This window comes from Geotrypetes seraphini, chromosome 6 (genome assembly GCF_902459505.1).
Source record: "Geotrypetes seraphini chromosome 6, aGeoSer1.1, whole genome shotgun sequence".
Classification (NCBI taxonomy): Eukaryota; Metazoa; Chordata; class Amphibia; order Gymnophiona; family Dermophiidae; genus Geotrypetes; species Geotrypetes seraphini.
Genome location: NC_047089.1, coordinates 182,657,608 through 182,800,615, shown reverse-complemented (window position 1 = coordinate 182,800,615; position 143,008 = coordinate 182,657,608). Strand labels below are relative to the sequence as shown.

Genomic DNA, 143,008 nt, shown 5'->3' with positions numbered 1-143,008 from the left:
TTGAAGCCGGGTTGGGGGGGCATGAATGTAAAAACGGCTTCAGCCAAATCGAAGGCCGAGGCCTCGATGGTGGCTAAAGGCCCCGCCGGGGCAAGGCCGAAAAACAGGCAAAAAAACAAAAAGTTTTTTTTTTTTTTTTTTTTAAGAAAGAAAATAAAGAAAAAAGGAAAGGAAATAATATTCCTCAAAAAGTTTACGCGAGCGGGAAGTTCACAAAAAATCCTCTCACAACAGCCGTTGAGAGAGACGCGTCTTCTTAGCTCCGCGGAAACTAAGAAACTAAGAAACTGGGGACCGCGCGCCTCTGTCGGGCGGGAAGGCACTCGCGCGTGCGCGGTGCGGCCTACCAGAACTTTCTAAGTTCTTAGAGTGCAATCACTCTAAAATTGTCCGTACCGGGGCTCCGTCGGTGCCGTCACCCATCAGTCAAGAATAGCTGCCTGCTTGTCCTGGGATAACCAAATACATGCTATATTCATCTAGTAATTCCAAGGCCCTAGGTAAGGAGTACTGTGGGTCGCCAAGGGTCAGAAGCAAGTTGTCCACAAAAGCTAACATCTGCAGTTGTGATGGACCCTCCGGCAGACCCTGTAATTCATCATCCAACATAATAGTTCACAAAAAAAGGGTCCAAATAAGAGAAACAAAAGTGGAGACAAAGGACTCCCCTGTCTAGTTCTTCTAGCTATGGGAAAGGAAGGGGTATGCGTTCCATTAACCAATATGCACGCTGTGGGCTCCGTATAAAGTAATCGAACCGCATCATGAAACCAGCCTGTGATACCCATATAGGTGAGGACATTAAATAAGTAGGCCCAATTAAGCTGGTCGAAGGCCTTGGCCGTATCTAAGCTGACCAAGATACCCTCCACCTTAGCGTCCTGAGATCTTTGCATAGCATTTAACAATCTACGGACATTGAGAACTGAGTGGTGCTGTTTAACAAAACCCACTTGTGCTGGGACTATCAATTTGGGATATTTTGATGTCTACATTAATAAGTGAAATCGGTCTATAAGATTCAACATCAGTGTCTGGCTTGCCTGGTTTCAGTATTAACATACTGTATGCCTAGATAGCACCTGATGGAAAAGTGTCTGCTGCTAATGCTGCTGTATAATATGCCTCCAATGGGCCACACAACAATGGAAAAAGCATTTTGTAAAACTCAGGGGAGAACCCATCTGGACCCGGAGAAGTACAATTCTTTAGTTGGGTAACCGCAACCTGAAGTTCTTTCCCCTGAATAGGTTGGTTCAATTGCCGCCGCTCCGGGGAAGATAAACAGGGCACTGCAGCATCAGCTAAATAATCACCATCAGGTCTCCCTGGGGTCTCTACCAAAGAATAAAAATCAGTATAGTAATTATAAAAGTCACTCACAATCTCAGCAGTTTGTGTCACCACTGCACTGTCCTTAAGAACCAGACAAGATATAAAATGATTTGGTCTCCTTGGTTTAGTTAGAGTAGCCAATAAACAGCAAGTTTTATTCCCATATTTGAAATAATGGAACCGAGTATAATAAATATATTTTTGTGTACACTCGTGTAACAGTGTATTCAGGGCAACCTGGGCCGCCGCAAGGTCTTCCCTGGATTGAGGCGTAGGCCAAGCAAGATGTTTTCGCTTCAAAACAGCACATTCCTTCTCCAAACGCAAGATACTCTGGGTCATGCGCTTTTTCTGCGCTGCTACATGAGATGATGTATCCCCTAAGTGAAAGCCTGATGTTTAACGGTGAAACGGGCCCTGTCGACAGGCATATGGCATAGTGAGCTGTGTAACTGCAGTGGGTGCACACAATTCAAACGTTCGGCAGGAAGAGAAAAACAAGATATTCTCCATGCTGCAAATAAGATAAGTGGTTTGTTGATTTTACATATTTATGATAAAAAGTCTTTTTGGACTCTTATCAATGAGCGAAATTTACATATTCTCTGAAGAGATTTAATTTAAAATTGAAAATAGAAAAATATTGAAAAGTAAAAAAGAGTGGAAATATTTTAATAAAGATTGCTAAAACAACACATAATTAAAATTGAAGGTTTTGGATCAATGAACGAAACCTCCATCCACATTAAAGCCTTTAAGAGATTGCATGATCTTCTGGCATGGATTTCTGAGATCCTATCCTTTAACACAGCACTTAATTTTTTTTGATAAACCCTTTTTTATATGTGGTGGATTTTGGTGGTTTATTTAATTTTCGATTTATTGTATGATTTTTTGAGTTTTTACCACCACCCACATATTCAAAGAAGTGATTATTTTAATCTATCTGGAAATCTAGACTTTAGACTCTGGCCTCCCTTTCTTGGGATTACTGGACAGAACAAAAAGGTGATCCAAAAGGCAAACTCGCTGGTAACTTTGAGGTACCAAAAAACAATCACTTGATATTCATCAAATACAATGCTTTTACCCTTTTACTTAGGCCCTGTAGGATGAAAAACAGGCAAGCAGACTTCCTGATTGATGTGGAAGGCCAAGACTACCTTCGGTAAGAAAGATGGGACCGTGTGTAAGGAGAGCCCTGTTTCCATGAACCTAAGAAATGGCTCCCTGCAGGAAAGAGTTTGTAACTTGGAAACCTGTCTTGCTGATGTAACAGAGCAGCAGTGAGACCTTGCAACACAATGTTAAGATTTCAGGAAGGAAAAGGGGGATAACACAGGAGGGTGCAACCACAGAGCCCCTTTAATGAACTGGGCGATATCTGGGTGAGAGGTCAGGGAGCTTTGTCCCCTCAAGCTTGGAAACAGGAAAACCTGCTAACTGCACTTTTAGAGAACCTACTGAGAGCCCCTTCTGAAGTCCCTCCTACAAAAAGTTCAAGACTACTGAAATCGGAGCTCACCAGGTTTCTATATTCTTCGCCGAACACCAGTGCTGAAAGGACTTCCAGGCCATAGCATAGGCTGCCACCGTGGACGGCTTCTTTGAACAATTGGTAACCACGTCTGAATAACCTTGTCAGAGCCACCTGCTCAAAAGCTATGCTGTAAACCCAAAATATTTCTGATTCCCGATAGGGACTGGTCCCCAAGAAAATTCACTTGGATTGAAGTCTGAGGCCTTTGTTCCTTTGGAGACAAAGTAGGTCCACATACCTTAGTCTGCGAGGCTAATTAGATGCCACTAGGACTACCAAGCTTGGATGCATCATGGTCCAGTGAATGACTCGACTGAGCATGGGCCTTAGTTGGACTAGTGTGTCCAACCCCTCGCTTCCAAGCTTAGATCTTTGGCTGTAAAAATGCGGAGTCTTGGTGTTTACCGTTGAGGCCATCAGAACCACCTGTGGAGGCCTCTACTGCCGAACTACATTGTCAAACGTCTGTGGAGAAAGACCATTCCCCTGGGTCAAAAATCTGCAGACTGAGAAAGTCAGCCTGCACATTTTCCACTCCTGCCATGCGCGTGGCCGAGAAAGCCTGCAAGTGAGCCTCTGCGAACCGGAAGAGAAGTTGAGTTTCTAGATGCAACGGAGTGCTTGTGGTGCCGCCTTGCCTGTTGAAATATACTATCACAGTCACATTGTATTAAAAGACTCTTCCAGTACCTTAAGTGGTAGACGAATGGCTTTGAGTTCCAGTCGATTTATGGACCATTGCTGCTGAGCCAGAGTCTAAAACCCCTGGACTGGTTGTCCATTGCAGTGACCCCCCCCCCCAACCGTAAAGGCTGGAAAGGGCAACTGGCCTCAGCCACTACCTCAGGTTGCTCTTTGCTGTAAGTAGCCAGGGGAGTGGCTGTTGTAGTGAATCAGACTGAGGGAACCAGCAAGAAAGAAGAGAGTCTTGGAGAGGTTTTATGTGCATTCTGGCCCAAGGAACCACCTCGATGGTCGCCAACATCGACCCCAGGACCTGCAGATAATGCCACGCCTTGGGGGCCAGTCTCTGTAGTATCTCTGAAATCTGCCTCTGGAGTTTCAGTCAGTGTGGCTTTGGAAGAAATACTTAGCCCAAGGCCATGTTGAACAAGACTCCCAGATACTCCAGGTGCCGAGTCAGTTCCAGCTGACTTCTTGAAATTGACTATCCAGCCCAAGCTCTGAAGGAATTCTACCACTCTTGAAACCGCCAGCTTGCCTTCCTCCTTGGACTGAGCTCTAAGCCAATCGTCCATATATGGAGGCATTTAAATCCCAGCTTTGTGAAGCTGTGCTGCTACCACCATCACCTTGGTAAAGGTGCAAGGTGCCATGGCCAGGCCAAAGGGGAGTGCAGAGAATTGAAAATGATGCTCCAGCACATGAAACTAAACATACATCCAGTGGGCCAGGAAAATGGGAATGTGGAGATAGGCCTCAATAAATCGAGGGAGGCAAGGAATTCCCTCAAAGCCATTGCAGCTATGAATGACCAACTGACTGATTTCCATTCGAAAATGTGGTATCTTCAGAGCCACATTCACCGACTTGAGGTCTAGAATTGGTCTCAGTCATCTGAGCCTTTCTTTGGCACGAAGTATATGGATCTGCCCGAGCCCAAGTTTGCATCTGGGACTGGCTCTATGGCATGAAGAGTCAGTAGCCTCATCACCGTAGCCTGAACTTCAAGGACTCTCTCTGGCCTGCCGGTGACATTACAAAGCAGTCTGGCAGGAGACACAAACTCGATTTTGTACCTCTCTTGGATTACGTCTAGAACCCAACAGTCTGTGCCAATCTGAGATCAGACTGACCAAAAGGCCGACAGCCTGTCCCTTATCTAGGGGAGCTATGCCTCTGGCCTGGCATCATTGTACTTTCTTAGTGGCTGGTGGGGGGTTAGAGCTCAAGGCTTGCTGTCTCCTGCCCCCGCTGAATCTCTGAAAGCGATCCTTGAAAGAGAGTTTGTGTCGTTTGGTCTCCTGAATACTTACAAAATTTTTGGGAGCCTTGAATATTGCCCCAACCCAAACTCCAGGCCATCTGGGATCTGCTGTCTGGTAAAGACTTGGGGCAACATTCCATCATACTAGCCATCAGGTCATCTAGGCCCTAGCCAAAGAGCACCTGCCCCTGAAATGGAAGCCTGCTTAGCATAGCTTTAGAGGTAGCATCTCCTGCCCACTGTCCAATTCAGAGCATCCATCAGGCGGAGATAGCTTAGGCTGAGATGTTGCTCATAACTCTGATAAGATAATACAGAGCATCAGCAATATAATTCACCCCCAAAGAGCCTGGACAGACTCATCAAGCCCTGTGACCACTTCCCCATGATTCTCATCCACGTCAGAACCAACGACACCGCCAGGAGCACCCCGGAGAGCATACCGGAAGACTTCAGAGCCCTGGGTGAGAAGCTGAGGAGGATGGATGCGCAGGTGGTCTTCTCTTCGATCCTCCCAGTAAGGGGCAAGGGCAGTGCCAGGGAGGATCGCATCCAGAGGGCAAACGACTGGCTGCAGGGATGGTGCAAGGAGATGAACTTTGGGTTCTTGCACCATGGAGAGGCATTGCAAGGACTACAGGGACCAGACGGGTTACACCTGACCAGAAGAGGGAAGAACGTCCTTGGACACCGTCTAGCCCGCCTACTACACAGAGCTTTAAACTAGGTAAGTTGGGGGAGGGTACGGGCACAAACAACCTACCTGGCGAGCTAAGCTGCCAATACCTTTTTGAGACTAAGGTAAGTAAACAACGATCTGGGTCAGGGGATAGTATACACACTTTCGAGTCTGGGGTTGGCTCACATTATAATTCTGGGTCACAAACTCCTTGCCGACACTAAACTGTTGCTAGTCAAATGGCAAGCGCTGCCGCTTTCCCTGTCGGGTAGAATTCATTTATTTCGTATGGTTGTCTTCCCGAGATGGCTTTATGTTCTCCAGATTCTCCCCCTTTCTTTGTTGCAGAGGGACGTTCGGTCCCTCACTTCTATGTTATCGCAGTTCTGTTGGGGAGGGCGGAGACCTAAATTGAGATGGTCTCTGTTAGTGGGGCCTATCTCTGGGGGAGGTTTGGGGGTGCCTGACATCAGGGTCTATAATCAGGCTTGTTTATTGCGTCATGTTAGTGATTGGGTGTTGGGCACCTCTTTCTATACTGATCTTTCCATGGAGCGGGATCATTTTTATCCTCTTCATCTTTTGTACCTCCTTCATGCCCCTCTATCTAAATTGCTTAGATCCTGTAAGCATAGTCTTCTGTTTCGGTCCTTGTGGACAGCGTGGCACCAGACTCTTCGATTATGGAATCAGGACTCCCATATTAGTGCCCTTTTGCCCTTGGTGGGAAACTTAGCTTTCCCTCCGGGTGTTGGCCCCTCCGTTTTTGGTCGCTGGCGGGCTCGGGGTGTGGAGCACTTAAGGCATGTTCTGCAGGATGATGGGTCTCTATTTTCTTGTGATGCTTTGGAGAGGAGGGGGGTTCCTGGGCTTGGCCTTCCTTTCGCATATTGTCAACTCAGACATTATGCGGCTTTTCTCCCGGGGAGTTCCCTGAGGGGGGATTTTGGGACCCGGTTCTGTACTTTTTTGACAGCAGATCAAGATACTAGGGTCTCCATTTCTTATTTTCATTGCCAGATTATGGCTCTTCGCCCCCCCCCCCTAGGGTTTTTCCCGGGATTTTGGAAGCTTGGCAGCGTGACATGGGCAGGGACTTGGGGGACAATTTTTTGTTGAGATCCTGAAACGTACTGCGGGTCTGGTATATAATGCTGAATTGTGCGAATGTCACTATCGCACTGTCCTGCGGGCCTATGCTTCCCAAAGTCAGGCTTACCATATGGGTTGTATTGGCATTCAGTTATGTGTTCGATGTTCGGTGGAGGTTAATTCTTATTTCCATGGTATTTGGAGTTGTGAGGGGATTCAGGCATTTTGGAAGGCGCTGGAATCCTTCTTACAGGGCCTGGTACAAGCTCCTGTGCCTGTCTCAGTGCTTTCTATGTTGTTTGCCCAGTTTTCCTTACTGTCCATGTATACTTCTTCTGAAACACTATTTCTTAGTAAATGTTTTATCTTGGGGAAGAAATGTATCTTATGTTGCCTGCTATCTCCTGAACCCCCCTCCTTTTGGCATTGGAGGAATCGACTCCATGAACTTATGGGCTGGGAGGCCCGTTTGGCCAGTTCTTCTCGCCGCAGGAGCAGAGACTTTGTTAACACTTGGACTCCATGCTTGAACATTTTGTCCCCTGAGAGTCGTAGATGTATCCTGAACAGACTCCACCTCTAATTCCGTGCCTCTGTTTGCCATTGATTTTCCATGTTTGAGAGTTGTACGTTTTCTCTGGGTGGGTGGGGGTGGAAGGGGTGGGGGTTTCTCTCTGTGTGTGTGTGGGGGGGGGGGTGTTGCTTTTGATCGTGGAGGACATCAGAGTCCAGTCCTCCGCGGTTGTTGGTTGAAATTGTGTACCCTGTTTTCTACTACTGTTGTACCTGCTGTTGTCAATGCTTAATAAAATAGATTTGAATATAATTCTGGGTCACATTGTAATTCTGGATCTAAGGGGAGTACACATTGTAATCAGGTCTAAGGGGAGTACACATTGTAATTCAGGGTCCAGCGAGAGAACACACATTGCAAATTGTACTAAAGGAATAATGCTAAAGGTGTCCAAGTAGCTCAAGCGGGAACATACCCACTGAGATGTAACAAACATACAACATGGAGGGCTATGTACGTAAACGCCCACAGTCTGGAAACAAAATCCTGGAATTAGAAATAGAAATGAGGAATGCCGACCTGGATGTGGTGGCAATATCTGAGACCTGGCTCACGGACTCCCACGGTTGGGACATGGTCATACCGGGTTACAACTTGCTTCGCCGGGACAGGGAGGGCAAAATGGGAGGAGGTGTAGCATTATATACTAAAGATGACATTAAGGTCACCAGAATCACAGATGTCCACTACACTGGGGAATCCCTTTGGGTAAATTTGGCCAGAGGGAAGGACAAATGCCTGTATCTTGGCGTAATATACAGAGCCCCAAGACAACAGAATGACCTAGATATGGAATTAATCGGAGATATAGAGAGTATCACCTTGCATGGGGACACAGTATTGTTAGGTGACTTCAACATGCCTGATGTGGATTGGGACACGCTTTCCTCTGCTTCCGGCAGCAGGAGGCTATTAAACTCTATGAAGGGAGCAAGACTCAGGCAACTGGTGTTGGAACCAACAAGGGATCAGGCAATACTGGACCTGATACTTACCAATGTAGAAAGTGTCACAGAAGTCTCGGTGGGTGACACATTGGCCTCCAGTGACCACAACATGGTATGGTTCAATCTCAGGAAAGGTTTCACTAAATCTACCACATTGACCAAGGTCCTCAAATTCAAGGACACAAACTTCAAAGAAATGGGAGACTTTGTTCACCAGGCGCTACAAAGCCAAGCAGAAACCGATAACGTGGAAGAAATGTAGTCGACTTTGAAAGCCACCATACAAGAAGCAACAAACCGCTATGTTAAATCAGTAAGTAAACGGCGAAGGAACAATAAGCCACAGTGGTTCTCTGCGGAGATTTCGGACCTCATCAAGGAGAAGAAAAAAGCTTTCATCTCTTACAAACAATCAGGGAAACAGGACTCTAGGGAAGTCTATCTGGCCAAGTCAAAAGCCGTCAAAACAGCAGTTAGGGAGGCCAAATTCAGCATGGAGGAGTCTCTAGCGAAGAACATCCAGAAAGGAGATAAATCCTTTTTCAGGTATATCAGTGACAGAAATAAGAACTCAGGCGGGATGGTACGTCTTAGGAAACCAGACGGAGACTATGTAGAAGCGGACTCGGAAAAAGCCCAACTGTTAAATAAATACTTCTGCTGTCTTCACCCGCGAGGCGCCAGGACTCGGCCCTCAGCTACAGACAAGGGTTGACGCAGACGACCCATTTAGTAATTTTGAGTTTACACCCAGCGGTGTCTACTGCGAGCTGTCAAAGCTTAAGGTTAACAAGGCAATGAGGCCTCACAACCTACACCCCAGGGTGCTCAGGGAGTTGTGTGATGTCTTGGCGGAACCGCTATCCGCGCTCTTCAATCTCTCCCTTAGTACGGTTAACGTCCCGTTGGACTGGAGGACGGCTAACGTCATTCCACTCCACAAGAAAGGCTCCAAGATGGAGACAGCAAACTACAGACCGGTGAATCTCACATCAATAGTGTGCAAACTAATGGAAACGATCCTGAACGAGGAGAATCTACGGGATCCCCGTCAACATGGATTTACTAAGGGGAGATCCTGCCAATCCAACCTGATCAGCTTCTTTGACTGGGTGACGAGGAAGCTGGATGTTGGGGAGTCCCTGAACATCGTATACGTGGACTTCAGTAAAGCATTCGATAGCGTACCACACCGCAGGTTGTTGAGCAAGATGAGTTCTATAGGATTGGGCGACACATTGACGAAATGGGTTGGGAACTGGCTTGGAGGTAGGCTTCAGAGGGTAGTGGTGAACGGCACCCCCTCCGAAATGACGGAGGTAATCAATGGAGTGCCCAGGGCTCGGTCCTGGGCCCGATCCTATTCAACATCTTTATAAGAGACTTGGCAGAAGGGCTGCGAGGTAAAATAACATTATTCGCCGATGACGCCAAACTAAGCAATGTAGTGGGCAAAAGCACAACAGACATAAATTCAATGTCCGACAACATGATGCACGACCTATTCCTACTGGAGCGCTGGTCTAGGTCCTGGCAACTCAGCTTCAATGCCAAAAAATGCAAAGTCATGCACCTGGGCAGCCAAAATCCATACAAGACTTACACCCTTAATGGCAAGATCCTAACAAGAACTGAAGCAGAACGAGACTTAGGGGTGATCGTCAGTGAGAACATGAAGACTGCCAATCAAGTGGAGCAAACTTCATCCAAGGCAAGGCAAATCATAGGTTGCATACGCAGGAGTTTCGTCAGCCGTAAGCCTGAAGTCATTATGCCATTGTATAGATCCATGGTGAGGCCCCACCTGGAATACTGTGGGCAATTCTGGAGGCCGCATTACCGTAAGGATATGCTGACACTGGAGTCGGTCCAGAGAATGGCCACCCGGATGGTCTCGGGACTCAAGGATCTCCCGTACGAGAAACGGCTGGATAAGTTGCAGCTGTACTCATTCAAGGAACGCAGAGAGAGGGGTGACATGATCGAGACATTCAAGTATCTCACGGGCCGCATCGAGGTGGAAGAAGATATCTTCTTTTTCAAGGGTCCCGCAGCAACAAGGGGGCATCCGTTGAAAATCAGGGACAGGAAACTGCTCGGGGACACCAGGAAATTCTTTTTCACTGAAAGGGTGGTTGATCGCTGGAATAGTCAGTCTTCCACTTCAGGTTATTGAGGCCAGCAGCGTGCCTGATTTTAAGGCCAAATGGGATAGACACGTGGGATCTATTCACAGAGAAAGGTAGGAGAGGGTCATTGGGGTGGGCAGACTAGATGGGCCGTGGCCCTTATCTGCCGTCTATTTCTATGTTTCTATGTTTCCCCATATATCAGATAAGAGGCCTGAGACAGGTGAGTGTGACAGGCATGTGCCATAAAGCAAGATGCGGCTGTCAACTTAATCTCTAGGGCCAAAGCTTCAAATTGACCCTTGAGGAGCAAGTCCACTTTGTGGTCCTGAGGATCCTTTAACATCACCCCTCCTTCACTAGGAAGGGAGGTTTGTTTAGTGACCCATGCCACCAACGAATCCACTGATGGCTGAACAAACAGCTCTGGAAATCTGTCACCATCAGATACAGCTTAGTGATGGCCGGATGTAAGAGATAAAATGCGGTCAGAGCCACAGAACTGCTCATAACTGAGCATTGCGAAGATGATGATGGGACTTCCAGCTTCAACTCTTGAAGCGATGTGGAAATAATGCTCAAAAGCATAAAGACCCTGAACAACCAGCGCAATGTGAGGTCTTTCCCCTGTTACAATGTCGCCACCACCTCTTGACCGCTGTCCTCCTGCACAGAAACAGACTCTGCCAGGGAGACTTGATCCTGGGATAAAAGTAGCATGGAATTGGACTTGCTATCCTCCCAGTTCATGACAGACTGAACCTCCTGATCTAAGTCTGTCCTCATCTGGTCGGGGAGCCTATCAAGGGGGAGGGCGGGGTACTCCTGCACTGCTGCCACAGGTGCGGTAATAGCTGCTGAAGACCCCTGACAGTTCAAATAAACATAAGACTCACATAATCCACTGTGAAGCCTTGTAATGGGGGGGTCTCACTAACCCCGGCAGGGACCCATATGTAATCCTCCCTGGGCTCCACGGCCACTAAATGACTGCGCTTGGCCAGTATAGATTTGGAGGGTCCTAGAGGACCCAAAGAAGGCTGAGTCTGAGGCTCCCAATCCTCCCCCATGTACTCCGTCACATGCGTGACATGGACGCTCCTCGACCAGTAATCTAGCACAAATCTGGCATTATGTAGGGATAAAAGGTCCTGAAGAGTCCATCCCAGTCGATTTTGAGCAAAATCATGGGGTTTTGAGGTAGATGAAGGCAAAAGAAAAAAGATCATTTTAAAATCCAAGATGGCTGCCACCAGAAAACTTGTACTATAAACAGCCTGTTGAGACCTCCTTGAAGGGAACAAATCACAGGGAAAGGGGTTTTAGAGGAGGGGAACCTGGGCTCTGGGATCAGAAACTCTCAAATTCAACTTTTAGAGACACTCCACCTCCCTCCGATTTTCCCCATAGCCTTCAAATAGCCTTACTCTCTGTGCCATGTAGTATCTGCCTGTTTCAACATAGGATTTTAGCTGGAATCAAAGGGAGAAGAATCTGCCTCACAGATTCACTGGACAAACTTGGTCTTCTGGCTGCCAGTTGCACTGAGGTCAGACTGAACCTCAACCCCTGGGAAACTGCACTGCGAAAGGGGGGTTTGGACCACGCAGACAGGCCACTGTTAGTCCTGGTTAAGCCGGGGAAGGAGCCCAAGTACCTGCACTCAAGCTTCTGACTAAATCAGGGATGCAAGCAGCTACACAGGAGATGGCCCCAGAGCTCTAAAAAATTCCATCAGGTTGGCTAGGTAGGTGTTCCCAGGGGCTGATCCTGCTAGCAGCAGGCTTCTACTGTGTGAGTCTGCATTTTCTCCTAGGTAGAGATCCCACCAAGAGGGAACCTCTGGACACCACAACCTCCAAAGAACACAAAGTAAAAATACCCAAAAATAATAAAACCAGAAAGATCAAAAACACTTCTGAGCAACTTGCTTGCAGAAAATAAAACTTAGGGGCAGGAGCAGCGGAAAACATGATTGACAATTTTCTGCAAGCAACTTGCTAGTTCAGATACAAGACCCTAGCATTCAGGACGACTAAACACATTGCACTAAAAGTAGGGTTTAGTAAATAAAGAAAACATTCTTATGACAAATTTAAAATTTTCATGATGTTAGCTTTCACTAAAACACTAATATGTTTGTTACAGTGAGAGATGCTAAGATTATATTTAGCAAAATTGTGTTAAGGAGACATATCTACAACTTAATACAATTGTCTTTGAACTCCATCACACCTATAGAGACCAGTGTATTTTTAAATGGTCCATTTATAAATTATTTAGAAAAAAAATGAGGAAGAGCCTTAAGTTTAGGAATCATTCACAGTTACCACTTTTATAGCAGAATCTAATGACTTCTGGTCATAAATCCCTAGGATGGAAATTATTCCAGGGACCCTTCTCCCTTGTTTGCAATTTTGAGACCTGAGGCTGTACAACGTTAACTGCACTTCTACCAAGATGTATAAGTTTGTTTTAGTGCGAATAACACTGCACCGTAACCAACTGGGCAGTAATCTATTATGTACCTATGATACTGTGTTTATATCCAAACTTCCTAGTATATCCGTGTGCATGTGTGATAAATTTGTTTTACATGCATGGAATGTGTGTGTGTGTGTGTGTGTGTGAGAGAGAGAAATTTGTTTTAAATGTGTGGAATATGTATGTGTGTGTGAGAGAAATTTGTTTTAAATGCGTGGAATATGTATGTGTGTGAGAGAGAAATTTGTTTTACATGTGTGGAATGTGTGTGAGAAAGAAATTTGTTTTACATGCATGGAATATGTATGTGTGTGAGAGAGAAATTTGTTTTACATGCATGGAATATGTATGTGTGTGAGAGAGAAATTTGCTTTACATGCATGGAATATGTGTGAGAGAGAAATTTGTTTTACATGTGTGGAATGTGTGCGAGAGAGAAATTTGTTTTACATGCATGGAATGTGTACGTGTGTGTATGAAATTTGTTTTACATGCATGGAATGTATGTGTGAGAAATTTGTTTTACATGCACTGACTTTATATGGTGTGACATGACCTTCTAGTGGCAGCTCAGCCCGAGCATAGCAAAACGAGATGCAGTCTGCTAACCATGTGGAAATTCATGTGGAATCCAAAGTTCTACCTGGTACTATGCTTGGGCTCCAACTGCTGAAGTCTCCATCAAAGTTCACTCCAGCCCATCCACACCCTCCCAGCCATTGAAGCCCTCCCCAGCACATCCTCAACCAGACACATTCAGAAATTTGTTTTACATGCATGGAAAGGCTAATTTTCAGAAGAAAAGTAAAGTGACAGACAAGGATGAGTTGGTCACCCAGTCTGCCTGGGTTCATTTCCAAGTTGTCAGCTATACAAGAGACTACTTAAATTTTTCAAAACTTTGTGAGACATATTAACAGCCACTGCTTTCTTTTGACCTAATGAAATGAATGTAAATATAAAACACTCATGTTAGTTCAATAAAAAGATCAAAGTTGTAGGTAATACAGAATATATATATATATAAAAACAGGTATCTCAGGAGCCTAACATTGCTATCACATTTATAATAACTGAGAAAAGCAAAATTTTGAGACCATTTTCATTAGAAATGTAATTTGTCCAGAGATTGGAAGCAAATCAAGTCACTTAACCATTTTTTAAAAAATTTTAATCTTGGCTCAATGATGTGTCCTGGTCCTTGGCCTTTCAGTCCAAATCAGAACCAGACTATGCCACCATGAACCTTTGTTTGCAGCTACCCAGGATTTCACCTTCCCCTTTTGTTTGTATCTGTGTGTTTTTATATTTCACAGCCCTGTCTCCCGCTAGACAACTATAGCAATGTTACTTTGCTAGCAGATAAGGATTATAGGTCCCTCAGAGCTTGGAGTATACTGGAGCTTGGAGTATACTGCCATTCAATGGCAGGAGGAGTCTGTTCTGGCTAATCAGTGGGAAAAATTAATAAAAAGCACAGTTACTTACCTATAACAGGTATTATCCAAGGACAGCAGGCAGATATTTTCATAGATGGGCGACATCATCCATGGAATCCGGTACAGACAGTCCTAAAGTGTACTGTCACTTTAACTTCTTTAGAAGTCTCAAGACCACCTGAACTGCGCATGTGCCTTCCTGCCTGATGTCAGCAGTTCAGTAAACAAGCTAAGTCAACCAGGGGAAGAAGGAGGGATGGGAGAATATCTGCCTGCTGTCCCTGGATAATACCTGTTGCAGGAAGTAACTGCTTTATCCTAGGATAAGCAGGCAGCATATTCTCACAGATATGACTCCCTAGATGGTATGAAAGGGATGGAGGGAAAGTTGGCATCTAAGTAGAAAATACATTTTGTAGAACTGCTTGGCCGAACCGACTATCTCATCTGGAATGAGTCTCCAGACAGTAATGGGATGTGAAAGTATGTATTGAGGCTGCCTTACAAATGTCTTCAATAGAAGTGAACATAGAAAAGACACTGAAGCTGCCATCGCACTGACTTTATATGGTGTGACATGACCTTCTAGTGGCAGCTCAGCCCGAGCATAGCAAAACGAGATGCAGTCTGCTAACCATGTGGAAATTCTCCTTTTGGTTACTGGAGTTCCTAATCTATTAGGATCAAAAGATAGGAATAGTTGAGTTGAATATCTCTGAGGTTTGGTCCGATCCAGGTAGTAAGCCAAAACACGTTTACAGTAAAAGGAGGGGAGTGCAGTTTCACCAGGATGGGAATGTGGTTTATGGAAAAAAAAAGGGAGCACTATGGACTAGTTGAGATGAAATTCTGAGACTACTTTAGGGAGGAATTTGGGGAGTGTCTGCGAAATAACTCATGATGAAAAGTTGTATAAGGTAAATCAGACACTAGGTCTGGAAGTTCATGCACTCTGTGTGTAGAAGTGATATAAATCAAAATGACTACTTTCCAAGTGAGATAATCGCAAGTAGCTGAAATGGGGGTTTCATCAATGTGGTGAGAACAACATTTGAGAGCTCAAGTAACCAGAGGAGGTTTGAATGGAGGTTCTGAATACATGAGTCTTATCCTGAACCTGGAAACCAATGGATGTGTAGATAGAGGGCAATGAGATGAGCAAGGATGACAATAGCAGGAAAATAAAAACATGTTCACTTGGACCGATTGCTTCTTTGAGTGGAGGGCTTCCTCGAAGAATTTATGATAGCTGACACTAGGGCAGCGAAATGGAAATCTTCTATACAGTTAAGAAGAAGAACCAGGCTGTGAGATGTAGAGACTGCATATTTGGATGGAGAAGGAAACTGCTCCATGTCAACAGAGATGGAAAGATTTACAGCGGAATGGGTTATCTGATGCCCAAATGAATCAGAGGTCTGTCTCAGCCACAGAGGAGCTATGAGGATCGTGGTAGCCGTTCTTGCTTCAGTTTGAAGTGTCTTAGTTATTACAGGGATTGGAGGGAACACATACAGGAATTTGTCTGTTCAGTCCAGGAGATAGGTGTCTGATGTCAGCCGATGAGGAGAATACTGTCCAGAACAGAAGCGAGGAAGTTTGTGACTGCTGGGAAATGCAAACAGATCAATTTGTGGAGTCCCCCAAACCGAGAAGATTTGAAGTAATACTTTGGAACCGAGTGTCCACTCATGAGGCTTAAGGAATCTGCTGAGACTGTCAGCAAGAGCATTCTGTTTTCCCGACATACTGCTTTGAGGAATATGATGTGTGAGATTGATGAAAACTAGATTCATGTTGCTTTCTGGCATAGGGGAAGAGACCCAGTGCCTCCTTGTTTGTTGATATAATATATGGCAACCTGGTTGTCTGTACTGATTAGAAGTACCTGGTTGAAGAGATGATCCTGAAAGGTGTGAAGAGCAGTGCAAACTGCTCGCAGCTTTAGAAGACTGATGTGATAAGATCTCTCCTGAGTGGACCAAGATCCCTGAGTGTGGAGGCCATCCAGATGGGCTACCCATGCATATATGAATGTATCTGTTGTTAAAATCTTCTGATGCGGAGAAAAACTGAGTAACAGGCCTCTAGATAGTTTGTAGGCTATAACCATCACTGGAGAGATTAACAAAGCAGAGGTGACATCTTGACACGCTGCGAAAGCGGATCTATTGCCTAAGAACACTGAGAGGCCAGAGGCCATTGAGCAGGCCTGAGATTTAGGCATGCAAACGGTGTTACATAAACTGTTGATGCCATAGATCTCAATAAGCACATGAACTGAAGAGCAGAGACCTGCTTGGAGAGAGAAAAAGTGTGTCTTAGTCTCTGTTGAGGCAGATATGCATGAAACTGAGTGTTGTGGAATATTGTTCCTATAAAGTCTAGAGTTTGGATTAGTTGGAGATGTGATTTTTGGAAACTGACTGTAAACCCCAGAAACTCCAGGAGACGAAGTGTTGAGAGGCTAGAGGATGAAGTTAAGAAGTGATAGGCTCCCGAGTAATCAAAGGCAATACTTTTTTTTTTTTTTACAGAAAGGGTGGTAGATGTATGGAACAGTCTCTCAGAAGAGGTGGTGGAGACAGAGATTGTGTCTGAATTTAAAATAGCATGTGGGATCTGTCGGAGATAGAAAGCGATAATGGTTACTGCGGATGGGCAGATTAGAAGGGCCATTTGGTCTTTATCTGCCGTCATGTTTCTATGTTTCTAAGTGGTGGCTGACTGGACTTTCTGAGGTGACAGCACCTTTATCAACCAGTCGACCAGATAGGGAAACACATGAAAGACATAAAAGTAGAGTGTTACAGCCACGATGGCTAAACACTTTGTGAACACTTTAAAGAGATAACCAGTCCAAAAGGGAGCACCTTGTATTGTAGGTGATTACAGCCGATGTGAAAATGCAGATACTGCCTGCGAGCTGGAAGAATGGGGATGTGTGTATATGCTTCTTCGAGATCCAGAAAGCAAAGTCAGTTGGTCTTCTCTTAGAGAAGGTACAGAGTCTTAGGGAGAGCATACAAAATTTCTCCTTGACTACATATTTGTTGAGAGCTTAGAGATTGAGAATGGGTTGTAGACCTCCTGTCTTCTTCGGTATAAGGAAATACTTGGAGAAGAACTCCTGGCCCTTCTGCTGAGGAGGTACTAGCTCTATGGCATTGAGTTGGAGAAGGGAAGAGAGGTTTTTGAAGGAGGGCAGTCTGCTAAGAGTTGAAAGAAGACTCTTATGGAGGGATTTCGGAGATGAAGAGCATATCCCTCTTTTATGACTCACAAGTCCCAAGTGCCAGTAGTGATTAGAGTCCAGTGTTGATGGTAAAGGGCAAGACAACCTCCTATAGGGTGAGGTAGAGATTGAAAAGGCAGAACTGTGGCTGGGCTCTTTAGAAGCACTTCAAAAAGTGACTGGGTGCACTTTTGCTGGGAAGACTTGAATTTGTTGGGTTCTAGTGCGCTTCTGAGCTGGAGTTTTGGAAGACGCAGATGGCAAAGTGTAGCACCTTTTTAAAAGAAGAAGCAGACTGTCTATAGTAGAAATGTCTAGAAGTCTGGGATTTTACTGACTTGGAAGTTGAGAGTGTAGTCATACTTTGCTTATGGTGAGTTATTTTCTGTGTGGTTTCTTCCACCTTATCAATGACTAGTTCATCGCCCAAGCAAAGTATATTTGCTAGGCGGTCTTGGACATAAGGATCCAGGTCTGAAACTCGATGCCACACCAGACACATTGCTATATATAAAGCTGAAGTTCTTAAAGTTACATCAAAAGCATCATATACTGATCTAGCAACAAATTTTCTAGTTTGCAGATGATCATGAGTAGTTTTCTGAAAATCTAGAAGTTGTTCTGCAGGAATGAACTGCTCAAATTGGGAGAGATGCTTCACAAGTTGCTTAAGTCATAAAGAAATTGTAACTTAGAATGCGACTAATGAGCATTAAGTTTTGGAAAAGCCAATGACCAAACCTGTACAAAGTGTTTCCCTCTCTGCCTGGTGGAATGCTGGCATATGCTCTAGAGCTGGATGACTTCTTTAAGACAAAATCTACCAAAAGGGACTGATGCTGTAATTTGGGTTTGTCAAACCTAGGACAGAATTATATTCTGTAAAGGGAGTCTAACTTCCTTGGAGCCACTGGAATTAGCAAAGGAGTTTCCCAATTTTTAAACATGACTTCTCGCTTGAGATTTTGGAATGGGAGTTTCAACAAGTCTCTATAGGAACTTCTTCAAAATCCAGGGCATCAAGAAGTTCAACTCTTGGCTTGGAATCAGAATCCGTTCAGACAGGAAGAGCATGTCCCAATTGTTTATTAAATTTTGGAAAGGATAAGCTTTCAGGTGGGTAACGCTGCTTAGGTGGTAGAAGAGATGGATCTGAAGAAAAGCCATATAATTCTGGAGCAGACAAGTCTGGGTCTGAACAGTTTGGCATTGAGAGGTCTGAAACTCCTCAATTCTAGGTGACTTTGTAAATGTTGCAATAGTACATTACATTAGTGACTTCTATTCTGCTTATACCTTGCAGTTTTGGGCGGATCACAGAGAAAGATAACTGGACATTTCCAGGAAAAGTTACAAAAAGGTTCCTAATTACATGGATGAGACTTTGCTCGGAAAATTTCAAGATAGGGGATGGTTAAGGGGTGAATTAGTTTTCCTTGATAAATTTTCTGAATAGCAGGGTTTTAATTCCCCTTCGGAATGTTTTGTGGTCTGTTGTAGTTGTCAGTATGTTTGAGAGGTGGTGGTCTAGTTTCGCTGCTTGCATTGCTAGGTTATCGTACATCTTCTTGTGCTGTGTGCCTTTGATTGGGGGGTGAATAAATGGGTCCGAGTTCTCCTGGGTCTGGTTGACTTGTTCCAGTTTAGGCGATCAATTAGGTAAGTGGGGCAGTGCCGTTCATTACTTTGAATAATATACAGTAAAATTTGAATAGTGTTCATGCTTGTGTAGGGAGCCAGTGTGAATCTAGGTATGCGGTGGTGATGTGGTCATATTTGCTTAGTCAGTAGACCAGTCTTAGGGCTGAGTTTTGTACTGCCTGCAGTTGTTTTGTCATGCTTGCAGGACATGGTAGGTAGAGGGTGTTGTAGTAATCCAGAAGTCCCAGGACTAGGGATTGAACTATGAACGGTATTGCTCCCTGTCGAAGAATTTTCTTATTTGTCTCAGGTTGCGCATGATTGCAAAGGCTTTCTGGATGGTCTTGTTGATTTGAAGTTGCATGGTGCAACATCTATCTATCATCACCCTGAGGAGTTTTAGGGCAGGTCATATAGGGTACTTGGTACCATTTATTTCTAATTCCGTTACGGTTGGGGTTTTGTCCTTTTCTAGCAGTAGAAATTTTGTTTTGTCTGTGTTTAGCTTTAGTTTGTGATCTTTCATCCATTTTTCAACTGTTTCTAGTGTTTTTGCAGTTTTTCTATTGTGGCGTGGTCTGGTTGGTCAAAGGGTAGGAGAATGGTGATGTCATCTGCGTAGCTGTATGATGTTACAATAGAAGAAGGAATTTGACGTATGATGAACCTTAGTTATGGTACCGATGGGAACATTGAGAAGAACTCCTATTGCTTTCTCAGCATCTGTCAGTTGAGGATGAAGAGGTGCTGCGGTGCCGAGAATGTCGAGATCTCGATTTGTGTATTGGAGATGAGCGATATCTATTACCTTGGGGGCTCAAAGAGCCATACTCAGGTTGGGTTGGTACTGAAGGAGGTGGGAAAGCCAATGGTGTTGACTGCATCTGAAGCATTGAGGCTAGCTCCTTGTGAAGCAGCTCCCAAAGTTGGTCCTGGATGGAGGGCACTAGTACCATGTTTATCATCAGTACAGATGGTGCTGCAGGGTGTTGAGGCACTGGGGACCTTGATGAAGAGGCACGCTTCAGAGGTGACACGGCCTGCACTAAAAGGGAGCACTGCTTATATCGACATTTGGCATGCATTGACTTACTCAGTGCTGGAAATGCCGGTGATATATGGTGTAAAAGTGAAGCATGCTTCTTAGCCTGTTGAACAGATGGTGCCGATGGCAGTTGAGACTGACGTCGAAGGAGGCACCAATGTTGATATCGATGGTACTGAAGGGCAAGGCTTCTCCTCGCTTGAGGCAGCTGACATCGTCAAAGCTGGCAAGGTCCCAAACAGCTTTTCCTGCTATAGGTGTCAAGCCTTCAAAAAGCATTTTTGAAGGGTTAAGCAGTGAGTATAAGAGTTAACCCGATGCTCAAGACCAAGGCACTAAATACACCTCCTGTAGGGATCAGTGACTGAGATAGTCCTGTTATACTGAGAGCACCTCTTGAAGCTGCTGGAAGGCTTTGACATGGAATGAAAAACCACCAAGGCTAAAATTGAAGGTATCTATTTTCACTGAGGGTGGTGGTAACCCGAAAAACACTTGATGCTTCCAGCTGGAAGACAAGCAGATGGGGAGCCAAAGACCCCCAAATACGGAAAACAAAAAATCTTAATTTTTTTAATAGATGTGAAAACTATATAAGGTTAAAAAAAGAAAAGAAAAAAAAAAAAAGAACAGGAAGGCACAAATGAAGAGGAAAAAAAAAAAATCATTTTTGGAATGACTTCAACGATACATCTTAGTTCTGCGGAAAACTAAGAACTGATGGTCCCGAAAACTGACATTGAGTGGGAAGGCATGTGCAGTATGGGCGGTCTCGAGACTTCTAAGAAGTTAAAAGTGACAGTACTCTTTAGTACTGTCCGTACCGGGCTCCGTGGATGACGTCATCCATCTGTGAGAATATGCTGCTGCTTGTCCTGGAATAAAATATTTCACTTGGTTCCTCTGCAATGAAACCTGCTGCCTTTTGCTTGGAGATCCTACATTATGTGACATATTTCCTAGGTTACAGATAGGCACTTAAATCCACTTATGCTAAAAAAATAAACTAGTATGCCTCATCTATGCAAGGGCTGAGCATTGTCTCCACAGCATTCCCTAGGTCAAGCTGAGATAGGAAAATATGATGCAACCCAGATCATCCACATAACTATTTACAGTACTATTACTGAATGAGCCCATTTATTTTTACACTGAAAGGGGTGAATTCTGAGATTAATGTTACTGAAATATTCAGACTTGAAGAAAGTTAACCGCCCTTAAGGGTCAGGAAGCAATTTTGTTATCCATTAAATTTATTTGAATGAAATAAGCAGTGAAGACTGACAAAAGCAGTGAAGATTGGATGAAGTGTACATACTGCAAAATGAGAAAGCTGAATTTCCTACCATGTCAGCATTTCATTAACTGCTTACACCATACCCAAGGACTTCAGCACACAAAGTTTTGTAAAAAAAAATGGTTTATCAGATCCATTTTTGTATAAAACACAATGGAGAAAACCTAGCCAATCAACACACAAATTGCTGCACGTGACTCAAAGGTACACCTGTCAAAACCTTTTTGAATCTAAAGAACATACAAATATTTGTTTTTATTTTCTTATGTCTACGATCAATTGTCTAAGCTCTTCCATTTAAACTGTCTTTAAAAAATTCCACATTTCCCATTTTCTTCTGCCCCAGTTACAGTACAATGACAGGGAGGAAGCAGGCTGTTCATCACACAATTCTTACGCAGTTTTCTGTTGCCCCTTCTTTCCAATCAGAGACTTATGGATGTGAGGGATCACACCTGGAAGAGAAACAGCAAATATGAATGTTATGAATGTTATACCAGATCAATTCTGACAACCACTATCATGACATTCAATTTGTTATTTGTTACAAAAAAACTATTAAAGTTATAGAAGCAAGATTGCTTCAAAAGGGTGAATTAGTTCTTACCTGCTAATTCTTTATCCGAGTCCCTCCAATCAAATTGATATGATTGAGTTTATGCTGTCCTACCAGCACGTGGAGACTGAATAACTAAGCTGTAATGTCATCACTTAAGAATGCTATGTAACCCTTTGGCTAGTCAGTGTTTATAACAACAAAGCAGAGGAGCAAAGGCAATTAAAAGGATAACACCTTCCTAATAAACAGCTCAAAGGGCCATTAAGAACAAAGCCTTCCATACTAAGCAATAAAACTAGACAAAAATCACATTTTTTACATGGGTAGGTTCTGGACTGGTCTGGAGGGACTCAAGGAAAGAAAACTAGCAGATAAGAACTAATTTACCCTTCCTTATTATCCCACCATACCTTTTGAATGTACCAAAGCAGTACTTAACTGAGGGTAAGATACCAACTCATGCTGTTAATATTTTGGCCCTATGGGCCACATCCCTTCAAGCTTGAACATCCAACTTGTAGTATCAGACAAAAAATACCAAACTAGATGACAAAGAATATAAGCAGAACCGATGGAAAAATTATGTCTTACCCAATATTATTCTTTCCTAAGTCATAGCAGATGAATCCAGAGACTTGTGAGATATGACCATCTACCAACAGGTGGAAACAGAGTGCACTGAACTCAGCTCTGTTACACAGGATATCATGCTCCTTGGTCAGACCATATTTCTCATAACAAAGCATAAGGACGATTAGTGAAACAATGATGAAAGTAGAACTCCTTCCTCACAGCTGTTATATATGAATTTGACAACAATCGGAACTCAAAGATACCAGAAAGTCAAGCACCTAAGTAAGAAAAGGAAATAAGAAAGGGAGGGACTCTGGATTCATCTGCTGTGACTAAAGGAAAGAAAATGATCAGATATGACAATTTTTTTTGGTCATCAGCAGCAGCAGATGAATCCAGACTTGTGGGATGTAGCAAAGCAATCCTCAATAGGGCGGGATAGCAAAAGTTATGCAAATAAACCAATGCCAAAAAGGAGGCTAGCGAGCAACCAGTGAAACTAAGTGACCATAAGTTCTGAAGGAAGATATCCTTTGCCTATAGATATAGAGACTAAAGGTTAGAATAGGAAAAAAGCTGCTTACTTTCACTGGCCAGAAGAGGATAAGGCCCACAGCCACAAAACAGTCTTGGATAACCAACCTAAGAAGAATAGAGACCAGACCAGCCACCCAGAAGAGTGGAAGCTATAGAGGGGGACCGGAGAACCATAACTAAGCAATGAAGTGAAGCCCGTACTCAAGCGAGAAGGCATGGGCCACTAATCACTAAGAAACCGAACTCCAAATTCAATATTGCAGTCTGAGCTGGAACTGAACCCTACACCAGGTCTCAAGATATGCTCCTCCATCAGAGGCAGAGCTGAACTAGAGGACTCCTGATATGAGAGAAGTCACAAGGCCTCAGCAGGAAGAAGCTACACCCAACAAGAGTCATGCTCAACACACAGGGCTGAAGGTATGCTTCACAGATAGAGACGAAGTTGTGGACTGCACACAGATATGAATGTGGGCACCATAGGCATAGAAAGGCTGAGCACAGCATGAAGCTGTGCTCCACATACTGAGAGGAAACTGTGCTTTCCTTGCAGAATTGACCCCGTGTTATATACATAGAGGGAAAGCTGTGCTCTACTGTCAGAGATGAGTCTTGCTCTACAATCAGAGGAAGATATGGCGGTGGTGATCTATGTGGGGACAAACAGCGTGAGCAACAGGAACTAGAACAGGGAAGTATGAAAGACCAGTTCCAGATGTTAGGAAGGAAGCTGAAGACCAGAACGCAGAGGATAGCGTTCTCGGAGATCCTGCCAGTACTCAGGTCCGACGAGAAGAGGCAGATGGAGCTGCAAGCAGTCAACGCATGGATGCAGCGCTGATGTGAGGAAGAAGGATTCCACTTCATGCGCAACTGGACGACGTTCTGGGGAAAGAGCAAGCTATTCAGGAAGGATGGACTCCACCTCAGCGGAAACGGAACGAGGCTACTTGCAAGCAACATCAAGAGAGAAATTGAGAAGTTTTTAAACTAGGAAGAAGAGGAAAGCCGACAGTCAACTAAGAGTCAATAGTTCGGGAAAGCAGTTACTTACCGTAAAGCACAGTTACTTACCGTAACAGTTGTTATCCAGGGACAGCAGGCAGATATTCCCACATATGGGTGACGTCACCGACGGAGCCCCGCAGCGGACAGCCTCGAAAGCAAACTTGCTTGAAGATCTCGAACTTTCGAGTACTGCACCGCGCCTGCGCGCGTGCCTTCCCGCCCGAACTAGGGGGCGCATCTCCTGAGAGGATCCTCAGTTCAGATACCTAGCCAAGAAGCCAACCAGGGGAGGTGGGAGGGTTGTGGGAATATCTGCCTGCTGTCCCTGGATAACAACTGTTTCGGTAAGTAACTGTGCTTTATCCCAGGACAAGCAGGCAGCATATTCCCACATATGGGTGACCTCCAAGCTAAGTAAAAAGGGATGGAGGGAAGTTGGCAATTTACGAAAAAAGATTTTGCAAAACAGATTGGCCAAAATGGCCATCCCTCCTGGATAAAGTATCCAGACAATAATGAGAGGTGAAAGTATGAACCGAGGACCAAGTGGCAGCCTTGCAGATTTCCTCAATAGGAGTTGATCGGAGGAAAGCTACAGATGCCGCCATAGCTCTAACTTTATGGCCTGTCACTCGACCTTGCAGAGGAAGACCAGCCTGAGCATAGCAAAAAGAAATGCAAGCAGCCATCCAGTTGGAGATGGTACGCTTCGATATAGGACGACCCAACCTGTTTGGATCAAATGAGATGAAAAGTTGAGGAGACGTTCTGTGAAGCTGAGTGCGTTGCAGGTAGAAAGCCAAAGCACGTTTATAGTCCAAGGTATAAAGAGCCGCCTCTCCTGGATGAGAATGAGGCTTTGGAAAAAATACAGGCAGAACAATAGACTGATTGATGTGAAATTCTGAAACAACTTTAGGTAAGAATTTAGGATGAGTACGGAGAACAACCTTGTCATGGTGAAAAACTGTGAAAGGTGGATCAGCCACTAGCGCTTGTAACTCACTGACACGACGAGCAGAAGTGAGGGCGATCAGGAACACAGCTTTCCAAGTGAGATACTTGAGATGAGCTTTGTCAAGTGGTTCAAAAGGAGATTTCATAAGTTGAGCTAAAACAACATTGAGATCCCAAACCACAGGAGGTGGTTTAAGAGGAGGATGGAGATTGAGAAGTCCTTTCATAAAACGAGAAATCATAGGATGTGCAGAAAGGGATTTTCCATCCAAGGGCTGATGAAAAGCAGCTATAGCACTAAGGTGGACTCGGATAGATGTAGTCTGAAGTCCAGATTGTGATAAATGAAGTAAATAGTCCAGAACTGATGTCAAGGAAGCAGATCTGGGTGGTAGATTACGTGTAGAACACCAAGAAGAGAATCTTGTCCACTTTTGACCATAACATTGTCTAGTTGATGGTTTTCTGGAAGCAAGTAAAATATCTTGCACAGACGGAGAGAATTGAGAAAAGTCTGTTATAGAGATAGGTACCAAGCTGTCAAATGTAGAGACTGTAGATTGGGATGAAGCAAAGATCCTTGATTCTGCGTGAGTAGAGAAGGAAAGATTGGTAGAAGTAGAGGCTCCCTGGTGCTGAGTTGAAGTAGAAGGGAGAACCAAGGTTGCCTGGGCCACCGAGGAGCTATCAGAATCATGGTGGCATGGTCTGATTTCAACTTGACTAGAGTCTTGAGAATCAGAGGAAACGGAGGAAAAGCATAAAGGAACTGATTCCTCCAGTCCAGTAGAAACGCATCCGCTTCGAGACGTTGAGGAGTATAGATGCGGGAGCAAAATTGAGGCAGTTTGAAGTTGAGAGGTGACGCAAACAGATCTATCTGCGGAGTCCCCCAACGAGCAAAAATTTGGCGAAAAGTAGGAGAATTGAGTGTCCATTCGTGAGGTTGTAGAAGACGACTCAATTTGTCCGCCAAACAGTTTTGTTGACCCTGAATGTAAACTGCTCTGAGGAAGATGTTGTGAAGAATCGCCCACTGCCACAATTTCAGAGCCTCCTGACAGAGGGATTGAGATCCCGTCCCTCCCTGTTTGTTTACATAATACATGGCTACTTGGTTGTCGGTACGTACTAGAATCACTATGTCGTGAAGTAGATGCTGAAAAGCTTTGAGAGCATAGAATATCGCTCTGAGTTCCAACAGATTTATAGGACACCTCCGGTCTGCTTGGGTCCAGAGACCTTGGGTGCAAAGACCGTCCACATGGGCTCCCCATGCGTACATTGACGAGTCGGTTGTGAGGACCTTCTGATGAGGAAGAGGGTAAAACAGTAAACCTCTTGAAAGATTCAAAGAGAGCATCCACCAACGGAGAGACTTCTTTAATGAAGGAGTGATGGAAATTAGTCGAGTTGGAGGATCCACTGATTGTTGCCATTGAGATGCCAGTGTCCATTGAGGAATGCGAAGGTGAAGTCTGGCAAAAGGAACCACATGAACTGTAGAAGCCATGTGACCAAGTAGAACCATCATTTTCCTTGCTGAAACAGTGGAAAGTTGGAAGAATTGTTGAGAAATTTGAAGGAGTGCATCCTGACGTGGTTGTGGAAGGTATGCTCTCAGATTGATAGTGTCCAGAGTTGCTCCTATGAACTGGAGAGACTGAGAAGGGAGTCAGTTGAGATTTGGGAAAATTGATGTGAAATCCCAGACTTTGTAGAAAAAGAATAGTCTGTTGGGTCGCTAAAATAACCCCTGAAAGAGAGGGAGCCTTGATGAGCCAGTCGTCTAGGTATGGAAATACTTGGAGACCCTGGTTGCGAAGAGCTGCAGCTACAACCACAAGGCATTTTGTGAAAACTCTGGGGGAAGAAGCCAGTCCGAAGGGGAGAACTCTGTACTGAAGATGAAGATTTCCTACTTGGAATCTGAGGTACTTGCGAAATGCTGGATGAATAGGGATATGAGTATAGGCCTCTTTGAGATCGAGGGAGCACATCCAATCCCCTTGATCTATCAATGAATATAGAGTTGGCAGAGTGAGCATTCGAAATTTCTCTTTGACTAGATATTTGTTGAGAGCTCTGAGATCCAAAATCGGTCGCAAATCCCCCGTCTTTTTGGGAACTAGAAAATAACGGGAGTAAAATCCCGAGTTCCTTTGGGAGAGAGGAACTTCCTCCACTGCTCGCAGGAGAAGAAGAGCTCGAGCTTCTTGAAGAAGAAGAGGAAGATGCGACTGATTTGAAAGACACTCTCTTGGATGGCGATCTGGAGGCACCTGAAGGAGTCGAAGAGAGTATCCCTCTCGTATGATGGTAAGTACCCAGAGATCTGATGTTATGAGCTCCCATTGATGATAAAAAGTGGACAGGCGACCCCCTATGGGGAGGGGAGAATTTGGAAACAGAGAAATTTGAATGCTCAGGTCGAGATTGTCAAAAAGACTGAGCAGGCTTGGTGGCAGCAGGGGTCTGTGACTTTTGTTGTCGTTGTTGTGGAGGAGGCCGACGAGCAGGAGGTCTAGAAAAAGCAGGAGTTGTTTTCTGTGGATAGCGACGTGGAGTTTGTTTGAAACCTCTAGTTGGTACAGGTTTAGGTTTTGGGCGAATGAGGGAAGCAAAAGAGCGCTCATGCTCTGAAAGACGCTTTGTAGCCGCCTCAATAGAGTCATCAAATAACTCATTTCCTTGACAAGGAAGATTCGCCAATCTATCCTGAAGGTTAGGATCCATGTCCACTATACGTAACCATGCTAACCTACGCATGGCTACAGCAAATGCAGATACTCTAGACGAGAGTTCAAAGGCATCATAGGAAGCTTGTAACATGAAAAGTCTCAATTGAGAAAGAGTCTTAAGGATATTTTTAAATTCTGACAGACGATTGGTAGAGATGTCAGGGTAAAATGAAGATAAAATCTTCAAAAAATGGTTGAAATAGGACGTAAAAATGTAGTTATAATTCAGAACTCTATTTGCCATCATAGAATTCTGGTATAAACGTCGACCAAATTTATCCATGGTACGGCCTTCCCTACCAGGAGGAACTGAAGCGTAAATTTTGGAGGGATGTGCTTTCTTCAAAGATGACTCTACCACTAGAGATTGATGAGAAAGTTGAGACTTTTCATATCCTTTAGATGGAACCGTTCTGTAACGAGATTCCAATTTAGATGGGATAGCAGTGATAGAATAAGGAGTTTCCATATTGCGAGTGAAGGTCTGCTGCAGAACAGGAGTCATAGGCAATCTGAGTGACTCTTTAGGAGGATGGGGAAGCTCCATATCCGCTAAGTATTCAGGAGTATATTTAGAGTCTGAATGAAGGTCTAGCTTGAGAGCTTGGCCCATGTCAAAAATAAATTTGGCAAAAGAAACTGATTTTGGGTCAGATGATTCTTCAGGAGAGCCACTGCGAGATTTAGGCTGAACTGAGTAGGATGGAGAAGCCTCTCTAGAGTATGTGGAAAGGTCCGATTCCATACGCATAGTGACAGAAGAAGCTGCACTGTGAGGTGGAGTAAGAGAATGTTTCCTTTTCAGACTCCTGGATGGAGAAGTACCAGGTGTATGTGGCACAGAATGAGTCGAGGTGTGTGGAGAACTGTCTCGACGGACTGGCTTCGACGGTGTTCTGGATCGAGAAGGGCTTCGAGTGGAGGCTCGATGTCGAGATCCATGCTTCGTCTTTGAAGAACGAGACAAAGAAGCCTCGGTATCCAATGTCGAAGACTCCCTCCGAAGCTTGGAGGCAACATGTCTTGAATGCTTCGACCGATGCTTCGGAGGAGGTGAGCCCGGAGATGACTCCGATGAAGAAATGTTCTTCGGTGTTCGGGATCGGCTTCGGGAGACTGGAAGCTCCGGTTGAGTAACAGGCTGGTCAGCCCGAGGCAAGGTCGAGGACGGGACCAGTTGAGCCACTAAAGAGGTAATCTGAGTGGTGAGGATAGATTTTAACATGTCCTCCAGCATCGGCACCGAGACAGAAGGTTCTGACCTCGTATGTGCAGCAGTACGCTCCGAAGAGGGCGACCTCGAAGGTGAGTATTCCCTTATCTTGGAGGTACGCTTTGAAATTGGACGCGCCGAGGACTCTGGTGGCTTCTTGGATACGGCACCTGAAAGGGAACTCGGAGACTTACCCCCCGTAGAAGACTTCGTGGAAGACGTCGTCTTCGAGGCAACCGAAGTAGAAGAGGTCGAGGCCTTCGAGACCGAAACTCCAGCCGGAGTCTGGGTCGAGGCCTTCGAGACCACAGGTGTCGAGGTCGTCGGAGTCGAGGCCTTCGAGACCGGGGCAGCCGCCACGGTCGAGGCCGGATCCGAAGATTGCTCCATACCGAAAAGTTGAAAAAATTGAGCACAACGCCGCCGAAAAGCTCGTGGAGTGAGGGTAAAGCAGCGATGACAATCTTCTGGGGAATGAGAAGAACCCAGGCATTGTAAACAACGGCAGTGGGGATCGGTGACCGAAATCACCCGATTACACTGTCGACAACGTTTAAACCCAGTAAGAGGCCGGGACATGGAAAAAATAAAGTCCGTGTCGAACGAAGGAGCCTAGGCCTAGGCCCAAAGCTCGACGGCCGAACAGAAAAAGTAAAGTGTTTTTTGTTTTTTTTTCAAGCGAAAAAGAAAAAAATAAAGATAAAAATAAAGATTAAAATGAGCACAGCGACCGACTTTAAATTAAAGAAACAGCCGCGGTGATGAGAAGGCAATGCTGCAGAGAAAGAAAACGTGTCTTCTTGTCTCCGCAGAAATAAACGAACTGAGGAACTGAGGATCCTCTCAGGAGATGCGCCCCCTAGTTCGGGCGGGAAGGCACGCGCGCAGGCGCGGTGCAGTACTCGAAAGTTCGAGATCTTCAAGCAAGTTTGCTTTCGAGGCTGTCCGCTGCGGGGCTCCGTCGGTGACGTCACCCATATGTGGGAATATGCTGCCTGCTTGTCCTGGGATAACAGGTGTTATCCAGGGACAGCAGGCAGCTATTCTCAACCTGTGGGTGTTGTCATCCACGGAGCCCCAATGCGGACAGCCTCGTAAGCAGACTTGCTTGAAGAACTTGAAAAAGTTTGTGACTGCCGCACCGTGCATGCGCGAGTGCCTTCGCGCCCAGTGCACGGCGCACGTCTCCTCAGTTTAGATAGTTAGCAGAGAAGCCAACCAGGGGAGGTGGGTGGGTTTTGAGAATAGCTGCCTGCTGTCCCTGGATAACACCTGTTACAGTAAGTAACCGTGCTTTATCCCAGGACAAGCAGGCAGCCTATTTTCAACATGTGGGTGACCTCCAAGCTAACCATAATGGGATGGTGGGAGTGTTGGCAATTCAGGAGAATAAATTTTATAATACTGCCTGGCCGAAATGGCCATCCCATCTGGAAAAAGTATCCAGACAATAATGAGAGGTGAAAGTATGAACCGAGGACCAAGTGGCAGCTTTGCAGATTTCCTCAATAGGAGTAGATCTAAGGAAAGCTACTGATGCCACCATGGCTCTGACTTTATGGGCAGTGACTCGACTCTGTAGATGCAACCCAGACTGAGAATGCAAGCCGCTAACCAGTTGGAGATGGTGCACTTGAAAACTGGATGTTCCAACTGGTTTGGATTGAAGGAGCCAAAAAGTTGAGGAGCAGATCTATGTGGTTGAGTGCGTTGCAAGTAGAAAGCCAAAGCACGCTTACAGTCCAGAGTATGCAGAGCCATTTCTCCAGGATGAGAAAGAGGCTTTGGGAAAAACACTGGACGTACCATCGATCAGTTGAGAGAAAATTCTGAAACCACTTTAGGTAAGAAGTTAGGATGAGTACGGAGGACCACCTTGTCATGATGGAATACTGTGAAAAGGTGGGCCCGCTAGAAAAGCTTGTAGCTCGCTGACCCTGCGAGCAGATGTAAGAGCAATGAGAAAAACCACTTCCGAAGTGAGATATTGAAGATGAGCTGAATAAATTGGTTCAAAAGGAGGCTTCATCAATTGAGCAAGAACTGAGATCCCAAACCACTGGACGAGGTTTCAGAGGTGATTTGACATTGAAAAGTCCTTCCATAAATCTGGAAACCACAGGATGAAATGAAAGGGGTTTTCCTTCAATAGGCTGATGAAAGGCAGGAATTACACTGAGATGGACTCAAATGAAAGAGTTGAGGCCTGAGGCAGAGAAGTGGAAGAGAGAATCCAAAAGTGAACACAAGGAGGTAGACTGAAGCTCCTTGTGATGAGAGGTAGATCAAACAGAAAGCAAGTGCAATTCTGACAGTAGGATATTGAAGTGCAGAGAGTGCAAGAAGTGAAGAAGAGGCCCTTGAATGTGAAAACAGAGAGGAAAAAACAGGTAGAAGAAAAGGCTCCCTGCTACTGAGTTGAAAGAGAAGGGAGAACCAAAGGTTCCTGGGCCACCGAGGAGCTATTAGAATGAGGGTGGCACTTTCCTGGTTGAATGTGACAAATGTCATAAGAAGGAATGGAGGAAACGCATAGAAGAACTGAAGCGTCCATTCTCGCAAGAAAGTATCTGCCTACATTTGGTGAGGAGAGCATATCTCTGAGCAGAACTGAGGCAGTGGTAGTGGGGAGACGCAAAGAGATCCATCAGAAGAGTCTCCCACTGAGAAAAAATATGAAGAAGAGACGAGTGAAGGAGCCGCCAGACAATGTCGCACTGCTTGACTGTAGACAGTTATCAAGATGTTGTGAAGGTCTGCCAAATTCCAAATCTGAAGAATTGCTTGGCAAAGAGGGAGAGCATTGAAGAGCACTCTGAGTGTCAACTGATTGATGTTACACGGACGATCCATGTGGACCAAAGACCTTGAGGACGGAGACTGACAAGATGAGCCCCCCAAACAGAGTTTGAAAAGTCTGTCGTGAAGACTAGCCAATGAGGGGGCAATTGAAACAGCAAGCTTCTGGAGATGTGGGAGAAAGTATCCACTAGCAAAGAGACTGATTCAACGAAGAAGTCACTGTAATGTATTGAGAGAATGGATCGAAAGCCTGAACCCACTGAGATGCCAGGGTTCACCGAATAATTCTGAGATGAAATCTGTCAAAAAGAGGCAAATGAATGGTAGAAGCCATGTGACCTGGAAGAACCATCATGTGACTGGCTAAAATTAAAGTGAGGAAAGACACATTGCAACAGAGTTGAAGAAGAGCCCCTGACGTTGATGAGGAGGGAAGGCTCTTAGTGGCACAGTACCAATGACAACTCCGATGAATTGCAAAGTCCGAGAGGGGCGTAACTGGGACTTTGTAAAGTGGGCTGCGAACCACAGCATTGTAGGTACCAAGAAGTTCATTGGATCGCTACAAAAAACCTCCTCAGAGATGAAACTGTGATGAGGCAGTCATCCATAGAAACTGACGGCAGAAAAGAGCCACGGCCCATCTAGTCTGCCCACACTAATGACCCACCCCCTAACTTCCTCCGTGAAGAGATCCCATGTGCCAGTCCCATTTTTTCTTAAAATCTGGCACGCTGCTTGTCTCAATTACCTGTAGTGGAAGACTATTCCAGCGATCAACCACCCTTTCTGTGAAAAAATATTTTCTGGTGTCACCATGAAATTTCCCACCCCTGAGCTTCAACGGATGCCCTCTTGTTGCCGTGGGACCTTTAAGAAAAAAGATAACTTCTTCCACCTTGTTATGGCCTGTGACATATTTGAACGTCTCGATCATGTCTCCCCTCTCTCTGCGTTCCTCAAGTGAGTATAGCTGCAACTTATCCAGCCGTTCCTCGTACGGGAGATCCTTGAGTCCTTAGACCATCCAGGTGGCCATTCGCTGAACCGACTCAACTCTCAGCACATCTTTGTGGTAATGTAGCCTCCAGAATTATACACAGTATTCCAGATGGGGGTCTCACAATGGATCTGTACAATGGCATTATGACCTCTGGCTTACGGCTGACGAAACTTCTACAGATACAACCTATGATTTGTCTAGCCTTGGATGAAGCTTTCTCCACTTGATTGGCAGTCTTCATGTCTTCACTAATGATCACCCCCAAGTCTCGTTCTGCTACAGTCATTGCTAGGGTCTCACCATTTAGGGTGTAAGTCCTGCATGGATTTTTGCTGCCAAGGTGCATGACCTTGCATTTTTTGGCATTGAAACTTAGTTGCCAAGTCCTGGACCAATGCTCCAGTAGGAGTAGGTCATGTGTCCACTGTGCTTTTGTCTGTTGCGCTCTCACCTACTATGTTGCATAGTTTGGTGTCATCGGCGAATAACGTAATTTTACCTCGAAGCCCCTTAGCCAAGTCTCTTACGAAGATGTTGAATAGGATCGGGCCCAAGACCGAGCCCTGCGGCACTCCGCTGATCACCTCCATCGTTTTGGAGGGGGTGCCGTTTACCACCACCCTTTGAAGTCTACCTCTAAGCCAGTCCTTAACCTATGCAGTTAATGTTTCACCTAATCCCATCGAACTCATCTTGCTCAATAACCTGCGGTGTGGGACGCTATCAAATGCTTTGCTGAAGTCCAAGTACATGATGTCCAGGAACTCCCCTATATCCAGCTTCCTTGTTACCTAGTCAAAGAAGCTGATCAGACTGGATTGGCAGGACCTTCCCTTTGTAAATCCATGTTGATGGGGATCCCGTAGATTCTCCTCGTTCAGGATCGTATCCAATTGGCGTTTGATTAGAGTTTCCATAAGTTTGCTCACTATCGATGTGAGACTCGTCTGTAGTTTGTAGCCTCCGTCCTGCATCTTTTTTTGTGGAGTGGAATGACCTTAGCCGTTTTCCAGTCCAACGGGACTCTTCCTGTACTTAGGGAAAGATTGAAAAGCGCGGATAACGGTTCCGCCAAGACGTCACTTAACTCCCTGAGCACCCTGGGGTGTAGTTTGTCTGGACCCATAGCTTTGTTCACCTTGAGTTTTGATAGCTCATAGTAGACACTGCTGGGCGTAAACTCGAAATTTCGAAACGGATCTTCCGAGCTTTCCCTGGTCTGCAGCTGAGGGCCGGATCCCGATGCCTAGCAAGTGAAGACTGAAAACTATGGCTCCGCAGAGCTGCAGCCACTACAACTAGGCACCTGGTGAATGCTTGAGAGATGAAGACAGGCGGAAGGGAGCACTCTGATCCCACCCAAATCTGAGGAACTGTGAGAGGCTGGGGAAATGTAAGCCTCGTGAGATCCAGAAAGCAGAACGAAGCATGCTGAGTCAGAAGGAGATATAAGAAAGCCTGAGGCAGCATTCGAAAGTAGTGGTTTGAAAGAAGAATTGGATCCAAAATACATTGCAGATTTCCCCGATTCCTTTGAAATACAGAAGGACGGGGAAAATTGCTATGCTCTAACATTCCAAAGGAACATGCTTGATGGACAGAGGCAATGCGACGGATTGAAAGGATACTCTCCTGAAGAAAGGACCGGTGGCCCTGATTGAAATGGATAGAATAATCTTCAATAAGCAGAGAGATGACCCAGAGATCTGATAGAAAGAACTCCCAATGGTCAGAAAAAAATGAAAACGACTCCCCAAGGGAGAGGAAAGGACAGAGCGGGACCAATGAAGGTATTGTTCTGGTGGTGAAAAAGACTGAGAGGTGAGTAGGAGGCACCTTCTGAGGAAAAACAAAAGTACAAAGAAAAGTGGGCAAAATGTGGCGTGAAACCAGAAACTTGTGATGTAGATGATGGTCACGCTTGTCCAAGGGCTTGCTCCCGCTGCCAGAAGGGACTGTGGCAAAAACATCAGCTGGACTGGATCCGATCAAAGAAGAGGCCACAGAAAAAGATTTCCAGAAGGCCTTACAGTGGACCATCCTGGATTGAAATTCCAAATGCACCTTTGCAGCAGAACGGAAAGCACAGTTACTTACCGTAACAGGTGTTATCCAGGGACAGCAGGCAGATATTCTCGACATGTGGGGTGACGTCATCCACGGAGCCCCGTCGCGGACAGCTTTTCAAGCAAACTTGATTGAAGATTTCAAAGTTTGCTAGTGCAGAGTCCCCTCCTCGTGGTCTTCAGTTCAGATAGCTAGCAAAGAAGCCAACCCGGGGAGGTAGGTGGGTTGCAAGAATATCTGCCTGCTGTCCCTGGATAACACCTGTTACGGTAAGTAACTATGTTTTATCCCAGGACAAGCAGGCAGCATATTCTCAACATGTGGGTGACCTCCAAGCTAACCAGGATGGGACGGTGGGAGAGTTGGCAATTTAGGAGAACAGATTACGCAAAACCGACTGGCCAAACGGGCCGTCGTTCCTAGAAAAGGTATCCAAACATTAGTGAGAGGTGAATGTATGAACCGAGGACCATGTGGTGGCCTTGCAGATCTCCTCAATAGGTGTGGACCTGAGGAAAGCGACAGACGCCGCCATCACTCTGACTTTATGCCACATGACCTGACCCGGCAGTGGGAGACCAGCCTGAGCGTAGCAGAAGGAAATACAAGCAACCAACCAGTTGGACAAGGTACGCATGGAAATAAGGCGGCCCAACCGATTAGGATCAAAAGGCTTCTGAGGGTCCCTCTGCTATTGCTGGCGCCGAGGAGGCGGCCTGGAAAATGCCGGCGTCGACTTCTGGGGGTAGCGCCGGGGGGGGGGGGGGGGGGGGGGGCAACTTATATGACTTTGGAGGAGTGGGCATCGCCTTCGGCCGTACCAACGAGGTGAAGGAGCGCTCATGCTCAGAGAGGCGTATGGTGGCTGCCTCGATAGAGTCATCAAAGAGTTCATTGTCCAAGCACGGGAGATTCGCTAGCTGGTCCTGCAGATTCGGGTCCATGTTCACGATGTGGAGCCAAGCCAATCGGCGCATGGCTATTGCAAAAGCGGAGACCCTAGAGGAGAGTTCAAAGCATCATATGACGCCTGAAACATATAAAGTCGAATCTGCAACAAAGTATCCAGGAGCTGGTGAAATTCCGCCTGGCGACGGACCGTCAAGTCCTCCAGAAAAGAGGGCAAAGATTTAATGCACTGTTTGAGGTAGGAGGTGAACGTGAAGTTGTAGTTCAGCACCCTATTGGCCATCATCGAGTTTTGGTACAGGCGCCTGCCAAACTTGTCCATAGTCTGGCCCTCCCGGCCCAGGGGTACAGCCGCATAGACTCGTGAAGGATTAGACTTCTTCAGGGAAGACTCCACCACCAGGGATTGGTGGGAGAGTTGAGCCTTTCCAAAGCCCTTACAGGGGACTGTCTGGTAACTAGACTTCATTTTGGACGGAATATCTGGGATAGCATAAGGAGTCTCCAGATTCCGGAAGAAGGTCTACTGCAAGACCGGATTCAAAGGAAGACGAAGGGATTCCTTATGAGGATAAGGAAGTTCCATCTCCTCCAAATATTCCCGGGTGTACCTGGAATCAGACTGGAGGTCCAATTGCAGCGCCTTGCCAATGTCCAACACAAACCTGGTGAAGGAGGATGGCTTACCTGCAGAAAGCTCCCCCCCCCCCCCCCGGGGGAAAGCCGAGCGAGACTTCGGGACAGCAGAAAATGAGGGGGATGCCTCCCTCGAATACTGCGCCGGGGTATCAGTGTCCACAAGCATGGACAGCGAGAAGGCACCACTGAAGGAACGAGGAGGAGTTGACGACTGCTTGCGTCGAGGAACCCGGGAAGGTGAAGATCCCGGGGTCTGAGGAACGGAGAACGGGGCAGCCCGCTCCAATGAGCCCCAGTGAGAAGAAATCGGTTTACCCTGGAGGGAGGCAGGAGTCCTCGACCTCGGCGCTCCGCAGACCGGGGCGGGAGAAGAGAGGGGTCAGACAGGACGAGGTCCAACAGCTTAATGGACCCTGTAGTGCGGGGAACCAGGGACTGACCTCACCTCGGGGGAGAATCCCTGGGCTGCTTCGCAGCTCTCCGCCTCGAGGACGAGGCACGTCTCGACCGGTGCTTCACCCGAGGCTGGGTGGCGAAAGAAGTCCGCTTCGATGGAACTGGCAAGGAATCACTCGAGGACAAGCGTCGAGACCGACGCAACTTGCCTCGACAGTCCCCAGCGCGACGCTCAGGCTGGTCCGCAATGAGCGAGGTCAAGGCCGGGGCAAGTTGGGTCAAAGCTGAGGAGATCTGCGAGGTTAAAATAGCCTTAAGTATATCCTCGAACATCGGCACGGAGACCACCATAGGGTTCGGAGGAACCGGAGCTCCACTGCACTCCAACGAGGGTGACCTCGATGCAGAGTATTCCCTTAAAGTGGAGGCAGGCTTGGAAGTAGGTCTCTTCGAGCCCGGCAGGACTATGCTCGCTGCCTGGGTGGCCAGAGACTCCGAAGAAGGTTTCTTCAGTAGCTGAGCTGAACCTGAAAGAGGAAGAGGAGACTTACCCGAAGCCGAGGTCTTCAAAGCCAGGGCCCCCGAGGACTTCGATGCCGAGGGAGATTTGCCCGGGACCGAGGTCTTCAAGGCCGACGTCGAGACCGATGCCGGGGTCGAGACCAGGGTCGGGGCGTCCCCAGCTTCCATGGCAAAGAGGCCAAAGATCTTCGCCCGACGCCAATGAATAGCCCGAGACTGAAGGGTCGCGCAACGAGGACAGGAGTCCAAGGGGTGATCGACACCGAGGCAAAGGATACACCAACGGTACGGGTCCGTGAGAGATAACCCGACCGCACTGCGTGCACTTTTTAAACCCGGTGAAAGGCTGGGACTTAAGGCAAAGAGAAGGGCCGCGGCGCAGACGAGGCCGAGCGGCCACAAAAAGACCGGGATGCCCCGGTCACGAAGAACCGAAAACAAAAAAAGTTTTTCTTTTTTTTTTAATATGGAATTAAAAAAAGAAAATAATAAAACGCAGAGCACAGCGACTTCCGACTTGAAAACAAGAAAAGAAGCCGCGGTGCAAGAAAGGCACAGGATCGCAGAGAAGAGAGAGGGTTTTCTGGCTCCGCGGAAAACTAAGAACTGAAGACCACAAGGAGGGGACGCGCCCTCTAGTGGAGCGGAAAGGCACATGCATGCGTGGTGCAGCACTAGCAAACTTTGAGATCATCAATCAAGTTTGCTTGAAAAGCTGTCCGCAACGGGGCTCCGTGGATGACGTCACCCCACATGTCAAGAATATGCTGCCTGCTTGTCCTGGGATAATATGGTGACTCAAAATGCCCGTGGAATGTGTGAGGAAGAAGACCAGACATGGACAATATGAAAGACTTCTCGAGAGAAGGAGGCATACAAGAGTCGTCCGAATACACTTTGGAGTATTTAGAATCAGACTGCAACAAGAGATTTGAAGAAGGAGGAGCTTGTGACTTTGAGCCGTTGTGCCTCACTGAGAGCGAAGAGGAAGCCTCTGTGGAGTACTGATACCTGAGATCTGAATCAGGAAAAGAATGTACAGAATGCCTCGCAGGCACAACAGATACCCTTGACAAAAAAGGTAGAGGCCTCGAAGAGCCTCCATGCTTGTAGAATCGAGACCTGTCTCGAGAGGAGGACCTGGGGCTTGATGTGTACCTTGACAGAAAGTGTGGAGAGCAGTGCCTCGAATCATGGTCTCCTGATCGAGGGAGGTCAAACCTGGAAGATGAATGTCAAGGAGACCTCGCCCTATGCCTCAAAAAGGGCAACGCCTTATGTGAGGAAGAAGGGCTAACAATTGGATTCAGCTCCTTGTGACAAGGTGTCTCAAATCACTCTGCAGGACTCAGGTCCATGCATAGAGTGTCTAGATGAAAATCGAGGCACTCTGAAAGACTCGACTCCTTGTCTAGAGTGTAAAGCTCCAGGTCGAGGCACTCTGAAGGACTCGACTCCTTTCTTAGAGTATAGAGTATAGGGATTGAGATCGAGGCACCCTCAAGGACTTGACTCCTTGTATAGAGTGTATAGTGTGTGTAGAGTGAGCTCGAGGCACTCTGAAGGACTCGACTCCTTGTGGAACTTCAGCTCAAGGCAGTCTGGAGGACTCTACTTGTGATGCTGCTGAGTGCCCAGGCTGGACGGCAGGAAGTAGAATCGAGGCAGGAGTAAAGTGGGTGAGCATGTTATTGAACTCTTGATGCAGAATGGACTGAAGCATATGCTGCAAAATTGGCATCGAGACCAGAGAAACTGGTACAAATGGTGCAGAGGTAAACTCCGAAGACGAGGAAGGCTCAAGTTGAAGACAGGCTGCTTCAAAGCCACCAGCTCTAATGGTGGCATGGTCGAAGGAGGCTGCTGAGCTATGAGAACTGAGAGAGACAAAAAAGAAAACGGCTCCCACTAGTGAGAATACCTGCCTGCTTGTCCTGGGATAACTACTGCTGTACATTGGAAAGAAAATGCCAGGTCTCTGGGTCACATCCAGAGGCAGCACCAGGTATAACTTGGGACAGTAGGAGTTGGTCATTATCCCTCAATTATGTTGCATTATGGTTTACATATGACTTTTAGCTATTCCTAAAGATTCTTATCAACAAGTCCTTTGTCCTCATTTACAGTTATTGAATGAGTATACATACCACCACCAGCAATAGTAGCTTTAATGAGAGAGTCCAACTCCTCATCACCACGGATAGCCAGCTGCAAGTGTCGAGGAGTGATACGCTTTACTTTCAGATCCTTAGAAGCATTGCCTGCCAGCTCCAGTACCTGATCACAAGATGGAAAAGGAGGAAAATGTGTATTTTTGACAAATTACATGTCAAGACATTTCTCATGCTGGGAAACAAGGGTAATTACTCCTGTTATCAAGAAGCAACACGATAATTCACACAGAAGGTGCTCACAGTATAACCACCCTTCAGATAAGATTGTTAAATCTTTCAGTCTACACATTTTAGAAAGCAACACTTTCAGGATGAATTTAACAAACTACCTCCTAAATATGTGTGTGTGTGGCAGTTGCAGAGAGCAGCTTGTGGGGTATTTGGGCAGTTGTGGAGATTTGAAGAAAAGAAAAGAAAATAGTAAGCGTTTTGAAAGGATCTTGGGATTTGATATACCACCTTGCTATAGTATAACCAGATGGTTTACATATATTAGGAGGAATTCCTGTACAAGACAGTTACTTACCATAACAGGCGTTATCCAAGGACGGCAGTCAGATATTCTCACATGTGCGTGATGTCATCCACAGAGCCCAGTATGAACAGTGCTAAAAGTTTCAAGACTACCCGCACTAGTGCTGCCCGATTCAGTAAAAAAAAAAATTTGATTCAATTCAGCCTATTGAATCGATTTTTCAATTTGATTTTCCTGCCCAACTGGGTGTTTTTTTCAAACATCCTGGTGGGTTTATTTTATAGCGTCTTCACCCCTTTTATAGCCTCTTCACCCCCTTTGCCTTCTCCTAACCACACTGGCGCTGTGGTGTAAACAAAATAAACAAAAAAGACTTTTCCTCTCTCTGTTAAATCCTAGCTCACATTTACGGTCTAACACCACTCTGACAGGATACACGTTTCAAATCTGACAGATTGTAATCACAAAACAGAAAATAACATTTTTCTACCTTTTGTTGTCTGGTCATTATTCAAATCTAGTTGGTCCCAGGCTCTGGTTGTCCTCTGATAATTTGCTTGCCAGGGTCTCCTTCTTTCTTCGTGCTAACCATCTATCTTCTATCTCTGTCCTCCCCTTCCGTTTCCCTTCCCTCCCCCGGAAGTCTGGCATCTTTCCTTTTTTTCGTCTCCATCCACAGATCCACCTTTTCTCAACTACCCTTTCATCTAGCATCTCTCTCTCCTTCCCCACCACCCCAGGGTCCACCATATCTCCCCTTCTTTTCCCAACTAATCTAATCTAATCTAATCCTTAGGTTTGTATACCGCATCATCTCCATGTTCATAGAGCTCGACGCGGTTTAGTTTTTCTATCCCCCCCATCCCTTATGTCCAACTTCTCTCCCTTTCTGTTCCTTCCCTTCCTAAATCCCATTGTCCACCATCTCTCTCCATCTCCTCTGTTTTTAGACCCATTATTTCTTTCCCCCCAAGTCCAGCATATGCACGTCTCTTTGACCCCCTCTTTTCCCTTACTCCCTCCATGTATTTCAACACCAGGGCCCCCTCCCCTGAAGGTATGTCCCCCCTGAAGCCCTGCATCCCACCCCTAAAGGCCTGCCTGTCCCCCCTGAAGGCCTGTACCTCCCCCTGAAGGCCTGCACCCCACCCTTGAAAGCCTGCCTGTCCCCCCTGAAGGCCTTGCCACCATCCCTGAAGGCCTGTGCCACCACCCCTGAAGGCCTGTCCCTCTTTTGAAGGACTGCACCCCACCCCTGAAGGCCTGTCTGTCCCCCGTGAAGGCCTGTGCCACCATCCCTGAAGGCCTGCCTGTCCCCCCCCCCCCTTCGATTTGGAAGAAAGTTGCATTAAGGGTTTTTGCTTGGCTGGCATGATTAAACTTGATGCCTTAATGGTCTGTGACTCTGTCTGGGAAACTGGTGGCTTTTTAGCTGGCTTACCCGAAGGAGCTATAGCCTGCGATACCGGTGTCAATGTAGATGCATCGGATGAGAGGGCTTAGATGTCGATGCATGCAATACCTCCGCTCCCTCCATGGTGACACCGAACAACTTCTGCTGTTGTAGAATGCGGCTTTTAATGAAGCGTTTCTTAAGGGTAGAACAATGTGTGCAGGTCTCGATGCGATGTTCGGGGCCAAGTCACTGTATACACCAGTTATGTGGGTCGGGGATGGAAATTGTGTATTGGCTAACAGGCGGGGACATGGACAGGAAAACCGCCTCAGCCAAATCAAAACTCGAAGACTTAGGCGAGAAGGAAGGTCCCGCTGTTGAAAAACCCAAAGGCGAAAACCAAAAAGAAAAAATGTTTTTATTTTCTTTTCGAGAAATAAAAAGAAAGAAATGAATGAATGAAAAAAGAAGAAGAAAAAAAAAATCAAAAACGTGAGCGGGAAGGCAAAGGTAAAACGAAGAATGTTGAAAAGCGCAACTTCTTAGTTCTGCGAGAAAAACGAAGAACTGAGGAGCTGCACGCTTACATCGGGTGGGAAGGCACTCGCGCATGCATGGTGCGGTCAGTCACTTTCTAAACTTTCAAAGTTCTTGAAGTGCCATTGCACTTTTGCAGCTGTCTGTACTAGGGCTGCATGGATGACACCATCCACATGTGAGCATATGCTGCCTGCTTGTCCTGAGATAACACCAGTTACAGTAAGTAACTGTGCTTTATCCGAAGACAAGCAGGCAGATGGGACTCCCTAGCTTATTGCAATGGGATGGAGGGAGAGTTGGCCAATTAAGAGAATAAATTTTGTAATTCTGCTTGGCCAAAGTTACCATCTTGTCTGAAATAGGATTCCAGACACTAGTGAGATGTGAATGTATGAACTGAGGACTAAGTAGCTGCTTTGCAGATTTCATCAATGGGAGTGGAATGCAAAAATGCAACTGAATCTGCCATAGCTTGTACTTATTTGCTGTCACAAAACCTCTGAGCTGCAGCCCAGCCTGAGTATAGCAAAAAGAAATATATGCCGCAAGCCAAGTGGTAATAGTTCTCTTGGTTACAGGGCGTCCCAATCAGGATCAAAGGAGATGAACAGTTGAGCAGATTTTCTGTGTGGCTTAGTCCATTGTAAGTAATAAGCCAAGGCTCGTTTGCAGTCTAAGGCAGTGGTCTCAAACTCGCGGCCTGGGGGCCACATGTGGCCCACCAGGTACTATTTTGAGGTCCTCGGTATGTTTATCATAATCACAAAAATAAATAAAGTAGTTTCTTGATCATATGTCTCTTTAGCTATAAATGACAATATTATTATTAAGACTTAGCCATCATGCAAAATTGTCATTTCTTTAATAAGACATTAACTATTTTTTCTGAGGGCCCTTCAAGTACCTACAAATCCAAAATGTGGCCCTGCAAAGGGTTTGAGTTTGAGATCACTAGTCTAAGGTATGAACGCTGTTTCTCCCCGGTGAGAATGAGGCTTTGGAAAGAATACTGGAAGCACAATTGATTGATTTAGATGAAATTCTGTGACTACTTAAGGCAAGAATTTTAGATGGGTGCGGAGAACTACCTTATCATAATGGAAAACTGTATAAGCTTGGTCCGACACCAAGGCCTGAAGCTCACTCACTCGACATGCAGAAGTGATAGAGATCAAAAATACCACCTTTCAAGTGAGATACTTAAAATGAGCAGAGGACACTGGTTCAAATGGAGGCTTTATCAACCTAGTGAGAACAACAGCAGCTTGAGAGATGTTTGATATTGAAAAGTCCTTTCATAAACCTAGAGACAAGAGGGTGTTCAGCCAGAGATTTATTGTAGACTGCTATATGGAAAACACTGAGAGCACTCGGATGGACTCTGAATGAAGTGGTTTTAAGATATGAGTAAGATAAGTGAAGTAGATAGTCCAAAACAGAAGATATGGGAGAGGATGCCACATCAAGATGATGCGGATCACACCATGCGGAAAATCATATCCACTTCTACTGGCCAAAAGGTGAACAACTGTTGAGTTCAAGCTAAGCTGTCAGGTGTAAATGACTGTAGGTTGGGATGTAAAAGAGACCCTTGACTGCATGAGAAGAGATGGAAAATAATCTGCAGAGGTATTGGATCCCCGACCGTGAGCTGAAGGAGAAGGAAGAGCCACAGTTGCCTGGGCCATCAAGAAGCTTTGAGGATCATGGTGGCCAACTGCTGCATGAGCTTGACCAATGTCTTGAGAATGAGAGAAATTGGTGGAAACGCATAGAAGAACTTGTCCGACCAATCCAGGAGAAAAGCATCTGCCTCCAGAGGAGAGTTTGGGGACGCAAACAGAGCTATCTAAGGAGTTACCCACTGAGAAAAAATCTGATGTATGACTCTGGAGTGGTGTCTACTTGTATAACCGAAGAAATCTGCTGAGTTTGTTGGCAAGAGTGTTTTGTGCTCCTTGAACATAAGACAGCCTTTAGGAATATGTTTTGAGCGACTGCCCAGTTCCAAATCCTCTCGGCCTTCTGAAAGAGAGGCAGAAAGCCCGTCCCTCCTTGCTTGTAGATGTAGTACATCAAAACTTGATTGTATATTTGCAGACGACCTCCAATTGATTGAGGAAGAGGCTGATAGGGGAACTGCGGCTATGCCCTTGAGAAGCAGGTCAAAAAGACGTTTAGGCTTTCGAGTCTGAGGTTCCGAGATCGTTGTTGCTTCTGCTTTCTCTGAAGTGACAGTCTTGAAATAGACGGTTTAGTAGATTATTGCCGCTGATAGGAATAAGAAGATTTAGCAGGCTGCCTTGAAGCTGAAGGTTTAGTTTTTGTCTTGACCAAGGAATTCCAACTCGTTTCATGCAATGGTAACTTTTGCATGGCTGTTTCGATGGAATCCCCAAAGAGCTCATTGCCCAGGCATGGAATATTGGCTAATCTGTCCTGACGATTAATGTCCAAGTCAGAAACTCTTAGCCAAGCGAAGCATCTCATAGCAGCAGACATAGCCAATGCTCTAAATGACATTTCAAAAGCATCATAGGCTGATCTTGCAATATACTGTCTAGTTTGTGAGAGAGTTTTTACAAGCTGTCGATACTCTGCAAGATGATCCTTAGAAATGTACTGGTCAAAATTAGGCAATTGTTTCACCAGTCTTAAGAAAACAAGGAAATGTAGAAATTGTAATTAAGAATCCTGCTTGCCAAAATGGAATTCTGATGCAGGTGGCGTCTCAATTTGTCCATAGTACAGCCCTCACATCCCGGAGGTGCTGATGCATAAACTTTGGAATTAGAAGAATTTTTAAGGGTTGATTCCACTACTAAAGACTGATGTTGAAGTTGTGACTAATCAAACCCTGGGCAAAAAATGATTCTGTATAGAGAATCAAGCTTTCTTAGAGCAACATAATGGTAAAAGGCGTTTCCCAATTCTTGAAAAGTAGCGCTTTAAGGATGCCATGCAATGGTAATTTTAGGAGCTCTTTAGGAGGTTCATCATAATCCAAAGTCTCAAGTACTCCTCCCTGTAGTTAGTGTCAGCTTCTAATTTAACAGGCAAGGTTTTGCCTAGCTGTCTTAATGTATCTGGTAAAAGAAAGTCTTTCTGAAAGTGATCTCTGACAAGGAGGAGTTTTCTGTGGCGACCGGTTTGAAGGGATGCCAGAAGACTCAGGCGCAGATAAAGTAGGTGAACAGTCTGAATCAGAAAGGAGCGTTGGTGAAGTCGAACATCGCAAGAACGATGTATATATTTTCAGACCGCTCTGATGAAAATGAGGAAGAGGATGGATAAGTATTGCTCTTACAATTTAAAGTTTGAGATTGACATGATGAAGATCAACAATATCTTGATCGTCGATGCATCGAGGGAGGAGATTGACACCTCGAGGAGGAGCAACGATGTGATGAGCAAGTACATTGATGTGGAGATCGATGCCTGGAGGTTGAATGTCGTCGAGATGGAGAGCGACAATTTCTCACAGAAGAGTCCGGAGGAGTGCGATGCTCTAATGAACAGCTGACAGCGGTACCCTTAGGCCTTGTAATGCTATGCTCAAGATGGGCTGGTACTGAGGGAGTTGATGGAAGCACTGGCAGGCAGTGCAGTTTAAATATATCACTGAGCTCCCTCTGGAAAAACTTGAGTCTTTTCCTAAACAAAGAAACCAGTACTGATGGCTCAACAGCCAGTACCATCGGTGCAGCAGGTTGTCTTGGAGTGGGTGACCTCAAAGAAGATGCACACCATGGAAGAAAGACAACCTGCAAAGCTGGGGAGTGGTGGCGTTGTTGTTTGATCTGCATTAAGGGACTCAATGCTATAGAGACCTGTGATGCTGGTTTGGAAATAGATGGCTTCTTAGCTGGCTTCCCTGATGCCGGAATCTCCTGCGATGTTGAGTTTTCAATGCCAACGGCTAAGAAGATCTAGCTGTATTCATCGTAGCGCCAAACAACTGCACCTGCATGACAGGCCTTAAGAGAGCGCGACTTTAACCCTTTCAGGACCAAGGGACATATTTGTCCCATAACTTTAAAATCCTATAAATTTTGATTGGGATAGTCTACAGTTCTAAATTTGATATGTACGGATTCCATATGATACTGCCTTTATGTAAACAAACTGGTTCCGACATTCATTCATTAGCGTCGTTGCCAGATTGACGAGAAGATTCACTTGCCACACTGTCCATAAGCCAGAAGTGTGATTTTTTTTAAAAAAAATAATGATATTTCAAAAAAAAAAATCAATTTTTGGCATCTGCAAGCCCTTTTTACCATAAAAATGTCGTCAAAACCACAAAAATTGGCCTACGATCCTTATGGTCCTGAAAGGGTTAAAGATAAAGTCTCACTGTGGTGTCCCGGGCCTAAACACTGAAGACACTAGGTATGAGGGTCAGCTATAGAAACAGAGTGCTGACACCTACGGCATTTCTTAAAACCAATAAAAGATTTTGACATGGACAGGAAAATTAATTTGGCAAAATTAAACTCAATTTTTGACAAAAAAATGCCCAGATAGAAACGAAAGGTTTCTCTGCCTACTTGTCTCAAACAAGAACAAATGAAAAGAGAAGAAAAATACACGAAGCGGGAAGACAGTGTTGACTGAAGGGAGTTCAATCAAAAAGATACATCTTCGCTCTGCGGAAAACAAAGAACTGAAGTACAGCGAGCATCTTTAGGTGGAAAGGCAGTCATGCATGCACGGTGCAGATAGTCACAAGCAGTTTTAAAGTGACAATTCACTGTAGATGACATCACCCATCTGTGAGAATATGCTGCCTGCTTGTCCTAGGATAAAGTATGAATACAAAACTGAAAATAAGTGTGTCCACTGTAAGTGCACATATCACTCAAATATAAAAATTAGAAATAAAGAGATTATGTACTTGCCCTGGTAAGCTCTTTTACAATAGATAGGTGAGACATTTTAAACAGTAGGGTTATTTCCCTTTAGTCACACGGCTGCAGAAAGAATTCACTCCGGATTTTTCACTCAACCTCTATAGTACTTCACTGATCAGTTTAGTGCCCTCTACAGTTAGTACCCAAGCACAGAATATAAGTGAAGTAGAGGCACCTGTAGCAACAGGCTGAAACCAACTGTTCTGCTCAAGAATTTTACCAACAATAAAGTGAAATGCCAACACCGGCTTCAAAGCTGAGAAATCACTCCCCCATAAATGGAACATATATACAAACTCTCTCCAGACCACCAGGGCTGTTAGGCATCCAAGAAACAGCTTGGAGATGCAGGAGTCTAGAATGTCTCACCTATCTACTGGAAAAGAGATTACCAGGGTAAGTACATAATCTCTTTTTCCAGTGTAATAGGTGAGACGTTCTAGAAAGTAGGGACGTACAAAAGCAGTCCCCCCCGAAAACTAGGGTGGGCTTGCTGCACTGACCCATAAGACAGAGGACCCAAAGGCGGAGTTCTGTCTTACCACCATGTCCACTCTGTAGAATTTAGCAAACGTGTGAAGAGAAAATCATTTACCAGGCTGCAAATCTCCACAAGAGAGACAGCTCTAGCTGCAGCCCACAAAGAGACATAATGCATCTTGACTGAAACATTGTGAGCTGACGAAATGGACTTACAGAGTCATCTGGAAATCATGGCCTTGGAAGCAGGAGCGCCCTGCTGAACGGAATGAGTCAGCACAAACAAATGGTCAAAGAGCCGAAACTCATTGGTGACCTCCAAGGAACACAGAAGAACTCTGCGCACATCCAGTTTCTTCAACATGCAGTCCTGTGATCGAGAACCTGTGGCTGAAGTCAGGAGCACACACATCCAGACTGACCAAGAAAATTGAAATCATGTCCAGCAAGCAGGAAGGAACTAGTCGAAGGAAAACCCCATCTCCAAAATACGTAGGAAAGGGTCCCTGCAAGACTAGGCCCTCGGTACCTACACCCAACGTGCCCAATGGCAACCAGAAAAACGTGACCAATGGCAACCAGAAAAAAACGGTCTTGCGTATCAAGTCCAAGAGGAAAACATCTTGAAGAGGATCACAAGATGCCTTAACAAGGCTACACAATATCCAGGTAAAGGACCCAGAAAGGGAACTAGTGCTTATCCGGTAGTCAGACACAAAGAGCTCCCTGCAAGAGTCTAGCGACATCAGGATGAGACACCAAGGGAGACCGACGCTTCCAGAATCTGAAAACAGGAGAGTCCGGCCACATGGACTCGAAGAGAAACCACAGAAAGCCTGTATCCAAACTAGCCTGAAGGCAAGAATTAGCGAGATCGTAGCAGAATAAGGGTCCACCTGGACCTGTGCACACCAAGTGTGGAAAGCTTTCTAAGCATGTAGCATAAGCAGACACTGCAGACGACTTTGTAGATTTCCAAAGAGTATCAAGAACCAGGGCAGAATATTCTCTTGCTCTCAGGCTGCACGATCAAGAGCCAAGCTGAAAGAGCAAAGTGATACGGATCCTCCATGGATACTGGACCCTGTGAGGCCAATCTGGAGCCAACAGAATGACACGGCCCGGAAGAACTGCGATCCTCTGAAGGACTCTGCTGATCATCGTCCAAGAAGGAAAAACATACAGGAGAATCTCCGGAGACCACGGATGCACCAGAGTGTCAGGCCCCTCGCTTCCAGACTTGGATCTTTGACTAAAGAAGAAATCCACTTACTTGCTTCTTGCCAGGGCCCTGAAGTCAAAGTGGAGTCTTCCCCATTATTGCCAGGAACGCTTCTGGACAAATCTCACTCATTTGAATTCAGAAGCTGTTTGCTGAGAAAGTCTACTGGAACGTCATCTATTCCTGCCACCTGCGCTGCTAACAGCGCTAGGGCATGACGCTCCATCCAATGAAAAAGAAATATTGCTAAGTCAGAGAAATATTCTGGGTTCCTCCCTAGTGAGTGACGAAAGCTACTATTGCCGTACCATTGTAGAAGACCCGAATCTCTTGGTCCACCAGCGTCTTCTGTAATCTAAACAAGATAGTCAAATGGCTCTGAGCTCCAACCAGTTGATTAACTACTGTTGCTGAGATGGTGTCCAACACCCCTGAACAAGACAATTGCATTGAGCTCCCCAGCCCTGGCATCTATCATCACTAGTGTAGTGAAACGCCACAGCGGAGCAATTGCGGGAAAAGCCACCAGGCAATGCTTGCTTGGCTTCCAGAGGCCAAGGTAGACAGATTAGCAAAGAATCCCTGTGCAGAACCCTGCAAGAAAACAAAGCATGTTATAGACGATGCATGTGCGCCCTCGCCCAAGGAATCACATCCAATGCGGCAACCAGTGATCCCAGAACCTGAAGATAATCCCATACCGAAGGAGCCGACTGCTTAGGAAGGGAAGAAAGCTGAGCACACAGTTTCTGCCAGCAGGCAGAGAGACACGGCCCACTGCTGGGTCAAAAGGAACTCCCAGGTATCCGAGCAAGTGAGTGGGCATCAGATGGTGCATTTTAGTCTCTCTTTTCTTTCCCCTGTTTTGAATCTGAGCATCCAACCCAGGTCTTCCAGCACTTGGAGCCCCCGCTCCTACGTGCGGCATCCCTCAGCCAATGAGGGAGCTCTGATCAGCCAGCCCTCTAAATAAGGGTGCACCTGAAGGCCCATCTGCTGCAGGTAAGCCTCCACCACCACTTTAGTGAAGCCAGTCCAAATAGCAGGGCTGAGTACTGATAATGCCAATCCAACCTGAACCCGCAAAACTTAGAGGTGAATCGGAAAAATGGAGATGTGGAAGCATGTCTCTAAGATCCGGAGAGGCAAGAAACTGTCCTGGACTCACTGCTACAATGACCAAACACATGGTCTCCATTCAAAATTGTGGAACTGCAAATGTGCTGAAGATCCAAAAGGGGCCTTGACTCTTCAGAGCATTTCTTTGGCACGAGAAAGTATATAGAGTATCTGCCTGAGCCCGAGAGGTCGGGCGATACTGGGTCCATAGTTTGAAATTCCAGCAAGCACTGAATGGTGGTCGGAATCCTGAGCACTTTGTCCGGGCAGTCTAAGCAAAGCCCACTAACCAATCTGTCAGAGGTCGAGCAAAGTGGCTGAAGCCGGCTGAGAAACCAAAAAGACCTCCTGTAAAGATTTAGAAAGGTCTGGCAAAGCTGTCAATTCAATTATGCGCAGGCTCATGAGAGCATTTCCAGGCTCCTAAAACCCCAGAGGGATCCACAGATCCAGTACACAGTCCCTGATCCAGTATTCTCCCTAGCGTCTTTTAGTCGGGCGCTCAGCCCGGCTAATTTAGGTGAGCGCCCGGCTAAAAGATGCAAGCCAATTGCTGCCTGGAACTTCCTCTCCGACGTTAGAATTGACATCAGAGGTGAAGGCTTGTGGGTCTGGCGCTTGTTCGTGCTTGGCCTGGCTTGGGGAAGCAGGGAGAAATCCTTGAGCTGCACCTCATCTCTGAGCAGTGCCATTGTCCCGATTCCTGCCAAACCACACCACCAGCAAAGACGGAGAGCCAATGTTGGAGCTCAATGACATGGCTGACAATTGCACCACATCGCCACAGCACAAGGCAGGCAGCGTCCCAAATGGCCAGCAGTTGCTTAACAGATCGGACCGCTTTCGCACTAATCCATCCAATCACTGCAGGGCCCTCAAACGAGCAGGCTGTTTCCGAGGCAGTGACTGCGCCCTCGGCACGATGGGAGACTCCAAATGCCACATCCTCCATTAACTCACATCCCTCATGTCCTCCACGATGCGCCACTCTCACACTGGCAAGCTACACAGAAAGAGCATCCCCCCACAGCTCTCTACTGCCACAGCACCACCAAACATCAGTAGGCAAAACGAAAAAGATCACCCCACCACAAAAGGTAGGTAGGATGTTTGCTGCTTTTGAAACCATTGGGCCATAGAATCAACAGACTGGCACTGAGTAATAAGATAAAAATGAAATTTCTATTTGGTCAGTAACACAAAGCGAGTCAGAAATAAAAGGAAAAGTTAAAAAAACAATTACTAATTAAAGATGTAGGGGAAGAACTGGAAACAAATTTAAAATAAAAGAAATGAAGGAAGGAGGCGCCACCATCTATGTCAAGTTTCTTTATTTCTTTATTTTTGATATACCGTCTATCAAATCAAATGTCTAGACAGTGTACAATGTAAAAAGATTGTAAGGGACAATTATCCTGGCGCCATCTTGGAAACCCCCCACCCCCACCCCAAACTCTCAAATTTATTTTTTTGTTGGTTTTGCAAATTTATCATTTTAATTATAATGTGCTATGAGAAACATTTGCTCCATTTAGTATGCTAGAGCTAAACAAAGTTTGAGAGACACTGAGATAGTGGATGCTGTGGATGAGCAGACTGGATGGGCCATTTGGCCTTTATCTACCTTCATGTTTCTGTGTTTCTTTGTTTCTAATTCAATGTTCTCCCTAGCATCTTTTAGCTGGGCAAAAAGATAGGAAAAATTTTTTATTTTCAATATAGTGATCAAACTGTCTCTGTTTTGAGAATTTATAATCTGCTGTCTATATTCTGCACTCTATTTGGCTATTTTTCTATAGCTGGTACTGAGGTGACATTGCATATTTTAATCATCTGCCTTGACCTCTTTGAAAAACAAATATAAATGATAATTAACATTTTCTCTTCATACAATGTGCTTTGTGTTTTTTATTTTATTGTTATTATGAATTAAGATATTGTGTGTACATGAAAAATGAATGGAAGAAATCGCATTACAATTAGTACTATTATAAATGGGGGTGGGGTAAGGGGTGGAGCTTGGGCTGGGGTACTTGGTTGGTATTTATTAGACTTAGGGGGTACTTGACTTGAAAAAGTTGAGAAACACTGGTCTAGGTGACTATGGAGTTCACGCAGTAAGGGCCCCTTTTACAAAGCTACAGTAGCGATTCTCCCATGGTAGATAAATAAAAGTCCAGTGTATTTGCTGTGGCAGAATTGCTATCGCAGGATGCAAAGCATTAACTGATTCAACATGAGTTTGAAGTTGGTTAAATACTACTCTCTCAAGTATGGTAGTTTTGAAAGAAATGGAAGGTTTGATACTGGCCAGTAGTTGTTCGGAATAAGAGGATCTGCATTACTTTTTTTCAAGGGTGGCTTAAATGCTACTGGAACACTGCCTAAGGACTCCTTTTACAAAGCCGCGTTAGCGGTTTAACAAGCGTAATAGTGTGCGCTAATTTGCCGGCTGCGCTAGCCGCTACTGCCTCCTCTTGAGCAGGTGTTAGTTTTTCGGCTAGCGCAGGAGTTAGCATGCACTAAAAATGTGCGTGCGATAAAGCCGCTAACACGGCTTCGTAAAAGGAGCCCTAAGTGTCAAACCTGAAAAAAGGAAGTCATACTGAGCATTGGAAAATAATTAATAATAATTAATTAATAAAAATAGTGCACATTTAATTTTCTCCACCACCAAATTTTTCTGTCCTGCCCCACCCCACCCGGCTACTTTTTTGTGCTACCCGGCTGGAAAAAATTTCTGGGGAGAACACTGCTGATCTCCAGTCCCAGGAAACACTGCACCTATAAATAAGGGGTCAGCTAGCAAATCATCTGCACCCGGATTAGGGTAAGGCAGCGCAAGCATTCTGGCAGGGTAAGTCTAGTCCAAAGGACTAATGCCATTGAGAGACGCCACCTAGGCGGATTGGGACAGCGCATGAGGAAAACACAGTGGTCTGAAATAGAGAGCGCCAACATTTCAAAAAAGGTATCTGGTTCCTGGGGAATAGGACACATTAAGAGGGTAAAACTGAGCTTTTCTGAGGCTGCGCAGGGTCCGCATCCCAGCCATGCCGAGCTCCAAAACCCATGAAAGCCACCCCGCCAGGCTAGCTGAGCGTTTGATCACCTGATTCAGCAGGGAAGAAGCCAAACTGAACGCTGTGTCCCCTCCACCCCCCCCCCCCCCCGGCTGCACCACCCAACACATAGCGCAAAAACGCTCTAAAATGCTAAATTTGCACAATCCTGGCAAGAATCCACAAGAAGATAGCCCAAGGACTCCATATCTCAGCAAGTTTCCAGGCAAAATTTGCAGTTTTGAAGAAGCAGGGAGCTTTCGAAAATAAAAACACTAAAAATCCAAGATGGCCACCATCACAAAATTTATACCAAAATTGCAATATTTTCCACATTTCTCAAACATTAAAAACAGAGATTTTAGGATTTTCAGGAGGGGGAACATTGAGGAATACTCAGAAATACTCAAAACCCCAGTTTTCAAACCTTTCCCGATGTCTCTCACAGGCCTGTGTACTCACTGTGACCCGAGAGGATCAGTTAGAAGTGCTGCAAGCCTGCACTCAGCTCTCTCACAGTAGCTGGATGAAAATAATCACTGCCACAATACTGGGATTACTCCTACAAAGCTGATCTTTGGGATGCCAGTCAGACTCCAACGTCTGACTACACATCCACCCTTGTTGGCCATCGGATGCGCATTGGAATAGGCAGAGGTGCGACAACACAGCCGGCACCCTGTGAGAAATCGCTGAGCCTCCTAAGGGAGCCTAACAGCCTGCGCTCGAACCCTGACTAACAGAATGTGAGACCACCTCAGGGATGGCTCTGAGCTCCAGAGAAAACTATGCAGGCTGGCCAACAGGTATCCAAAAAGGGATCGGCCTGTCAGCTACAGGCCAAAGCTTGTAAATTTTCAAGCAGGCAGAGCTTTAAAATTATTCCAAGCACTAATTTACCCGAAAAGGGGATGAAGTTACATCAAATTAAAACAATAAAATGGGGAGAGCAGAACACATACAACTGCATCCATGAAGGAAAAAACTGTAGAGGGTTCTAAAGTGATCAGTGAAGTATCAGAGGCAGAGTGAAAAATCCAGAGTGGATTCCTTCTGCAGTCATGTGACTAAAGGGAAATAACACTACTGTCTAGAATGTCTCAGCTATTGCACTGGAAAAGCTGTTTTTGGCAGAATGTCTTCTCCTCAGATGCACACTGAAGGACTTACCTCAGCAGTGAGATACTCAAGAATTGCTGCACTATACACTGCAGCAGTAGCCCCTACTCGGCCATGACTTGTGGTACGAGTCTTCAAGTGTCTGTGGATACGGCCCACTGGAAACTGAAACAGAGAAAAGCGTATCTAAGCTTTATGCTCAAAATATTTTCAGTAACTTTTATATTCAGATTAGTTTCCAGGTTGAATATCATCAAGCACAAGGACACACAAGAGGTAATACAAAAAACCTGAACCTTCTTGTCTTGCATTTTAAATACAAAGATAACAGCTCGTTTAGGAGTAACATCTCTTCATTTATATGTCATGAGACAAATCAAAATAGTTCTCCCAAAAAAGGTTTTATAGTTCTTTACACACTACTCAAGAGAACAAAGTGAGGATGGAGAAAGGGCTAGGGGATAAGATGAATTACCTATTCTGTATTCTGCAAGACGTATTCTGTATTCTTGTATTCTGCAAGACGTAAGGTCATTCCATGTCAAGTTGTCTAGGGCTCCCCACCTCACCATCACGATTTTGATGAAACTGCTGCTACATATTCCAAGCATTGGGTTCGCTCCAGATGACCCAACACCTGGAGGTAATGCTAGGCTGTGGGATTTGGCATTGCTAAGAGTTCTGAAATTTGCTTTCTGAGTGTGTGTGCATGGCTCGGGAAGAAAGACTCCTAAATATTCCAAGCATTGGGTTCGCTCTAGATGACTTGTAAGTTGACTATCTAGCCCAGATCCTGAAGGAGATTTACAACTTGTCATACTGCCTACTTGCCCTCTGGCTTTGATAGAACTCTGATCAGCCAATCATCCAGGTATGGGTGTCCTTGTATCCCCATCCTGTGGAGGTGAACTGCGGACCACCACCATCACCTTGGTGACAGTGTGTGATGCTGTTGCCATCCTGAAAGGTAGAGCCACAAACTGGAAAAGTCTTTGAAGGACATGGAATCTCAAATATTTCCTGTTGTTTGGGAAAACGGGAATATGAAGGTATGTCTCTGTCAGTTCTAGGGAGGCTAAGAATTCCTTTGTGGCCTCTGCCATAATAACTGACTGAACCATATCCATGTGGAAGTGCGGTATTTTCAGCACCGCATTTACAGATTTTAGGTCCAGAAACGGTCTCCAATCTTCGGTGCCTTTCTTGGCTCTATGAAGCATATGGAGTATCTGCCAAAGCCTGATACTTCTCCAGGAACTAGTTCCATGGCTTGAGTGTCCAATAGCCTTTGCACTGTTGCTCGGACCCTGCCCTCTTTTTCTGGCAACCAGCTGCTCGACCCACGTAAAGATCCCACATGGATGTCCCATTTATTCTTAAAGTCGAGCACGCTAGTGGCCTCGATCACCTGCACCGGTACTTTGTTACAGAAAGGGTGGTGGATCACTGGAACAAACTACCGGTGCAGGTGATCGAAGCCACTAGCGTGCTCGACTTTAAGAATAAATGGGACATCCATGTGGGATCTCTACGTGGGTCGAGCAGCACTCTGACTTAATGGGGTGGGACAGTAGAGTGGGCAGACTTGGTGGGCTGTAGCCCTTTTCTGCCGTCATCTTTCTATGTTCTATGTTTCTAATGAACAGACCTGAGAGAAGGCAATAGAACTGCGGATGATATCTTTATATTAATTGAAATTGATCCGGATATTAGCAGTCTAGTTTCCAAAATAAATCTTTGCATTTCCAAACTTCAAGCTTGGGCTTTATCTGTCTGAATGAAGCTCAATACAACTAAAACTAAGCTTTTGTGGTTAGGTCCAAGATTGAACTGTCTTCCTCTTACTGTAACTCTGGTATCTGGGTCCTCCTTACCAATTGAGTTCTCTGCTAAGATATTGGGAGTCCTTTTTGATTCCTCTCTTTTCTTTAAGGACCAAATAAATTCCTTGGTCATGAAAAGCTTCTTTAGTTTGCGAATGCTGAGGAAGGTTAGACATCTTTTTCATCACCATCATTTTTCTCTCTTAGTTCAATCAATTATATTATCTTGTCTTGATTAATGTAACACTATCTACCTCGGCATTACAAAAATTTTGGCTTCATATATTACAATTAATTCAGAATACTGCTGTGAAGCTGATCTTTGGAAAACGTAAATTTGACTGTGACCCTTTTGCTTCAGAGTCTTCATTGGCTCCCGGTTTATTTTAGAATTCAATTTAAACGCGCTTGCATTTCTTTTAAAATTCTACATGGTATCTTTAATCCTCTTATTCCTTTATTTTGGAATGTTTACCGATTCTCCTTTGCAAGAGGTATCCAACAATTTAAACTCTCCCTTCCTTCTAAAAAAGGGATTAAAGGGGTCAAGATCTTCAGTCAATCTTTGGTCTTTAAACTCTCTCAACTCTGGAATGATCTCCCCCTTTTTTTCAGGAGTTCCAGTTCATTTCAATTTTTCTGTAAATCTTTAAAAACTACTCTATTTGCCAAACATTTTGAAAATTAATTTTTTTTTAATTTAGCTATTATCTTCTATTTATCATTTGTAAATCATTCCCCATTTATTTAATTGCTATAAACAGAGTCGAGCCTTCTCAGAATGATGACTCGGTATACAAAGTTAAGCTTTAGTTTAGTTTTGTGACCCTCTCAAATAAGATCTAGGATCCAGCAGTCCTAGGAAATTTGTTCCCACTCCTTCCAGAATGCCAACAGCCTTCTGCCAATGTGCAGTGGTGCAGCTGCTGATCTGGCATCATTGTGACTTCTTGAAGATGTGCTGAAGTGAGACCCCGAAGGTTGCTGGAATCTGGAGTTGTCAAATCTCTGTCTGTATTCCTAATAAAATTAAAATTAAAAAAAAAAAATCATCTCTGACTGGAGGAACCGGTGTAGTACTGGAGAGAACATCGTGAGGAACAAAAAGCACAGTTACTTACCGTAACAGGTGTTATCCAGGGACAGCAGGCAGATATTCTCGACATATGGGGTGATGTCATCCACGAAGCCCTGTCGCGGACAGCTTTTCAAGCAAACTTGATTGAAGATCTCAAGTTTGCTAGTGCTGCACCACACATGCGTGTGCCTTCCTGCTCAGCTAGAGGGCGCATCTCCTCAACATGGTCCTCAGTTCAGATAGCTAGCAAAGAAGCCAACCCGGGGAGGTGGGAGGGTTGCGAGAATATCTGCCTGCTGTCCCTGGATAACACCTGTTACGGTAAGTAACAGGTGTTATCCCAGGACAAGCAGGCAGCATATTCTCGACATGTGGGTGACCTCCAAGCTAAACAGGATGGAACGGTGGGAGAATTGGCAATTTAGGAGAACAGATTACGCAAAATCGACTGGCCGAACAGGCCGTCACGGCTGGGAAAAGTATCCAGACAATAGTGAGAGGTGAAGGTATGAACCAAGGACCAAGTGGCAGCCTTGCAGATCTCAATAGGCGTGGACCTGAGGAAATTGACAAATGCCGCCATCGCTCTGACTTTATGCCCCGTGAACTGACCCTGCAGCGGGAGACCAGCCTGAGCGTAGCAGAAGGAAATACAAGCAGCCAACCAGTTGGACAAGGTGTGCTTGGAAACAGGATGCCCCAACCGATTGGGATCGAAAGATATGAAGAGTTGAGGAGCCGTCCGATGAGACTGGGTGCATTGGAGGTAAAAAGCCAATGCCCTCTTACAGTCAAGAGTGTGAAGCGCCACCTCTCCAGGATGAGAGTGAGGCTTAGGAAAAAACACCGGAAGAACAATGGACTGGTTGAGGTGGAAATCCAAAACCACCTTAGGCGAGAACTTAGGATGAGTACGAAGGACCACCTTGTCATGATGAAAAACAGTAAAAGGCGGGTCCGCAACTAGAGCTTGCAGCTCACTGACTCTGCGAGCAGACGTGAGGGCAACCAGGAACACCACCTTCCAAGTGAGGTACTTCATATGAGCCTTATCAATGGGTTCAAATGGAGGTTTCATCAATTGAGCCAGAACCACATTAAGATCCCAAACCACGGGGGGAGGCTTGAGTGAAGGATGAACATTAAAAAGGCCCTTCATGAATCGAGAAACCTCCGGATGGACAGAGAGCGATTTCCCATCAATCGGCTGATGAAGCAGAATGAAATCAGCGTAGCAGAAGGAAATACAAGCAGCCAACCAGTTGGACGAGGTACGCTTGGAAACAGGGCGGCCCAACCTATTGAGATCAAAAGACAGGAAGAGCTGAGGAGTCGTCCGATGAAACTGGGTGCGTTGGAGGTAAAAAGCCAATGCCCTCTTAAAGTCAAGGGTATGAAGCGCCACCTCACCAGAGGGGAGAGTGGGGCTTCGGGAAAAACACCAGAAGAACAATGGACTGGTTGAGGTGAAAGTCTGAAACTACCTTGGGCAAGAATTTGGGATAAGTACGAAGGACAACCTTGTCATGATGAAATACAGTAAAAGGCCCGCAACCAACGCCTGCAGCTCGCTGACTCTGTGAGCAGACGTGAGAGCAATCAGGAACACCACCTTCCAAGTGAGGTACCTTAGATGAGCCTTATCAATGGGTTCAAACGGAGGTTTCATCAATTGAGCCAGAACCACATTAAGATCCCAAACCACCGGAGGGGGCTTGAGTGGAGGATGAACATTGAAGAGGCCCTTCATAAATCGGGATGGACGGAGAGCGGTTTCCCATCAAACGGCTGATGAAAGGCAGCAATCGCACTGAGGTGGACTCAAATAGATGTCGATTTGAGGCCAGACCGAGACAAGTGGAACAGAATCTAGCACAGAAGGCAAGGAGGCCGATAGTGGCTCCATGCGGTGCTCCGCACACCACGCAGCAAATCTGGTCCATTTCTGGGAATAGCATTGTCGAGTGGAGCTCTTTCAAGAGGCCTCGAGAACATCCCTCACTGACTGAGAGAAGCTGAAGGAGGGAGGCACGTGGAGAGGAACCAAGCTGTTAAGTGTAGAGACTGCAGATTGGGATGCAACAGCGAACCCCGACTCTGAGACAGCAGAGAAGGAAACATAGGCAGCAAGAGAGGCAGCACTGAGTTGAAGGAGAAGGGAGAATCACGGCTGCTGGGACCAGCGAGGAGCAATCAAGATCATGGTGGCGAGCCGACTTGAGCTGCACGAGAGTCCTCAAGATCAAAGGAAAAGCAGGGAACGCGTAAAAGAACCGGCCCGTCCAATCCAGCAGGAAAGCATCCGCTTCGAGACAATCCGGGGAGTAAATCCTGGAACAGAAGCAAGGCAGCTTTTGGTTGAGGGGGGAGGCGAACAGATCTATTTGTGGCGTCCCCCATCGAGCAAACACCTGTCGCAGAACCGAGGCATGGAGCGACCATTCGTGAGGCTGGAGAAGACGACTCAACCTATCCGCAAGGCAGTTGTGTTCTCCCTGGATGTAGACCGCTCGAAGGAAGATGTTGTGGCTGATCACCCACTCCCAGAGCCGAAGAGCCTCCTGACACAGAGACAGGGAACCCTTACCCCCCCTGCTTGTTCACATAACACATTGCCACCTGGTTGTCCATGTGCACCAGGATGACCTGATCCTGAAGCAGATGATGAAAGGCAACCAGGGCATTGAAAATGGCCCGAAGCTCCAGCAGGTTGATGTAGTACCGACGGTCGGCGCTCGACCAAAGACCCTGGGTCCGGAGGCCGTCGAGGTGAGCCCCCCAAGCATATGCGGAGGAGTCCGTTGTTAAGACCATCCGCGGCGGGGGTGTGAGAAAGAGCAAACCTCTTGAAAGATTGGAAAAGCACGTCCACCAGCGGAGTGAAAGCCTTTAGGAGGGAGTCACTGTAATGCGCCGAGAGGCAAGATCCCGATCCTGTCTCCACTGGAATGCCATGGTCCACTGCTGCATGTGGAGGTGAGGCCTGGCGAATGGAGTCACATGAACCGTGGAGGCCATGTGGCCCAATAAGATCATCATCTGTTTGGCGGAGGCCGTGGACTGAAGGGTGACCCTCCAGCACAGGTGGATAAGGGCAGTTTGCCAAGACTGAGGCAGGAACGAGCGGAGGCGAACCGTGTCCAGCACCACCCCAATGAACTGCAGAAACTGAGAAGGGCTCAACTGGGACTTTGGAAAGTTGACCTCGAAGCCCAGATTCTGAAGGAAGGTTGGGTCGCTGAAATAACCCCCTCCCGCGACGTCACTTTGACAAGCCAGTCGTCGAGGTATGGAAACACCTGCAGACCCTGCGACCGCAGGGCCCTCGCCACCACCATGAGGCATTTGGTGAATATCCGGGGGGACAAAGCGAGCCCGAACGGGAGGACCCGATACTGCAGGTGAAGGTCTCCCACCGGAAACCGAAAGAACTTGCAAGAGGCCGGGTGGATCGGAATGTGAGTGTAGGCCTCTTTCAGGTCCAAGGAGCAAAGCCAGTCCCCCTCGTCCAGCAGGGGGGTACAACATGGGAAGAGAGAGCATACGGAGCTTCTCCTTGACCAGGAACTTGTTCAGCTCTCAGAGGTCCAGGATAGAGCGCAGGTCCCTGGTCTTTTTGGAGACCAGAAAGTACCAGGAGTAAAACACCGAGTCCCGCTGATACACCAGGACCTCCTCCACCGCCCGGAGACGAAGAAGGGCATGGGCTTCCTGGAGAAGAAGGGGGAGTTGTGCTTTATTCGAAGGACACCCTCCTGGGGGCCAGGCCGTAGGCGGCGCCCGGAAATGCAGAGAATACCCCTCCCGGATGACAGAGGACCCAATTGTCCGCCGTGATCAGAGCCCAACGGGGAGAAAAGGCACTGAGGCAGCCCCCTATAGGCAGAGGAGAAGGCTCGAGGACGGAGGGGGCCGGCTCGCCCCAACCCAGATAGTCAAAAGGACGGTGCAGGCTTAGCCGTCACCTGAGGGGCCCTCTGCTGTTGCTGGCGCCAAGGAGGTGACCTGGAAAACGCCAGCGTCGACTTCTGGGGATAGCGTCGAGGGGGGCAACTTATATGACTGAGGAGGGGTGGGCTTTGCCTTGGGCCGCACCAACAAGGCGAAGGAGCGCTCATGCTCAGAGAGGCGTTTGGTGGCTGCCTCGATAGAGTCATCAAAGAGTTTGTTGCCCAAGCACGGGAGATTCACCAGCCGGTCCTGCAGATTCGGGTCCATGTCCACGATGCGGAGCCAAACCAATCGGCACATGGCTATTGCAAAAGCAAAGACCCTGGAGGAGAGTTCAAAGCTTCATATGACGTCTGAAACATATAAAGTCGAATCTGCGACTAGGTATCCAGGAGCCGGCAAAATTCCGCCTGGCGACGGACCGCAAATCCTCCAGAAAAGAGGGCATAGATTTAATGCACTGTTTGAGGTAGGAGGTGAACGTGAAGTTGTAGTTCAGCACCCTATTGGCCATCATCGAGTTTTGGTACAGGCGCCTGCCAAACTTGTCCATAGTCCGGCCCTCCCGGCCCGGGGGTACAGCCGCATAGATTCGTGAAGGATTGGACTTCTTGAGGGAAGACTCCACCATCAGGGATTGGTGGGAGAGTTGAGCATTCTCAAAGCCCTTACAGTCCGGTACCTGGACTCCATTTTGGACGGAATAGCTGGGATAGCATAAAGAGTCTCCAGATTCCAGAAAAAGGTCTGCTGCAAGACCGGATTCAAGGGGAGGCGAAGGGATTCCTTAGGAGGATAAGGAAGCTCCATCTCCTGCAAATATTCCCGTGTGTACCTGGAATCAGACTGGAGGTCCAATTGCAGCGCCTTGCCCGTGTCCAACACAAACCTGGTGAAGGAGGACAACTTACCCGCAGAAGCCCCCCCCCCCCGGGAGGAAGCCGAGCGAGAATTCAGGGCAGCAGAAAATGAGGGGGATGCCTCCCTCAAATACTGCGCTGGGAGAGAAAGGGCAAAGGATATACAGTTTATTGAAGGGACATAGAAAGAGGGAAGATGCCATATGGAACAGAGAGAGGGCGGACACTGGATGGAAAGGGCAGAGAGGGTGGACAGTGGAAGCAAGGAGAGAGAGAGGGCAGAGGCTGGGTGGAAGGGGCAAAGAGAGAGGACAGATGTTGCATGGAAGGGAGCGAGGACAAATGCTGAATAGAAAGAAGAGAGTGAAGTGAAGATGACTAAAGCAGAAACGACAAAAGGTAGAAAAAAAATATTTTTGTTGCTTTACGTAGAATCAAGTAGTATTGTAACTGTATTGATTAAAATTTATCAATAGGAAATGGAAATAAGGCAATTTGGGGGGGGGGGAATAAACCCCTTTCCTCAGGTCAGGACAGGATACCATAACAGCTGTATACTGTATTGTCTTGAAGAAAGATTTGGCCTCTGAAAGCTAATTGAAAAATGGATTAGTCCAATAAAATGGTATTTTCATATTTCTCATTATTTTATTTCTATTTGTTAATTTGTAAAGTGGTGACATGTAGAAGTTTTTTTCAAATTTACATCTACTGTCTTTATATTTTGCACAGTATTAGGGTACATGTGTCACTGTTTCTGTGGTGTTGCATTGTATGCAGAGTCTGGTTTCTTGGTTCAGTTTAACTTTTGTCTACATATTTCTATTTTTAGTTTGTGATTATTCCATATTGGGCGAGGGTGTTCTGTGTGTACGAAAAGGACATGGCTTTCTGTTAGCATCGACTACAGGATCAATTGACTGTGTAGGATCTGGTTTGTTTAGTTTTACAATGCGTGTGTTGGTGTTCTAGTTCTCACTGCAGTGTTTAAGATGCTGCCTTTTCCTAGATGCACCCTTATTGTGCGATTCATGGATTATTACTAAAAATATCTTTCTTTATATAGAGGAGGGGGTTGTTAAAAAAATGATTAGCACTGGCTGTCATATATACTAGGTACACCACTGGATTTAATGACCCTATAGCACAGTTACTTACCGTAACAGGTGTTATCCAGGGACAGCAGGCAGATATTCCCACACATGGGTGACGTCACCGACGGAGCCCCGCAGCGGACAGCCTCGAAAGCATCTTGCTTGAAGATCTCGAGCTTTCGATTGCTGCATCGCGCATGCGCGCGTGCCTTCCCGCCCAAACTAGGGGGCGCATCTCCTGAGAGGATCCTCAGTTCAGATACCAAGCTAAGAAGCCAACCAGGGGAGGTGGGAGGGTTGTGGGAATATCTGCCTGCTGTCCCTGGATAACACCTGTTACGGTAAGTAACTGTGCTTTATCCCAGGACAAGCAGGCAGCATATTCCCACACATGGGTGACCTCCAAGCTAAATCAAAAGGGAGGAGGGAAGTTGGCAATTTAAGAAAAAAGATTCTGTAAAACAGATTGGCCAAAATGGCCATCCCTCCTGGATAAAGTATCCAGACAATAATGAGAAGTAAAAGTGTGAACCGAGGACCAAGTGGCAGCTTTACAAATTTCCTCAATAGGAGTTGATCTGAGGAAAGCAACAGAAGCCGCCATAGCCCTGACTTTATGGCCCGTTACTCGACTCTGTAGAGGAAGACCAGCCTGAGCATAACAGAAAGAAATACACGCAGCCAACCAGTTGGAGATAGTACGCTTCGAAACGGGATGACCCAATCTATTTGGATCAAAAGAAATAAAAAGTTGAGGAGAACTTCTGTGAGGTTGAGTACGTTGAAGATAGAAAGCCAACGTACGTTTACAATCCAAAGTATGCAAAGCCGCCTCACCAGGGTGAGAATGTGGCTTAGGAAAAAATACGGGTAGAACAATAGATTGATTGATATGAAAATCAGACACTACCTTAGGTAAGAATTTGGGATGTGTACGGAGTACCACCTTGTCATGGTGAAAAACAGTAAAAGGTGGATCCGAAACCAAAGCTTGTAACTCACTAACTCGACGAGCTGAAGTGAGAGCAATCAAGAAAACAGTTTTCCAAGTAAGATATCGAAAATGAGCCAAGTCAATAGGTTCAAAAGGAGGTTTCATCAGTTGAGCCAAGACCACATTAAGATCCCATACCACAGGAGGAGGTTTGATCGGTGGATGGAGATTAAAAAGACCTTTCATAAAACGAGAAACTAGAGGGTGTGCCGAAAGTGATTTCCCCTCTAAAGGCTGATGAAAAGCAGCAATTGCACTAAGATGAACTCTAATAGATGTGGATTGGAGACCCGACTGGGATAGATGAAGTAAATAATCCAAAACAGAAGCCAAAGAAGAAGAAGTTGGCTGAAGATTATGAGTGGAACACCAAGAAGAAAATCTGGTCCACTTTTGACTATAACATTGACGAGTGGACGGTTTTCTGGAAGCCAGAAAAACATCCTGAACAGACTGAGAAAATTCAGCAGAATCCATCAGGTAGAAAGGAACCATGCTGTCAAATGAAGAGACTGCAGGTTTGGATGAAGTAAGGATCCCTGACTCTGAGTGAGCAGAGAAGGAAAAACTGGCAGAAGAAGAGGTTCCTTGATGCTGAGTTGCAGAAGAAGAGAGAACCAATGTTGTCGGGGCCACCGAGGAGCTATGAGAATCATTGTGGCATGATCCGACTTCAACTTGACAAGAGTTTTGAGAATCAGAGGAAAAGGAGGAAAGGCGTAAAGGAACTGATTCCTCCAGTCTAGTAGAAAAGCATCCGCCTCGAGACGAAGAGGGGAGAAGATGCGGGAACAAAACAGAGGGAGTTTGAAGTTGTTGGGTGACGCAAAAAGATCCACCCGAGGAGTCCCCCATCGGTTGAATACTTGACGAAGTGTGGGGGAGTTGATCGTCCATTCGTGAGGTTGAAGCAGACGACTCAATTTGTCTGCAAGGCAATTCTGAATACCCTGAATATAAACGGCTCGAAGAAAGATGTTGTGTGAAATCGCCCAATGCCACAACTTCAGAGCTTCCTGACACAGAGGATGGGAACCCGTTCCCCCCTGTTTGTTGACATAATACATTGCTACTTGATTGTCCGTCCGAACAAGGACTACTTGGTCGTGAAGGATGTGAAGGAAAGCTTTGAGAGCCAGAAATATCGCTCTGAGTTCCAACAGATTGATATGACATCGACGATCTGTGGCCGTCCATAATCCTTGCGTACGGAGACCATCTACGTGGGCTCCCCATGCGTACTCGGACGAATCTGTTGTGAGAACTTTCTGATGAGGAAGATGGTGAAACAGCAAACCTCTGGAAAGATTTGAAGAGAGCATCCACCAGCGGAGAGACTTCTTTAAAGAAGGCGTCACCGTTATATGGCGAGAAGGTGGATCTAGAGCTTGTTGCCATTGGGATGCCAGAGTCCACTGAGGGATGCGAAGATGTAGTCTTGCTAAAGGAGTCACATGTACTGTAGATGCCATGTGACCGAGAAGGACCATCATTTGACGCGCTCTGATAGTTGATAGGGAAGTTACATGATGACAAAGGTTTAAGAGAGTATTCTGTCGGTTGAGAGGAAGAAAAGCTCTCATGCGGACGGAATCCAACACCGCCCCAATAAATTGAATCGATCGAGTTGGAACTAACTGAGATTTTGGGAAGTTGATATGAAACCCCAGACTTTGAAGAAAAGAAATAGTCTGAAGGGTCGCTTGCGTAACCCCTGAAAGAGAAGGGGCTTTTATAAGCCAATCGTCGAGGTAAGGAAAAACTTGCAATCCCTGGGCTCGAAGAGCCGCGGCTACCACAACCAGACACTTGGTGAAGACCCGAGGGGAGGTTGCTAAGCCAAATGGAAGAACCTTGTATTGAAGGTGAAGGTTCCCCACCTTGAACCTGAGATATTTGCGAAAATTTGGATGAATAGGAATGTGAGTATAAGCCTCTTTGAGATCCAGTGAGCACATCCAATCCCCTTGATCCATGAGGGAGTACAGGATCGGGAGAGAAAGCATGCAAAATTTTTCTTTGACTAGAAATTTGTTGAGAGCTCGTAGATCCAGAATGGGTCGCAAATCCCCCGTCTTCTTTGGAACCAGGAAATATCTGGAATAAAACCCCTGGTTGTGTTCGGGAGGAGGAATTTCCTCCACTGCTCGAAGGTGAAGAAGAGCTCGAGCCTCCCGAAGAAGAAGAGGAAGTTGTGAGGAACTGGAAAGACACTCTCTTGGAGGGTGATCTGGAGGCACCTGAAGCAGGCGCAGAGAGTATCCCTCTCGGATGATCGTAAGGACCCAAAGGTCCGATGTAATGGTTTCCCAGACAGATGAAAAAAGGGAAAGGCGACCTCCGATGGGTAGGGAGGAATTTGGATGCAAAGAGGTTGGAATGCTCATCACTGGACCGTCAAAAAGACGGAGCTGTTTTGGTTGGAGCAGGTGTCTGAGGCTTTTGAGGACGTTGTTGTTGTGGCCGCCTAGGTGGAGGCCTAGAAAAAGCCGGTGTGGACTTCATGGGGTAACGACGAGCTGGAGGTCTGTAAGCTCTAGTCACAGAAGGTTTTGGTTTCGGACGAAGCAGAGAGGCGAAGGAACGCTCATGCTCAGAAAGCCTTTTAGTAGCTGCTTCAATAGAGTCATCAAAGAGCTCAGAACCTTGACACGGCAGGTTTGCTAAACGATCTTGTAAATTGGGATCCATATCTACAATCCTGAGCCATGCAAGACGTCTCATAGCCACTGCAAATGCCGAGACTCTGGAGGATAGCTCAAAAGCATCGTAAGATGCCTGCAACATGAATAGACGTAACTGAGACATAGATTGAATAATGTTTTTATATTCAGAAAGGCGTTCTTTGGGCCAGTCTGGGCAAAATGATGACAACTGCTTCAAAAAATGATTAAAATATGAAGTAAAGACATAGTTATAATTCAAAATTCTATTTGTCATCATAGAATTTTGATAAAGTCTGCGCCCAAACTTGTCCATAGTTCGCCCTTCGCGTCCTGGTGGAACTGTTGCAGACACCTTAGATGGGTGAGCCTTCTTCAGGGAAGATTCCACCACTAGGGATTGATGAGAAAGTTGAGATTTCTCAAACCCTTTACATGGAACAGTACGATACCTAGACTCCAGCTTCGATGGAATAGCTGTCACAGAATAAGGAGTCTCCATGTTACGTAGAAACGTCTGCTTCAGCACCGGTGTCATGGGTAGACGTAAAGTCTCCTTAGGAGGATGAGAAAGTTCCATATCCGCCAGGTATTCAGGCGTGTATTTTGAATCGGAATGTAAATCAATATTAAGAGCCTGCCCCATGTCGAAGACAAATTTAGCAAAAGAAGCAGACTTCGAGGTCGAGGCTTCCTCAGGAGAAAGAGAACGAGAACGATGTGTCACTGAAAAAGATGGAGAAGCCTCGCGTGAATACTGAGATAGGGGCTCAGATTCAAGATGTAAAGTGATGGAAGATGTTCCACTGCCTGTCAGAGGAGGAGTGGCTGAATGTTTCCGCTTAAGGCTCCGAGTCGGAGAAGTGCGCGGAGTACGAGGCTTAGTAAGAGGAGATTTTTCTCGAGACAAATGCCTCGAAGGGTGGTGTCCTCGACCTCGAATGCCTCGATGATATTGAAGAGGCAATGGTAGTATGAGCTTTAGAAGTAATATCAGAATGCTTCGAGCTCTTTGTAGAGGTAAGCTTCGAAGATCGAGACCTGTGCTTGGATCGAGGTAATGCTTGTTTAGCTCCATGTTCAGACGAGGAGTCCGACGAGGAAACCCTGGATCGAGACCTGCGACGAGGAGATCGCCGAGAGGGTGCCGATTTATGCTCAGGCTGGAGTTGCGCAGACAGAGTCGAGGCCGGTACCAACTGAGCCACTATTGAGGAAATTTGCGTAGTCAGAATTGACTTCAGCATATCCTCAAACATGGGGACGGAGACCAAAGGACTCGGAGTCACAGGAGGTCTCGTGCGTTCCAAGGAGGGCGACCTCGATCGAGAGTATTCCCTGGACTTGGAAGCACGTTTTGAAGGTCTGGAAGACGGAGTCAAACCTGGGGCCCCAGGCTGAATGGAGGTAGACTCTGTCGGCTTCTTAGAAATGGTACCTGAAAAGGAAGCAGGAGACTTACCCCCCAATCCAGGCTTCGAGGACATCGTCGAGGCCTTCGAGGCCGAGGACCCGGAGGTCTTCGAGGCCGAGGCCTGTCGAGGAGGCGAGGTCGAGGTTTTAGTACTCGAGGTTGGACCCGGAGTCGAGGATTTTACAGATGCCTCGACCGAGGCCACAGCTTTTTCAGGCTCCATACGAGGAAAAAGCTCCAAAAATCTGTCGCAGCGGCGTTTAAAAGCACGAGGTTGAAGAGTGAGGCAACGAATACAATCTTCGGGGCGATGAGTCGACCCGAGACAGATCATACACCGACTATGTGGATCAGTGATGGAAATAGTTCTACCGCACTGATAACACCTTTTAAACCCGGTAACAGGCCGGGACATAGAAAGGACAAAGTCCGTGTCGAGAACGGAGAAGAGAGGCCTAGGCCTCAATCTTCCAACCCGACGCTAAAGAAAAACAAAAAGATGTCTCTTTTTTTTTTTTTTTTTTTTTTAGAATTACAAACACAGCGACCGAAAACAATAAAGAGTACTCAGCCGCGGTGAAGAGAAGGCACAACGCTACGGGAACCAAGTCGACAAGTCTTCTCGGCTCCGCGGAAAACGTTGAACTGAGGATCCTCTCAGGAGATGCGCCCCCTAGTTTGGGCGGGAAGGCACGCGCGCATGCGCGATGCAGCAATCGAAAGCTCGAGATCTTCAAGCAAGATGCTTTCGAGGCTGTCCGCTGCGGGGCTCCGTCGGTGACGTCACCCATGTGTGGGAATATGCTGCCTGCTTGTCCTGGGATAATCTAACTTTACTGTTGACGTAGGTGTTGTCCCACCCAACACACAGACACACACATTATATAGAATTAAATTAAAGTTGTATCATCATCAAGCAGCTTTCAAATGACATTATAAGCAAATAAAAAAAAATATTTTTAACACATTGCTAATTATTACCTGCATCTTTACCTATACTGTTTTGACCTAGCTCTTACTTTGCACTATAGCAAAATAAACAAGAAGCAAATAAAGATCAATCACACAGGTGCCCTTCAAGGCTCAGTAACACCTCTCCATAAATTATGTGGAAGAGGTCTGGAAGTGGGGATAGCATCTATTTCATATCCTAAGTGAGGCCTCAGGAAGGAACCTAGTGATCAAAACATTATTAGAGGTGTTGTACAGCCATTTCTTGTATGACTGGATGAGCTATATTTATCTTTTTTTTTTTAGTTGTTTAAATTCATGCAGAAATAAATGGTTAGATTGAACCTAATGACTTCATTAACGCATTTCCCTTTTTTTAAACCTCTATACTATTTGAAAGAGGGTGAATATCTAATTATTCACTTCTAGAATTGGATACTTCTTAAATTTAGTAAAAATATTCTGGCACAAGTGTCAATCCTTAAAAAAGGAAGTCATATCGAGCATTAGAAAATAATAATAATTAACTAATAAAAATAGTATACATTTAATTTTTCCCCACTACCAAATTTCCCCGCCCCACCCGGCTACTTTTTCATGCCACCCGGTTGGAAAAAATTTCTGGGGAGAACACTGGTCTTACAGCATGACTCTTGAGCATGCAGCCCTAGTGCGGCAAGACTATTCGGAGATGGTTACACTTCTCCCTCCGTATTCGCTGTGATAGGGGATTAACATAACTGCAAATACAGAAAAAAAACGCAAATAACTTTTTCATGTTATTCGCTATTTTCTATTAAAAACCACCATGATTATGGTGAAACTGCGAATAACATGGTGAAAGACCTGGCCTGTTCCTGAAGGAGAGGCAAAACACAGTGAAAAAAGTGATGGGAATCAGCGATTTTCTCTGTACACGCTTGGAATCAGTGATTTCTCTATGCAAGCTGATGTAATTTGGGGGGGAAGGAGCCAGCAAGCTAAAAACCTTGAATAATCGAAACCGTGAATGCTGAAACCGCGAATACGGAGGGAAAAGTGTACTGCTACCCTCCTTAGAGTAAAGAGACCAGCAACAATCACAGATTATGCTATGGCCTGGAGTGGTGAATGAATGATTAGGTCCTTAAGGGGCAGCATGTGAGAAGCCATTATTGGAAGTGAGTTTAAAAAAACAAACAAAAAAAAACAAGTGAAACTAAGCCACAATAGGTGAAATAGGATTAAAATAAACCACAATAGCAATTCTAAATGCTGGAGCACTTAAGAATCTGATGCAGTGAAGGATTGCTGTACAGATGCCCATGGTTGTAAAATATGGAGGGGGGACAGAAAGATCAGACATACCTTTTCTGAGCTAGAGGAATGCTAGAACAGAAGGATCTGTCTATGGCATCTATGCTTTTCATTTGGTTATCGAAGAGCTTTTCAATTGGAGCTTCTATGCAATTGTACTTTTTGGATTGTTTAGCCTTTCCACGCATTCTCCACCTTAGGACTAGCAGGGACCCCTGAGGAAGACACATTTTGTCGAACCACAAACCGTGTTGGGTCCAGTGCTCCCAGCGGACTATGTCCCTAAGGTGTTAATGTGGATTGCTATACATTTATGCATTTTGAATAAAGTCCATTTCAGGATCATCGTCTCTCCACAGTGCTTCTTTGGTTTCTCTTGGACTTTTTTCTCTGTGGATCTTCGGGTCAATTTTTTTGTCTTGTTGTATCACTTGGTGTACCCACATTCTGAGAAACAGTCTCTGCCTCTATCTGCTGATAGGGGGAGCATAACCCATTAGTCTGGGCTAATCTATCAGACTACAGAATTCTGAATTTTTTGACCCGCATTTTAGCATTTCTCAAAAGCTCAAACTTTTGTTATTAGACTGCAGCTAGCTGATAAAAATTATAGATAACAGGATTTATCTACACTGCTTTAGGTGTTGTATGACGGCGTTTCAAAAAGTAACAGCAAATTGAATATTTTGCGATATATAATTAGAGATACAAATTATATATGTCATTTTCTACATAATCACCTTCCTTTTCAACACACTTTTCACACCACTGCACCAACTTCTTTATTCCATTGGAAAAAAAACATTTTGGGTTGTGTCTTCAGCCAGGAATGCACCACTTTTTTGACCTAGTCTTCGCTTCTAAATCTTTGTTCTCTCAAAGTGTCCTTAAAGAGTCCAAACTCACGATAATCAGAGGGAGCAAAATCAGGGCTGTATGGAGGATGCTGTAAAATCTGAAGTGGCTGTGTGAGGGCGAGCGTTATCATGAAGGAGAAAAATGCCTTTACATAAAAGTCCTCTGCGACAGCTCTGTATTTTTGGCTTCAGCTCCTCCTCCAACATTGCACTGTATTGGGCACTATTCACCGTTTCACCCTTTTTCTGATAGTGCTCCAAAATTGGTCCATTCATATCCCAGAAGAGAGTGAACAGGACCTTTCCTGCAGAAGGTTGAGCTGAACTTCTTCTTGACTGAAGATGATGTGTAACGCCATTGTGAAGACTGCCTTTTGCTCTCAGGCTCATAGTGATGCACTCAGGTTTCATTCCCTGTAATGATACGTACCAGGAAGCCTTCTCCATTGTTATACCGCACCAAATAGGCTGTGAAAGTCCTGTACATGAATCATCTTGTGCTCATCAGTCAGCATCCTAGGCACCCACCATGCACACACCTTGCAATACTTGAGAACCTCCATGACAAGGGTATGTATGGATCCAATACTAACATCCAATTCCCTGGCCAGAAATTCTAAAGAAATGTGCTTGTTTTCATGAATAATGGTGTCAGCACGATCCACCTTTTCATCAGTAACGGTCGTGCTGGGACAATTGGAGCATTCCTCATCAGGTATTGATGTTCACCCATTTCTAAACACATCTACGCACACTCTTCTCTCACCAATGCAGGAATCTCCATACTGTTGCAAAATTCTTCTATGAATTTCACGACATATGAAATTCTATGAATTTCACCGAGGTTTCACATCCTCCAACCACAAAAATCTGATGACTGCTCGCTGCTCCTCTAAGCGTGTTGCCATTTTGTATATGGTGCCCTACCGATTAAGCACACCATGCCATCTATTGGGCAGTGTCAACACTTTCTCTAAGAATGTATCTTCCCTGCGCGGAAGTTTGAAATGCCAGGGATGTTTGTTTCATAAAATACAGTCAATTTGCTGTTACTTTTTGAAACGCATTCGTACATTCTCAGTAACTAAATATTTAAGACTACAAAAAAGGGGGAAGGCAAGGAGCATGAACAAGACATTTTACCTGCAGACCAGCTCTTTGTGAGCGTGAAACCGCTTTTGCTTTGGCCTTTCCACTGTCTTTCCCAGCTTTGCCACCAGCCTGAAAAAAGCAAATTCAAAGTTATAGAATACAATGTGCCGCATAATCCACACGGTCAGTATGAGCTCAAGATTATAAGTATGTTTTGAAAATCAGATATGGTTTACACACATAAAAAAATGTTTTTAATAGCATACAAACTAAAAAGGCTGGCACAGATCTGCTTCACAGGAATTAGGACAACAGAGGAAAAATTAGGTACATTAGATAAATTGTGAGCCCACCGACACAGATAGGGAAAAATGCTTGAAATACCTTTATGTAAACTGCTTTGAGTGTGGTTATAAAACTACAAAAAGTCTCAATTCCTTTCCCATTCTTATCTCGATAATCTTCTTTCCAGTATAAAAGAACATTAGTCTTGATCAATGAGTTATTCATCTTTACCAGCAAGTTCTTGAAGAAATACTCATCTACAGCTTTTCGGCTCTGCCTCCTTCTCCTCAGTTCATACCAAAGCAGTTGATCACTCCTAAAAGAGTTTGAGAAACAACAAGGAGGACATGGGGAACTCCCCGACCAAGTCAAGTTCTTTTCTGCTCTGCAAAAGCAATTAATTAGTTAATCCCTCTGAAACTCACTACAAATTGGACTCAAACAAGCCACCTACCTGAGTACAACTAGCACTCACATTTATACAGCTATTATAAGCTCAAGCTCTCCAACGGACTTTGCCATAGCAAGTTATCGCACCACTTATTGTACTGGACAGTCAAAAGACAAATCATTTACATACTCTTTACTGCTCTAAAGCAAGCATTTGGAGACACACATACACCTCCGAGACAGGGATCAAACTAAATTAATACTCGACAGGGCAGGCATCAAGACTCATGTTCCTTTATACTGGACGATTAATCGAGGTAAGAGACTAATTTTCCCTTCCAGTGCAAAAAGAACATGAGTCTTGACCAGTAGATATACATTACATTACATTAGTGATTTCTATTCCGCCTGTGCCTTGCGGTTCTAGGCAGATTACAAATTAGAAGAGATCTGGACATTACCGAGAGAATTACGTAACAATGATTACCGAGAGAATTACATAACAGTGATTCATGTACTTTACATGGTGTGGTAGAGGATTATAAATTATAAGATATCTGGATTTTTCCGAAAGAATTACATAGCAGAGAATCAAGTGATAACAGGATACAGTGGAGAATATCAGTATATACGGGTTATAGAAGAAAAATTACCAAACAATGAAGGAAGAAGATTGTTGGATACTGAAGTAGATGCTTATTTAGGAATCAGAATATTTTTGGAAGGTAAGGTTCTAGGAGTTGACTAATGTGTTATTCACGAGAGGGAGAGCTTGTGCGAAGGGGGAGGAGATTAGTTAGTGGGGACGTGTTTTTTGAATAGAAATGTTTTGATTTCTTTGATATACAACAGCTGTCCACAGAGTCTAAGGCAGGGCAGATGAGCCTGATGTCAGCACTGAGGACCCAAAACAGCGTCCATTTGCGCCTTCATGTCCACTCTTTAAAAAACTTTGTGAACGTATGGAGAGTGGACCATGTAGCTTCCCTACAACTCTCATCGGGTGAACTGCCCGGAATTCTGCCTTGAAGCAGAATTCTGCCTTCAAGGACAATGGTGGCCATTTACCACAGACAATGTAGTCAGACGAAATGGCTATGCGGATCCATCAGGATATTGAAGACTGTTACTGGCCAGCCACAACAAGATGCTTCCTGCCAAAGAAATGGTGGTCAGATTGTTCGGGGGGAAAAAAAACAGAGGGTAGGGCATGGAAGCTGCTGAGCAAAGCACAGTTTCCTTACAATTGAGGACTACAACTGCAGCAGGGTGTGGAAGGGATGCTGTAGCCATATGCCGCCGCCCCCCCACCCCCTCACTACCAGGCATTGAGACACAGCCTCACTACGGATGCCTGTCACCGGGGAGCTTCTGCCCTCACCCAGACCAACCGCATGTAGCTGCCACAAACAAAAGGCAAGCAGTGGGTTTCTCAGCCTAGGAAGAAAAGAAAACAGGGGAGCGAGAAAAACACTCTCACAATTTGATTCCTACACACTGATAGCTGGCTGCTATTATTTGCAAATGTGCCAAGACCACTGCACTCCCTCTGGGTTTGCCTGCAAATTTTAAAAAAAACAAACAAACCCATGAGTAGGGAGTAGGAGCACAGGGCAAACAGTACATAGGGGACAGGTAGGGAACTGGCACCACCAGCTGTACCCAAATAGGCACCTAGGAAGCCTAATCTCCATGCTCAATGGAATCAGCAAAGCCAAAACAGGTGTGAAATCAAGCCTTGTGAAGATAGCTTGAGCTACTATTGGCCAGCCATATAGCACAGATGAAAGCAGGAGCAGACAATCAATCTACCTGTGGAGAAAGAGAACACAAAGCTGAGCTCTGTCATATACTGTATAGCACAGTTACTTACCGTAACAGATGTTATCTTGGGACAGCAAGCAGATATTCTCCCATGTGGGTGACATCATCCACAGAGCAGTGAAAAGTGCAGTATCACTTTAAGCTTTAGCAAGTTTTTAGACTGCCCACACCAGACATGCCTTCTCGCCGATGCCAGCTCGTCAGTTTTGTGCCCAAGCGAAGAAGCCAATAAGGGGAGGTGGGTGGATTGTAAGAATATCTGCCCGATGTCCCAGGATAACACCTGTCATGGTAAGTAACTGTGCTTTATCCTTAGACAAGCAGGCAGCATATTCTCACATGTGAGACTTTAGTAAAGTGATGGAGAGTTGGGGTCCAAGAACTTAGAAAAATTTGAGTTGCCTCGCAAAACCCTAGACCTAATGTCTGATACAAGAACACGGAGGCGAAGGAAGGAACATAACAGAAAAATTGAATAGAGGAACTCCATGCTCTATTAGAGGTAAAAGGAGGATTCCGAGAAAACCTATATGTATGGAGGCTGAGAAAATAATAAATGACCTCCTAGAGGGAAAAGAATTTCATAAGCAACAAAAGCATGATTCTCGTGAAAAAAATGGCCTTAGAGGATCAAAAGGAAGAACTATCCTAGAAGGAAAAAAAAGCTGATGCTATGAAGTACAGTATACAATTAGAACAACATAGTAGCTTACTGTGGAGAAAATAGCCTGATATATATATATTTTTTTAATCTCGAAGGCTGAGAAATGATTGTAATAAGCCTTAAAATGAGAAAATCAGTAGAGAACAGGAAGGGGGAGGATATTACACAAGCAATATGCCAGTAAACATGAAATCCCCTCAGAGATTTAGTAAGGAAAGTGTGAATAGCAATGTTACTTACCATAACAGTTGTTATCCAGGGACAGCAGGCAGCTATTCTCACTAGAGGGTGATGTCATCCGACAGAGCCCCGATGCGGACGTCTCACAAGCATACTTGCTTGAAGAAACTTCAGAAGTTTCGAGATGCCCGCACCGCGCATGCGCAAATGCCTTCCCGCCCGATGCACCGGTCGTGTCTCCTCAGTTCAGATAGCTAGCAGAGAAGCCAATCCAGGGGAGGTGGGTGGGACGTGAGAATAGCTGCCTGCTGTCCCTGGATAACAACTGTTACGGTAAGTAACATTGCTTTATCCCAGGACAAGCAGGCAGGTATTCTCACTAGTGGGAGACCTCCAAGCTAACCCCAATGGGATGGTGGGAGAGTTGGCAACTTAAGAGAATAAATTTTGCAATACTGTTTGGCCAAACTGTCCATCCCGTCTGGAGAAAGTATCCAGACAATAATGAGAAGTGAAGGTATGAACCGAGGACCAAGTGGCAGCCTTACAAATCTCCTCAATCGGTGTCGATCTGAGGAAGGCTACAGAGGCCACCATTGCTCTGACCTTATGGGCTGTGACTTTACAGGGAAGGGGTAATCCAGCCTGGGCATAGCAGAAAGAGATGCAAGCCGCCATCCAGTTGGAGATGGTACGCTTCGAGACAGGGCGCCCCAACTTGTTCGGATCAAAGGAGACAAAAAGTTGAGGAGCAGTTCTGTGTGGTTTGGTGCGATCCAGGTAGAAAGCCAAAGCACAGTCCAGAGTGTGAAGAGCTGATTCTCCAGGATGAGAATGAGGCTTTGGAAAAAACACAGGAAGAACTATGGATTGGTTGAGATGAAATTCAGAGACCACTTTAGGCAGGAATTTCGGATGAGTGCGGAGGACCACCTTGTCATGATGGTGCTTAGGGAGCTGAGTGATGTCTTGGCGGAGCCACTGTCCGCGCTCTTCAACCTCTCCCTTAGTACAGGCAGCGTCCCGTTGGACTGGAGGACGGCTAACGTCATTCCACTCCACAAGAAAGGCTCAAAGATGGAGACAGCAAACTACAGACCAGTGAGTCTAACATCGATAGTGAGCAAACTAATGGAAACTCTAATCAAACACCAATTAGATAAGATCCTGGATGAGGAGAATCTACGGGATCCCCGACAACATGGATTTACTAAGGGGAGATCCTGCCAATCCAACCTGATCAGCTTCTTTGACTGGGTAACGGGGAAGCTGGATATTGGGGAGTCCCTGGACATCGTGTACCTGGACTTTAGCAAAGCATTCGATAGCGTACCACACCGCAGGTTACTGAGCAAGATGAGTTCTATAGGATTAGGTAACACATTGACGAAATGGGTTGGGAGCTGGCTTGGAGGTAGGCTCCAAAGGGTGGTAGTGAACGGCACCCCCTCCAAAATGACGGAGGTGATTAGTGGAGTACCACAGGGCTCAGTCTTGGGCCCAATCCTATTCAACATCTTTATAAGAGACTTGGCAGAAGGGCTTCGAGGTAAAATAACATTATTCGCCGATGACGCCAAACTTAGTAATGTAGTGGGCAAATGCACAACAGACGAAGATTCAGTGCCCGACAACATGATGCACGACCTACTCCTACTGGAGCGATGGTCTAGGACATGGCAACTCAACTTCAATGCCAAAAAATGCAAAGTTATGCACCTGGGCAGCCAGAATCCATGCAAGTCTTATACCCTTAATGGCGAGATCCTAGCAAAAACGGTAGCAGAACGAGACTTGGGGGTAATCGTCAGTGAGGACATGAAGTCTGCCAATCAAGTGGAGCAGGCTTCGTCCAAGGCAAGACAAATCATGGGCTGCATACGAAGGGGTTTCGTCAGTCGTAAGGCGGAAGTCATTATGCCATTGTATAGATCCATGGTGAGGCCCCACCTGGAATACTGTGTGCAATTCTGGAGGCCGCATTATCGCAAGGATGTGCTGAGACTGGAGTCGGTGCAAAGAATGGCCACCCGGATGGTCTCGGGACTCAAGGATCTACCATACGAAAAACGACTTGACAAATTACAGCTATACTCGCTCGAGGAGCGCAGAGAGAGGGGGGACATGATCGAGACGTTCAAGTATCTTACGGGCCGCATCGAGGCGGAGGAAGATATCTTCTTTTTCAAGGGTCCCACGACAACAAGAGGGCATCCGTTGAAAATCAGGGGCGAGAAACTACGAGGTGACACCAGGAAATTCTTTTTCACTGAAAGAGTGGTTGATCGCTGGAATAGTCTTCCACTACAGGTGATTGAGGCCAGCAGCGTGCCTGATTTTAAGGCCAAATGGGATCGGCACATGGGATCTATTCACAGGGCAAAGGTAGGGGAGGGACATTAAGGTGGGCAGACTAGATGGGCCGTGGGCCCTTATCTGCCGTCTATTTCTATGTTTCTATGAATACTGTGAAAGGCAGATCCGCCATTAAGGCCTGAAGCTCACTGACTCGGCGAGCAGAAGTGAGGTCAACAAGAAAAACCACTTTCCAAGTGAGAAACTTCAGCGGAGCCTTGTTGAGAGGCTCAAAAGGAGGCTTCATAAGATGAGAGAGGACAACATTGAGGTCCCAAACCACTGGAGGAGGTTTGAGAGGAGGATTGACATGGAAAAGTCCTTTCATAAATCTGGAAACCACAGGATGAGCAGAGAGAGTTTTCCCTTGCAGAGGCTGATGGAAAGCCGCAATAGCACACAGGTGGACTCGTATCGATGTAGACTTGAGGCCAGAATGAGATAGGTGCAGAAGATAGTCTAACACAGAAGATAGGGAGGCTCGTTGAGGCTCCTTACAATTAGAAACACACCAGGTAGAAAATCTAGTCCATTTTTGGGAGTAGCATTGTCTAGTAGCAGGCTTCCGGGAAGCCTCCAACACACCCCTCACCGCTTTGGAAAACTGGAGAGGAGTTACATTGAGAGGAACCAAGCTGTCAGGTGGAGAGACTGCAGGTTGGGATGGAGCAGAGATCCTTGATGCTGAGTAAGCAGTGAAGGAAACACTGGAAGAAGGAATGGCTCCCTGCTGCTGCGTTGAAGTAGAAGGGAGTACCAAGGCTGTCTGGGCCACTGAGGAGCTATCAGAATCATGGTGGCATGGTCGGACTTCAGCTTGACCAGAGTCTTTTGAATGAGAGGAAACGGAGAAAACGCATATAGAAAGAGATTCCTCCAGTCCAGAAGAAAGGCATCTGCCTCAAGGTGATGAGGAGTGTAGAACCTGGAGCAGAATTGAGGCAGTTTGAAGTTGTGGGGAGCCGCAAAGAGGTCTATCTGAGGCGTCCCCCACTGAGAGAAGATCTGATGAAGGGGCTTGGAATGGAGGGTCCATTCATGAGGCTGGAGGAGACGACTTAAGTTGTCCGCCAAGGCATTGTCCGCCCCCTGAATGTAGACAGCTTTGAGGAAGGTGTTGTGGCAAATCGCCCAATCCCAGACTCTGAGAGCTTCCTGGCAGAGGGAGACCAATCCCGTGCCCCCCTGCTTGTTGAGCACTCTGAGATCCAGAATAGGACGCAGATCGCCCGTATTCTTCGGAACAAGGAAGTACCGGGAGTAAAAACTCTTATTCTGTTGAGCCAAAGGAACAGGCTCAACAGCCCGGAGCTGGAGCAAAGCCTGAGCTTCCTGAAGAAGAAGGGCGGTCTGGGCAGAGGAGGAAGGATACTCTTTTGGAGGATGTTCCGGAGGAACTGAAGAGAGTATCCCTCCCTTACGATGGAAAGGACCCAGAGGTCGGTGGTAATAGTCGTCCATCGATGGTAAAAATGATGGAGACGACCTCCGATAGGAGGAAAAACGGGGAAGGGCAGAACGATTGACGTTATGCTCTCCATGAGACAGTCAAAAAGGCTGAGGAGCCTTGGGGACAGCAGATGGCTGAGGCTTTTGCTGCCGTTTCTGCGGATGCTGCCTCTTAACAGGCTGACGGATGGTAGGAGCCTGTTTAGATGGGAAATGCCACTGGTAGATCAAAGGTGGGCGTGAAGGACGAGAAGGAGCTGGCTTGGGCTTCGGACGGGGAATCGATTGAAAAGACTTCTCGTGGTCCGACAGCTTCTTGGTCGCCGCCTCGATGAAGAGGTCAGTACCAGCACACGGGACATTAGCCAGCCTGTCCTGCAGATTGGGGTCCATGTCGATGGTCCGGAGCCACGCAAGCCTTCGCATGGCTACCGAGCAAGCAGTAGCCCGAGCAGATAACTCAAAGGCATCATATGAGGACTGCATCAGCTTCAAACGGAGTTGGGACAACGAGGCCAGGACTTCTTGGAACTCAAAGTGGGCCCGAGGATCCAAATAGGCCATGAACTTAGGAAGGACGGACAGGAAAAACTCAAAATATGTAATAAAATGGAAAATGTAGTTGAGAACTCTGGATGTCAACATAGAGTTCTGGTAAATTCGCCTGCCAAACCTGTCCATTGTCTTGCCCTCCCTGCCAGGTGGAACAGTGGCATATACCTGGGAAGGGTGCGACTGCTTCAATGAAGACTTCACCAACAGGGATTGATGAGAGAGCTGGGCACCGTCAAACCCCTTATGATGAACCGTACAGTACCTGGCATCCAATTTGCCCGGAACAGCGGGGATGGAATAGGGAGTCTCCAGACAGCGGACAAAGGTCTGATCCAGCAGCTTATGAAGAGGAAGTTTGAGGGATTCAGCAGGAGGTTGAGATACTCCTTTGTCTCGAGATACTCCTTTGAGAATTTGGACCCTGTGTCCAGTTGGATATCCAAATCAGCTGTCATCTGATGGAGAAAAGAAGAGAACGACAGCTGGTCAGCCAAAGCAGGGCCTCGAGATGGGTTCGAGGACGTCGAGGCCTCCTGATCCAACGAGGATGGGGATCTAAGTGGGGAAAAGGATCCCATCATGTCCTCGAGCTTCGGCATAGGAGGAGGTGAAGTAGCCAGTGGTGAATACTGAAGAAAAGGCTGCTTCCGATGAGGCTAAGCATGCCTGGATGAATGCCTCGAAGAATGCCTCGATCGATGGTGCTAGCTATGCCTGGAAGCAAGCTTCGATAGACGAGGCGAGTGTGTCTTCGCTGAGGCCCCCAGAGAGTGGATGGGGCTGGAAGCAATGGATCAAAGCAGAGGAGGATGGCTGGAAGTACCTCGAGGCACTCGCAAAGACTCGAGCCCTTGCATCGAGTGGATAAGTTCCAATGGAGGCACTTGCAAAGAATCTACTCCTTGCATCAAGTGAATCGGTTCCAATGGAGGCATGGGCAAAGACTCTGCTCCTTGCGATGCATGCATCGATGCCAGACCAGACACTCACAGAGACTCTGCTCCCTGTAGAGAGTGTGCGTACTGCTGAGGCACCGGAGGGCGGCTCGACCTCGCGGGAGACCTCCGCGTGCCCAGGCTGGATTTGAGAAAGAAGCTTCGGCCCCATTGTGGTAAAGAGCTGAATGAATTGCTTCTCAAGCAAGGTCTGGAACGAAGCCGGCATGGATGGATCCGCATCTCCAACGGGACCACCTGCACGGACTTCATGCTCCCTCGAGTCAGTGTGAGAGTGCTTGGACTTAGAAGCCTTGGGCACTTTGAGCACTACCGGGGGAATGGGCTGCTGCGCAATCTGACCTGAGGAGACAGGAAGGCACCGCAGCCTGCGTCAAAGACTGAGCCGGGACAAACGAAGCAGGTTTGATGAGGCTCGGAGTAGAAGATGTGGAAGCCTGGGGAGCCTCGGGAGAGGCCGATGGTGAAGGGCCCTTCGATGAAGAAAGCTCCCTCGAAGACTCCATGTTGAACAGGGACTCCCACAAGATGCAACGACGCTTGAAAGCATGGGCTGTAAGTGTTGAGCAAGGCCGGCACGATTTCGGGAGGTGTTGAGGCCCAAGACACCGAAGACAGCGTCGATGAGGGTCCGTCAGTGAATTTGCGCGCTTGGACTTGGAACACTTTTTAAAACCGGTAGCAGGCCGGGACATAGGCGGGAAAAGCTCCGTTGCGAGATCGAAGCCGCGGGGCTGCGGCCACGTGGCCTGCCCGGCCGAACGGAAGGAAGAAATTTTTTTTTTTTTTTAAACAACAAAACACGATGAAAATCAGTGATTATGAGAAAATAAACCCAAAACTGCGGACTTAGAAGGCACAAGTGAAGAAAACTTCGCGCAGAGAGTTGAAGACGGAATTCTTGGCTCCGCGGAAAAGTAAGAACTGAGGAGATGCGCCCTGTGCTGGGCGGGAAGGCACTCACGCATGCGCAGTGCGGGCAACTCGAAACTTCGAGTTTCATCAAGCAAGACTGCTTGTGAGGCGTCTGCATTGGGGCTCCGTTGGATCACGTCACCCATTAGTGAAAATACCTGCCTGCTTGTCCTGGGATAGATAAGGTATGAACCGAGGACCAAGTAGCAGCCTTGCAAATTTCCTCAATAGGTGTAGATCTGAGGAAAGCTACTGAAGCTGCCACTGATCTGACCTTATGGGCTGTGACTTTACTGTGAAGCGGTAATCCAGCCTGGGCATAGCAGAATGAGGCACAAGCCGCCATCCAGTTGGAGATGGTACGCTTAGAGATAGGATGTCCTAATTTGTTTGGATCAAAGGAGACAAAAAGTTGAGGAGCAGTTCTGTGTGGTTTGGTGTGTTCCAAGTAGAAGGCCAAAGCACATTTACAATCCAGAGTATGAAGAGCAACTTCTCCAGGATGAGAATGAGGCTTTGGAAAAAACACTGGAAGAACAATGGATTGGTTGAGATGAAAATCAGAGACTACTTTAAGGAGGAATTTAGGATGAATATGAAGAACCACTTTGTCATGATGGAAGACAGTGAACAGTGGATCAGCAACCAAAGCTTGCAGCTCATTGACTTTTCGAGCAGAAGTGAGGGCAATGAGAAATACTACTTTCCAAGTGAGATACTTGAGATGAGCCGTATCAATTGGTTCAAATGGAGGCTTCATTAATTAAGGACAACATTGAGGTCCCAGTGTTCTCCCTAGCGCCTTTCAGCCGGGCGCCCCGCCCGGCTAGATTAGGTGAGCGCCCTGTTGTTATCTCGGCTGTAAATTCGCCTCCGCCTGACTTTTTTTTTTTTTTTTTAAGCACCAAAAAAAGGGTTTTCAGCTTTACTTTTTTAAACAATTTTCCTACTGCTGGTCGATTTTTACAGTCGCAGTTGGAGGCAGGGGCTGCAGGCTCATTATGACCCAGTGCACAAACAGGAAGAACCCCGAAGTCGTGTTTACTTTTGTTCTGCAGCTTATCGCACAAGACGCTCCTGCACAAAGCGAAACCAATCGGAAAGAGGAGAGGCGGAAGCTCGCAGCTGCGTGCTTCAGTAACTGCTGCTGGCTAACGGAGGGAGAAGGTACCTAAGAGAAATGAAGTAGGTCCGAGAAATAGATTCGCTACAGGCTAAGGTGGGAGATAGGGCAGGGAGGAAAGCTTACAACTTGGTGTTCTTGCTTGCTTCGGGCCTTCCTCGCTGCCGGGTCCTGCTGATTTTCTGTTTCCGTGAAGGCAGGACCTGGCAGCAAGGAAGGCCCGAAGCAAGGAAGAGCTCCAAGTTGTAAGCTTACCTCCGTCGCTGACCTATCTCCTGCATTAGCCTGCAGCGAATCTGCCGACCGAGGCGGAGGGGGGGGGAGAAGTGATGGGGGGGAGAGAAATGCTGTTACTGCTGCACCTAATTAGGGGGGAGAGAAATGCTGCTGCTGCACCCAATGGGGGAGGGGGGGAGGAAGACCAGGGAAAGGAGAGGAGAGGAAAGAGATGCCAAGACCTAGGAGGGAGGGAAAGGAAAGGAGATACCAGACTATGGGGGGGGAGAAGGAGACAGATGCCAGACCAGGGGAAAGGAAGGAAGGAGGGAGAGAAAGGAAGGAGTGGAGATGCAAAATAATGAAGGGGGTGGGGGAGAGGAGTGAGATGCCAGGGCATGGGGGAGGGGAGGGAAGGGAAACTAAGGAGACAAATGCCAGACCAGGGGGAAAGGAAAGAAAGGTGCCAGAGCAAGGAAGCAGAGGGAGACATAGGAGAGGAGAGAGATTTCAGGGCATGAGGGGAGAGATAGGAAGAGAAATGCTGTTGCAGCACCTAATTGGGGAGGGGGGAGAGGAAGAGAAGTGCTGCTGCTGCACCCAATTGGGGAGAAGGAAGACCAGGGAAGGGAGAGGAGAGGAAAGAGATGCCAAGACTATAGGAGGGAGAGAAAGGAAAGGAGCTACCAGACCATGGAGGGGGAGAGATGTCAGGGCATATAGGGGGAGGGGAAGGAGACAGATGCCAGACCAGGTGAACGGAAGGAGAAGAGATGCCAGATAATGGAGTGGAAGGGGGAGATGGAAGGAGAGGAGAGAGATGCCAGGGCATGGGGGGAGAGAAGGGGATAGAGGTGCCAGAGCATAGGGGAAGTGGTGGAGACAGAAAAAATGGAGAGGGGGTGAAGCTGAAATGGAAAGAAAGGGCACAGGAATACAAAGGCACAGAATACAAAGGAGAGAAAGGGCAAAGGATATACAGTTTATTGAAGGGACATAGAAAGAGGGAAGATGCCATATGGAACAGAGAGAGGGCGGACACTGGATGGAAAGGGCAGAGAGGGTGGACAGTGGAAGCAAGGAGAGAGAGAGGGCAGAGGCTGGGTGGAAGGGGCAAAGAGAGAGGACAGATGTTGCATGGAAGGGAGCGAGGACAAACGCTGAATAGAAAGAAGAGAATGAAGAGAAGATGATTAAAGCAGAAACGATATAAGGTGGAAAAAAATTTTGTTGTTGCTTTACGTAGAATCAAGTAGTATTGTAACTGTATTGATTAAAGTTTATCAATAGGAAATGGAAATAAGGCAGTTTTTTGGGGACTAAACCCCTTTCCTCAGGTCAGGACAGGATACCATAACAGCAGCAGTGTTCCCTCTAAGCGGGCGGGTGTTGTGAGCAAACTTTTTTCACTGTGAGCTAAAAATATCGGGCGCCAGCAAGTTATGAGCCAAATAAATATGTTGCTTTCTACCACAGAACTTCCTTACGTTTGTATGGAATCTATCCCCTTTCAACTTTAGAGAGTGCCCTCTCGTTCTCCCTGCCTTAGCTACTAAGTCTATTCCCTTCAGTACCTTGAATGTTTCTATCATGTCCCCTCTCAATCTCCTCTGCTCAAGGGAGAAGAGGCCCAGTTTCTCTAATCTTTCGCTGTACGGCAACTCCTCCAGCCCCTTAACCATTTTAGTTGCTCTTCTCTGGATCCTTTCGAGTAGTACCGTGTCCTTCTTAAAGTACCAGTGCTGGACGCAGTACTCCAGGTGAGGGCGTACCATGGCCCGGTACAGCAGCATGATAACCTTCTCTGTCTCTTCAGTCCAGCATCTGCCCCTTCCATTCACTGTCTGTCTTTCCCTGCCATCTCTCCTCCTGCCCCCCCCCCACCCTCCAATTTGGTCTAGCATCCATCATCTTCCTTCTGTTCCCCTCATGGTCTGGCATCTCTATCCTTCCCTCCCCCCTGTGGTTTTTAGCATATCTCTCTTCTCATTTCCTCCACTCAGATCTGATCATTCTCTGCTCTCTTCCCTTTTCTTCTCTGGTCTTCCTTCTCTATTTTCTGCCTCCATCTAAATTAAATTCTTTCTTACTATTTAGTCCCGTTTCCCTCTTTTCACTGTGTCTACACACAGCTTGTCACCCCTTTCCCTCACCCCTCCATTATCTTACTATTTTCTTCCCCCTTTATTTATCTCCTCCTTCCATCCAGTATGTGTTCTTTCCCCACTTCCATTCAGCATCTGCTCTCCCCTCTCAACTGACATCCATCTGCCTTCTGCTCTCTCTCCCTTCTTCTCACTTCCATCATCTGTCCCCTTCTCTCTCTCTCTCATCTCCTCCATTCCATCATCTGCCCCTTCTCTCTCTCCCCCCCCCAACTTCCATCATCTGCCCCCCTTCCCCTCACCTTTGTGGGTCACTTTCTTTCCCCTGAGGGTGGCTCATGTCACAGGGGAAGCTTTGGCCGAGCAGAACCGCTTGATTGACAGTGGAACTTACTTGATTGATGTCGATGCTGGGGCCCGTTGCCGTTTGAAGGAAAAAAAAAAAGGTGGAAAAAAGGAACCTGTAAGGCGAGAGGAAGGGAAACCTCCAGGATAGCTGCTTTTTGCCCTCCTTCAGCGGCCCAAGAGTTCAGACCAGCAGCGGCAGCTCTGTATGCTTTTAACTTCGGCACAGAGCTGCCCCTAATCAATAGTTTAGCGCGGTTTCATGAGGCAGCCTCGGGGCCTTTGATAGCCGGCCCGCTTCGATGATGCGATGTGGGCCGGCCTAGCAAAGGCACCGAGGCTGCCTTATGAAACCGCGCTAAACTATTGATTAGGGGCAGCTCTGTGCCGAAGTTAAAAACATACAGAGCTGCCGCTGCTGGTCTGGAGGTGCGGAGACAAGGCAGGAGGCAAACGCGGTGGAAGGCAGGAGTCCCGGCGAAGGCAGGAGTCCCGGCACAGCGACTGCAACAGGAAGTTGCAAGTCAGCTGACGCCGGCCTTTCGTTGCGGCGGGGACCGAATCCTTCGCGGACCGGCAAGATTTTGTTTGCGGACCGGCGGTTGAAGAACTGTGCTCTACAATGTGTGCGCTGTGACGAGAAACTTGTGCGCTGCCAGGTAATATTTTGTGCGCAAGCGCACACCAGCGCACCTTAGCGGGAACACTGACACAGCAGTATACTGTACTGTCTTGAAGAAAGATTTGGCCTCTGAAAGCTAATTACTACTAATTGAAAAATGGATTAGTCCAATAAAATGGTATTTTCTTATTTCTCTCTTCCCTGTTTTATTTATATTTGTTAATTTGTAAAGTGATGATTGTTATGTAGCAGTTTTTTCAAATTTACATCTACTGTCTTTATATTTTGCACAGTATTAGGGTACGTGTCACTGTTTCTGTGGTGTTGCATTGTATGCAGAGTCTGGTTTCTTGGCGTTTCAGTTTAACTTTTGACTACATATTTCTATTTTTAGTTTGTGATTATTCCATATTGGGCGAGGGTGTATCTGTGTTCTGTATGTACAGGATCAATTGACTGTGCAGGATCTGGCTTGTTTAGTTTTACAATGCATGTGTTGGTGTTCTAGTGCTCACTGCAGTGTTTAAGATGCTGCCTTTTTCTAGGTACACCCTTGTTGTGTAACTCATGGATTATTACTAAAAATAACTTTTTTTATATAGAGGAGGGGGTTATTAAAAAATGATCAGCACTGGCTGTCATATATACTAGGTACGCCACTGGATTTAATGGCCCTATGCTAACTTTACTGTTGATGTAGGTGTTGTTCCCCCCCCCAACACACACACACACTATAAAGAATTAAATTAAAGCTGTATTGGGGTCACGTGATGAGTTTGCCTGGATAGGACGTGTTTCCTTGAGCTCTCCGTCCTCGAGCCCCCTAAAATCTGCTTAACTCTGTAAATCACGCTGTTTGGTTGTTTTTGCCTACACCGGACCCTTCCTTAGGGTTGTGGGTGCAGTGAGGGATCCTGCGAGCTAGCTGGTACCTGGCATGCCGGTTAAAACTGCGAAAACACCTAAACACAAGTCAGCTTTGCCTGGGGCTAAAATGGTGGCGTCCCCGACTCCCCCTGCTGCTCCGGTTCAGTGGGGTGAATGGGCTCAGGAGATATCGAGGATGGTAACAGCAGCCCTAGAGGACCGTTTGTATAAGCTGCAGTCTGCTGTGGAGGGCTTTAACGAGCGATTTGATTCCCATAGTACCCGTATAGCAGCGGGTCTCTGATGGGGAGGACGCGGCCCTCCAGGAGCGCAACAGCGTACTAGCTCTGCAGGCACAGGTGGCTACCATGACTAGCAGGCTTGATGATCAAGAAAACCGTCAGTGCAGAAATAACTTGCATGTGGTGGGTCTGACGGAGCTGCGAGTTGACCAAGATCTTTATCACTTTTTTCAAGTCTGGCTCCCGACGCGGCTGGGACTGGAGCCGCCGGCGGCTGGATTCTTGTGTGAACGCATGGGGCCACGATTGGAGGATAACAACCGCACCCGAGCAGCAATCGCAAGATATTTGAATTGGAAGGAGAAGGAGCTCATACTCCAAGCTTACCGGAAGGCAGGGACGCTGGAATATGAAGGGAAGAAGCTGCAGCTCTTTAATGATTATTCTACCCACGTGGCTTCCCTTCGAAAAGAAATGGCGCCTCTCTGCACAGCCTTCCATCGCCGGGGAGTGCGCTTTGCGCTAATCTATCTGGCGTCCCTGCGTGTCTGGCGGGAGGGGAAACACCATACTTTCCCGGACCAGGAGGCTGCTCAGCGCTACTTGGACTCTGTCCGCGAGGGTCGATGGTGGAGCTCCGGCGGCTGTCTGATCGGTTTGCTCTGTTTGCTATGCTCTGATGCGGCTGTCTGCACTGAACGCTATATCTCTGAGACTTTCTTCCCCTAGTGAGTACTGTTGGTCCCCGGAGGCCTGGATTTTTCACCCCTCGAGGCTGGGCTGTCTGGTATCTGCTGGCTAGAGAGGGGGAGCCTTGAGGATCCGGAATTGGAGAGGCCTGGTGATTAGGCCCTGCTCTGCCTCTGCTGCTGGTCCCGAGGGATGGCCTGTCTACAGTGGTTTACTGGGATCCTTCTTTCTTTTTTCTGAGGTTGCTGCCTTTTCCTTATGGACTGCTTGTGGAGTGTTTCTTCTTTCCAGTGGTGGTTGGCTCTCTATGGGGTATATTGGACAGCATACTTGTTTTGGGGGACTCTGTACTCTGAGAGCTCAATAGAAGGACTTAGGTTGCTCCAGTTGTTGGGAGCACAGTTTTTTGTTCTTTTTCTTTTTCACCTCTTTCTTGTACGGGATGGGGTCTGTGGGGGTACCTCTAGGGATGGGATTCTATGGGGGAGGGGGAGGGGCTGTTTTCCGTTTCCTACTGTGTTGGGGGGACTGGGAGAGGGTCGTGGGGACGTTTTTATCAGGGGGCTGGGTTGTGGTTGGTGGGGAGAGGGGGGGTGGTGGTTGGGGTGGGGCGTGGGGGGGTGGCTGTTGAGTTTGGTTGTGGGTTTGAGTGGCTGTGGTGTGCATCGGTTTGGATGTGTTTGGTGGTGCAGCGCTCTGTGTCCAGGCTTCAGTATTCCTGGATGGGAGGTCTAGCTGGGGGGCTATCCATCTATTGTATTTCACTGCTTCCTGTTTTTCCATCTGGGGGCATTTTTCTAAATGACTAGGTTGACTATCACTACTCTAAATGTGGACGGGATTCATTCCCCTATTAAGAGAAAGAAGATATTGACCTGGCTCCGCAGGAGGGGGACTGATATCGCCTTTGTGCAAGAAACTCATCTCTCCCAGGCGGAACATCTCAAGCTGCGGAGAGACTGGGTGGGTGAGGTTTGCTCATCTGCCTTCGGTAAACGGAAGCGAGGAGTTGCCATCCTTATTCATAAACAATTGCCATTCCACACTCATAAAGTTCTCCAGGATCCAGAAGGCCGCTCTGTTATAGTCTTGGGGGAATTATGGGGACACAGATGGTTATTGTGTAATCTGTATGCTCCTAATGTGTATAATCATAAATTTTTTTCAGCTCTGCTTGCCAAGATAGCCATGTATTCAGATTACCAGCTGGTGGTGGGAGGGGATTTCAGCATTACCGCAGATCCTGCCCTGGATTGCAGTCCAGCAAAGACTGGGGTCCGGGACCATGGAGCTAAGGGGATAAATTTTTTGCTTAGCCAGCTGCAGTTATTGGATACCTGGAGGATTTTGCACCCTACGGAACGCACTTACACCTTTTACTCGCATCCCCACAATGTCTATGCTAGATTAGATTACCTGTTGGTATCGCCCTCTCTGCTCCCCAGGGTGTATGGGATAGATGTTGAGGAGGTTCCCCTGTCGGACTATTCGCTTGTTGTCATGGAGCTTCAGTTTACGCTGGAACCCGAGGAGCGGCATTGGAAATTTCCGTGTTACCTCTATAGAGATCTCGAATTTCATAAATATCTTCGGGAACAGTAGTTGGAGTATAGTTCTCACAATAATACAGACGACGTTCATCCAGTGACCTATTGGGAGGCTTCCAAGGCGGTTCTGCGGGGGTTTATTATTGCTTATCTCTCTCGCAAGCGGAAGTTCCTGGATGCGGAATTACTGACTTTATCGGGGGAGCTTCGGCAGTTGAGGGCATGCCATTGTACTTCTCTTTCAGCGGATGATAAACTTCGTTTGCTGACTGTCCGGCGGTGGATAGATGCAATCCTGACACAGCGGGCTTCTCGCGATATCTATTTTCAACAGTATAACTTGTACGCCTGGGGGGGGGGGGTAAGACAGGGAGATTGTTGGCCAATTTGGTCCGGCCTCTGCGCACCCGTCAGGTTATCCTGTCCATCCGGGACCCGAAGGGTACTTGTTACACGCAGGAACGGCAGATTCAACAGCAATTCGTTCACTTTTATGAATCTCTGTATGCTAACCGCCCGTTCTCGGATGCTGAGAGACGCTTTCTTTCAGGGGCTCCAGCTCCCTCGGTTGACAGAAGCTCAGTTGGAGCAACTGAATGCTCCTATTAGTTCCGAAGACGTACAGATTGGTATTAAGAAGCTTAAATTAACTAAGGCACCGGGTCCAGATGGGTTTGGCTCCGAATATTACAAGATTCTGTCGGATCAGATCTCTCCTGCTTTGGCTGCGGTGTTTAATGCGCTCTCTGAGAATCGGGGTTTGGGGACTCCTAACATGGCCCATGTTGTGCTGTTGCCTAAGCCTGGCAAGGACCCAGCCCAGGTGGGTTCTCATCGGCCTATTTCCCTCCTTAATCAGGATGCCAAGCTCTTTGCTGCAATCTTGGCGCATAGATTGAATGCCTTTCTGCCGCTCTTGATACATGAAGATCAGGCTGGCTTTGTGCCGGGCAGATATGCGTCGATGAATCTGATCAGAGCTTTGATGGCCCTTCACTCCAGGCGTGGTCTGGAGGGCGAATCGGCTATTGTAGGCCTGGACATGGAGAAGGCATTTGATAGTATCTCTTGGCAATATCTCTTCTAGGTTTTGCGTCAGTTTGGTATAGAGGGCTCTATTCATCATTGGATCAGTAGCTTATATATACTGCCGCAGGCCAGACTTTTAATTAATGGTCAGTTTACTGCCCCGTTTGCTTTGGGAAGGGGGACGCGACAGGGCTGCCCGTTGTCCCCGTTGCTTTTTGTGTTAGCTATTGAACCCTTGGCTGCTAAGATCCGCGGCGATCCGACTATTCAGGGCATTCGCATTGGGGGCAAGGAGAGTCGCATTAATTTTTTTGCTGATGATATTCTCCTTTATCTGGACCAACCCCGACGGGATTTGGGGAGGGCCCTTGCTCTGGTCCGTTTCTTTGGGGATCTTTCTGGTCTGCGCGTTAACTGTGATAAATCTGAACTTCTTCCCTTGCGGTCCTCTACGATGGAGTCCTGGCCTGCGAGTCTTGAGATACCACCGGTGAGGGGGCCGATGCATTACCTTGGTGTATATTTAAGTCCGGACCTCAAGCTTCTCTACCGATCTAATGTGACCCGTCATCTGGAGGCAATTCGGAAATTGTGTGATAAATGGAGGGACCTTCCGTTGGGTGTTTGGGAGCAGGTGGCCTTGACTAAGATGGTACTTCTCCCCAAGATTTTGTATCCGCTGCAGGCTGTGCCCCTTTGGGTTACTGATAAAGAGGTGCGTCTGTTTCGTTCAATTATCACTTCTTTCATTTGGCGTCATAAGCGAGCCCAGATTAGCTACGCCACCCTAGCTTTGGATAAATATAGGAGTGGTTTGAACCATCCCGATCTTCGCTATTATAATGTCGCTGCTCTGTTTCGCTTTATTCATGAAGGCTGGTCGGGATGTTATACATTCTCTTTACAGGGATGGGTAGAGTCCTGGTGTGCCCCGCACTCAGTGCTGTCACTTCTGCATGCCCCGTTGTCAGCTATACCAGGCGGTGGGGCTAAGTTTGCGTATCTTTTACCTCTGTGGCGTGCGTGGCGATGGTGGCGGCAACGGCAGGGGGAAACTCCGGCAGCCTCCCTTTTGTTGCAGTTGTATGGCAGTGTTGACTTTCCCCCGGGCGTGGGTCATGTCTGGTTTCTTCATTGGGAGCAGAGAGGGGGTAGAACTCTTCAGGATATCCTTGCAATGGGGGGGGGGGGTCCGTTTCCTTCTTTTGCCCAGCTGCAGACTCACTGGCACCTCCCTCAGACTCACTTCTGGGCTTACCTCCAGGCTCGGCATTATTACTTGTCACTAGACTGTCGATGGGGGAATGCTTGGCTCTGTGGTCCCTTGGATGTTCAATTTTTTCAGGTCTCTCCTGCTTCTAACACATTGGCTACTTGGTATCGGATCCTGAAGAACGCATCGACCCTGGGATCTATTGATCGCCTGGCTTTCCAATGGCAATCAGAGTTTGGCACCCTTCTGGATCGTAAGGCCTTCCTTGATCTCTTTGCCACTGTGCATGCCTTGGGGGGTTCCACGGATTATAGGGAGATGCAGTTTAAAATCCTACACCGGGCTTATATTTCTAGAGCTCAGGGAGCTCGTATGGGGCTGTGGGAGGACACAGTTTGTACCAAATGCAACCGTTTCTTAGGTTCCCTTTACTCACCATTTTTTAGAATGCCCTTCTTCTGCAGTATGGTTGCAAATTCTCCCTTTTTTAGACAGCGTTCTACAACGAGCGGTGCCCTGGTCCTATGGCTTTCTGCTCTTGGGTGATCAACGTGACTTGATTGAGGGGGGCTCACGCTTCCTCAACGCAGGGTTCTTTACATGACTGTCTTGGTGGTGAATAAGCTTCTGTTAAAGCATTGGGTGGGCGAATCCGTGGTTTCCTTCCCACTCTGAAGGGCTCGGTTGATTGAGGTGGGGCGGTATGAACTTCAGCGTGTCCCTAAGTCTGGGACTCTGACTCACCGTTGCTACCGAGATCTGTGGCAGCGGGTGTTGAAAGTCTGTTCCAGTTTGGACGCAGAGGACATGATATCCTCCTCTTGATTTCATTCTCTTTCTTGGGAAGGCTGCTGTTCTCTCTCCTTCTGTCTTCATGCTTTTGTTTTTCCTTGGGTAGCTGCATCTGTGGGTGTGGGTGTGTGTGCGCGGGAGTGTGCATTCGGGCTGTTGGGTGGATTGAGAGCGGAGTGGCTGTTGTGGTCTGTGGTGTGGGCGTGGGGCTGGCTGGTGTGTGTTTGTTTGGGGAGGGTTGATATCTCAAAATGTCAATTGTGATGGGCATCCACCCATGGGGTTTTTGTACTGTGTACCTCTTGTTGGCATTATCTTTTGTACTGTTTCAGAATGCTCTGTTTTCTGCTGTTCTGCTCGTGGTTGTTTGTTCCTTTGCAATTGTTAATAAAGATATAATTTAAAAAAAAAAAAAAAATTAAAGCTGTATTAACATCAAACAGCTTTCAAATGACATAAGCAAATAAAAATAAAATATTTTTAATACATTGCTAATTATTACCTGCATTTTTACCTAAACTGTTTTGCCTAGCTCTCACTTTGATTTTTATCTGCTACTTTTTTATTTTGCTGTAGTGCGATCAAACAGGTCTCTTTCAAGGCTCAGTAACACCTCTCCATAAATTATGTGGAAGAGGTTTGGAAGAAGGTTTGGGATCGCATCTATTTCATATTCTTAGTGAGACCTCAGGAAGGAACCTAGTGATCAAAATATTATTAGAGGTGCTGTAGAGATGTTTCTTGTATGACTGGATGAGCTATATTTATCTTTTTTTTTTTAGTTGTTTAAATTCATGCAGAAATAAATGGCTAGATTGAACCTAATGATTTTATTAACGCATTTCCCTTTTTTAAACCTCTATACCATTTGAAAGAGGGCGAATATCTAATTATTTACTTCTAGAATTGGATACTTCTTAAATTTAGTAAAAAATATTCTGGCACAAGTGTCAAACCTTAATAAAGGAAGTCATAGTGAGCATTGGAAAATAATAATTAATAAAAATAGTACACATTTAGGGCTCCTTTTACAAAGGTGCGCTAGTGTTTTTAGCGCATACACCGTATGCTATCTGAAAAACTACCGCCTGCTTAAGAGGAGGTATTCCATGCATTAAGGCGTTAACGCATCTTTATAAAAGGAGCCCTTAATTTTCCCCACCACCAAATTTCCCCTTCTCACCCACTCCACCCAGCTACTTTTTCATGCCACCCGGCTGGAAAAAATTTCTGGGGAGAACACTGAGGTCGCAAACCACAGGAGGCGGTTTGAGAGGAGGTTTAACATTGAAAAGTCCTTTCATGAATCTGGAAACCACTAGATGAGCAGAGAGGGGTTTCCCTTCAATAGGCTGATGGAAAGCCGCAATTGCACTGAGATGGACTCTGATCGATGTAGACTTGAGGCCAGAATTGGATAAGTGCAAAACAGAAGATAAGGAGGAAAGTTGAGGCTCCTTATGATGAGAAAAACACCAGGTAGAAAATGTAGTCCACTTTTGATGATAGCATTGTCTAGTGGTAGACTTCCTAGAAGCTTCTAAAACATCTCTTACAGGTTGAGAAAACTGAAGAGGAGTTATGTTGAGAGGTACCAAGCTGTCAGGTGGAGCGACTGCAGATTGGGATGAAGCAGAGATCCTTGACTCTGTGTAAGCAGAGAAGGAAAAACTGGTAGAAGGTATGGCTCCCTGCTGCTGAGTGGAAGTAGAAGGGAGTACCAGGGTTGTCTCGGCCATCGAGGAGCGATTAGAATCATGGTGGCATGATCGTTCTTCAACTTGACCAGTCTTGAGGATGAGAGGGAATGGAGGAAACGCATAGAGGAAAAGGTGCGTCCATTCCAGAAGAAACGCATCTGCCTCAAGGCGATGAGGGGAGTAAATCCTGGAGCAGAACTGAGGCAGTTTGTGGTTGTGGGGAGCTGCGAACAGATCTATCTAAGGCGTTCCCCATTGTGAAAAAATGTGATGAAGAGGCGAGGAATGGAGAGTCCAATCGTGAGGCTGTAGAAGATGACTCAAATTGTCTGCTAAGCAATTTTCCGCCCCTTGAATGTAGACAGCTTTGAGGAAGGTGCTGTGACAGATTGCCCAGTCCCAAACCTTCAGAGCTTCTTGACAAAGGGAGGCAGATCCCGTCCCTCCCTGTTTGTTGACATAATACATGGCAACTTGGTTGTCCGTTCGAATGAAGACTACTTGGTAATGAAGCAGATGTTGAAAAGCGTGGAGAGCTTTGAAGATCACTCTGAGTTCCAACAGATTGATGTGACACTGACGATCCATACGGGTCCAGAGGCCTTGAGTACGGAGACCATCGAGATGAGCACCCAAGCGTAAGTCGAAGAGTCTGTCATGAGGACCTTTTGATGTGGGGGCGGTTGAAAAAGCAAGCCTTTGGAAAGATTGGAAGAGAGCATCCACCAACAGAGAGACTGTTTCAATGAAGGAGTGACTGATATGTGTCGAGAAAGAGGGTCGCAAACTTGCGTCCATTGAGTTGCCAGAGTCCACTGAGGAATTCTGAGGTGAAGTCGGGCAAAAGGAATCACGTGTACTGTGGAGGCCATGTGACCTAGAAGTACCATCATGTGTCTCGCTGAGATGGAGGAGCGGGAAGACACTGTATGACAGAGGTGACGAAGAGCTTCCAATCGTTGCGGAAGAAATGCTCTGAGTTGGATAGTGTCTAGAACAGCTCCAATAAATTGTAGAGTCTGTGAAGGCTGAAGTTGAGATTTGGGAAAGTTGATTTCGAATCCCAAACTTTGGAGGAACCAGGTAGTCCTGGGTCGCTAGAATGTTGAATCTTTGATGAGCCAGTCGTCAAGGTAGGGAAATACCTGAAGACCATGGTTCTGTACAACTGCTGCCACCACTACCAGGCACTTGGTGAACACTCTGGGAGATGAAGCTAGGCCGAAGGGCAGTACTCTGTATTGATAATGCAGATTCCCCACCCGATATCTGAGATATTGACGGGAGGCCGGATTTATGGGAACATGAGTGTAGGCCTCCTTGAAATCCAGAAAGCATAACCAGTCGTTCTGCTCGAGAAGGGGATAAAGGGATGCCAGGGACAACATGCAAAACTTTTCTTTGACTAGAAAGTGGTTGAGAGCCCTGAGATCCAGAATGGGTCGCAGATCGCCCGTCTTCTTTGGAACAAGGAAGTAACGGGAGTAAAACCCCTTGGTTCTGCTGTTCCAAAGGAACTGGCTCGATAGCATGGAGGCGAAGCAGAGCTTGAGCTTCCTGAAGAAGGGCAGACGGAGGTTATGCTCTGTTCTAAGCAGTCAAAAAGGCTGAGTAGGCTTAGGTGCAGCAGAAGGTTGAGGTTTATGCTGCTGTTTTTGAGGCTGCTGCTTCTTAAGAGGAGGACGAGTATAAGGAGCCTGCCTCGGAGCAAACCGCCGCTGATAAATAGGAGGAGGGCGTGCAGGTTTAGCAGGAGATGATTTTGGCTTAGGTCTGACAATAGAAGCAAAGGACTTTTCATGGTCAGACAACTTCTTGGTGGCTGTCTCGATAGATTTATCAAAGAAGTCATTGCCCTCACAAGGAATATTAGCTAGGCGGTCCTGAAGGTTAGGGTCCATGTCGATGGTATGAAGCCAGGCAAGACGACGCATAGCCACTGAAAAAGCAGCTGTTCTAGCAGATAACTCGAAGGAATCATAAGATGACTGTAGAAGATGTAAACGAAGTTGAGATAAAGAACCAATAACTTCTTGAAACTCAAAGTGCTTCTGAGTATCCAAATAACTCATGAACTGTGGAAGTAGAGAAATAAGGAACTCAAAATAAGTAATAAAATGAAAATTATAATTAAGGACTTTAGAAGACATCATGGCATTTTGATAGATGCGACGTCACATTTGTCCATAGTTTTCCCTTCCCTTCCAGGGGGTACTGTGGCATAGACTTTGGAAAGATGGGATCTCTTCAAAGAGGACTCAATAAGCAGGGATTGGTGAGATAACTGAGAGTTGTCAAACCCTTTGCGGTGTACAGTTTTATAGCGAGAATCCAATTTTCCTGGAACAGCTGGTAAGGAAAAAGGAGTCTCCATGCACCGACCAAAAGTCTGATTTAAGACTATGAAGAGGAAGCTTAAGTGACTCAGCCGGAGGTTGAGGAAGATGCATGACTTTGAGATACTCCTTGGAGTATTTGGAGCCAGTATCTAATTTAAGATCCAAGTCCACAGCCATCTGACGGAGAAAAGATGAAAATGAGAGTTGATCCGACAGGGCTTTGCCTCGAGAAGGACTAGAGGACGTCGAGGCAGCCTATGTCGAAGATGAAGCTTCAGCATGTAAAAAGGCATCAGATGAATATGGTGACTTGGATGAGGCAATCGAATGTGGAATATCCTCGAGGTCCGGCCTCGAACAAGGAGTATGTGGAGTAGAACGAGGCTTAGTGGAAGAACCATGTCTGCAAGTATGGCTCGATGAAGGCCTCGAGCGGTGATGAGAACTGTGCCTGGAAGTAGATCTCGAAGAGCGATGAGACCACGTCGAAGAATGGAGAGAGGTAGAGGAACCTCGATGCACACTCAAAGACTCTGCTCCTTGTATAGAATGTGAGGAATCCTGTTGAGGCACATGCAAAGATTCTGCTCCTTGCTGAACGTGCTTAGATGCCAGACCAGACACTTGCAGAGACTCTGCTCCCTGCAAAGAGTGCGGAGGATTAGACTGAGGCAAGGAAAGCGGCTCGACCTTGCGGGAGTCTGCTACATGCCCAGGCTGGATAAGCTTCGGTCCCATGTTAGTAAGGAACTGAACAATGTGCTTCTCCAATAAGGTCTGGAAGGAAGCCGGCAAAAATGGATCCGCGTCTGAAACCAGTCCACTTGCCTTGGCTGGAGGTTCCTTCGGGGTAATGTGATTGTGTGGCACTTTAATCACTACCGCCGGAACAGTCTGCTGAGCTATCTGACTTGAGGAACCAGGGGAAGATACAGCAGATGTCGATGAAGTAAGAGCTGTTGCAAAAGACAAAGGTCTGATGAGGCTCGAGGTGGAAGCAGTAGAAGCTGGAGGACCATCAGCCGAAGTCGAAGCCGAAGTCATCTTCGAAGTCGAGAGTTCAGAAGAATCCATTCCGAAAAGCTTGTCCACCAGGATACGACGACGCTTAAAAGCACGAGGCTGAAGCGTTTGGCAAGGCAGGCACGATCTAGAATGATGCTTAGGCCCAAGGCACTTGAGGCAGCGACGGTGAGGGTCCGTAAAGCACAGTTACTTACCGTAACAGGTGTTATCCAGGGACAGCAGGCAGATATTCTTAACGTATGGGTGACGTCACCGACGGAGCCCCGGTACGGACCTTTTTAACTAGAAAGTTCTAGTTGGCCGCACCGCGCATGCGCGAGTGCCTTCCCGCCCGACGGAGGAGTGCGTGGTCTCCAGTTAGGATAAGCCAGCTAAGAAGCCAACCCGGGGAGGTGGGTGGGTCGTAAGAATATCTGCCTGCTGTCCCTGGATAACACCTGTTACGGTAAGTAACTGTGCTTTATCCCAGGACAAGCAGGCAGCATATTCTTAACGTATGGGTGACCTCTAAGCTAACAGAGAGGGAGGAGGGATGGTTGGCCATTAGAAAAATAAATTCTGAAGTACAGATTGGCCGAAGTGCCCATCCCGTCTGGAGAAGGCATCCAGACAGTAGTGAGTAGTGAATGTGTGAACTGAAGAAAAAGTGGCCGCCCTGCAGATTTCCTCAATGGGCGTGGAACGGAGGAAAGCCACAGAGGCAGCCATAGCCCTGACTTTATGGGCCGTGACAGCTCCTTCCAGTGACAGGCCGGCCCGAGCATAACAGAACGCAATACAGGCAGCAAGCCAATTGGACAGCGTTCGTTTAGATACAGGGTGACCCCGACGGTTAGGATCGAAGGTCAGAAAGAGTTGAGGAGAGGTGCGGTGCGCCCTGGTACGGTCAAGGTAGTACGCCAGGGCACGCTTACAATCCAGCGTGTGCAGAGCCTGTTCCCCAGGATGAGAATGTGGTTTAGGGAAGAAGACAGGTAACACGATGGACTGGTTGAGGTGAAAGGCTGAAACCACTTTAGGAAGGAATTTTGGATGGGTACGCAGAACCACCTTGTCGTGGTGAAAGACAGTGAACGGTGGATCGGCGACCAGTGCATGTAGCTCACTAACCCTCCTGGCAGAGGTGATGGCAATGAGGAAAAGCACCTTCCATGTGAGAAGCTTGAGCGAGGTAGTAGCAAGCGGCTCAAAGGGGGGTTTCATGAGGGCTGACAAAACCACATTGAGGTCCCAGACAACCGGGGGAGGCTGAAGAGGTGGTTTGATATTGAAGAGGCCTCTCATGAACCGGGAAACCAGAGGATGAGCCGTGAGGGGTTTTCCAAGGATAGGCTCGTGAAAGGCAGTGATAGCGCTGAGGTGGACTCTGATTGAGGTAGACTTGAGACCAGCGTTAGACAGAGAGAGCAAATAGTCCAGTACAGTCTCCACGGCCAATGAGGTGGGATTGTGATGATGTAGGAGGCACCAAGAGGAGAACCGGGTCCATTTCTGATGGTAACATTGGAGTGTGGAGGGTTTCCTGGAGGCCTCCAAAATGCGACGGGCAGGCTGAGACAGGTTTCCTGGAGAGGTCAGCCCGAGAGAAACCAAGCTGTCAGGTGGAGGGAAGACAGATTGGGATGTAGCAGAGACTGACGTTGCTGTGTAAGCAGAGATGGAAATACAGGAAGAGGAATGGGCTCCCTGGAGCTGAGTTGAAGTAGAAGGGAGAACCAGTGTTGCCTGGGCCACCGAGGGGCGATGAGAATCATGGTGGCTCTGTCCTTGCGGAGTTTGAACAGAGTCCGCAACATCAGAGGAAGTGGAGGGAAGGCATAGAGGAACCGATCTGTCCAGTCGAGCAGGAATGCATCCGGGGCCAGACGATGTGGAGAGAAGAGTCTGGAGCAGAACTGGGGCAGCTGATGGTTGTGAGGAGCTGCAAAGAGGTCCACCTGCGGAGTGCCCCAGCGAGCAAAGATGGAGTGGAGAGTGGGAGGATCCAGGGTCCACTCGTGAGGTTGAAGGATGCGGCTGAGCTGGTCGGCCAGGGAGTTCTGTTCGCCCTGGATATAGACCGCTTTGAGGTAAAGATTGTGGGCTGTGGCCCAGGTCCAAATTCGGAGGGCCTCCTGACAAAGGAGACGAGATCCGGTGCCGCCTTGCTTGTTGATGTAGTACATGGCGACTTGGTTGTCCGTGCACAGGAGAAGAACCTGAGGATAGAGAAGGTGCTGGAAGGCTTTGAGAGCATAAAACATGGCTCTGAGCTCCAGGAAATTGATGTGATGTTGGCGCTCCTGAGGGGTCCAGAGTCCCTGGGTGCGTAAATCCCCTATGTGAGCTCCCCATGCATAGGGGGAGGCATCTGTGGTGATGATCATGGAATGAGGGGGTGGATGCAAAAGGAGGCCCCTGGAAAGATTTGAGGAGTTCAACCACCATTGAAGAGATCGCTGAAGAGACGATGTCACAGAGATGGGATGAGAAAGAGGATCCCTGGTCTGTGACCATTGGTTGGCGAGGGTCCATTGCGGTATCCTCAGATGGAGTCGCGCCAGAGGAACTACATGGACTGTCGAGGCCATGTGACCCAGAAGAATCATCATCTGGCGAGCAGGGATGGATGGTTGTAGGAGCACCTGTCGACAGAGGTGAAGTAGTGTCCGGTGCCGGTCGGCAGGGAGGAACGCTCTCATGAGGTTGGTATCGAGAAGTGCTCCGATGAACTGAAGGCGCTGCGTGGGAAGCAGATGCGACTTGGGATAATTGATCTCGAACCCCAAGAGATGGAGGAAAGAGATGGTGTGGTGAGTTGATTGCAGCACAAGTGGTGAGGTTGTTGCTTTCACCAACCAATCGTCCAAGTAGGGGAACACTTGAAGGTTGTGGGACCTGAGACAGGCCGCTACCACAATCAGGCACTTGGTGAACACCCTGGGTGAAGATGCGAGACCAAAGGGTAGCACTTTGTACTGATAGTGGTGATTCAGTATCTGGAATCGGAGGTAGCGACGTGAAGCCTGATGGATTGGGATGTGAGTGTAGGCCTCCTTGAGGTCCAGGGAACATAGCCAGTCGTGTTGAGACAGAAGAGGATAAAGTGTGGCAAGGGAGAGCATCCTGAATTTTTCCTTGACCAAACACTTGTTGAGGTTCCTGAGATCGAGGATAGGACGAAGATCCCCTGTTTTCTTGGGTACCAAGAAGTAGCGGGAGTAAAATCCCTGACCTCTTTGGTCTGGTGGAACTTCTTCGATGGCATTGAGAAGGAGGAGGGATTGGACCTCCCTGAGGAGGAGAGGAGTCTGGGAGGAGTGAGAAGCAGACTCTACGGGAGGATGGTCTGGAGGAAGAGTCTGAAACCTTAGCGAGTATCCGTGACGGATGATGTTTAGAACCCACAGGTCTGATGTGATGGCCTCCCAGCGCCGTAGAAAGATGGTGAGGCGGCCCCCGATAGGTTGAGGCAGAGGCAGCGAGGGTTGAAGACTGGCTATGCCCTGGAGAAAGGAGTCAAAAGGGCTGAGGAGGCTTAGTTTGAGGGAGAGGCTTAGCTGTCTGGTGAGATTGCGAGCGAGCCTGAGAGTGCTGTTGTTGTTGTTGGCGAGGCCGACGAGATTGCTGTTGAGGAGGATTCAGTGGCCTAGCAGAAAAGCGACGTTGGTAAGAAGACTGAGGTCTGTATGGTCGTGTCGGCGGAGTCTTCTTTTTAGGCTTAATGAGGGTGTCCCATCTCGTCTCATGAGCCGAAAGTTTTTGTGTGGTGGTATCTAGAGACTCCCCAAAAAGTTCATCACCAAGACAGGGCGCGTTGGCAAGGCGGTCTTGGTGGTTGACATCCAGGTCAGATACTCTCAGCCAGGCAAGGCGTCGCATGGCAATTGCCAGAGCAGAGGCACGGGAGGAGAGCTCGAAGGAGTCATAGATTGAGCGTACCATGAACTTCCTGAGCTGAAGGAGGGTAGAAATTTGTTGCTGAAACAATGGGACCTTGCGTTCAGGGATGTACTTTTGCAGAGCAGAAAGTTGTTGTACCAGATATTTCATATAAAAAGAAAAATGAAATGAGTAATTGTTGGCTCTGCTAGCCAGCATGGCATTCTGGTATAGGCGCTTTCCAAATTTATCCATTGTTTTACCCTCTCTGCCAGGAGGGGTGGAGGCATAGACACTGGAACCATGAGATTTCTTGAGAGTGGATTCTACCAGGAGGCTCTCATGTGGCAACTGGGGTTTATCAAATCCCGGAATAGGGATGACCCGGTATAAACTGTCCAGTTTCTTAGGGGCACCTGGAACAGTAAGGGGGTTCTCCAAGTTTTTATAAAACGTCTCCCGCAGAATATCATGGACGGGGAGTTTGAGAAATTCCTTGGGGGGTTGGTCGAAATCCAAGGCTTCTAGAAAGGCCTGGGACTTCTTGGAGTCGGACTCAAGTGGGATGGAAAGAGCCCCAGACATCTCCCGAAGGAATTTTGTAAATGAGGACTGCTCGGGTTTGGAGGTGGATTCAGCCATGGAGGGTTCCTCATCAGTGGAAGAGGCATCCTCCTCGGTACCGAGTGGGGATTGCTCCCATAAGTCAGGGTCCCTGATGGCCGGCTCAGCATGGCGGGTTTTAGAAAGGGACTTGCCAGATCTCATGGATACGGTGCCGGGGGATGAAGACCGGTGCCGATCTCTGTCCCGGGAGGAGTGGTGTCGATCCCGGTCCCGAGACGATCGATGTCGATCTTGGGTTCGGGATGGGTCCTCCGACGTGCAGGTCTGTAGTGTAGGCTGTGCCGATAAGACCGGCATCGAAGTGTTCATCGGTACCGAGGGGGTGGCCACTGGCGTAGTGGTGCGAGGCTCGGGCCGGACCGGTACCGGAAGGAGTGGTGCCAGCAGGGTTGGAAGCAGTTCCTGAAGCTGGTGCTCGAGTTGCTCCTGTAATTTAGTTTGGAGGATGGCCGAGATACGGTCCTCCAATGGGGGCACCGGTACCGTTTTACTTTTCTTCGGTACCATAGGTGCCGCTCTACGCTCCGGTGATGAGGAGGCCGATGAAGAGGCACTCACCGTTATCGGAGCGGAGCGCTTACGGGACTTGCGGGACGTCGGAAGGACCGGTGTCACCGCCGTGGCTGGAGGGCGCTCGAGGGAAGTGGAAGGCTTCTTAGCCGGCTTTCCTGGCGCCATCGACCCCGCAGAAGGATCAGGTGGTGTCGATGTTGACGGTGCCGATTTCGGCGGTGCCGTCGACGTCGGGGTCGGATCCATAGCAGAACCGGTGCCGAAGAGGAGATTCTGCTGAATTTGTCTATTTTTAAGTGTGCGTTTTTGAAGAGTCGCGCAGCGGGTGCAGGTGTCAGCCCGATGTTCCGGACCCAAGCACTGTAGGCACCAGTTGTGTGGGTCCGAAAGGGAAATCGGGCGTGCACACCGCTGGCACTTCTTAAAACCCGGCTGAGGGGGCATGAAGGGGAATACGGCCTCAGCGAAATCAAAGCCGGAGGCTTGTATGATGGCAACAGGCCCCGCCGGGGCCTGTTGAAAAATAAAGGAAAAAATAAAGTTTTTTAGTTTTTTTTTTTAGATTAGACAGAAAACAGAAAAACCCGAAGGAAAAAAAGCAGAAAAAATCAGAATAACGCGAGCGGGAAGGCAAAAAAGGAGTGTTCAACAGCCGTTGAATACCACATGCGTCTTCTTCGCTCCGCGGAAACGAAGAAACTGGAGACCACGCACTCCTCCGTCGGGCGGGAAGGCACTCGCGCATGCGCGGTGCGGCCAACTAGAACTTTCTAGTTAAAAAGGTCCGTACCGGGGCTCCGTCGGTGACGTCACCCATACGTTAAGAATATGCTGCCTGCTTGTCCTGGGATAATAGAGATCGCGCGCTGACACTTGCTACACTTCTTGAAGCCCATAGAAGTGAAAACAGCCGCCGCAAGATCGAAGTCGTCAGGTCGCGGTTGAGTGGCCGGCTTCGAAAAACAGACGGAAGAAGAAAAAAAATTATTTTTTTTTTACCGAAAATAAAATAAAGGACAAAAACAGCGATTCGTGAAGAAAATAAACACAAACCGCAGTTATAGAAGGCACAAGTAACTAAGTTAATGCAGAGAGTTGAAGACGGACTTCTCGGCTCCGTGGAAAACTAAGAACTGAGGAGACGTGCCCTGCGCTGGGCAGGAAGGCACTCGCACATGCGCGGTGCGGGCAACTCGAAACTTCGAGTTTCTTCAAGCAAGTCTGCTTGTGAGGCGTCCACATCCGGGCTCCATTGGATGACGTCACCCATATGTGAGAATACCTGCCTGCTTGTCCTGGGATAATTACTGTTATGGGCACACAATTATTGGTACAGCCTGAGATATTGGTTCTTGGGGTATGGTTAGATTCTCAGCTCTCAATGAAACAACACATAGCTAAAGTGGTACAAAGAGGATATGCACAACTTCATATCTTTAGATTAAAACAGATGCTCTTTCCTGTGGATTTTCGCTCTGTTGTTCAAGCTTTATTGCTATCTCGAATTAATTACTGCAATTTATGTATCTCAGATTGTCAAAGAAAACATGCAAACCTGTTCAACTTCTAATGAATTCAGCGGCTAGATTAATAATGGGCATTTCTAGGATTGCCCATATTACTCCAATCTTGAAAGCTCTCCATTGGTTACCTGTTCAACAAAGAATCTAATATAATAAAATGCTAGGCCGCGCATGCGCACTCAAAAGTCGCGTTCCCTGATCCGTCGCGAAAACACGACTGCGCATGTGCGGCCCCGGCTGCGGCTTTCAAATTAAAAAAAAAAGTTACACAGCTGCGGCGGCCTTCCTCACCCCCGGCTCTCACTGTGCATGGTACCGGCTCCTCTCTCGAACTGCACCAGGATCGAGAGAGGAGCTGCGGCGGCGGCGGCTTTCAATGATGAAGAAGCTGCAGCTGGGGCAGTCGGGGCCTCCCCCGCCACGCACAACCTGCTCCCTCTCCTGCAGCTCAGACACCACAGAAGCGTGAAAGCGCGCAACCTGGTCCCTGCGTCTGCCTACCCTTCCCCCCAACACAGCGCATTTGCCCCCCCCTCTCCAGAACTAATCGATAAATGGAGCCGGGCCGCCCTCCGCAACAGACCACAGGAGTCCTTTGCCGCTCACCCCCCTTCCCTTGCCACTGACTCGACTACCTACCCGGCGATTTAAGCAGCGTGTGCAGGCGTCTTCACACGCTGCTTCAGGCCCTTCTACTGCCCTGATTTGCTCTGCCGCGTCTCTGATGATGTCATCAGGGACGTGCCAGAGTAAATCAGGGCAGTAGAAGAACCCGAAGCAGCGTTTGAAGACTGCTGCATAGGCTGCTTGAATCGCCGAGTTCCTAATCGGGTACGCGGGAAGGGAAGGGGGGGCGGCAAGGACTCTATCCGAGTAAATAAAAAACTCTGGGGAGAACGGCAGAGACCGGCCCTGTACTAACTCCCGTGGACAGGGGGAGCAGGAAGAGGTGATGATGGACAGGGGGGGGAAAGGAAGGGAGGCCTATTATTGGACAGGGGGAGCAGGAAAAGGCGCTGATGGACAGGGGGGGGAAATGAAGGGAGGCCTGCTGATGGACAGGGGGGAGGAAATGAATGGAGGCCTAATGCTGGACAGGGGGAGCAGGAAGAGGTGCTGATAGACAGGAGGAAAAAAATGAAGGGAGGCCTACTGCTGGACAGGGGGAGCAGGAAGAGGTGATGATGGACAGGGGGGGAAAAAGGAAGGGATGCCTATTGTTGGACAGGGGGAGCAGGAAGAGGTACTGATGGAAAGGGGGGAGATAAAACAAAGGGAGAAGGGCTGCTGCTGGATAAGGGGAGCAGTGAAGGGGTGGTGGTGGACACAGGGAAGGTAAAAAGAAGGGAGAATGGACAGGAAAAAGTGGCTAAGGAGACAGAAAGAGAAAAAAATAAAGACAGACACACACATATATTCTAGCACCCGAGGAAGGAAAATGCTGCACAGGGAAGTAGGGAGGGGGGAAATGCTGATGCACAAGAAAATGGAGGGGGAGGGAATGCTTATATGGCTACTGTACAGGAAAGTGGACAAGGGGAGATAAATGCTGCATAGGGGGCAGAAAGAGAGACAAATAGAAAGAAAGACAAATAATAGGAGGGAGGGAGACAGAAAGAAAAGAAGAAAGACACAAGGGCAGGGAGTGAGACAGAAAGAAAGAAAGACAGACATACATATATTCTAGCATCCGTTAATGTAACGGGCTTAAAGACTAGTTTGCTATAAAGCTCTGTCTGTTGTTCATCCAATATTGTACTCCTTTTCTCCTACTTGCTTTGAAAACTTGTGGAAAATCTATCAACCCGGAAGATGTTTGAGATCTGAAGGAGGGATGTTGCTCTTCAGTTTAAAAGAAAATGGGATTTGTTATGTTAAATCTAGAAAATCTATTTTCTCACTTGCCGGTAAGAATCTCTGGAAATCAATTCCAAGTATGAGATGCAAAGATCGTATTTTAAGAAAATGTTTTAAAAAAACACAATTATTTGTGGACACCTTTCTCTAACCCTGTGGTTGTTGTTTGTTTTGGATTTTTGAGAATTTTGTATTAGGGAAATTTGTGAGGAAGATTGACTATTTATTTGAAGCAGCAAAGAGAAGGGGAGAGAGGAGTCTAGGAGAGTGAGAGCAGAGGAGCAGCGAAGCAGCGAAGAGAAGGAGAGCCAAGGAAGGACAGCTCGGGGCAGCGGTGAGAGTTAGCTCCACCCACCCCCACCACGTCGGCAAGGCAGCGCCGAAATCTTCCTTATAAGGGGAGGAGCCAACGGCGCGCCGCCGTTCAGCACGAGACGAAGGCGAGTGACTAAGGCGCTTGCCTTAGCAAGCTCTCCTTTGAGAAGGAGCCGTAGGAGCCGGGGAAACTTGGACACCAGCAGAGTAACACCATCAAACTCACACCAAGTGGGAAGGTAGGTACAAATCCTATACTTTAGCTAGCTACACAACAGGGCACACTCCCTCACATACCACACACCTAAAGGTGACTCCGACACTGTAACACAAGCAGACTCAGAACAAGCAGGAAGGGAGACCAGGTCTTTAGCTAGCTACACAGCAGGGCACACCTAGAGGGGAAACGAGCACTCATAGACACTAACACAAAACACTAGCGAACTCAGAACAAGCAGTAACACTATTACACTCACAATAAAAAGGAAGGTAGTAATCAGGAAGCCAGAAAACATCCAGACGACAGAGACAGAAGGTCCACAACCGATTCGCCCAAACAACTCAGAAGGGGGACAAGAGATGGATGCCCAAGGAAGCCAGAAGGTTAGCTTTCCAGTCTTCTGCACCAGCTGCAATATATACGACTACCTCCCTTCGGGGACTAGGGCATACATTTGCAGTCGTTGCATGGAGCTAGATAGCTTGAAACGGCAGGTCTGCTGCTAGAGGAGACAGTGCTGGAACTAAAAGAACTCCTCACCTTTGAATAAGAAATCCGCACAGGAGAAGCTTCTAGTGCATTTCAGTCCAAACAAAGAGGTCAAGGAACTAGAAAGATACATCGAGGAAGCACACCAGCAGCATGTGGAGAATTGTACCCGAACAACTCAGGAAGGCCTGGACGAGAGAAGAGAAGACACCCCTGCAAATTCTGGAGAAAAGGAAGCAGAGATAAGGGGCGATCACACACCAGGAGTAAGAGCGAGACTGCATGGGAACACCCCACCACCACCCGAAGAGCAGAAAACAACTTCAGGAGTATAGCAGGAGGGAAAAGATTGGTCCTATACCATGGATGTGGACTTACGACTCCCAAGGAACCACCGAATACAGAAGATGGGGATCATTGTGGGAGACTCCATCGTACGGCATGTGGACAGCTACACTGGAGGGAGAGAGGATAGAATCGTCACCTGCCTACCGGGAGCAAGAGTGAAGGATGTGGCAAACAGGATCTCCAGGATCATAGACAGCGCAGGGGGAGAGGACACTGCTGTGCTTATCCACGTGGGAACCAACGATGTGAGCAGACGGAAGTATGACAGGGAAGAAATGAAGGGCCAGCTCCGCTCACTCGGAAGAGTACTGAAGATCAGGGAGGTGAAGGTGGCCTTCTCCGAGATCCACCCGGTACCAAGAGCGGATGGAAGGAGACAAGAGGAATTACAAGCGATCAACGCCTGGATGAGACGATGATGCGAAGAGGAAAGCTTTCACTTCGTGCGCAACTGGACGGCGTTCTGAGGAAAAAGCAAGTACTACAGAAAGGACGGACTACACCTCAACAAGGAAGAAGCAAGAGTATTGGCAGGCAACATGAAGAGGGCCATCAAGAAGGCTTTAAACTAAAGGACAGAGGAAAGCCGACAGTCGACCACCAGTTGATGGCCCAGGCGACAGGATGTCCCGAAGAGGGAACTATGGACAACTACTCAGACACAGGAGGGGACGACCAGAAAGCAAATAAGAGAGACAACACAAGAGCAGTGAAGGATACTGTGAAAGAACCAGGGGAGACTGCTAATCTTAAAGAGTCCAAGAAGGCAAGACAAAGGGAACTCAAATGTATGTATTCGAACGCTAGAAGTTTGAGAAACAAAATGTGAGAATTAGAAGCAATAGCAAAAAACGATGAACTGGAAATCATTAGCATAACAGAAACTTGGTGGAATGATAAAAACAAACGGGATACAGTACTACAGGGATACAAACGGTACAGAAGAGATATAGAGGGGCAGAAAGATGGAGGTATTGCCCTATATGTTCAGGAAGGAATAGAATCTGTGAGAGAAACTATGATGGAAGAGAAAGAGAAGCTGGAATCCCTCTGGATAAAGATTCCCAGACACAACGGAGCTGACACAAAGATTGGCCTTTACTACTGACCACTAGGACAGGGGAAGGAAACAGACTCAGAAATGATAGAGGAAATTAAACACGAATGTAAGACAAGTAATGTCGTAATATTGGGGGGATTTCAATTTTCCGAGGATAGACTGGGACCTGGGGACCTCAAATTGTGGCAAGAAGGCAAAGTTCCTGGAAGTGCTAGGGGACTGCTTCCTGGAACAATTGGTGGGAGAGCCGACAAGAGGAATTTGGTCCTAAATGGCATTACGGGGCCGGCAAAGGAAGTAGCAGTCACGGTCCCGCTGGGGACGAGCGATCACAACATGATCAACTTCAAACTTGCTGTCAGGAAGGGGAAAGGTACTAAAACCTCAACCACGACTTTAAACTTTAAAAGGGGAAGATATGATAGCATGAGAGCCATGGTGAAACAACGGATCAAGAAAAAGATGGGCAAAGTCGAAACGGTAGAACAGGCATGGTCCTTTTGAAAAATACTATCACAGAAGCACAAAGCCTCTACATTCCGCGATGTCCAAAGCAAAGAAATCCAAAGGCGTGGCTTACCAAGGAGGTGAAGGAAGCCATAAAAGAAAAGAAGGACTCCTTTAAAGCATGGAAACGACGAAAACAACTGAAACTTGGAACAAACACAAGCATGATCAGAAGTGTCACAGGGCGGTGAGGGATGTCAAAAAGGACTATGATGAGAAAATAGCGCAGGAGGCCAAGCCCTTCTTCAGGTACGTGAAAGCGAGAAAACCTGCAAAAGAGGCGGTGGAACCACTGGACAACCAGGGAAGGAAAGAGTACATCAAGGAAGACAAACAAATTGCAGACAGACTAAATTCCTTCTTTGCGTCTGTCTTTACGAAGGAGGACACTGCAACAATTCCAGAAGCAGTGAAAGTGTTCAAAGAAGTAACAAAGGACAGCCTTACCACAGTAGAAGTGGACTTGGACCAAATTTACTGCCAGATCGACAAACTCAAGAGTGACAAATCTCCTGGACCGGACGGAATTCATCCGAGAGTCTTAAAAGAGCTAAAAGTGGAAATCGGAGAACTATTGCAAAAACTTGCCAACCTATCAATCAAAACAGGACAGATACCAGACGACTGTAAGATAGCGAACGTCACGCCGATATTTAAAAATGGATCAAGAGGAGTGCCAGGCAACTATAATAATAATAATAATAATAATAATAATAATAATAATAATAATAATAATAGTTTATTTTTATATACCGCCATACCCATGCGAGTTCAAGGCGGTTTACATTGAGTTACATTAGGGTCTGCTTAGACAGGCAGATTTACAATTATTTGTCAGAATTACAGATTTGTTATTTGAAGTACAGAATAACAGAGTTTCAATTATTTATCAGCTTTATTTGAACTAGAAAGAGGATGCGGAAAGAGGGGAAAAAAGGGGGGAAGGCCTCATAAGGGGGCCGGATTGGGGAGAAATTGTCAGGGGGGGGAACAGTTTGGGTCTTGTTTGCGGAATAGGTAAGTTTTAAGTGATTTTCTGAAACCGAGGTAAGTGGGGGCCTCTAGTATCATTTGTGCTAGCCATGGGTTCAGCTTGGCAGCTTGGAAGGCGAAAGTTCTATCAAGGAATCTTTTGAAGTGACAAAGTTTGGGTGAGTCTCACGTCGGTCCCTGGGAAGATGGTTGAGACTCTGATCAAGGATAGCATAACCCGGCACTTAAGACACACACAACATGGATTGAGGAAAGGGAAGTCACATTTGACGAACCTACTTCAATTTTTTGAGACAGTGAACAAACAAATTGATAATGGAGAACCGGTGGATATTATATACTTGAATTTTCAGAAAGCGTTCAACAAGGTTCCGTATGTAAGACTTCTCAGGAAATTGCAAGGCCATGGCATAGAAGGAGATATACTAAGATGGATAGGCAAATGGCTGGAGAACAGAGAGTGGGCATAAATGGGAAGTTCTCAGACTGGGAGAATATGACTAGCGGTGTGCCCCAGGGCTCGGTACTTGGGCCCATCTTATTTAATATTTTCATCAACGACCTAGAGGATGGAACATCCAATGAGATCATCAAGTTTGCAGATGACACCAAGCTATGCCGGGCAATCAAATCGCAGAAGGACAGTGAGGAACTCCAGAGCGACTTGAGACGATTGGAGAAATGGGCAGATAAATGGCAGATGAAGTTTAATGTGGAAAAATGCAAAGTGATGCACTTAGGCAGAAAGAATAAGGAACACAAGTATAGTATGTCAGTTGCAACTCTGTGAAAAACCGAAAAGGACTTGGGTGTATTAATTGATAGGACCCTAAAGCCATCGGCGCAATGCATGGCGGCAGCGAAGAACGCAAATAGAATGCTAGGCATGATAAAGAAGGGAATCATGAGTAGATCGGAGAAAGTAATAATGCCGCTTTATAGAGCGATGGTCAGGCCACACTTGGAATACTGCGTCCAGCATTGCTCTTCATACCTAAAGAAGGATATAAAAATGCTGGAGAGGGTGCAGAGACGAGCAACGAAGCTAATAAAGGATATGGAGAACTTGGAATACGAGGAACGACTTAAGAGACTGGGATTGTTCTCCCTTGAGAAGAGGAGACTGCGAGGGGATATGATCGAGACTTTCAAAATACTGAAAGAAATCAACAAAATAGAGCAGGAAAAAAAATTATTACAATGTCCAATGTGACGCGGACAAGAGGACATGGACTGAAGCTAAGGGGGGACAAGTTCAGGACAAATATCAGGAAGTTCTGCTACATGCAACGAGTGGTGGACCCCTGGAATGCTCTCCCGGAGGAGGTTATTGCGGAATCCACCGTTCTAGGATTTAAAAACAAACTAGATGCACATCTCCTTGTGAGAGGCATATGTCAGGTGTACACCTGGCTGGGCCTCTGCGTTTGTGGATCGCCGGTCTTGATGCACTGAAGGTCTGAGCCAGAGATGGCGCTTCTTATGTTCTTGAAAATGTGGATGTAAATGTTTTAAACATCGCTTAGATTTAAGCAACTAATTTTTAAAATAAATAAATAAGGGAATTACAGGCCGATAAGTCTGACTTCCGTGGCAAGCAAATTAATGGAAATGCTTTTAAAACAGAGAATGGTGAAGTTTCTAGAATCCTGTGGATTACAGGACAGGCAGCAACATGGATTCACTAGAGGTAGGTCTTGTCAGACAAACCTGATCCATTTGTTTGACTGGGTAACCAGAAAATTTGATAGAGGATGTGCACTAGATGTGATGTATTTAGATTTTAGCAAAGGCTTTGAAAGTGTTCCACACAGACATCTAATAAATAAACTTGCCCTCAGGATGAGTCCCAAAGTAACAGGCTGGGTCAAGAACTGGTTGAGTGGAAGGCAACAGAGGGTAGTGATCAATGGAGATCACTCTGAGAAAAGGGATGTTACCAGTGGTGTGCCTCAAGGTTCTGTTCTAGGGCCTCTTTTTAACATTTTTATAAACAATATTGCTGCAGGGCTGTCAGGTAAGATTTGCCTCTTTGCGGTTGATACCAAAATCTGCAATAGAGTAGACACCCAGAATGGTATGAATAACAAAGAAAAAGACCTGGCGAAGCTTGAACAATGATCTGAAATTTGGCAGCTAAAATTTAATGCTAAGAAATGCAAGGTCATGCATTTGGGATGCAAAAACCCAAGGGAACAGTACAGTTTAGGGGGTGAAGAACTTATGTGCACGACAGAAGATCGGGACTTGGGTGTGATTGTATGTGATCATCTTAAGATGGCCAAACAGGTTGAAAAGGGACGGTGAAAGTTAAAAGGATGCTAGGGTGCATAGGGAGAGATATGGCTAGTAGGAAAAAGGAGGTATTGTTGCCCCTGTATAAGATTCTGGCGAGACCTCATTTAGAATATTGTATACTATTCTGGAGGCCGCACCTTCAAAAAGATATAAAAAGGATAGAGTCAGTCCAGAGGAAGGCTACTAAAATGGTATTACATTACATTATATTACAGATTTCTATTCCGCCTATACCTTGCAGTTCAAGGTGGATTACAAAATATTTGACTGGACATTTTCCAGTGAAGATACAATTTTTTTTTTTTGAGGGGAACTTATGAGTTGGATAGTAAATTGACATTGCAGGACTGTGCGATATAGACAGATAGATTACAGTTAGAGTAGGTAAGGTTACAAAACATTTCAGGGATCTGTTTATTTAGGTGTTTTGGGGAGGATTTTTTAGGGGATAATTATCTGGAGGTAAGGTGAAGGGGGGTTAAGTTGTTTGGATGAATTTTTTGAAGAGCAGGGTTTTGATTTCTTTTCGAAATGTTTTGAAGTCGTCCATTGTCATCAGTAGGTTGGAGATGATATGGTTGAGTTTTGCTGCTTGTGTTGCCAGAAGGTTGTCAAACAGTTTCTTGCGCTGTGTGCCTTGAGTGGGGGGAAGGCAAAAGGGTTCGGGGTTCTTCTGTGTCTTGAGGTGAAGATCTGGTTTAAGTGGTTATTTAGGTAGGAGGGGGAAGAGCCGTTTAACGCTTTGAATAATAGGCAGTAGAATTTGAATTGAATTCGTGCTTGTATGGGTAGCCAGTGAGAGTCTAAAAAGGCAGTTGTAATGTGATCATGTTTTCTCAGGGAGTATATCAGTCTGAGGGCGGTGTTTTGTATGGTCTGAAGTTGTTTTATCATAAAGGCTGGACAAGGTAGATAGAGGGAGTTGCAATAGCCCAGCAAACCTAAGACTAGGGATTGGACAATTAGTCTGAATGATGCTGGGTTGAAAAATTTTCTGATTTTACGTAGATTTCTCAAGGTTAGAAACGCTTTCTGGGTTGTCTTGTTGATTTGGGACTGCATTGTGCAACATCTGTCTATCGTTACTCCTAGGATTTTGAGTTTGGGTTGTATCGGGTATTTGGTATTTTTGATTTTCAGTTCTGTGATGGTAGGAGTTTTGGCCTTTTCTAGCAAAAGGAATTTTGTTTTTTCTGGTATGTGGTCTTCATAAGGCTTATGGGGACAGACTTAAAGATCTCAATCTGTATACTTTGGAGGAAAGGCAGGAGAGGTGAGATATGATAGAGAAGTTTAAATACCTACATAATATAAATGCGCATGAGTCAAGTTTCTTTCATTTGAAAGGAAACTCTGGAATGAAAGGGCATCGGATGAAGTTAAGAGGTGATAGGCTCAGGAGTAATCCAAGGAAATACTTTTTTACAGAAAGGGTGGTAGATGCATGGAACAGTCTCCCGGTAGACAAGAGACTTTATCTGATTTCAAGAAAGCCTGGGATAGTCACATGGGATCTCTTAGAGAAGAAGAGATAATGGTTACTGCGGATGGCCAGACTGGATAGGCCATTTGGCTTTTATCTGCCATCATGTTTCTATATTTGTCCTTTTGTGTATGGGAATTGTCTTAGCACTGTAAGAAGTTTGAACTCATTTTATTGTCACTATTCGAAGTCTCTCTTTTCACTTATTATTGGAAGCCTTTACTCAAAACTCTCTTATCACGAACCTATATTATGTATGTTAACTTGTAACCCATTCTGGGCTCTTTTGGGAGAAAGGACTAAAAAAAATAAAATAAAATTAATGTGCAGGTGGGATAAGGAGACAGAATAATGCCTCAAAAATTAATGTCAGTTCCAAGACGCTGAGATCATCAGCTGCCAGCTGGTCTAAAATCTCAGACCTCCAGCGAAGGGAGAAGATGGAATGCAGCCAATGCACTGAAAGCCCAAATGACTATTACAGAGACCATAATAGACTGCACATAAGTTCATAATTTTTCAGAGGGCTAGCTAGATTCTAGGGCAGTGGTCTTCATTGCAGAGCTCGCAAGCTAATGACAGCCTACAGAGACCTTTTTGGCAGCACGTGCTGCAGTCTGAAGTTCCATCACTTAAGCTGCGCGCTCTCTCTCTTTTCAGGATGCCGGCAGCTTAAGTGAGGTAAACACACTGGCTTTGGCAACCGAGAAGTTTTCCCTCTGCTACTGCTTCCTATCCCCGCACAGGCATGAAGCAGTAGCAGAGGGAAAGCTTCTGGGCCAGTAAAGGCAACGTGTTTACTTCAATGCTGCCGCAGCCAAATAAAAAAAGAGCAGCTGCCACCAGATCCTGTGGATGGGAGGAACACAGGGGAGGTTGCAGTGGCTTGCAGGAGGAGTGGTCCGTAGGAATGGGGAGAAAGAAAAGATGCCAGACCTTAGGGGAAGGACAGAGATGTCAAAGTATGGTAGGAAGGAGACACCAGATCACAAGAAGGGAGAAAAGAAAGCAGAAAGATGGACTACTGGAGGGGGAGAGAAGGAGAAGATTCCAAACTAGGGTAGTGAGGAAAAAGAGAGGAGAGATATATTACTGGAGAGGTAAGGAAGGCGAGAGAAATACCAGACCAGGGAAGGGAAGAGAGAGGTAGGTAAGAGTAGGACAGAGATGCCAAACCACAAAGGGGAAGGAGGGGAGACTGATGTCAGACAACCAGAGTTGGAGAGAGAAGGAAATGTAGCTCGGTGAGGAGACGAAGGGAAGAGAGGGAGAAAATGGTGCACAAGGATGGGAGGGGTGGGGAAGACAGATGGAAAATGCTGTTTAAGATGGGAATAGGGAAGAAAGGGAGTAGTTGATACATGTGGAAGGAAAGGCAGAGAGGGAGGAGATGGTGCATATGGGGAAGACTTAAGCAAGCAAAAATACTGAAGAGTTGAATATAAAGTTGATGCCAAAGATTGATGTAGGGCAGAAAATGATGGAGAGAAATACAGCAAATGCTTAAGAAGGTCCTGAAAACAGAATTAAAGAGCACAGACAGAAAGAAGTGCAACCAGAGACTGGGAAAAATGATTAGAAAAATAAAGTCACCAGACCACAAAGGTAGGAAAAATGATTTTATTTTCAATTTAGTGATTGAATGTGTCAGTTTTGAGAATTTACATCTGCTGTCTATATTTTGTACTGCTCAGGAAGAAATGCATTCGTTTCTATTTCTCTGGTGTTTAGTTTGTGTATACCAGTGTCGCAAACTTTTTAAATTGCAGTACACTAATCTCAAGGCTGCGGTTGGAGGGCACCCGGAAATACGTGGACGTCAAAGCAATGATGTCACATGCATGCATGGATGTTCTCCAGCTGCGGCCCTGAACCTCCTATTACCGCAGGTGTGGGGAGGAGGGTGATGCAGGAGATGTGAGGAGGAGCAGAGGCACAGGCGCCAGCTACTAAAAGAGCATGTCTCGCCATGAAAGGCACATCCTGTAAGCAGGCAGCTGGTGCCTCTCCTCCTCGCCAGCATCTCACAGCACACCTGAAATCTGCCAGGGCACAGGGTTTGAGATACACTGTACATATGCAGAGATATTTGGGCCAAAAATGGGGGGGAGGGGGGGCTCGGCTTATACTAGGGTCACTTTTGCCTCCCCCGCACCCTTTCCGGACCAGTTGCAAGCCTCCACCAGACCTGCTGTAAGACCTGGTAGTCCAGCGGTGAGCTGGGACAGGAGGGATCCCTCCCGCCTCCTGTCCAAACCAACTAAAAAAATATTTTCCCTCCCCCACTTACCTTTAAAATCCCTGGTGGTCCAGTGGTGAACCAAAGCAGCCTTCCTGCGCTCCTGCTCCATGAAGAGCCACTAGTGAATGGCTGCTACAAGTTCTTGTGAGTCCTGTGCAACACACAGCAGCCATTCACCAACTGCTCTCCACAGGGCAGGAGCGCGGGAAGGCTACTCCTGCTCCAGTTTACCACTGGGAATTTTAAAAGGTATGCAGGGGAGGCAAAAGGGAAGTAAAAGAAGTCAGTGTTAGCCAGGACAAGACTGATCACTCCTGCCCATCGCTGAACACTGAGGATTTAAAAAGTACACGGGGGAGGCGAGAGGGAAATAAAAAAAAGTCAGTCAGCTGAGACAGGAGAGATCGCTCCTGCCCCAGCCCACTGCTGAAACCACCAGGTCGTACAGCAGTCCCGGTGGAGGCCTGCAAGGCATTGGTCAGGAAGGAGGGGACAGGTGCCGAGTATAGCAGGGCAGGGCACTTAAATAACTCAGATCCTCAAAAGGTTAATAGTTTTCACATTTTTTTACTATTTTGACTGAACACTTAAATAACTCACCAGTTTATATTTGAGTCAACCTTTTATCCTCCTTTTTTTAGGGGGGGGGGAGGAAGTTACCTTGGTTTATATTTGGGTTGGCTTATATTTGAGTATATACAGCAAAGTGTGTGCTAGTGTGCCACCAGGGAGGAGGCGAGGCGCCAGCTGCTTACAGGACATGCCTCACGCGGTGAGGCACATCCTATAAGTAATCAGCCGCCAGCAGCACTTCTCCTCCTCTACGCGCCTCTTCTTTTTCAGCCTCTTCTTTTTCAGCACCCCCCACTGGCAGCCCAGGGCCCTGTCAAAAGAGCATCTGAGCACTTCCAGGTGGCATCAAGATGTAGCCACCAGTTTAGTGTACGACACACTAATTAATATATGGTGGTCCTGTATTTGAATAGGGTTTATCTGTGTTCTGCATGTGTTGATGAAAACCAGGTGTTCTAGCTAAGAATGAATGTCAAGAAGCATTATCGATGTCATCCATGTAGGGAGATATTTGTCGGCTCTCCGTCAATCCTTTTAGACTCAAAACAGCACTCACTTAAAAATTAGCAATGACCACTGTTCTAGGGGAACGGACCCCCAAGCTCAAATATTTAAGCAGGCTGACTGAACAGGTAACCAGCAGGTCTCCCAGGCAGTTGCCCCAGGAATATTGGGGACCACTGCTAAATACCCTCAAATTTAAAAAATTTTTTAAACATAGCAGATCAGACCACCACTGTCCAGCTTGCGTTCAGAACTGGATAAGGAAGAGGTGTTGAAAACTGTGATAGATAACCTTCTGCACAACTTGTGGGTTCAGACTGAATACTCATCTGTCCAGAATGACACACCTATTGCTCTAGAAAAGTGACCTGATCCTCAACGTAGACTAAGACATAAGCACCCAACAAGCAGTATACATATCCCAAGACGTACCCAGTCACAGTATCTGCAGATAAACATATGGCAGCAGGGAAAGGAAGGATAGGTTCTATTCCTTGATGCCACTGAAGACAAAGCAATGCAACAGTCTTGCAGGTAAGCAAGTGGTGACAGAGGAAGGAAGAAGAGTGCTGAAGGAATGAGTGATGGAGACGAGGCACAGTAGTTGAAAGATAGTTGATATGGAAAGGGGGTGGGGGGACCAGAGATTAGGTGATGCTGGACACTGGGAGATAGGAAAAATGATTCTGGATTGGGGGAGGGGGAAGATACCAAGAGGGGCAGTCCATTTAACATTTCTTCCCTTTCTGTGTCCAAGAGACCCTGACAAAACTGAGAAAAGCAGAAACCAGATACTAGAACCAACATGATCAGAAACAAAATACCCAGACAACAAAAAAAGGTAGAAAAAAGTAATTTTATTTTCTATTTCATGATTAGACTGAGTTTCTAGAATGCACATCTGCCAGAGCTGATGGGAGTTCAGTGGGGTACTCAGTTGAAGTTTGACTTTAAAAAAAAAAAAAAAAAAAAGGAAGTACTTAACTTGAAGTTGGGAAAAACTGGACTAAGGTACCTACATAGAAGACCATTGCTTAAAATACGAGGTTTCTATACTTTAAACATGGAACATGACTTTGAGTGGAGGCCACTGTATTCTAATATACAATACAAATCAGGGCAAAGATATGGCAAGAGAAGTTTTGGGCAGCATGCAAGGGCTCCTATACAAGTACCTTAACTCAGTACAGCAGACTCAGAACATTTTGGACTTCTATCAATCAGTGTTTGTTTTCCCTATGTTCACAACTATATAGACTGCATTTATATCCAGAGTCAGAAAAGCCAAGAGTGCCAGATACTTGTCTGCTGATGGAAGCAAGACAGGACTACATGGACCTTCAGCCTGTCCCAGTAGGACAACTCTTACTTTGTCATAAAAGCTTTTTCTGTATACAAAGCTGCCAATAAACTACCATTTTTAAATCTTTAACGATTCCTACATTTCCCAGTGTTGCAGACTACTCAAAATTTAGATAAAATTACAATAACTACTTTGCACTACAACTCTAAATATTAAACATGAAAATAAACTTACAGGTTACAAGGTAGAATTTGTTATACCACCATCCCAACATTAATACAGTTCCTCAAAAAAGATGCAAATGTACTGTTGCCAGTGGCCAGAGTATGAATTTAAGAGAAAAACTACGCATGTCACTTAATTTGTGACACTCATGGGGCCTGAAGAAAAGTCTGTCCTAGTGCTACACAGTAGACAGTTTAAGTTGTGCTATACTTAATGCAATACTCAAACTGACAGCTGGACTTGTGAATATAAAGCTCATATTTTGAGCTCATTTAGGACTATCCTTAACTGCCCAATGTCAACCTACAAAGAAGTTTTCTTCAAGCCTAGAGTGACTTAGTATACCAGCCTATATCAAATTGAAGTGAAATGTCATGATTCTGATGGAAGAAATTGATATGCCAAGGGTTTCCAGTAGGGCGAACTTAAACAAATCAAGGTGCCCTTCTAATTGACAGGATGTGTGCATCTAGCACTGCTACAGAAAAAAGGTCTTAACTTAAGCAGCACGAGGTTTGCATGCCTATTTTCCCCGTTTTCTAAAGCAAACACTGAAGTAGTAACCGACAATCACCCTAGCTTTCCAAATAAGAAAACTATTGCCATAAGATAACCTTTGCTTATATTGTCGAAACGAGAAAGTTTTCCTATATTTTTTTTCCTCCTGTTACACTCAATACAAGATCGACAATCCTTTTAAAAGATGAATGTAAAGCATGAGAAAACGCTTAGACATAGAAGGTTGGCCGTTGAGTGTGCAATCCCCTCTTTTAAACTCTCCTGAAGCACTGGGCTTCAGATTCTACAGTACGTCTGGCATCCCGCGGAAACTTCAGGTACCCGGATGTACAGACCCCAAACAGGGAATCTCCGCCACCACTGTTATTGCCTCCTCTATTCCATGTACTACCCAGATGCCACCCTCCCCCACTTCAACTGTCAAGTTCTCTGGCAGCCACCCTCTCCAGATCCCAGCGTCTGATCTAATCTCCCACGCGGCCAACTGCCACATTCCTCCCAAAGATACTACGAATTGTATCACTAGCATTAGGGACACGGTCGGGAAATCATTCTGCGACAGGCAGAGAAACCCACTCATACAGCCTTCCAACTTCTCAAGTTAAAGAAATACAATCATGGTCTTTGTGGTAATGTTCTGGATGGGTGACCTCCTACAGCACCTGCTTAGATATTATCAAAAACAAGACGAACCTCTACCACGCCAGGAGAAACTCTTTACTACTAGTTCGTGAAACCAGATCAAAAATTATATTCTTTCGTCCTCACCGCACAGAACATTTCCCGCCTAAAAGTACCTCTCCTAGCCAGACACTAAATCCTCCTACTAGTTTATCTCCACCAAAAACAACCATGCTCCTACCTTCCACAGAGCTCAAGACACACGATCACCAACTGACACGTTAATATTCACGCACGGAACTATAGGCCCTAACATTCACCGGCCTCCATTAATAAGAGAAAACGTTTCTCTTCGCGCGCAAGTAGCTCCTAGCAGTCCCACTCGCCTGGTAGCACATACCCATAACCTTCTTACCATGGTTCCGAGCTCTCGAGTTTCCTGTCACAGGTAGCGAGTAACCGCTAACTACGAAGAGAGGGGGGGAAAGGAGAAAAAAAAAAAAAAAAAAAACCAAGCGTCAACACACGATACCCACACGCTCCTGACGGCACACAATAAACCTCAAGCGCGAGGAGCTAAGGCATCTTGCCACCAATCCGAGTTCTCCTTACTCCTTTGAAACAGTAACGGACCCAATCACCGACCCTCTTCTACCATAACTCGCTCCTCCCTCCCCCTCTCTCTCTCTTTCCTCCACCCTGCACCCATTTTAACGGCTGGGGTTTGGGGTTGGTTTTTTTTTTTGCACACGGCACACCATCTAAAGAGGCGGACCTAGGAGGAAAAAAGGGAGGGGGTTGGTTGAACGTCACTTTATTTATCCCCGACTTATATTTTGCCCTATCAAATCAGAAAGGCCAAACGATGCAAATAAAGTAAAGAGATTCAGCCAGTCAAAATAGGTAAAAAAAATAAGAAGCAGGGATGGTACTATAGGTTACATTATGTCAACCAATAGGATGACTGGATTAGTCTTATCTTATTATGGGTATTCCCGTTTCCTGAATGTTCCTTGCAAATTAAAAGAAAATGTTAATTTTAATGGTCTGTACTTACGTTCGGTAGTTTTTGTTTCAAAACAAGCTGTGACTTTAGAGGGATTTTCTCCTGAATCCGTTTACTTAAAGTCACCAAGAGTTTAAATATGTGGTGTATTTGAACCTCCAACTATTGTGAAGGAAAACGAGAGCTATAAATGTGGGATTGTCCTGGCAGATCCCACTCTCGAAAGTCTTACAAAAGGAGCTTCTGTTTTTTTGGCTCTTTAACCAACCAGGAACAGGGCATTACTTTGGTAGGATTTTTCTTTCTTTTTTCTTCCAGGTATAAGTACTTATGCAACCACAGTATGGCTGGGAAACATCATGTCAACAAGCTGCTGCTCAGGTTACAGCTTCTGTATCTGTGCAGACAGAAAAGGTTACCCAGGCAGAGGGAGTAGTTCCATGTCTGTCTTCATCTTGAATCCCTCATGAAGGAAGGAAATGAGAGAGGAGGAGGCAAGACTGAGAAGCATGGTGAGAATGAGAGGTACATTGATGAAATGGTTTGATTTCCAGCTGGTTTATGATTTCCAGCAGAGGCTGTGCTGAGGGAAGACAGCTGGACTCACATTACAGAACCCTGCAAGATTGGTACTATGACTCCACCCACCCTTGAACTCAAAAAGAACAAAGAAGATTACTAAGATTATAAATTATTAAAAACACTGCAATAAAACTAAGATACAAAGCTTAAAAAATGACCATGTTATGCCCCTATTGATAAAATCACACTGGTTACAAATCACACACAGAATCACTTATAAAATTTTACTACAGTGGTGCCTCGCATAACGAACGCCTCACACAACGAACGCTGCACACAACGAACTTCATGTCTTGATTCACACAATGAACTTCGTTTCACTCAACGAACTTCACACAACGAACTTCGTTTCACACAACGAAGTCGCCCGAGCTGCCGATGTATTGCATCCTTCCGCGCAGGCACTGCAGGCAGTCGTTAGTCACTGCGCTTAACTGCCCTCTCTCACTGTATACAGTCGTCCTTTTAAGATAAACTCAATATTTTTTATATATCATGGCTTCTAAAAAAAGCAGAAAGGTGATTTCTGTTGAAATGAAACGGGAAATAATTAGAAGGAGTGAATGTGGGGTAAAACAGTGTGACCTCGTCAAAGAGTTTGGCCTCAGCAAGACCACCATTTTCACCATTTTGACAAATTTATCTTTTTTTATGTCATCTTAGCATATTTTATGCTGCAGAACGAATTATTTTTTTTAACATGTATTGTTATGGGAAAACGCGTTTCACATAACAAACTTTTCACATAACAAACTTGCTCCTGGAACGAATTAAGTTCGTTGTGTGAGGCACCACTGTACTTACATTTGAAACTAAAACCACACATACCCCATCCTTCATTGATAGATTCCTTATCCCTTATTGCTTTTAAATAATTCTTCATTAAAGTAATCAGCATCTTCTAAATATCCCTTCACTACGACAAACTTTTTATGATTCCATCAGAAAAAAAATATTTTCAGTCACAGCTCCAACTGCACTGAGATGAACTCGAATAGATGTGGATTTGAGGCCTGATTGAGATAATGCAACAGGTAATCCAAAAGAGAAGACAAGGAGGTAAATTTAGGCTCCTTGCGATGAATGGTGCACCAAGCAGGAAATCTAGTCCATTTCTGGTTGTAACAATGTCTAGGTTTAGGCTTCCTGGAAGCCTTTAAAATGTCCTTGACAGATTGAGAAAACTAGCGTGGCAGTTAGGTTGAGAGGTACCAAGCTGTCAGGTGTAGAGACTGCAGGTTGGGAGAAGTAGAGACCCCTGACTGTGTAAGCAGAGAGGGAAACACTGGTAGAAGTAGTGGCTCCGTGCTGCTGAGTTGAAGCAGAAGGGAGAGCAGAGTTGTGTGGGCCACCAAGGAGCTATGAGAACCATGGTGGCATGTTCGTCTTGAGAATGAGAGGAAATGGAAGAAATGCATATAGAACTGATTTGTCTATTCCAGAAGAAAAGTATCTGCCTCGAGGCGATGAGGAGAATATATCCTGGAGCAGAATTGAGGCAGTTGTTGTGGGGAGACGGAAATAGATCTATCTGAGGAGTCTGCCACTGAGAAAAAATGTGATGGAGAGGTGAGGAATTGAGTGTCCATTCATGAGGTTGTAGAAGATGACTCAATTATTCCGCCAGTTTTTCTTCTTGAATATAGACCGCTTTTAGAAAGGTGTTGTGAAGGATTGCCCAATTCATACCTTTTGAGCTTTCTGGCGGAGAGGGAGAGATGCTATTTCTCCCTGCTTGTTGAAGTAGTACATGGGGACTTGATTTTCTGTCCGAATGAGTACTACTTGATCGTGGAGAAGATGCTGAAAAGCTTTGAGAACATTGAAAATCACTCTGAGTTCCAACCGATTTAAGTGACACTGACGATCTGTAGTGGACCAATGGCCTTGAGTACGTAGACCATCGAGATGAACCCTCCCAAGCATAGGTCGAAGAATCTGTCGTGAGGTCCTTCTGATGAGGGGGTATTTGAAACAGTAACCCTCTGAAGAGATTGGAAGAGAGCATCCACCAGTAGAGAGACTGTCTCAACGAAGGAGTCACTGTAAAGTGCTGAGAGAGTGGGTCTAAAGCCTGTGCCCACTGAGATGCCAGGGTCCACCGAGGAATCCTGAGGTGAAATCTGGCAAAGGGAGTCATGTGAACTGTAGAGGCCATGTGACCTAAGAGAACCATCATGTGTCTTGCTGAAAGTGAATGAGAAATGACACTTGGTGACAAAGTTGAATGAGAGCATCCTGACGCTGCTGAGGAAGAAATGCTCTGAGATACACAGTATCCCGTACAGCTCCGATGAACTGTAGAATTCTGAGAGGGTTGGAGCTGAAAAGTTGATTTTGCATCCCAAGGGTTGAAAAAACAAATAATCCGTTGGGTCGCAAGAAGAACCCCCTGAGATGTTGAATTGTTGATGAGCCAGTCGTCCAAGTATGGGAATACCTGGATATCATGATTGCGCAGAGCTGCTGCCACCACTATCAGGCACTTGGTGAAAACTTTGGAAGATGATCCAAGTGAAAAAAACAGTACTCTGTACTGAAAATGATGATTTCCCACCCGAAATCTGAGCTTGGAAGAAGTTGGACGAATAAAAAAAAACGTGTAGGCCTCTGAGATTCAGGGATCATAACCAATCGGTTTAATCCAGAAGAGGCTACAATGATGCTATAGGTAGTATTTGAAATTAATCTCTGACAAGGAATTTGTTCAGGATAGGTCCTTCTTCCTTGGGACAAAGAAGCAACGAGAGTAAAAACCCCATGGCCTGCTGTCCCAGAAGAGCCTCCACGATGAAATGGAGACAAAGCGGAGCTTAAGCTGCATGAAGAAGAAGGGTGGTCCAGAAAGATGGAAAGGATACTCTTTTGTAATCAGAAGAAAGTGTAGAGAGAGGCCTTTCCAGATGAGAGTGAGGTCCCATCATTGGTAAAAATGATGGAAACGACCCCCTGTGGAAAAAAAAAAGAGAGAGGTAGGACGAAAAAGGTTATACTCTCTGTGAGTTGGTTAAAAAGTCTAAGAAAGCTTAGGTGCAGCAGGAGTCTGAGGTTTACGCTGCTGGTATTGCTGCTGTTTCTTAAGAGGCGGCCTTGAATCAGGTGCTGCCTTTTAAGGGAAATGACTTTGGGAAGATGGAGGAGGTGTAGAACTTTTATCTGTGGAAGGGTTCGGGTTCGATCCGATGATGGAGGCAAATAACTTCTCATTCTCAGACAAGCACTTTGTAATTGCCTCAATAGAGTTATCAAACAACTCATTGCCTTGGCATGGGATGTTGGCCAGTCGATCTTGTAGATTTGGGTCCATATCTATGGTGTGGAGCCAGGCGAGATGGCGCATCGCCACCGAGAAAGCAGTGTGGCCCTGGAGGACATCTCAAAAGCATCATATGCAGCCTGGACCATATGTATGCAAAGTTGTGCTAGAGTGGAATGCATATGCTTGAACTCTGTCAGGCGATGCTCAGGAAGGTACTTGAAAAAAGCGGGCATAGCATTGACCCAATATTTGAGATATGATGTAAAGACAAAGTTGTAGTTTAAAATTCTATTTGTCATCATAGAATTTTGATACAGGCATCGGCCAAATTTATCCATGGTCCTTCCCTCTCGGCCAGGTGGGACTGTGGCATAGACCTTGGCCGGATTGGTTGTTTTCAAGGAAGACCCAAAAAGGAGATTGATGGGATAGTTGAGACTTTTCAAATCCTGTACAGTGAACCATTTGATATCAAGATTCCAGATTCGCTGGTACAGCAGGTATGGAATATGGTGTAGCAAGATTTCTTTTGAAAGTTTGAGTGAGAATGCTATTCATGGGTAGTTTAAATGAATCCGCATGAAGATGAGGTATACCCAGTTCTTCCAAATACTCCTTAGAGTATGTTGAATCAGACTGCAAAGTGATGTTAAGATCTTTACTCATTTGGTATAAAAATTGAGTAAAGGACATTGAAGCAGAAAAGGGGAGATCCTGTTGAGTCAAAGACGACCGGGAACCCCTTGAAGTATGTCTCACGACAGAGACAGAGGATAAAGCCGCTATGGAATATTGACACCTGAGATCTGAATCCATAGGCAAAAAAAACCCAGCTGGTGATGAAAAAACACATGAGTGGGGACATAGTTATACCGGGCTATAATCTTTTCAGGAAAGACAGGATAGGAAGAAAAGGAGGGGGAGTAGCGTTAAAGATTATATTTAAGCCACACAATTGCAGGATCTGCAAGGCAAGGAAGAGGCACTGTGGATCAATTTGGAAAGAGGGAATGGTAAATATATTTACATTGGTGTGATATGCAGGCCTCCACAGCCAGAAGAAGTGGACAGAGATTTAATAGTTGACATTCAGAATATATCTAAAAAAGGGGAAGTTTTGCTAATAGGTGATTTTAACATGCTGGATGTTTATTGGGGTATCCCTATTGTGAGGTCTTCTAGGAGTAGGGAGATCCTGGATTCTCTACAAGGATAACTGTTCCAGCAGTTGGTAATGGAACCCATGTGGGATGGAGTCATACTGGACTTAGTGCTTACACACGGGGAAAGTGTTTCTGATGTTACAGTGGGTGATTATCTGGCATTCAGTGATCATTGCATGGTATGGTTTAATATTAAGACAGGAATAGAGAAGGCTCATTCAAAAGTAAAGATTCTAGACCAAGCATGTGAAATTCAAAGGCTGACACAGGCCAAATAAACAAGGTTGCAAAAAAAGCAAAAACTACAATAAGGGATAAAGGAGAGGGACTAAGAGGAAAGAGAGGGACAGAATACTGGAGAATGGGAGAAGATTAGATTTTTGCAAAGAGCCAATTTTTCAAGTGTTTGCGGAAGGATTGGAAGGAGCTTGAGTTTCTGAGCGGGGATGAGAGGTTGTTCCAGAGTTCTGTGGTTCTAAAGGGGAGAGATGTTCCAAGTTTTCCTGCGCGGGATATACCTTTTATAGAGGGGAATGATAGTTTCAATTTTTGGGAGGGTCTGGTGGAGTGTGGTTTTGAGGAATTCCAAAAGAGTGGGATAACGGGAGACAGGACGCCATGTAGGATCTTGAAGGCTAAGCAGGCACATTAAAGAGGACTCTGGAGTATACTGGGAGCCAGTGAAGCTTGGAGAGGAGTGGGGAGACATGATCGAACTTGCCTTTTGCAAAAATAAGCTTAGCCGCGGCGTTCTGAATTAGCTGAAGTCTATGGAGGTTTTTCTTAGTTAGGCTTATATAGATGGAATTACAGTAGTCCAGTCTAGAGAGGATTGAACGAGGACGGTAAAGTGGGAATGATGAAAGCAGGATCTCACCTTCCTCAACATATGAAGGCAGAAGAAGCATTTTTTTATCAAAGAGTTGAGGTGATCATTGAAGGAGAGAGAGGAGTCAATGACGATGCCTAGGACTTTGCTTGAAAACTCAAGCTGAAGAGTGGGTCCAGAAGGTAATGAGATGGAGGTGAGTAAATGATCTAATGTTGGGCCGAGCCAAAGTAGTTTTGTTTTGGACTCATTCAGTTTCATTTGTACAGATTGGGCCCAGGATTGGAGATTCGTAATACAAGTGGATATGTTCTCAGCGAGGTTAGAAAGGTTCGAGTCAGTCTCGAGGAGGATGAGGATGTCATCGGCGTAGGTGTAGAGAGTTTCTAGGGGGGATAGATGAAGGAGTTTCAGAGAGAACATGTAGATGTTGAAAAGGATAGGAGAGAGAGGGGAACCTTGCGGGACTCCACATATCGGTTTTCAGTGGGGGGATGAAGTACCGTTTAGGTTAACGGTGTAGGAGCGGAAGCGTAGGAATTTCGAGAACCAATCTAGAACTGTGGAGCTTATGCCTATTTCGGAGAGTTGGAAGATAAGGATATCGTGATGGACGACGTCGAAAGCTGCGGAGAGGTCGAATTGTAGGAGAACAGCGAATTTCTTGCAAGAATGGAGTTGTTGCACTTTAGAGATTAGTGAGGCCAGAAGGGATTCGGTGCTGAAGTTGGGTCTGAAGCCGAATTGGTGGGGTAGGAGGATAGAGAATCTTTCTAGGTAGGATGAAAGTTGAGTGGATATGATGGATTCTAATAACTTGGTTAGATGATTTTGCTTTGATCTGGTCACTTAAATTGCCGGCCAAATCAGTAATTCTTCCTGCAACTGTATTTTGAGACAAAAAGATTGTATGAAAAACCTTCACACTTCCAGGACAAACAATTTCTGCAGCTTTAATTAGACATTCCTTGAAATCACCTTCGGTAAAAGGTTTCAAGTGTTTAGTTATCAACTGTAATGCGCTCTATAAGGGCATAACTAAAAAAGAAATAAGAAGACTCCAAATTATATAGAACACTGCAGTGAAGATCATATTCAATGCAAATAAATTTGATCATGTTACTTCCCTCCTTTATAAAGCACATTGGCTACGAGTTGAACATAGAATCACATACAAAATTCTTTTAATGACCTATAAAACTAGACAAAATAGTCAACCAGAATTTATCAATAACCTGCTTATTCCCTATAGTTCATCTAAGGCTTTAAGATCTGTGTCTAAAAATTTGCTATCTTTGAAGTTTATCAATACAATAAGGCCAATCATTTTTTCTGTCACTGCCCAATCTCTTTGGAATAATACTCCTGTCCACTTACAGGAACAGTTAAATCTTAACCATTTTAAAACAAAACTAAAAACATTTCTTTTTCTTGATGCTTTTGAGACCTAAATGCCCTTTTTAGGGCTACGTAGTTTTAATAAATTTTTTTTTTTTTAAATACCTTCCCTTTTTGTCTTTTCCCTATATGTTCTCTTTCTTACTTGATAAATTGTAGTTCTGTCCTTCCCTCTTGTTTCTGTTTGTTTTTTGTATTGTTTTTAATGTTTTGAATTATGACTGTTGTTTCAAAGAGTGTATAGTTACCCCATATACATTTTATAAAATTTTTGAATAAACTTGAAACTTGAACTCCGGCAAGGCGTAGCTTGCATGCACCGCCGGTTCACTTTCTTGTGATACTTTAGTAAACATGAACTGTTGTTTTTTCAGTCCTAACTTGAGCTCTTTCAACTTTTCTTGTCTCATTAATCCTTCGTAATTGTCATATTTTGATTTATGCTGTTCATAGTGCCGTTTAATGTTATGTAACTTTGGCACACTAATAGCATTATTACATATCAAGAAAATTATTTTATCTTTTACTTCACAGCAAAAATACTCCAATTACCACTTTTCTTGGAAATTTCAATGTTCATCATTAGTTTTTCATTTAGTTTTACTACCACTTGGTTTCGATAAAGACATAGAGGGGCATAATAAAAAAAACGTCTAAGTCCCCTTTTGACCTAAAGCCTTAAACGTTGAAAGTAGAAACAGGGAAAATGTCCATTATTTTTTTAAAAACGTCCAAAAGGAGGGTTTTGTTTTTTTTGTTTTTACAATGGCCTGCCTCTACGTTCAGCTGTTTAGATGCCCAGACCACCACTACATCTAAACTTACATCATATAATCAACCTAAAAAAAGCCTAAGTCCCAAACGTCCAAAACAAGGACTTTTAGGCGAAGGAGGAGCCAGTCCTCCTTCTCTCTTCCTAGGAACTTCCCCTCCTCCCTCCCAGTACTGCAGCCAGCTTGGGACACACTGGGAAGATTCTTTCCTTGGGAGCCTCCCTGTTCTTTTCCCACACTGAGGCTTTAACTTTCTCTGACTGGGCCTTGCCCTCCTGGCTAAGCCAAATAGCTTTGCTCCAGTAATGTGACCCATCCATTCCATTGTCTTCTGGATCTGGAATCCTAGCAAATCTTGAAGGAAGAATCACCGCTGGCTCTTGATACCTACCTATCCTTAAGTAAAATAAAAGAACACTCCCTGTGTGTATTCTCAGCCTTATTCACAAGTTGTTTTAGAAAATAAAGTGAATACAATCAGTATTTTCCCTGACTAACACTGTCTATTTAATACATTCCTACCTATATTACAGAGTTGCAAGGGGCCCTTTTGTGGGATTTAGGGCACACCCCCATCCCTGCTAATCCCCACCCACAGCTCTATCCCAGGATCACCCCAATTCAAAGCCTATGGCATGAAAAGTTACCTCCCCTTTCAGTGGCAGCAGGAGACACCTTAATAAAATGTCATCTGCTGCCAGAAGACCAGTCCTTTAGCTTTTATCTTGACTGGTCCAGATTAGGGTTACCATATTTATAAAATAAAAAAAGAGGGCACATGACCAGGTCCCTAACCACCCTGACCCCCCTCACCACACCCCCACCCCTGCCTCCTACCAGTCTTGCTCCATCCCCACTCACCAACTTTCACCCCTTAGTTTCCCTGCCTTATTCGACAGAAATATCACCTAAAAAGTATCTACACAAACCTCTAAATCAATTTCTAATATTTCAAACATGTCCACTCCTGCGTATAATACAAAAATGTATTCTACATGCTGTATTTCTCTTATCTCTGCATATTGTAATTCGCTGACTGTTCATCTCTCTTCAATGTAAACCGCCTAGAAGTCTCACGACTATGGCGGTATAGAAGAATAAAGTTATTATTATTATTATTCCCATCCTCTGTACTATTTTAGTGCTCTCTCCCTCCAGCTCCCCTCTCCATGGGTGCTTCTCTCTCTCTCTCTTCAATCCCCCCCGCATGCACGGGTGCTTTTCTCTCTCTCTCTCTCTCTCTCCAAACCCCCTCCCATGGGTGCTTCTGTCTCTCCAATCCCCCCTCCTGTGGGTTCTTCTCTCCCTCCCTCCCTCCAACCCTACCATAGGTGCTTTCTCTCTTTCCCTTCTTCCAACTCCCCCTTCTTGCAGGTGCTTCTCTCTCCCTCACTCCAACCCCACCTCCCCATCCAGTGTGTGCTTCTCTCTCTCTCACCCTCTTTCCAATTCCCCCTCCTGTGGGTGCTTCTCTCTCTCCTCTCTACCCCCCCCCCCCCCCTCAAGCAAGATCCAGTGGTGCAGGCTCGATCTCTCTCCAGTCCCAGCACACCCCAGTATCAAGTGGTTCTCCGCTTACCTCCTCTGCTGAAAGTAAATCTTCAGGCTGGCCAGCAGTGTCAACAAGGTGAACCTGCTGCCATCAGCCTGCCTGGAAGTCTTCATTCTGCAATGACTTCTTGTTCCCACATAGGTGGGACAGCTGCAGAATGAAGGTTTCTGAGGCAGGCCAATAGCAGCAGGCTGACCTCGTTGATGCTGCCAGCTGGCCTGAAGATTTAATTTCAGCAGAGAAGGTAGGTAGGGAATAGGGGCGAGGAAAACCTGGACAAATTTCTCACATTTTAGAAAGACGTCCAAGTAAATCAGGATATCTGGTAACCCTAGTTGTGGTCCAGTGGCAGCAGGAGATGATGTTTTATTAAGGTGTCTTCTGCTGCTGCTGGAAGGAGGAAGTTGCACAGCAAATCACAGCTCCTTAGAGCTGTGAAATGACCTGCAAAAGCGGGAGACTCCCACCAAATGTGGGAGACTTGGCAGATCCAATATTGCCTATGACTTCTAATCAGTATCAGGAACTGTTTCAGTAAAATTGGAATTCCTTTCTTTCACAAAATATTTCACCTCAAGCCTAAGGAAGTCCCTGATTGACTAAACAAATGGCCAATCAGGGATTTCCTTAGACTCAATCCTTTTTTTTTTTAAACATATGTTTATTGAAAGTGAAAAAGGTTACAACCAGACTCAAGCAGAATACAAAGCATGAGTGTAAATACAGCCAGACATCACAGAAAAGCTTCTAGAACAAGACCAGTAACATCCCCGGACTAGGCCCCACATAAGCACAGCAGAACAAGAAAGCACTATGGGGCAGACCTCAGAACACCTAGGGATAGCACAACAAAACACAAAAGTGCTAGAGAGCAAAGATCTAGCGTCGCAACCTTCCACTATTTTATATATAGACGTCCCCAAATGGGACCAACCCCTGCGTGTACCCACACACTCACACCTATAGCCACAGAACAGACAGACTCTCAAACATAGCAACCCCCCCCCCCCAAACCCATCCCCAAGGCACCACCAGAAGCGAGACCTGACAGACGGCAGAATATTGATCAAAGGGGAGAAGAAGAGAGAGAGAGGGGGGGACGAAAAAAGAAAAAAGGAGAAAAGAAAAAGAGAGAAATAGGGAGAAAGAAAGAACAAGAAGAAAAAGACAACATAAATGCGGATGTGGCAGTACACCCCCCCCCCCCCCCGTCCTGAGCAACCCCTCAGACCTCCACCAACTCCCGCAGTCGCTCCCACAAACGAACATACTGCCTCATGTCTCGGTGCGAGGATCTGGCATAAGACCTTACCTCAAATCGTGCCATCTCCAGAAGTCTACTCCTCCACTGAGGTGCCGGAGGTGAATCTTCCGACATCCAATAAGTCAAGATCAACTTCTTAACTAGAAGGATAACGTTATAAAAGAAACGACACTGTGGGACAGTGAACCCCTGATCCTGGAGGGAGGTCTGCAAACCCAAGAGGAGGAACCCATAGTTCCACTCCACAGTGCAGCGTATGACGCGCTCCAGAAGGGGGAGTGTGTCCCCCCAAATACGCAGTGTGGGACACTCCAAGAAGGAGTGAAGGTAAGTACCGGCCTGACACTTGCACTTTACGCAGAGAGCAATATCCCAAAGCCCCAAGCAGGCCCCCCTCTGCTTAGTAAAGTAGGCTCAGTGAAGGATCTTAAACTGAAGCTCCTGGAAGTTAGCGGATTTAGTGTAAGTGTAAAGGGTCTTGAAACAGGCCAAAAAGTGCGGCTCGGGAAGACTCAGCCCCAGCTCCTGCTCCCAGCGAGAGCGCAAAGGGGCAAGCACAGACACGGGAATGGACGATTTCAATAGACGGTACCAGTAAGCCAGAGTGTTAGTAGACTCAGGAGTCACAGAAAAAAGGGTGTCCAGGCGCTCCCTAACCCAAGCCCCCTCCCGGCCCCTCCGTTCAACATCCCAGTAATGTCTAAGTTGAAAGTAAGAGAATAAATGTCGGGAAGGGAGATCCCACTGCTCCCTAATCTGTTGAAAGGAAGGGAAACCCTCAGGACTCAACTCTAACAAGTGGCCCATACTCATGCAACCCCGGGCCGTCCAATCACGGAACACCGTCCGACCCCAGCCTGGCAGAAATTGAGAATTGCCCTCCAAGCCTCCCAGCCGAGCTCCGCCGCTCCCAGAAGGTAGTCTCGCAGCCTCCTCTCCCGATGAGCCCTCCCCCTCCCCCACACAACCTCCCCAAGCAGCCCCCATACACACACACACACCCTCTCGCATCCCCTTTGCCCTCTTCCTGCCAACACACACCCTCTCGCATCCCCCTTGCCCTCTTCCTGCCACACCTCCTCCCCTCTCCCCTACACCCCAAAACAAGCGCACCTCTGCGGCACACAAACCCAAAGACAGATCCCCCCAGCCTACTCGGAGACCCCCCCCCCAAAGTCCCCACTCTCGCTCTCCCTCCAGGCATCTTGTCCAGTAAATTCCAGGCGGATCAACAGGTGAAGTAAAAAGGTTCAAGAACAAGCAGGTGTAAATTCAGTTCCAAGGACCATAGCAGAGATGGCCGACCACAGGACTCAGGAGGACCTCCCTGGAACGAGAAGCCCAGCCAGCCTTCCCAGGTGCCAGACGCAAGGAGAGGCAGCCAGATGGACTCAGCAGCTGCTGGCAAAGAAAAATGGCAATCCCGACAAATGCTGCCCATGCTACCAAGGCTCAAAGAAGGCACACCCGGCACTCAGGACTCAGACAATCCCATATAACCCCCTCCAAAGCATAAGAAGAGGTGCAGAGATCAGACGCCCCAGTGGTCAGTTCAGGCGGGCAGCCTCGCCAGCAGGGCCCTGGCTTCCTCAGCCGTAGACACAGTGTGGGTTGCGCCATCATGCCAGACTCTCAACTTGGCCGGGAACACCAGCGAAAACCGCACTCCTCGATTGTGTAGGTCTGTGCAGAATGGTGCCCTGAGTTTACGCTGGGCCGCAACCCACACGGAATAGCCATTGAAGACCAACACCCTGGAGCCCTCATATTCAAGAGCCCCCTTCTTACGGTAGGCCTGGAGGATCAGCTCTTTCTCCCTCAAGTTGTTATAACGGTCAATGGTCGAGCGCAAAAGGGTTTGGCGCTAATGCAGTGGGCTCTCTCGCAGCCATAGCGGGTCGCATCCGCTGGCAGACCCAGTGTAGCAGGTAGCCAGGTAGAGAAGATTCTATACAAGTCCTGGTCCCCCACCGTCTCCGGGAGCCCAACAAGCCGCAGGTTGTTTCGCCGGCTCCAATTCTCCTGCTCCTCCAGTTTGTCTTCCAGCTCCCGTGTCGTCTTCCGGAGCTCCGCCATCTGTGCCGCCAGGCCCGTGCACATGTCCTCCTGATCGGACACCCGCTGTTCCACCTCCAGCAAACGTCGGCTGTGGGAATCAAATTTTTCATTCACCTCATCCACAGCCGACTGTAGTTTGTTCAGCCGGTCCGCCAGCGCTGCAGACATAGACCTGGTGATGTCCGCTATCCAGTCCCCGGCCGGGATCGTAAAAGCAGCGTGCTCCGCCGCCATCTTGGGAGCTGCAGGCAGAGGCTTATCCCAGGTTCTTCGGGCCGCTCTAATGGGCATACCCGACGCAACAGTCGCAGGGGATTTACCAAGCCGGCTGGAGTGAAAGTCACCCTGAGGGAAGCGGGAATGAGCAGGTTTAATTGCAGTTTTTGGGTCAGTGGAGCGGGTGCTCTCCGTCCCCACGTCCACGTCCAGCTGCATCACGTGACCCCCCCCCCCCTTAGGCTCAGTCCTAAGGAAGTCCCTGATTGGCTCAGGGGCCTCAGGCCCCTCCCAAGGGAGGAGCCCGAGGCACCTGAGCCAATCAGGGCATTAGACCCCTCCCCATACATCACATGATGTGGCGGGGCCTAAGGCCGGCATTGCGTCACAGCTGGCAGAGCAGGAGGACTTTGTGCTTCCTCCTGCTCCCAAAGATCACTGGAGGCCTACGGAGCAGGAGGGACTGGGCATCCCTCTTGCTCCCAACGTTTAAAGGTACGGGGAGGGGAAGAGGGGGAGTCGGTGGTGGTGGGGTTTCCACGGCAGGAGGGAGTTGGCATCCCTCCCACCATATTCGCGTGGATGGGTAGGGGGGCAGCGTCGGTAAGTTCAGGAAGGGTGTCCCGATGGCAGGAGGGAATTGGCATCCCTCCTGCTATATTCGCACAGATGGGGAGGGCACCTCGGGTGTAACAGCTATTTTTTTTTGGTTGGGAGTGCTGTCGGGGTGGGGGGAGAGTCTTCTTTTTTTTATTGGCAAGATATTTTGCAAAATATCTCTGCCATTAAAAAGAAAAAAGAAACCCAGCAGAAAAGAAAAAAGAAACCCGGCAGAAGCCCTGACAGCAGTGACAGGAGGCTGCTTCTCCTGTCACTACTGTCAGGGCTGCTCTGACTCAATCGCTCACGGATCGGGTGGGTGGGGGCTCGCCAGGGCAGGAGGGGTTGGGCTCCCTCCTGCCAGTATCAAATTGGGGGTGGGGGATCACCGGGGCAGGAGGGGTTGGGTTTCTCTCTTGCCGCAATGGCGATCTCCCCTCCCCCCCGAACCGCAGCACTTTGGGGGTGGAAGATCACAGCAGGTGAGATGAGGCATCTCTCCTGACGCGATCGTTGTGGTGGGGGGTGGGCAGGTTGCCTGGGCCGCTGAGCTGATCGCAGCAGCCACGATCAGCTCAGCGGCCCTTTTTCGGCACTTATACCTGTTTTGACTTGGTCTAAGTCAAAACGTATAAGTGCAGACAAGGCAACCTATTAAAACTTTTGGTTATACCTGCTGTACGACTAAGTCTAGGTCGACCTACCTCCTGCACACCCCCTCCCCCTCTTCTAAAAACGACTCTTTTCGCTCTAGGCGTTTAGAGGCAGGAGAAAGGCCTAAGCTGGTTTTAGATACGTCTAAAACCAGCTTTGATCAGGCTTTTTGATCATCCAAGTACCGATTCAGGCCACTTTTTAGATGGGTTTTTTTGTTTTTTTTAAAAAATTATGAGCCGCATAGTGTAGAAATGTTATAAAAATACAAAAAAACAAAAAACCTACAACATAAGTCTCATAAATATCAACTAAATATATTATGGTGTGCTCAGTGTTCCAATACACAAGTCATTTGGGGAATGGACCAGCATGATGAGGAACTATCATAGCACCACCAAATTCCTCCAATAGCAATAAAGTATTCAAACTACTGCTACAATGTATAAGCAATCACTAGTAAAGTAACAGTAATAAATTATCGCTTATCTTTGCTCCTAGAGGGCTGTTCTTGATGGTGACAAACTCAAGTATAAAAAAATCCTCACTCCATCACGGTTATGTGTTGTCAATAATGCTAATCAGGTCCAAAAAACCCTCCACATGACTGCTGAAAAATCCCTTGTGTCCAATTGTATCAGAAACCATATACCAAAATGAATACAAAAAATAATAGTATTTTGATATCAATTGCAAGGGGGAAAAGACCTCAAATGTCCCCGTGCCCTAAGCTCATGGCTTGTTTTAAAGGACATAATGGGGGCAAGGGTATTATCATAGGTCTGAAAACCCCCTTATCCACTTCTACTTGTGTGCTTGAAAGACAGAGTATTTCCTTTGAATCTGTCCTTCAAAGGAAATATTCTGTCTTTCAAGCACACAAGTAGAAGTGGATAAGAAAGTATCCGTGGTAACATATACAAGCCTTCCTGTTTTCAAGCCGGAAAGTTTTAGATCACCAGCACGCTTCAGTAATGAGCGATATTACTGAAATCCCCTGAAGCCGACGGGTAAAACGGTTAAGGCCACCGTTGGGATTTGAGATAAGTGCCTTTATGTTCATTTATGCTGGTTTGAATATTATAACGTGGATGTTGGACAATTGCTGGTTTGAATATTACAGTTTAGGACTTGAACAATCATTTGGCATTCAACAATTTCTTGTACGAATTTATATTGTCTTCTGGAATTTTAAGAATGGATTACAATTTTGAAGATTGACTGAGATGTTTTAGTGCACTAGTTAAATATTTAAACACGAGAGGTTTTTTTTGCTTTTGGCACTATTTTTCACTTATGCAAAAATAAGGTATTTTTCTAACCTATGATAATACCCTTGCCCCCATTGTTTCCTTTGAAACAAGCCATGAGCTTAGGGCACAGGGACATCTGAGGTCTGTTTCACCCTTGCAATTGATATCAAAATATTATTATTTTCTGTATTCATTCTGGTGTATGATCCCTAATACTGTGCAAAATATAAACCCCCCTTTATCAAGCTGCGCTGCTGAGCAGCATGAGTTAAATGCTGAGTTGTCCATTCTATTCCTATTGGCGGTTTGGCATTTAGCTCGTGCTGCTCATCAGCACAGCTTGATAAAAGAGGGGGAAAGATAGCAGATGCAAATTTGAAAAAATTAACAAATAACAATCATTTTACAAATTAACAAATTGAAATAAAACAAAAAAATCAAAAAATAATAAAATACCATTTTATTGGACTAATACATTTTTCAATTAGCTTTCAGAGGCCAAAACCTACTTCCTCAGGTCAGTACAGTACACTGCTGTTATAGTATCCTGTCCTAACCTGAGGAAGGGAAATTTGGTCTCCAAACGTTAGTAAAAACATAAAATTAATCTAATAAAAAGATTACCTTATTTCCATTTTCTATTTATAAATGTTTATTCTTATAGCTACAATACTACTTTATTTTAAAGCAACAAAAAAAAAAATCTTTTTTCTATCTTTTGTCATTTTTGGTTTCTGTTTTCCTCTTCTTCTTTCCATCCGGTGTCTGCCCTTTCTCTTCCTTCCATCCACTCTCTGTCCTCTCTCTCTGCCCCTCCTACTGTCTCCCCTTTCTCCCTTCCATCCACTGTTTGCCTTCTCCCCTTCCATATGGCATCTTCTCTCTTTTTATGCTCCTTCCATAAACTGTCTATCCTATGCCCCTTCTCTCCTTTATACATGATTAATTTCAGCTTCACCCCTCTCTATTTTTCTCTCTGTTTCCTCCCCTCCCCCATGATCTGGCATCTCTCTCTTCTCATTTTCTTCTCATTTTCTTCCTTCCTTCCCACCCCACCCCACCTCTGTCTCCTTCCTTACCTCCCTCTGTCCCCTTCCCTTTCCTTCCCTTCCCTCACCCCAAAGTCCTGGCATCTCTCCCCTCCCCTTCCATCTCTCCCTTCCACTCCATGCTCTTGTATCTCCTTTCCTTTCTTTCCCTCCCTCCCTCCTTTCCCCTTTTCTGGCATCTCTGTCTCCTTCCCTTGACTCTGCCATGCCCTGGCATCTCTCCCTCGCCATCCCACTCCATCTCCTTTACTTTCTTTCCCTCCCCCCTTCCTCATAGTCTCGCATCACTCCTCTCATCTCCCTACCCTTCCCTGGTCTTCCTTCTATCTGCCCCCAATCAAGTACAATATTCACAAAATACAAAATACCCAAAGGGGAATATCAACACAATTAAAGTCACAGAATCCCCTGATATAAACCAAGAGAGGTGGGTAACACTGCAAACAAACTACCACAACCCTACAAACGAGGGTACAGCATTTATCCCAGGACAAGCAGGCAGCATATTCTTGACTGATGGGTGACGGCACCGACGGAGCCCCGGTACGGACAATTTTAGAGTGATTGCACTCTAAGAACTTGGAAAGTTCTAGTAGGCCGCACCACTCACGCGCGAGTGCCTTCCCGCCCGACGGAGGCGCGCAGTCCCCAGTTTCTTAGTTTCCGCAGAGCTAAGAAGACGCACTTTTCAACAGCTGTTGAAAAGATTTTTCCTGATCGCCTTCCCGCTCGCGAAATCTTTCCGAAATTGTATTTCCTTATTTCTTTTATTATTTTTCTTATTTAAAAAAAAAAAAAAGAAGTTTCTTTTTTCTTTTCTTTCGTCGGTTTTGCCCCGGCGAGGCCTGCTGCCACCATCGAGGCCTCGGCCTTCAATTTGGCAGAAGCCGTTTTTACTTTCATGCCCCCCCAGCCAGGGTTTAAGAAGTGCCAGCGGTGTGCACGGCCTATTTCTCTCACGGACCCGCACAACTGGTGCTTACAGTGCCTAGGTCCCGAGCATCAGGCTTCCACCTGCACCCGCTGTGCCACATTGAAAAAACGAACATTGAAAAACCGTCAAATTCAGCAACGGTTGCTTTTCGGTGCCGATATGTCTGACCCTGCGGCATCGACACCGGCATCAGCCCCATCTCAGTTGGCACCCACTTCGTCGACACCGCGCCGGCGGTAAGCCGCCAGGTAAGCCGGCTAAGAAGCCTTCCCCGCTGGAGCGTCCTCCGGTCTCGATAGCAGCGAGCCCAGTCCTGCCGACCACGAGGCGCCCGCAGAAGCGCTCCGCCCCTATTGAGGTGAGTCCCTCGACCTCGGGCTCCTCATCCTCGGGGTGTCGAGCGGCACCACAGGTACCGCAGAAGAAAAAGGCGGTACCAGTGCCTTCTCTGGACGAGCGCATTGCAGCCGTCCTACAGGTGCAGCTCAAAGAGCAGTTACAACAGCTCCTTCCTGTCTATTGGCACCGAGCCTTCCAGTCCCGGTCCGGTCTGAGCCACCGGTACCGGCAGTGGAGCAGCCTCTTTTGTCCGCGTCCACTTTGTCGGTACCGGTCCACTCTGCTTCATCGGTCTCCATCGGTCACCGGAACCGAGAGCTCAACACCAGGCTGTTCAGACTTCGGCACCGATGCAGCCTGTAACGTCTCCCGGTACCGTGTCTATGAGGTCAGGTAAGTCGGCTCGCAAATCCCGACACCTGGAACCCTCCACACCGGAGTCTCGAGACCGTAGCTCCCACATTAGAGATCCTGATCTGTGGGGTGACTCCGAAGAGCCTTTTCTTTCTGAGGGTGAGTGTTCATCGGATGAGGATGATCCTGCTGTTCCTGATTCATCCTCCAGACCAGATTCTACATCTTTCACTTCCTTTCTGAAAGACATGTGTGAATCTCTTTCTATTCCTTTGGAGGCTGAGTCTAAAAAATCCAAAGCCTTCCTTGATGCACTGGATTTTGACTAGCCTCCAAAGGAATTTCTCAAATTACCCCTCCACGATATCTTGAGGGAAACCTTTTATAAGAATCTGGAGACTCCTTTGACCATTCCAGGAGCCCCTCGTAAATTAGATTCTTTGTATAAAGTGATACCTATCCCTGGATTTGATAAGCCGCAGCTTCCACATGAATCTCTTCTAGTGGAATCTACGCTTAAAAAGTCTGCCGGAGCTAGTGTATACGCTTCTGTCCCTCCTGGCAGAGAAGGTAAAGCCATGGATAAGTTTGGTAAAAGGTTATACCAGAATGCCATGCTTGCTAACAGATCTGGTAATTATGCTTTCCATTTCTCTTTCTATCTCAAGCATCTTCTCACCACCATGGCTTCCTTTGAAAAGTACCTTCCTGATCGAAAACGGCAGGCTTTTCACCAGTGCTCGTCCTCTCTCTTCCAGCTACGCAAGTTTATGGTTCGATCAATTTATGGCACGTTCGAACTTACCACCAGAGCAACGGCCATGTCTGTGGCCATGCGCCGCCTTGCTTGGCTCAGAGTGTCGGAGCTTGATGTCAACCATCAAGATCGACTGGCTAATGCTCCATGCCTAGGGGATGAACTCTTTGGTGAATCCATGGATTCTACCACCCAAAAGCTCTCCACCCATGAGACTCGCTGGGATACTCTTCTAAAAACAAAGAAGAAGACTCCACCTGCCCGGCCTTTTAGACAACAATCGGCCTATCAACGCCGTTATGTGGCTCGCCCTTTGCCATCAGCTCCCCAACAACCTAGGCGTCAACGTCAACAACAATGACAAACCCCCTAGGCCACCACAGCAGCAACCTGCGAAGCCACCTCCACAGCAAAAATCTACTCAGCCCTTTTGACTTAATTCTCCAGGGCATAGCCAGTTTTCTGCCATCTGCCCACCTGCCTCAACCTATAGGTGGCTGTCTTACTTTTTTCCTCAGCTGTTGGGAGATCATCACCTCGGATCAATGGGTCCTCAACATCATCCGCCACGGCTCTCTCTCAATTTTCAGACACTTCCTGCCCAAAGTCTGCCAAGAGAGTCTGCTTTGAACACTCCTCAATCTTCCCTCCTCCTTCAGGAGGTTCAATCCCTCCTCCTTCTGAACGCCATAGAGGAAGTTCCTCTAGATCAAAAGGGGCAGGGATTCTACTCCTGTTATTTTCTAGTCCCCAAAAAAACAGGAAAGCTCAGACCCATTCTAGATCTTCGCGATCTCAACAAATGCTTGGTCAAAGAGAAATTCAGGATGCTTTCTCTGGCCACTCTTTACCCTCTTCTCACTCACGGCGACTGACTATGCTCCCTCGATCTCAAAGAGGCATACACTCACATACCGGTCAATCTGGCCTCCAGACAGTACCTCCGCTTCATGATCAATCACTGTCATTACCAATACAAGGTGCTCCCCTTCGGTCTTGCCTCCTCTCCTAGAGTGTTCACCAAATGTCTGATTGTGGTGGCTGCTTTTCTATGCTCTCACCACCTTCAGGTATTTCCTTACCCGGACGACTGGTTAATCAAGGCCAATTCATCTCAGACAGTACTCCTGGCCACCAACCAGGCCATTCTGTTTCTGCAGCTTCTGGGGTTCGAGATCAATCTACCCAAATCTCATCTCATCCCCACTCAGAGACTTCAATTCATTGGAGCAGTGCTGGACACAGTCCTCATGAGAGCGTTGCTGCCGTCCAACCGTCTTCAAACTCTTCAATCTCTATGTCAGCAGGTGCTTCCGCAACGCTCCATCTCTGCCAAGCAATTGATGATACTCTTGGGTCACATGGCCTCGACAGTTCATGTCACCCCCTTCGCACGTCTTCACCTGCGCACTCCTCAATGGACCCTGGCTACCCAGTGGTCCCAAGCGACGGATCCTTGCTCACTACACGTATTTGTGACATCATCTCTTCGTCAGTCTCTTCAATGGTGGTTGATATCCTCCAATCTCTCCAGAGGTCTTCTGTTCCATCTACCTCCTCATCAACTGGTCATCACCACCGACGCCTCCCCTTATGCCTGGGGAGCTCATTTGAACGAGTTCCAAACTCAAGGCCTTTGGACAGCCCAGGAAAAGAAGCATCATATCAATTTCCTGGAACTCAGAGCGATGTTTTACGCCCTCAAGACTTTCCAACATCTTCTCTTTCCTCAAGTTCTCTTGCTGTGCACAGACAATCAAGTTGCGATGTACTACATCAACAAACAGGGGGGGGACAGGCTCTCGCCTCTTGTGCCAGGAAGCCCAGAAGATTTGGGCTTGGGCCACAGATCACCATTTGTTCCTAAAGGCTGTCTACATTCAGGGAGAGCAGAATTCCTTGGCGGAATTCTCTCAGCAGAATTCTCCAACCCCACGAATGGACTCTCGATCCTTTGACTCTCCAGTCCATTTTCGCTCAATGGGGCACTCCTCAGATAGACCTCTTTGCAGCTCCTCACAATCATTAGCTGCCCCACTTCTGCTCCAGACTCTACTCTCCTCACCGTCTGGCAGCAGATGTGTTTCTTCTGGATTGGTCCAATCTGTTCCTGTATGCTTTCCCCCCTCTGCCTCTCATGTTACGAACCTTGTTCAAGCTCAAGAGGGAACAAGCCACCATGATTCTCATTGCTCCACGGTGGCCCAGGCAACATTGGTTTTCCTTTCTACTTCAACTCAGCTCCAGGGAACCTATTCTACTTCCTCTATTTCCTTCTCTGCTTACGCAACATCAGTAGACCCTTCTGCATCCCAACCTCCAGTCTCTGCACCTGACAGCTTGGTATCTCTCGGGCTGAATTCAACTGATCATCTTCTGTCTCAGCCCGTTCGTTCTATTCTGGATGCTTCCAGGAAACCGGCCACTCTGCAATGTTACCATCAGAAGTGGACACGGTTTTCTTCTTGGTGTCTTCGTCATCATCTTGATCCCACTTCCCTTGCAGTGGAGACCTTGTTAGACTATCTTCTTTCTTTGTCTGACTCTGATCTCAAGTCTACTTCCGTCAGAGTCCACCTCAGTGCTATTGCTGCTTTTCATGAGCTGGTTCATGGGAAACTTCTCTCAGCTCATCCTTTGGTTTCCAGATTCATGCGGGGTCTTTTCAATGTCAAACCATCTCTTAAGGCTCCTCCTGTAGTCTGGGATCTCAATGTGGTTCTCTCTGCCTTGATGAAACCTCCGTTCGAACCTTTGGCTACAGTTCCTTTCAAGTTCCTCACTTGGAAGGTGCTCTTCCTTATTGCTCTTACCTCTGCCAGGAGGGTCAGTGAACTACATGCACTAGTTGCGGATCCACCTTTTACTGTCTTTCATCATGACAAGTTCTGCGTACACATCCAAAGTTCTGCGTACACATCCAAAGTTTCTCCCTAAGATTGTCTCTGAATTCCATCTCAACCAATCCATTGTTTTGCCTGTCTTCTTTCCGAAACCTCACTCTCATTCTGGAGAACAGGCTCTCCATACTTTGGACTGTAAGCGGGCTTTAGCTTACTATTTAGACCGTACTAAGCCCCACAGATCATATCCTCAACTATTTTTGTCCTTTGACCCAAATAAATTGGGACGTCCTGTTTCTAAATGTACGCTGTCTAATTGGCTTGCAGCGTGCATCTCATTCTGTTATGCTCAGTCCGGACTGACACTGGAAGGTTCGGTCACGGCCCATAGAGTTAGAGCTATGGCAGCATCTGTAGCTTTCCTCCATTCCACTCCTATTGAGGAAATCTGCAAGGCTGCTACTTGGTCCTCAGTTCATACTTTTACATCTCATTATTGTCTGGATGCTTTCTCCAGACGGGATGGACACTTCGGCCAATCTGTTTTGCAAAATTTGTTTTCCTAATGGCCAACCTTCCCTCCATCCCTTTTTTTGTTAGCTTGGAGGTCACCCATCAGTCAAGAATATGCTGCCTGCTTGTCCTGGGATAAAGCACAGTTACTTACCGTAACAGGTGTTATCCAGGGACAGCAGGCAGATATTCTTGCGTCCCACCCACCTCCCCGGGTT

General features: G+C 46.5%; 1 protein-coding gene across 1 annotated transcript; it reads right to left on the bottom strand.

The window, feature by feature from the left end:
• Nucleotides 1-21,490: 21,490 nt before the first annotated feature.
• LOC117363037 (histone H2A.V) lies at nt 21,491-119,942 on the bottom strand. Its single transcript, XM_033950221.1, has 5 exons — nt 119,810-119,942; nt 71,936-72,013; nt 53,863-53,976; nt 39,459-39,588; nt 21,491-21,840 (listed from the first exon to the last, which is right to left on the bottom strand). The coding sequence occupies exons 1-5, from the start codon at nt 119,810-119,812 to the stop codon at nt 21,779-21,781; spliced, it is 387 nt and encodes a 128-aa protein (XP_033806112.1). The 5' UTR covers nt 119,813-119,942; the 3' UTR covers nt 21,491-21,778.
• Between the last annotated feature and the right edge of the window lie 23,066 nt (nt 119,943-143,008).

Excerpts from the sequence above, each read along its gene's own strand:
- LOC117363037 (XM_033950221.1), bottom strand. Across the intron at positions 53,977-71,935 it reads CACAAAGAGCTGGTCTGCAG|TTTCCAGTGGGCCGTATCCA; the intron begins GTAAAATGTCTT and ends TCTCTGTTTCAG. Across the intron at positions 21,841-39,458 it reads AGCTACTATTGCTGGTGGTG|GTGTGATCCCTCACATCCAT; the intron begins GTATGTATACTC and ends TTTCTCTTCCAG.